Source organism: Pseudophryne corroboree, chromosome 2 (assembly GCF_028390025.1).
Source record: "Pseudophryne corroboree isolate aPseCor3 chromosome 2, aPseCor3.hap2, whole genome shotgun sequence".
In the NCBI taxonomy this organism is placed as follows: Eukaryota; Metazoa; Chordata; class Amphibia; order Anura; family Myobatrachidae; genus Pseudophryne; species Pseudophryne corroboree.
Genome location: NC_086445.1, coordinates 259,976,773 through 260,098,668, shown reverse-complemented (window position 1 = coordinate 260,098,668; position 121,896 = coordinate 259,976,773). Strand labels below are relative to the sequence as shown.

Genomic DNA, 121,896 nt, shown 5'->3' with positions numbered 1-121,896 from the left:
GTGGTGTCAGCGTTTCACCTGAACCAGCTTATTGTGGTACCTGCGGCTACTAGGGACTTGGAGGACTCCAAGTTGCTAGATGTTGTCAGGGCCCTGAAAATATAGGTTTCCAGGACGGTTGGAGTCAGGAAAACTGACTTGCTGTTATCCTGTATGCACCCAACAAACTGGGTGCTCTTGCTTCTAAGCAGACGATTGCTAGTTGGATGTGTAGTCCAATTCAGCTTGCACATTCTGTGGCAGGTCTGCCACAGCCAAAATATGTAAATGCCCATTCCACAAGGAAGGTGGGCTCATCTTGGGCGGCTGCCCGAGGGGTCTCGGCTTTACAACTTTGCCGAGCTGCTACTTGGTCAGGGACACACCCTGGCTGAGGAGGACCTGGAGTTCTCTCACTCGGTGCTGCAGAGTCATCCGCACTCTCCCGCCCGTTTGGGAGCTTTGGTATAATCCCCATGGTCCTGACGGAGTCCCCAGCATCCACTTAGGACGTCAGAGAAAATAAGAATTTACTTACCGATAATTCTATTTCTCGTAGTCCGTAGTGGATGCTGGGCGCCCATCCCAAGTGCGGATTGTCTGCAATACTTGTACATAGTTATTGTTACAAAAATCGGGTTATTATTGTTGTGAGCCATCTTTTCAGAGGCTCCGCTGTTATCATGCTGTTAACTGGGTTCAGATCACAGGTTGTACAGTGTGATTGGTGTGGCTGGTATGAGTCTTACCCGGGATTCAAAATCCTTCCTTATTGTGTACGCTCGTCCGGGCACAGTATCCTAACTGAGGCTTGGAGGAGGGTCATAGGGGGAGGAGCCAGTGCACACCACCTGATCCTAAAGCTTTTACTTTTGTGCCCTGTCTCCTGCGGAGCCGCTATTCCCCATGGTCCTGACGGAGTCCCCAGCATCCACTACGGACTACGAGAAATAGAATTATCGGTAAGTAAATTCTTATTTTCTGTACAAAGCTTCAGACTAAGGCCCAGATTTATCAAGTCTTGTAGAGTAATAAATAGCATGGTGATAAAGTACCAACCAAACTGTCATTTTTCAAACACAGTCTGTGACATGGAAGTTAGGAGCTGATTGGTTGGTATTTTCTCACCATGCTATTTATCACTCTCCAAGGCTTGATAAATGGGGGTCTAAATATTTATGTCACGTCTGAGGATTCTTGTGGATCCGGATTTGGGGAAGATGATTCTGGTGCACTTGGATCTCTGAATAACAAACGAGCGGGACGGATGAAGGTCTTGCGCATTTATTACTTGGAATAGTTTAACAGAGTTTGCCAAAGACAGTTGAATAGAGATACTACTGTAGGTTAGCAGGTGGCTGAAGATACCGGAACCGTGACCAAGTACTTTAAGGAGAAATTCCGAAGGGCTGGTTTCTGCGGCGTCCAGAACAGGTAGCTGGGTAGGACACGGGAACAGAGTCGGCAGTCTGCGTAAGGCTGTATCAGGAGGCTTGGGTAATTTGCTGTAACAAGAACCTGACACTGGAGATGCTGCGGGAGCACAGAGAACTAGCTTCACAGATACTGTGAAAGACGTTGCACTGGCAAATTCCCTCCTCCAGGCGTTCCTGTCTTATAGCAGCTGCTCAGAGCTAATTGCCCTCAGGGAAGTGATAAATTGGTTTAGTGTTGGCAAGACAGGCTTTTTGCCCACATCCAAGATGGCCACCGGGAACACAGCCCAGCCTGTTCACAGAAGCCCTGGCTCCACAGCAGCACTGCTAACCACTGCCGGAGGAACATGCTGCCAGTCTGCTGAGCTGCCAACCAGTGCCCCTGCCTGTCCTCCCAGCACACCCTGCCCGACGCCGGCAGCCCGCACCTCCGCCAGCTGGACCTCTCCAAAGGGACCGGACAGGTAAGAGCCGGCTCCTCTGCACAGTCTCCCGCCGGACCGTGACAATTTACATGATTATCCTGCTGATCAAGTATTACCTTCTTATCATCATCTCACCATTATTGCTAACCTGTACAGAGTTATGGCTCACTTCGGATATGAAAATAAAAAGATGAGCTTTTGTGTATGTAAGGTATGTTCCTCATCTGTATTTTCAGTTACAAGAATGCACCCTACCTCTAGTATATAGATGTGCATCAATCATCAATATCATATTCACGCACTTCAATCATAATTGTGCCTAACGCCAAATCACCGATATCACCCCCTTAATTGGTAGCACTCAACTTAGAGGTAGACTATATATTTCTTAATTATAAAAAATATAAATTACTAAAATACATTAACATGGTCATTTCAAGTAGAGGCCAGTGGACATTTAGACATTTTGCGCTTGGGAAAAGTGTTCCATGCTATACTGTATAAGAACATAAATGATGTCTGTATTAGAAAGTATGCAGAGACATTTATGGAATCTGGGGGTGGTGTCATTCTTAGCACCCAATCAGATGTTGCTGTGGGACGATCACAGTTTCAGCTTCATAATTTCCTCTGCCAACTCCAGAATCACCAGCACACAATCTAATGCTCCAGAGAAGAAACAGATCAACACAAAAAACAGCTGGGACAATGTCTTGTGCACCCTCAGAAAAAGCTGCCCTTAAGAAAAATAAGTGGTCGGACTCAAATGTCTTATGAAATTAGAGTTCTTTATTTCTTTTTAGCTTTGTTCCTTTTCTCCTCCTTCAGTTTCTTCTTGGATACTGTTGGTTTCTTAGTCTTGGAGTATAGATGGTAGCCAATCAACCCCAAGAGTGTGGGCACTAAGGCGATGGCCAGCATGGGGAGCACATCATTCACCAGAGTCTGCCACTGTGAGGGTTTAGACAATGATATTACTTCAGTCTCAAATTGCAGCACAGCGTCACCTACAGGTGGAAAGACAGAAAGCAGGATGTGCATGAAGAATCTTATGTAACACAATTGATAATATAAGAAGTATGGGAGCAATAAGTCCCTGAAAGCTTACTAATTAAGGGGGTCATTCCGAGTTCGCTCGCTAGCAGTTTTTAGCAGCCATTGAAACGCTATGCCGCCGCCCACTGGGAGTGTATTTTAGCTTAGCAGAAGTGCGAACGGTTGTTTCACAGAGTGCCTGCAAAAAATTTTTGTGTAGTTTCAGAGTAGCTCAAAACCTACTCAGCACTTGCGATCACTTCGGACTATTCAGTTCTGGATTTGACATCACACACCCGCCCAGCCACGCCTGCGTTTTTCCGAACACTCCCTGAAAACGGTCAGTTGCCACCCAGAAACGCCCACTTCATGTCAATCACTCTGCGGCAACCAGTGCGACTGAAATGCATCACTAGACCCTGTGCAAAACTGCATCGGTCGTTGTGCCCATACATCGCGCGTGCGCATTGCGCCGCATACGCATGCCCAGAACTGCCATTTTTTAGCCTGAACGCTGCACTGCGAACAAATGCAGCTAGCGATCAACTCTGATTGACCCCCTAAGTTTACATAATATACAATTGTTTTTCTGTTTGCTTTTGAGTGTATCAATAAAAAGAAATAAGGATTGTGAAGAGAAGTTAATTTGAAGCCTGATGAGTATCACATGGTTCTGTTCAACACACTGAAAAGAAGCTTGGGCTGAATTATTGTGGACTGGACTCTGGGGATCAAATGTGCTCATATTCACAGAATGAGAAACTGAGGGGTCTATTCATGAAGTAAGCCAGTATCAGCTGCTACATATAATTTTATAGAATGCACATTATAAATGTTACCTCAACACTGATTGGTTACCATGGGCAACTGCTTCACTAGCTCACTTATCCACTGTTGTCACTGCTTCATGAATAGACCCCTGAACCTCTGACAGGGGAACCTTTTCTAAAGTCTTGGGGATAAATGTGATAGGGTCTGAGTTATCGGAGAATCAGGATTTCATCCGACAATGGGGGTAATTCAGAGTTCGCAGCAGCAAATTTGTTATCAGTTGGGCAAAACCACATGCACTGCAGGTGGGGGCATAGATATAACATGTGCAGAGAGAGTTAGATTTGGGTGGGTTATTTTGTTTCTGTGCAGGGTAAATACTGGCTGCTTTATTTTTACACTGCAATTTAGATTTCAGTTTGAACACACCCCACCCAAATGTAACTCTCTCTGCACATGTTACATCTGCCCCTCCGGCAGTGCACATGGTTTTGCCCAACTGCTAACAAATTTGCTGCTGCGAGCCTGCGATCAACTCTGAATTAGGCCCAATGGCCTTATTTTTAAAATGACAATCCTTTACAAGGCAAAACCAGGCTGGGAATGCTGCTTTAAAAATACAGCCATTGTCGGACGAAAATCCCGGACCTCCCGCAACTCAGACCCTATCACATTTACCCCTTGGGCTACACATATGTATGTTTATTATCCCACTGGTGAGACATTAATGTCCCTTGTGTAAATTGGTTAGCACCAGATTGAAATTTATGGGAAAAATATTTCACAGTTTACCTTTTATAATCTCAGTATTACAGTACACACCTAGTGGCAGATTTTACGGGTGGTCCTCAGTATACCGGCGCCGGAATCCCGACAGCCGGCATACCGACACATATTCTCCCTCGTGGAGGTCCACGACCCCCCTGGAGGGAGAATAAAATAGCGTGGCGAGCGCAGCAAGCCCGCAAGGGGCTCATTTGCGCTCGCCACACTGTCGGTAAGCCGGCGGTCGGGCTCTCGGCGCCGGTATGCTGGTCGCCGGGAGCCCGACCGCCGGCATACCATACCACACCCGATTTTACCTAGGGGCTGCATGGCTGCGAACTAATCACAGACACACAGGCCGTTCCAGGGGGAGGTGTTTCCTTTGCCCTGAGACTGCTAGTCTGGACTGCAATTAGCAGAGTGAGCACGTCCAATGGGAAGCCACTGCCCTGCTACAATTGTAGGCCTCTCTGGCTTATAGGGGATGCACACGTCCCTATTGTGTGATCACTGCTCCTGATGCCCTAAATTAATTTTCCTTCCCTAAAGACATGCAAAAGGGAGAGGAGGGGTTGATTTCTGAAGGTAGACATCACCTTAAAGCAGGCATGTCCAAACTGCGGCCCTCCAACTGTTGAGAAACTACACATCCCAGCATGCCCTGACACAGCTTTGGCATTCTCTGACAGCAAAACTGTGTCAGGGCATGCTGGGATATGTAGTTTCACAACAGCTGGAGGGCCGCAGTTTGGACATGCCTGCCTTAAAGGGACTGTAACCTCAAGCATTTTCTTTTCCTGTGACTAGCAGAGTGGCCTGTATATATACTATATATAATCTTATGTTCTCTCTCTCTGCAGACAGTGAGCTCGGGACACTATCTGTACCTTCTTTGTCTGTTCTCTATTATGTTTGGTCTGTTTCAAACCTAGCTACAGTAATTATATCTATATCCCTTGCAATCAGGCCACCCGCCCAAATGATTATTACACATTAATAAGATTGGCAGAAAGAGCGCAGTGAAAAGTTAAATGGATTATGTGGAAGAAAAGACCATTTATGGGACCTCTCCTGAATGGCGAGCCCTGCAGACATCTAACACCATGCTAGACACTACAAATATTTTTTATGTTTCCATTAGACAAATGAAAAGAGAAAAAAAAGAATTAGAGCTTCTTTAAAATTTGCATTAAAATGTACAAAACAGACAAAACAAAAGGCCTTAATTCTGCACCAATGGTACATTGTACATCTTGGTATCTGAGTCGTGAGGTGGCTGGTTATCCTCCTAATTTGTTTTTTTAATATGGGAAAGTGGTTTATTGTAACCATGCAGGGGAGATGGAGGGCACTCCACTGGTTGGGGGAAGAGAGACTTTTTTTGTGTGTGTTTTTTTTGTTAATGTTTGTATTTAAAAGTTTAGATTTGACATACTATAATTCTCCTCGTTCCTCATTTCACTGATCACTGTAAAGTGTTTCCAGCTGTGACATTTTGTTTTACCTGTCAAAGTCATTATCATTGTTCATACTGTTTTTCTTGGACATTGGGGATCATTCCGAGTTGATCGCTCGCTAGAAGTTTTTAGCAGCCGTGCAAATGCATAGTCGCCGCACCAGGGGAGTGTATTTTCACTTTGCAGAAGTGCGAATGCCTGTGCAGCAGAGCGCCTGCAAAAACATTTTGTGCAAAACAAGACCAGCCCTGGACTTACTCTTTGTGTGCGTTGATTCTAACGTTGGAGGTTTGGCTTTTGGCATCACACACCCGCCCAGCATTCGCCCAGCCACGCCTACGTTTTCCCCGGCACACCAGCATTTTTCCAAACACTCCCTGAAAACGGTCAGTTGACACCCAGAAACGCCCCCTTCCTGTCAATCTTCTTGCGTTGTTCCGTGCGACTTAAAGTTTAGCTAGAACCTGTGCAAAACCACAAAGGTCTTTGTACCCGTACGTCGCGCGTGCGCATTGCGGTGCATACGCATGCGCAGAAATGCAGATTTTTAGCCTGATTGCTGCGCTGCGAACAACGGCAGCTAGTGATCAACTCGGAATGACTCCCATTGTCCTTTGGTATTGTATTTCTGGATTGTATATTTGACTGCACATGTGATGCTTCAATAGAAACATAATAAAATAAATACTGCTTGGTTTTGTCATAATCAGCGGCGGCTTGTACCTTGGCTGGGTGGGGGGGGGGGTCTGTAATTGTGAGCATGCACATTATCGAGATCCCATGCATATGTACAAATGAAGAAGGTGCTGGCTTCTAGGTATTGCATCTGCTAGAGCCCCTGGAAACTAGGACTTGCTGCTGTAGTAGCAGAGGAGTGGCTTTCATGGAAAGCCACTCCCCTTTGCTATCACAGTCTGGAATGGCAGCCCCGGAAGGAGAAAGCGCCTCCCCCTGGGACTGACTCTCCATCATGTGATTAGCAGGGAGTACTTCCAATGGGTAATCACTTCCACTGCTATGCAGTCCCTATAGGTGGCAGATTTTACTTGGGGAGGTGGGGATGCAGCTCCTAGATAAAATCCACCAGTGGTCATAATTATGGCTTAATTTAATCATGAAAGGTAAAGGATATTAGGACTGTCTTCCTAACAAGGGTTGATTTTGTATATAAAGCTTTATGTAAGTATTAAAGTGCTAGAAATCTGCTTCCCTGACAACATGCAATTGAAAGTATAGGAAGGGTGTACTAACATAGGGGGAGGAGTGTAAAGGCATGTTGAAATAATTGTAAACATAAGCAGACTTGTACAGAAACTCATGTACTCCTGCCTATACCATACTTGCCTACTCTCCCGGAATGGCCGGGAGGCTCCCGAAAATCGGGTGACCCTCCCGGCCCCCCGGAAGAGCAGGCAAGTCTCCCGAATTGCGGGGTCCCCCCTGCCCGTCCGCCCACTAAGTGTGTAAAGTGGGCGGTCCGGGCAGTCGATGACGCGATTCTTGCTGAATCGCGTCATCATAGCCACGCCCCCTGCAGTGTAATGCCGGTGATCGCGGCATTACAGAGCGGGGGACGTGGCTTAAAGGAGGCATCACTGTGACCCTGCCCTTGCTCCGCCCCCATCCCGCCCCGCCTCCCGCCACCCCCTCCTACACGTCACAGCTTCCCCTGCCCGCCCGCTGAGCCGACCTGGCTGCTGTCTCCCGCAGAGAGCAGCCAGAATGTCGGTAAGTATGACCTATATCCTACCAGAAGCAGGTGCCTGAGGTCAGATGCAAATACATCATACTTGCCTACTTTTGAAAAGTAGTTTCAGGGAGATTGTACCTCACACTTTTCCTGTGCGGCGTTGAGGGGGCGTGTCACATTCCACCCAAGGGGCGTGTCTATCTGCACCAATGGGTGTATCTATTGTTACTCAGGGGTGTATCCTGCCACTGGCAGGTAAAAATTAAAGTACAAAGCACAGTACATGGTACACACCAACATCACACCTACATTACACAGCAGGGAGAAATCTTCTTAGCTTAGATATATGTGAAACCTCCTAACTCCATTCACTATATACCACCAGGACTGCATCACAGGCCCAAGACCCATATGCTGACAAGGGACATGGAAGAGAATTTGGGGTACATTTACTAAGCAGTAATAACAGCGGAGAAGTGAGCCAGTGGAGAAGTTGCCACATCAACCAATTAGCAGCTCTGTATCATTTTATAGTATGCAAATTATAGATGTTACTTCAGTACTGATTGGTTGCCATGGGCAACTTCTCCACTGGCTCACTTCTTCGCTCTTATCACTGCTTAGTAAATGTCCCCCTTGGTGCTGAGTGTCCCAGGCATTACCTGCTCCCAGAGAAGGCACTCACTGACAACCATGGATGACTGCCAGTGAGTGCCCTCTCAGAATGCAGTTAATGCCTGTTACACTCAGCACCCAGTCCCCATGGACCCTATGATGCTGTTCTGTTGTTAACTACTATGTTAATCATTTATATCCTCTCCCAAGGGCGTAACTAGAACTTTGGGGTCCCATAGCAAAAATCTTGAAAGGGCCCCATGCCATTGTACTACAATGCCCCTTATGGGAGCCGGAGAGAGAGAGCGTTTCAAGGAAAAAGAGTGAATGGGGAAAAAAGAGACAGGAGCGAGAGAAAGGGTGTCAGGGAGAAAGAAAGGGATGGGGGAGATGGCATCAGGGAGAGAGAGGGTAAGAGAGAGAAAGAACGGGGGAGGAAGAAGAGAGAGAGGGAGGGGAGTGAGCGAGAGTGTCAGGGAGCGAGGGAGGGAGAAAGAGGGGAGCAAAAGAAAGTGAAATAAAGAGAGGGAGAGATAGAGTGTCAGTGATAGTGTCAGAGATGAAGGGAGAGAGTGCGGGAGAGATACAGTAAGTAGAGAGATAAAGTGTGAGAGAGGCAGTGTCAGGGAGAGAGGGGGCAGTATAAGTGAGAGATGGAGAGAGTGTCAGAGAGAGACTCTCATTGAGAGAAAGGGAGAGAGTGACAGTATCAGAGAGAGAGAGAGAGAGAGAAAGAGACATCCTCCACGTAGCTGCAGCCTGTGGGGGAGGGGTGCAATCAGCTGAGGTGGCTGTTCTCACCGTGTGTGAGGGTAAAGGGGGGAGGGGGGGGCAGCGGGCCTTGGAGACAGCCATGGTCGGATCCAGAACAAAATGACGGGGAAGAACCATGACAGGGAAATGAGTGGTCGGGAGTTCCAGGAGCTCACGCAGAGGGTGAGGCCGTGGGTGACGGGGAGAGATTATGGGGTGACATGGAGAGACAGTGGGTGAGGCCAGGGAATGGGTGACCGGGGGAGGCAGTGGGTGAGGCCAGGGAATGGGTGATGGGGGAGAAAGTGGTGTGATGCCAGGGGGAGAAAGTGGGTGATGTAAAGGATGACAGGGAGAAGAAGTGGGTGACAAGAGAGAGAGAGGTAACGGAGAGAGATAGAGGGAGATGGAGAGGCAATCGGTGATAGGAAAAGGTGACGGGGAAGGCAATGGGTGACAGGGAGAAGGTGATGGAGAGAGGCAGTGGGTGACAGGGAGAAGTTGATGCCTTGGAGAGGCAGAGGGTGACAGGAGAGATGGGGAGATAGTGACGGGCGGAGAGGCAGAGGGTAACGGAGAGTGTTTACAATAGGTAACAAATCTGAGGTATGCTTGTGGAGCACAGAGTCAGCGGCGACCCGAGGTAGCTGGGATCTGCAGTGGTAAGTGGGGAGCAGCAAATGGTCTTTAATACACCTTTTAGTTGTTGAAAAGGGAAATATTAGTGAAGGCCCACAGGCATGGGAATGGGGGGGCGCGTCTGAACATAGATGGAGATAGGGTCCGCCAATGTCTGGGAAGCAGTGGCCCCCTAAGCAGGGAAGCGGCTGGGCAGGGGGGGCAAGGAGCAAGATGGTGCCCCCTTGGCAGCATACATGATAGCAGTCACAGCAAGATGGCAGATTTAACCCGGTCCCAGCACTTCCCTCATCACCACAACACCCCCACATCACCACAGCTGACCTGGAGAGAGAGGTATATATGCTAGGCAGGGATGCCACAGCACACACCACGCTAACTGCACCAAAGTCTCCCACAGATGTCCTGTAAGTGTATGTGCCGCTCTGCAGGTCACACTTGCGTAAGTCGCCAGCTCTATTGTGTCATACTCTGGTTGTGGGTGGGAAAACCTGTGTGTTCAGGACGGGAGGGTTTCTGTAGGCAGGGCACGTTAGGGCTGCCAGGGTGCACATTTCGAGAGGCAGAAGGCGGCAGTGACGGGACCCGGCGGGGAGCTGAGGAAGCTGCTGTGATTAGCAGGCAGCTCCAGGTGGTGGCAAAGAGACGAAGTGAAGGTGACTGAACTGTGGAGGCGGGGACGGGAGATTTCTGAGCAACCGACCATCCCTGGCCCTCATCGTATAGCGGGATGTGACTCCCGATTCAATAGCTTTTTAGTTTTTATAATAAATAAAAATTCTCATTAATGACAGGGAGGCCCTAAATCCACCATTGGAGGCAGCCCATGTCTAGGTGTAGGGGGAGCAGCGGGCCCTGGAAGCACCTCGGGATCCATAGCAGCTGCACCCCCTGCACCCTTGGTAGTTACACCACTGTCCTCTCCATTTTTTATAAACAGGCCACCTTGAGGGGAGAAGAGGCCACTACTACCACCCCTGCTGCTTTGGCCACTGCCACTGAGAAAGAGCCTCCTCATACAGCGTGCTAGCGCTATTGTATTGTACTTGGCCACCGCTATCCACAAATCTGCAGTGCTGGTGGCCAGCCTTTCAGCAACATGATATCATGCGTTGTGACGACTCTCCTGCAGTCCCCATCCATGTTAATTCTGGGCTCGCGCATGTGCAGTCTGGATTCTCACAGGAGAAGGGGGGAAATTCCAGGAGCTGTATGGTAATTTGTGGGGCAGCGTGGGACTCAGACAAATAATGGGAGCCTCCTGCTGAATGTGGTAGGAGCGAAATCTATGATTAGGGTTGCAGTCTGAAACCTTAGATTGGATCTGGTCGCGATTGCATGATGCTTCTGTTAAACAGCCCTCTAGTTGCCCAAAACTTATTACAATCAATATTTTATCATCTATAATAAATATGAACCTGCTAGGATGTCAGCTTGTCCACGGCAATGTCTAGCAGGGAGTTACAGTAAGTGTCTGTCTCCACTGAAGGAATTTTAAGCAAAATACATTCTCCTGCAGGACAAACCAGAGCTGCAGCTGCACTAAATCTAAATGACACCCTGCCAGGGTGTGTAGTAAATAACAAGAGACCATACACAGGGCAAAAGGCAGTGATGTGGGGTGAGGGAGGTTACACAGACAGGGACAAGGCAACTGACTGTGAGTGAAAGGGAAAGTTGAAGGGTGAGGAGGGAGAAGAGGAGGAGGGGGGTGCCGGCAATAACGGGAGATCCGGGTTGTATATTATGGAATGCATGTCCAGGAGATTGTGAGAGATTTATTATGAGACTCGCTCCTGTCATCTTGCTGCGTGTGGGCTGGAGTCCTGTTTCAGCAGTGCGGACAGTGTAACTGTGAGGCTGTACCTTACAATGCAGGTCCCTCGCCAGCTCCTGTGCTTCTCCCCCTCCCGTAAGTGTAATGAGTGGAAGGGAGGGCAGTTACCCGCAACTCTGCTGCAGCTCCTGTCATGTCTTCTCAATCTACGGTCAGCTGGTTACATGATAGAGGTGGGTGGGGAAAGCAGTAGGCTGGAGTACAGGCTTACCGCTGGTGCCAGTGAGAGGGTCCCGGAGCACATGACGTACTCTCGTCATGCCCCTCCCCCTTCACTCACGGTGACACTGCTTCTCATTCAAAATCTCTCCTCTTCTCTTCTATGCGGCCACCGCTACCTTAAACCCTGCGGTGGCCATCATTTAAATAACATGACGAAAACGTCATGAAGTGACTCGTGCAGGCCCCGCCCACCTGGCATTCAGGACTCGCCGAAAAATCAGATTGTGTGAGTGCGGAATGTCAAGGGCGGGACCTGCACGGGCAACGTCATGATGTGGGCGGCATGTTATGTAAATGCAGACCACAGGACGGGGTTGTGGGAGCGACGGCTGGTATTTGAAAGGAAGGAGTCCTCATGACGTCCCATGCTGGCTCCGCCCCCTGCCATTCGGGAGTCGCGCATGCGCAATACGCATTTTCGGCGGGCAGCGCAAAAAAACGGGAGGATGCGGACGTTGAGCGGGGCAGCGGGAGGCTCATTCAAAAAACGGGAGCCTCCCGCTAAATGCGGGTGGGTAGGCAACCCTGAAATACATACTGCTGCTGTTGAAGGTCGCAGGCAGTATATAACCGCTTCTGATTTGCTGATTGCAAAATGATCACTTAAGCAGATAGGTGCTGCCCATGAATATATTATATTTTTATTTAGCAATTTTTTTTAAAAACAAGATGGAGAGTTGTTCTTGTTGTATTAGAGAGGGGTTTAAGTGTTACTGAAATCTAATAATGAATGCTAATTTACAAATTATGAGTGTATGTGATGTATGATGACAATAACTGAGCACATATACTACTAGTGCAGAACAGCATGCAGAAACATAGAAGGCTTCTGATGTATATGCCTCAGCATATAAGCGTATATGAGCGAAGCCTACTGTATATACTTTGTTTGCACGCAGCTTCTCAGAGCGTACATTACATTATATATGTCTTCAACTCTGCATACATGCCAACGTGTCCCCATTTGCTATAGAGATATTAGGGTCTATTCATGAAGCAGTGAAAAGAGCGGAGAAAAAACAAAGTAAAAAATTACAAGTGCGCTGTCAACAGCAGCTGGTATATATAAAATCCCTTAATACATAGCAAATACAAGAAAACAGGTGGGTATACCAGTGCTGGCTGAATTAAATAAACAATGAATGGACGGTTGGTTTAAAATTAAAATAATCTGATTTTATGATCTAAAATAACAAAGAGAATAAAATCCCTTCTCTAAAATATGCAGATTCAAAAATAATAAACAGTACATGGATTATTGCCACCAATAGAGATGTATATGTATATTGCAATACAAGAGAAGTTCCACTTCTGTACTCCTGTATAGTTCAGGAAACTGTCCATTCATTATTTATGTAATTCAGCCAGCACTGGTATACCCACCTGTTTTCTTTTAAAAGAGCGGAGAAGTGGGCCAGTGGAGAAGTTGCCCATGGCAACCAATCAGCTGCTGTGTATAATTTTATAATATGCAAATTATAAATGTTACTTCAATGCTGATTGGTTGCCATGGGCAACTTCTCCACTGGTTCACTTCTCCACTCTTTTCACTGCTTCATGAATAGACCCCATTGGAAGGTTAACCCAGATTCTAACACAAGAGATATTGGGGGTAAACCCATGTTCTAACACCTACATAGATTAGTCTTATTTGTAGAGATGAGCGGGAACTTCACCACCTGAGCCCAGATCCGAGTCAGGCTCGGGTTTTCCCGCCTAACTCAGAAACCAGAACGAGGCAAAACGTCATCATTCCGCTGTCGGATTCTCGCAGGGTTTGGATTCCATATGAGGAGCCGCGCATCCCCGACATTTTCCCTCCGGCATTGGAGAGTGTAGAGAGAGGACGTGTTTCCGTCCTCAATGTCCTGCATCAGTTCAGTGGTAGTGTCTTGTGCTGCATCAGTCCAGTCACAGTGGTTGTGTCTTCTGCTGCCATATGTCCAGTGCTGCTGTATAAGTCCAGTCCAGTGGTGCTGTGTTGTGCTGCATCAGTCCAGTGGTGGTGTCTTGTGCTGCATCAGTCCAGTGGTGGTGTCTTGTGCTGCATCAGTCCAGTGGTGGTGTCTTGTGCTGCATCAGTCCAGTCACAGTGGTGGTGTCCTCTGCTGCCATATGTCCAGTGCTGCTGTATAAGTGCAGTGGTGGTGTCCTCTGCTGCATCAGTCCAGTCATAGTGGTGGTGTCCTCTGCTGCCATATGTCCAGTGCTGCTGTATAAGTGCAGTGGTGGTGTATTGTGCTGCATCAGTCCAGTCATAGTGGTGGTGTCCTCTGCTGCCATATGTCCAGTGCTGCTGTATAAGTCCAGTCCAGTGGTGCTGTGTTGTGCTGTATCAGTCCAGTGGTGGTGTGTTGTGCTGCATCAGTCCAGTCATAGTGGTGGTGTCCTCTGCTGCCATATGTCCAGTGCTGCTGTATAAGTCCAGTGGTAGTGTCTTGTGCTACATCAGTCCAGTCACAGTGGCGGTGTCCTCTGCTGCCATAAGTCCAGTGGTAGTGTCTTGTGCTACATCAGTCCAGTCAGAGTGGTGGTGTCCTCTGCTGCCATATGTCCAGTGCTGCTGTATAAGTCCAGTCCATTGCAGTGGTGCTGTGTTATCCTGCATCAGTCCAGTGGTGGTGTTCCTGTACTGCTGTATATGTCCAGCGGTACTGCCGTATATGTCCAGCGGTACTGCCGTATAAGTCCAGTGATCCTGCCGTATAATTCCAGTGGTACTGGCGTATAAGTCCAGTGATCCTGCCGTATAATTCCAGTGGTACTGGCGTATAAATCCAGTCCAGTGATACTGCCGTATATGTCCAGTGGTACTGTCGTATAATTCCAGTGGTACTGTCGTATAAGTCCAGTGATCCTGCCGTATAATTCCAGTGGTACTGGCGTATAAGTCCAGTCCAGTGATACTGCCATATATGTCCAGTGGTACTGCCGTATAAGTCCAGTGGTACTGCCGTATAAGTCCAGTGGTACTGACGTATAAATCCAGTCCAGTGATACTACCGTATATGTCCAGTGGTACTGCCGTACATGTCTAGTGGTACTGCCGTATAAGTCCAATGGTACTGCCGTATAATTCCAGTGGTACAGGCATATAAATCCAGTGATCCTGCCGTATAATTCCAGTGGAACTGGCGTATAAATCCAGTGATCCTGCCGTATAATTCCAGTGATACTGCCATATAATTCCAGTGATCCTGCCGTATAATTCCAGTGGTACTGGCGTATAAGTCCAGTGATACTGCCGTATAATTCCAGTGGTACTGCCATATAAGTCCAGTCCAGTGGTGCAGCCATATAAGTTCAGTGTCCTGTGCTGTATATTATTTACTCCAAATAAAGGGGTTATTAATATTTAATCCAAATAATTTTCACAGGGTTTGCCCTGTGTGGTGTAGAGGTACACTCTCCTGTACCGCATATTTGGGGTAATTCCAAGTTGATCGCAGCAGGAATTTTGTTAGCAGTTGGGCAAAACCATGTACACTGCAGGGGAGGCAGATTTAACATGTGCAGAGAGAGTTAGATTTGGCTGTGGTGTGTTCAATCTGCAATCTAATTTGCAGTGTAAAAATAAAGCAGCCAGTATTTACCCTGCACAGAAACAAAATAACCCACCCAAATCTAACTCTCTCTGCACATGTTATATCTGCCTCCCCTGCAGTGCACATGGTTTTGCCCAACTGCTAACAAAATTCCTGCTGCGATCAACTTGGAATTACCCCCATTGTTATATAACTCCAGAAAAATAATGGAGAACAAAAATTTGGAGGATAAAATAGGGAAAGATCAAGAACCACTTCCTCCTAGTGCTGAAGCTGCTGCCACTTGTCATGACATAGACGATGAAATCCCATCAACGTCGTCTGCCAAGGCCGATACCCAATGTGATAGTAGAGGGCATGTAAAATCCAAAAAGCCAAAGTTCAGTAAAAAAACCCCAAAAATAAATTTAAATGGTCTGAGGAGAAACGTAAACTTGCCAATATGCCATTTACGACACGGAGGGGCAAGGAATGCCTAAGGCCCTGGCCTATGTTCATGACTAGTGGTTCAGCTTCACAAGACGATGGAAACCCTCATCCTCTCGCTATAAAAATGATAAGAGTTAAGCTGGCAAAGCACAGCAAAGAACTGTGCATTCTAAGATGGTATCACAAATCCCCAAGGAGAGTCCAAGTGTGTCGGCGGTTGTGATGCCTGACCTTGCCAACACTGGATGGGAAGAGGTGGCTCCTTCCACCATTTGCACACCCTCTGCAAGTGCTGGAAGTAGCACCCACAGTCCAGTTTCTGATATTCAAATTGAAAATGTCACTGTTGAAGTACACCAGGAAGAGGGTATGGGTGTTGCTGGTGCTGAGGAGGAAGTTGACGATGAGGATTCTGATGGTGATGTGGTTTGTTTAAATCAGGCACCGGGGAAGACACCTGTTGTCCATGGGATGAATAAGCCCATTGTGATGCCTTGGCAAAATACCAAAAAAGCCACCTCTTCGGTGTGGAATTATTTCTCCACAAATCCGGACAACAGGTGTCAAGCCGTGTGTTGCCTCTGTCAATCTGTAATAAGTAGGGGTAAGGACGTTAACCACCTAGGAACATCCTCCCTTATACGTCACCTTTGGGTAAACTTTGGGTAAGAGCCTAAACAGTCCAATGACACCTAAATCCCTTCTTCCTCTTGTACCCAAGCTCCTGCAAGCCACACCACCAACTCCCTCAACGTCAACTTCCTCCTCAGTCAGGAATGTCAGTAGTCCTGCAGACCATGTCACTTGCAAGACTGAGGAGTCCTCTCCTAACCGGGATTCCTCCGGAGGGTCCCTGAGTGGTACGCCTGCTGTTGCTGCCGCTGCTGTTGTTGCTGCTGGGAGTCGATCGTCATCCCAGAGGGGAAGTCGGAAGACCACTTGTACTACTTCCAGTAAGCAATTGACTGTCCAATAGTCCTATGTGAGGAAGATGAAATATGACATCAGTCATCCTGTTGCAAAGCGGATAACTGAGGCCTTGACAGCTATGTTGGTGTTAAACGTGCATCCGGTATCCGCCATTAGTTATGTGGGACTTAGAGAATTGATGGAGGTAGTGTCCCCCGGTACCAAATCCCATCTAGGTTCCACTTCACTAGGCAGGCGATACCGAGAATGTACAGAGATATCAGAAAAAGTGTCCTCAGTGTCCTAAAAAATGCAGTTGTACCCACTGTCCACTTAACCACGGACATGTGGACAAGTGGAACAGAGCAGACTAAGGACTATATGACTGTAACAGCCCACTGGGTAGATGTATTGCCTCCCGCAGCAACAACAGCAGCAGCACCAGTAGCAGCATCTCGCAAATGCCAACTCGTTCCTAGGCAGGCTACACTATGTATCACCGCCTTCCGTAAGAGGCACACCGCTGACAACCTCTTACGGAAACTGAGGGACATCATCGCACAATAGCTTACCCCAGTTAGACTCTCCTGTGGATTTGTGATATCGGACAACGCCACCAATATTGTGCGTGCATTACATCTGGGCAAATTCCAGCACGTCCCATGTTTTGCACATACAATTAATTTGGTGGTGCAGAATTTTTTTTAAAAATGACGGGCATGCAGGAAATGCGGTCGGTGGCCCAAAAAATTGCGGCCCACTTTCGACATTCAGCCACCGCGTATTGAAGACTGGAGTGCCAGCAAACACTCCTGAACCTGTCCTGCCATCACCTGAAGCAAGAGGTGGTAACGAGGTGGAATTCAACACTCTATATGATTTAGAGGATGGAGGAGCAGCAAAATGCCATTCAAGTCTATACATCCACCTACGATATAGGCAAAGGAGGAGGAATGCACCTGAATCAAGCGCAGTGGGGAATGATTTCCGTCTTGTGCAAGGTTCTCCAACCATTCAAACTTGCCACACGTGAAGTCAGTTCAGACACTGCCAGCCTTTCCCCTCATCAGGCTTTTGCAGAAGCAGCTGGAGAAATTGAAGGAGGAGCTAAGACGGAGCGATTCCGCAAAGTATGTGGGACTTGTGGATGGAGCCCTTCATTCGCTTTGCCAGGATTCAAGGGTGGTCAATCTGTTGAAATCAGAGCACTACATTTTGGCCACCGTGCTGAATCCTAGGTTTACAGCCTACGTTGTATCTCTCTTTCTGGCAGACACAAGTCTGCAGAGGTTCAAAGACCTGCTGGTGAGAAAATTGTCAACTCAAGCAGAACATGACCCATCAACAGCTCCTCTTTCATTTTCTCCCGCAACTGGGGCTGTGAGGAAAAGGATAGGATTTCCTAGCCCACCCGCTGGCGGTGATGCAGGGCAGTCAGGAGAGAGTGCTGACATCTAGTCTTGACTGAAGGACCTGCCAACAATTACTGACATGTCTACTGTCACTGCATATGATTCTGTCACCATTGAAAGAATGGTGGAGGATTATATGAGTGACAGCATCCAAGTAGGCATGTCAGACAGTCCGTATTTATACTGGCATGGAAAAAGAGGCAATTTGGGTGCCTTTGCACATTTGGCTTTATTATACCTGAGTTGCCCCCCCTCCAGTGTGTACTCCGAAAGAGTGTTCAGTGCAGCCGGTAACCTTGTCAGTGATCGGCGTAGGAGGTTACTTCCACAAAATGTGGAGAAGATGATGTTCATCAAAATGAATTATAAATTCCTCCGGGAAGACCTTTACCAGCAATTGCCTCCAGAAAGTACACAGGGACCTGAGATGGTGGATTCCAGTGGGGACGAATTAATACTCTTTGAGAAGGGTGTACACACTGAAAGGGGTGAGGAATGGGAGGATGAGGATGAGGTGGACATCTTGCCTCTGTAGAGCCAGTTTGTGCAAGGAGAGATTGATTGCTTCTTTTTTGGTGGGGGCCCAAACCAACCAGTCATTTCAGCCACAGTCGTGTGGCAGACCCTGTCGCTGAAATGATTGGTTTGTTAAAGTGTGCATGTCCTGATTATACAACATAAGGGTGGGTGGGAGGGCCCAAGGACAATTCCATCTTGCACCTGTTTTTCTTCTTTGCATCATGTGCTGTTTGGGGACTAGTTTTTTAAAGTGCCATCGTGTCTGACACTACTGTACAACTCCAGGGGTACTGCCGTATAAGTCCAGGGGTACGGCCGTATAAGTCCAGTCCAGTGGTGCTGTCTTGTGCAGCATCAGTCCAGTGGTGGTGTCTTGTGCTGCCATAAGTCCAGTGGTGGTGTCCTGTGCTGTATATTATTTACTCCACATAAAAGGGTTATATACATTAGAGATGAGCGCCTGAAATTTTTCGGGTTTTGTGTTTTGGTTTTGGGTTCGGTTCCGCGGCCGTGTTTTGGGTTCGAACGCGTTTTGGCAAAACCTCACCGAATTTTTTTTGTCGGATTCGGGTGTGTTTTGGATTCGGGTGTTTTTTTCCAAAAACACTAAAAAACAGCTTAAATCATAGAATTTGGGGGTCATTTTGATCCCAAAGTATTATTAACCTCAAAAACCATAATTTACACTCATTTTCAGTCTATTCTGAATACCTCACACCTCACAATATTATTTTTAGTCCTAAAATTTGCACCGAGGTCGCTGTGTGAGTAAGATAAGCGACCCTAGTGGCCGACACAAACACCGGGCCCATCTAGGAGTGGCACTGCAGTGTCACGCAGGATGTCCCTTCCAAAAAACCCTCCCCAAACAGCACATGACGCAAAGAAAAAAAGAGGCGCAATGAGGTAGCTGTGTGAGTAAGATTAGCGACCCTAGTGGCCGACACAAACACCGGGCCCATCTAGGAGTGGCACTGCAGTGTCACGCAGGATGGCCCTTCCAAAAAACCCTCCCCAAACAGCACATGACGCAAAGAAAAAAAGAGGCGCAATGAGGTAGCTGTGTGAGTAAGATTAGCGACCCTAGTGGCCGACACAAACACCGGGCCCATCTAGGAGTGGCACTGCAGTGTCACGCAGGATGTCCCTTCCAAAAAACCTGAACCACTAGCCATGAACATAGGCCAGGGCCTCAGCCGTTCCTTGCCACTCCGTGTGGTAAATGGCATATTGGCAAGTTTACGCTTCTCCTCCGACAATTTTATTTTAGGTTTTGGAGTCCTTTTTTTACTGATATTTGGTGTTTTGGATTTGACATGCTCTGTACTATGACATTGGGCATCGGCCTTGGCAGACGACGTTGCTGGCATTTCATCGTCTCGGCCATGACTAGTGGCAGCAGCTTCAGCACGAGGTGGAAGTGGATCTTGATCTTTCCCTAATTTTGGAACCTCAACATTTTTGTTCTCCATATTTTAATAGGCACAACTAAAAGGCACCTCAGGTAAACAATGGAGATGGATGGATTGGATACTAGTATACAATTATGGACGGGCTGCCGAGTGCCGACACAGAGGTAGCCACAGCCGTGAACTACCGCACTGTACTGTGTCTGCTGCTAATATATAGACTGGTTGATAAAGAGATAGTATACTCGTAACTAGTATGTATGTATAAAGAAAGAAAAAAAAACCACGGTTAGGTGGTATATACAATTATGGACGGGCTGCCGAGTGCCGACACAGAGGTAGCCACAGCCGTGAACTACCGCACTGTACTGTGTCTGCTGCTAATATAGACTGGTTGATAAAGAGATAGTATACTCGTAACTAGTATGTATGTATAAAGAAAGAAAAAAAAACCACGGTTAGGTGGTATATACAATTATGGACGGGCTGCCGAGTGCCGACACAGAGGTAGCCACAGCCGTGAACTACCGCACTGTACTGTGTCTGCTGCTAATATATAGACTGGTTGATAAAGAGATAGTATACTCGTAACTAGTATGTATGTATAAAGAAAGAAAAAAAAACCACGGTTAGGTGGTATATACAATTATGGACGGGCTGCCGAGTGCCGACACAGAGGTAGCCACAGCCGTGAACTACCGCACTGTACTGTGTCTGCTGCTAATATATAGACTGGTTGATAAAGAGATAGTATACTCGTAACTAGTATGTATGTATAAAGAAAGAAAAAAAAACCACGGTTAGGTGGTATATACAATTATGGACGGGCTGCCGAGTGACGACACAGAGGTAGCCACAGCCGTGAACTACCGCACTGTACTGTGTCTGCTGCTAATATATAGACTGGTTGATAAAGAGATAGTATACTCGTAACTAGTATGTATGTATAAAGAAAGAAAAAAAAACCACGGTTAGGTCACTGGTATATACAATTATGGACGGGCTGCCGAGTGCCGACACAGAGGTAGCCACAGCCGTGAACTACCGCACTGTACACTGGTTGATAAAGAGATAGTAGTATACTCGTAACAACTAGTATGACGACGGTATAAAGAATGAAAAAAAAACCACGGTTAGGTGGTATATAATACAATTATGGTTGGACGGACTGCCTGCCGACTGCCGACACAGAGGTAGCCACAGCCGTGAACTACCGCACTGTACACTGGTTGATAAAGAGATAGTAGTATACTCGTAACAACTAGTATGACGACGGTATAAAGAATGAAAAAAAAACCACGGTTAGGTGGTATATAATACAATTATGGTTGGACGGACTGCCTGCCGAGTGCCGACACAGAGGTAGCCACAGCCGTGAACTACCGCACTGTACACTGGTTGATAAAGAGATAGTAGTATACTCGTAACAACTAGTATGACGACGGTATAAAGAACGAAAAAAAAACCACGGTTAGGTGGTATATATTATAATACAATTATGGATGGACGGACTGCCTGCCGAGTTCCGACACAGAGGTAGCCACAGCCGTGAACTACCGCACTGTACACTGGTTGATAAAGAGATAGTAGTATACTCGTAACAACTAGTATGACGACGGTATAAAGAACGAAAAAAAAACCACGGTTAGGTGGTATATATTATAATACAATTATGGATGGACGGACTGCCTGCCGAGTTCCGACACAGAGGTAGCCACAGCCGTGAACTACCGCACTGTACACTGGTTGATAAAGAGATAGTAGTATACTCGTAACAACTAGTATGACTATGACGACGGTATAAAGAAAGAAAAAAAAAACCACGGTTAGGTGGTATATAATACAATTATGGATGGACGGACTGCCTGCCGAGTGCCGACACAGAGGTAGCCACAGCCGTGAACTACCGCACTGTACTGTGTCTGCTGCTAATATAGACTGGTTGATAAAGAGATAGTATACAATACTACTAATATACTGGTGGTCAGGCACTGGTCACCACTAGTCACACTGGCAGTGGCACTCCTGCAGCAAAAGTGTGCACTGTTTAATTTTAATATAATATTATTTATCATGTACTCCTGGCTCCTGCTATAACAACCTGCAGTGCTCCCCAGTCTCCCCCACAATTATAAGCTTTATATACAATACATTGATGTGCAGCACACTGGGCTGAGCAGTGCACACAGACTGAGTCACTGTGTGACTGTGTATCGTTTTTTTCAGGCAGAGAACGGATATATTAAATAAAACAAACAACTGCACTGTCTCTGGTGGTCACTGGTCACTGTGGTCGTCAGTCACTAAACTCTGTCTGCACTCTGCACTCTCTTCTAATCTACAGTATCACAGCAATCTCTCTCTCTCTCTCTCTTCTAAATCTAATCTAAATGGAGAGGACGCCAGCCACGTCCTCTCCCTATGACTCTCAATGCACGTGTGAAAATGGCGGCGACGCGCGGCTCCTTATATAGAATCCGAGTCTCGCGATAGAATCCGAGCCTCGCGAGAATCCGACAGCGTCATGATGACGTTCGGGCGCGCTCGGGTTAACCGAGCAAGGCGGGAAGATCCGAGTCGCTCGGACCCGTGAAAAAAAAAGTGAAGTTCGTGCGGGTTCGGATTCAAAGAAACCGAACCCGCTCATCTCTAATATACATTACTTATATTATTATCCAAATAATTTTTACAGGGTTTGCCCTGTGTGGTGTAGGGGTACGCTCGCTTGTGCTGCATATTATTATAATAGCTCCAAATAAAAGGGTTATTATACAAATTAATTTTACAGGCCTTGCCGTGTGTGTGTGTGTGTGGTTTAGGGGTACGCTCTCCTGTGTGTTATGTTCAACGTACTCGGAACCCGAGAGACAGGGTGGCAACAGAGGAGCTCCGAGTACAGAAATGTGATGCTGCAGTTCGAGCTGAGATTTGCAGCAACCCCTAACGGAAACCCTGACTCCGTTGTCCCTCCCTAGTGGTCGGTCAACGTCTGCGAGACTATTGTTTCTTGGGCCCACGGCAGCCGTGTTTGAACGGGCGGATTAGGTCTGCCCAAACTCCGATGCCCCCCGGTTTTAGTTGGTGACAAGGCGTTAACCGAGACAGAGAGAGAACAAGGGGAGAACTAACTAAGACAGATACAAAAGAGAAAGGGGAAACTACTGAAAACTATAACGAATTTATGTGCGGCCGCCAAGAAAACCGTAACCAAAGTAACACAGCCTAACCGCCAAATACAAACCCGTCGTAATAAAGCGAGGGCAGCGATGCGGAACCCTCCGCAAAAATGACACAACCGAACACAGATATAGAAAATATGGCTTCAGCCAAACAGTGCGGCAAAGCTGCTACTCACGACACCACAAAGGGTTTATGTAGGAAACGACGGGAACCCCGAGGCTTCAGATACCAGACCACTCCACTGAAGGACAGCTCGGAGGTCAGCAGGAAATGATCCTTCAGCCCGGACTCAGGAAACAGGACACAGGATACTGAAGAATACAAGCTGGACGCCGGAACACACCAGGGGCAGGAAGACAGGCTTCACAGGAAACTATCACCGGCAGGGCTGAACTATCCTGGCCCTCCTAATAAAAGGCCCTGCCAACCAATGCTGTGAGGACCAGGCAGCCCAGCCCCTCTGGGCCCTGATTGATGCAGCTGGCCTTCTCGTGCGCTAGGCGCGGCGTCCCGGCTGCTTAGTAACAGCCGGGACTGGCTGCAGGGCGGCCATCTAGCGTCCCTGGTTGCTAGGCAACCGGCCAGGACATGACGTTAGCGGCGGAAGTGACGTGCCGGCCCCTTTGCCTAGCAACGGCCAGGCGCCGGTGCAACCCGCCGCTGACACTGTGCCACCAATATTGTGCGTGTATTACATCTGAGCAAATTCCAGCACGTCCCATGTTGTTTGTGCCGCGCACTTGTGTCGCTCAGCTTAGTCATACAGCTACCTCATTGCACCTCTTTTTCTTTTTTGCATGATGTGCTGTTTGGGGCCTAGTTTTTTGAAGTGCCATCCTGTCAGCAACTGCAGTGCCACTCCTAGATAGGCCAGGTGTTTGTGCCACACACTTGTGTCGCTTAGCTTAGTCATACAGCTACCTCATTGCATCTCTTTTTCTTTTTTGCATGATGTGCTGTTTGGGGCCTAGTTTTTTTTTAAGTGCCATCCTGTCAGCAACTGCAGTGCCACTCCTAGATAGGCCAGGTGTTTGTGCCACACACTTGTGTCGCTTAGCTTAGTCATACAGCTACCTCATTGCACCTCTTTTTCTTCTTTGCATGATGTGCTGTTTGGGGCCTAGTTTTTTTAAGTGCCATCCTGTCTGCCATTGCAGTGCCACTCCTAGATGGGCCAGGTGTTTGTGCCGCACACTTGTGTTGCTTAGCTTAGCTTAGCCATCCAGCTACATCATTGCACCTCTTTTTCTTCTTTGCATGATGTGCTGTTTGGGGCCTATTTTTTAAATCTGCCATCCTGTCTGCCACTGCAGTGCCACTCCTAGATGGGCCAGGTGTTTGTGCCACACACTTGTGTCGCTTAGCTTAGTCATCCAGCCACCTCGGTGCAACCTTTTGGACTAAAAACAATATTGTGAGGTATGAGGTGTTCAGAATAGACTGGAAATTAGTCAAAATTAATGTTATTGAGGTTAATAATACCGTAGGATCAAAAATACCCCCAAATTCTGTGATTTTAGCTGTTTTTATGTTTTTTAAAAAAAATCATCTAGATCCAAAACCAAAACACGAAAGGGTGGTTTTGGCAAAACCAATCCAGATCCAAAACACGAGCATGGAACCAGAACCAAAACCGAAACACAAAACAAGAAAAGTGGCCGCCGCACATCTCTACTTATTTGCCTTTTAACAGATAATAAAAAGAAAATGTATTGTTACAATATCTGATGCATAACAGAATCCTCTAGAAATACCAAATAAAAGTAATTATAAGGTAAAACAAATTACCTGGTATAGAAGGTGGGAATCCTCTTTTTCCGTATGCCATATGAGGGGGGATAATCACTTTACGTTTCTCTCTGATGATAAAATAATCACAGGATTATCAAGGTGGCATATTAAAGTAACAGCTGGAGAACACAGCGTGTGAGGCTATGCCCTGCTGTTATATTGATATAAAATGAGCTCAGCTATAACCCTAGCATTGAAGAGAAATGTTTCCCGCAGTAATACAGAGATTAGGAAGACACAGCAGATTGTTAGGGTTTCAGATACACGTCCCTAGGTGCGGACAGTGGGTGGTTGTACAGTTTGTGTCACCACATGAATGTCTGATCATTTTCCCATTCAATTGTTACTACAGAGAATAGCGACATTTGTGTAAAGTACCATTACCACAGAATCAGCTACACATATACACTATAATAATAATAATAATAATAATAATTGTATTTATTAAGTGTGTATATGAGCAGCATTAAATATATATTCCATGATAGAATTACACTTATGATGTTTAACCTAAAATAGTATTATTTTAATGAACTAAGGCATGGATGGATCATTAATCTGAGAAATTGCAGTTGTCTGTGAGTAGAAAGGCGCTGCCCTGACAGAAAGAAGAAATGCCCCGTGGAAATTTGCGATTGCATCGCAGATCACTATCTACTCGCAGATGCATACGCAAATCCCGGAAAATTGAAGAGTCTTTGCAGCCTGAGTAAATGTGAGTAGGTCTGAGGCTACCAATAATCTGCGACCGAGACGGGCTGGAAGTGGTCTGTGCTGATGTCAGAGACCCTCCCCAAAAACGCCTGGGCATGCCTGCATTTTTTCTGACACACTTAGAAAATGGCAGGTTTCCGTCCAGAAACGCCGGCTTCCTGTCAGTCAAACAGTGGCTGCATTGTGTTTACGATCTCTGCGCATTTTCTGTCGCTATTACCCCAAGCACGTGCGCAGTGTGAATGCTACGCATGCTCAGTTGTTCGATAATCGCTTTATTTGCATATTCTCTAATTAGCGATCCATGCTGAATTAGGTCCTATGGACAGATATTACTATCAGCATGGAGACAATTCATAAAATTGTACACAAGTCAGCCATAATTACAAATACATTAGGTGTATGGAGAAAAACCTGAAAATTTGCCCCGTAGCGGAGTTGTACGCATCTACAGTATGTGACCACACCACCCTTATTCACGTTTGGTTTCAAAGCCATTGTCAGTATCAGCACGCTTTTGCACCAGCCAACACATGCAAACATTAAAACTCCAATGGCACTCTGATAAGGAACTCTTCTCATTGCATTTATGTCTACTTCTGTCATTGGACACATAGCTTTTGTTATTTTTGTGCTTTTGTCAATTAGTGTGCCGACTAATTTGGCATCCGCCATACCAAATTTGATAAACATTGCTTCACTGTACCCTTGTTGGTCTACGGTAACAGTCCCAACCTTCAAACTTTGCACAGACCCAGCAGCTGGTGCACCGGTGCCAGGTCTTTTAAGCTGGGTACACACCTGACAGATATGTTGGTGAAACCGTTGTTGCGCCGACTGAGTGACCAATCAAGTGTAAACACCAATCGGGCTACTCGTTATGTCGGTCCCTGTCATGCAGCTGGGAGGGCATTTGAGTTTTCCCACCCAGCTGTTACATCACTCCCTGTAGCAAGTGTGCCGACTGCCCGTACACACAGCATGATGCGCAGAGATATCTGCAGATATATCGGCAATCGGCGGTGCTGTAGGGCCGACGCGATATGTCTGTGACCGACGTAGGTCACAGACATATTGCTGGTACACACCCGCCGACGTGCCCATGATATATCAGCCATTCAATTGAACGGACAATATATCGGGCATTCAATTAGCAACAATTTTACTTTAGCTATCTGGCTTTCTTAGCTGGCAAGCAATAGATCATCTACATACACAACTACGATGAATAGGATTTTCTCCTCCACTTAAAGTACAAACAATAATACGTTTTCGAGAGCATAAGTCAATTTCCTGGCATACTCTCAAGCATGATGTACCAGTATGGGCCACTCTTAACTCAAACCATGATTTCCACAGAAGACATACTTTTCCCTCTGTGTTCCGATGACTTCATGTACATTTCTTCATCCTTGTAGCATCATGTATAAGTGTCATGAAGTAACAGTCACCATTTATTGCCTCCACCTACATCCATCCACACACATCCACATACACTAGTTCCCTTCACGCAACTTTCACATTCTGTTATTATGGGTCTTTTACAGAAATTCCAGTCCCCATGTCGTCAAGAAGCTTTGGCACATTGTTGTACCCTAGGTGACCCAGTCTCGTATGCCTCAGTTCCACAGACTGGTTGGAATTTGAAGCAATCATTGTACAACACTCCTCAGAATGTACATAGTTGTTGGCACCAGGTTACCAACCATACTCTGGCGGAAGCTTTTGCAGCATTGCCATTGGAACTTCCTCGTCATCTACTTGGATGCCTACCAATGTAAATTGCTGACAGACCGACAACATCCTATCTATACATTAATTCATATTCACACACCTATCTTAGTGCTGTACAAAGTGTGCCTCAGGATGATTCTCCTCATTAGCATTTGTCTTTATAGGACGTCTGCAATGCCGTCCACATTTAATGTGCTTTCACCTGCCCGTAAATGATAGAATAAATGTGCTGCTCTACAGCTAAGCTTATGGTCGCCATTCTCTACCCCCATTATCTGGTTTGGAGTTATCCCAGGATTGCAAGTAAACTTCCACAACGTTTTCTGCTTTAACTGCATCTGCATGGAAAATGCCACATTGTGCAATTCTCTGTGCCTGTAAACTTGGCAAAGCCTATACTACCACTGGCACTGTACATTAGTATGAATAAAGGACTTTTCTGTATTCACTCCAGTGGCGTAACTACTGCCCCCGCAGCCACTGTGGAGGCGCAGGGCTGCGGGGGGCACTGCCACTGATTCAGAGCAGACTGACATGCGAAGTAGTCGTCCGCATGTCATTCTGCTAAATGTCCCTCCCAAGATGGCCGCCGCCATGGATGAGACATGCTAGAGGTCATACTTGACTTCTAGCGTCTAGGAGGTGCCGAGACCCACAGGAGCGCATAGCGCTGGCCGCGGCTGGCGGCACCCCGCAGCCCTGCTACCGTGGAGCGGCCAGGGCAGCAGCAGCAGCAGGGGGATCCGGCAGCGGTACCCACGGCACACTAAACAGCGGGGAGCGGTTTGGGCAGCATTACTCCCCATGACACCCAGTGCATGAAATCCCTGGCAACAAGCATTACCCCCTAGCAACGACCTTGAATCCCAGCGCATGAAACCTCTGGAAACGAGCATAAAACCCAGCACATGAAACCCCTGGCAATGAGCATGACACCCTGAGCATGAAAACCCCTAGCACCATGCATGGAACCAAGATCATGAAACCCCTGGCAATGATCAGGTAATTTAAAAGTAATTAGAAGCCTAACTGTAGGGCTTTATGTGTAATGGGCAGTGCGGTGTGTGGCATAATATATAACGGGCACTGCGGAGTGTGGCATAATATATAACGGGCATTGCAGTGTGTGGCATAATCTATCACGGACATTGTGGTATGTGGTATAATGTATACCGGGCATTGCGGTGTGTGTCATAATGTGTCACAGGCATGACGGTGTGTGGTATACTGTATCACGGGCATTGTATGTGGAATAATGTCTTAGGGGCATTGCAGTGTGTGGTATAATGTATAACGGGCATTGCGGTGTGTGGCATAATGTGTCACAGGCACTACAGTGTGTGGTATACTGTATCACAGGCATTGTATGTGGTATAATGTCTTAGGGGAATTGCAGTGTGTGGTATAATGTGTAACGGGCATTGTGGTGTGTGGCATAATGTGTCACAGGCATGACGGTGTGTGGTATAATGACTCAGGGACACTGCAGTGTGTGGCATAATTTATAATGGGCATTGCGGTGTGGCATAATGTGTCACAGGCATTACAGTGTGTGACATAATGTCTAAGGGCCATTGCAGTATGTGGCATAATGTGTAAGGGGCATTACTATAAGGAGGAATAATGACAAATAATGTAAGGGGCACGAATCAGGATTATATTTTTTCCCTGTGGTCGCCAATGTCTCGGCGTGCAGGTTGCAAAACTGGGGTATAAGGTAGTCTCTTCCTGCAACGCCACGCCACTTTCAGCGAAGCCACACCCATTGTATTGAAGCCACACCCCTTTTTTGGCACACGCAGGGAAATTCTTCACTTTGATACTATAAAGAGGAATAATGACAAATAATGTAAGGGGCATGAATCAGGATTATTATTTTTTCCTGTGGTTGCCAATGTCTCGGCATGCAGATTGCAAAACTGGGGGGTAAGGTAGTCTTTTCCTGCAACGACACGCCACTTTCAGCTAAGCTACACCCATTTTAATGAAGCCACAGCCCTTTTTCAGTGCGCGTGCGCAAATTCTTCACTTTGATACTATAAGGAGGAATAATGACAAATGATGTAAGGGGCATGAATCAGGATTATTATTTTTTCCTGTGGTCGCCAATGTCTCGGCGTGCAGGTTGCAAAACTGGGGTATAAGGTAGTCTTTTCCTGCAACAATACGCCACTTTCAGCTAAGCCACACCCACTGTAATGAAGCCACACCCCTTTGATAATGCCAATTATTATAGGGGGCGGCACCAATTTTTTAGCTTGGGGGAGAAAAATTTCTAGTTACGCCACTAATTCACTCAGATCCTTTTATTTTGTGTTGCTGCAGCCACTTTCATGGTGTAGTTATTCTTCACACGCTGGTGAGCTGGGTCCTGTGTTGGCTCCAGAGGTGGGGCTGCAACGCAGTCCAAAATTCAAATAGGGCAGCCACACCAACTGCCAGTGAGTCCTGGCTGGTGATGTTTGGCAGCATTTGGAGTGGCAGTTGGTGTGTCTTCCCTATTTGAATCTTGGTGCGGTATTCAATTAGTTTCACCCCTTTCCACAACCATTCTATTTCTGACCTCCGGGGCATGGTATCATTATTTCAGCTCGCTACCCCCAGAGTAGCAAGGCACCCAGCCCTTTACGCGGCTAAACCTGATTACTATGGGCGTGATATGCATGATAACGGGATCATTTTAGAAAGGAGATTGGGTGTGATATATCATTTGAATACCGCCCTTGGGCTGCGCTGCAGCCCCAGCTCTTGAGCTGCCATTGCCTGGGTCCATAACCTATTGGCAGAACCTATATATATGGATATGTATGCCTGTAACTATGTATGTATATATGTATGTAACTATATATATTTGCATGTGTGTAACTATATTTGTACATGTATGACAGTATATAGTGTGGCAGAGACAGCATTTTTCCATGTGAAAGTAATGTGGAGGATCCAGACCAGGTTTTGGAAGCAGTAGCAGAATCCCAGCAGCACCTGGGATTTCATGATATAAGGGTTTTAAGGGCAGAGTCACCTTGCTCTTGATGATGGAATAGCTTCCCAAGTGATAAGGTAGTTATTCCACCGTGTGTGGGTTAGACTAGGGACCACTTTCACCTATCAGGAGTCTGCCATGCTGAGAGTGTCTGTATGCTACTGCCTGTAATACCGACTGCATATGGGTTTAACTTGCTATGTGGTGACCTGCTGTTCAAAATAAACACTGAAAGTGTTCATCTGAGTCCCCGTGTTTGTGATCCTTGTCACAAGTGGTGGAGAATGTGAGCAAGGACACGGTGTACAGCGGAAACTGTTGGTAAGCATACCGGTGTTTAAACTGCAAGTTTTCCCTTTTCTTTGCTTTCTCTCTGGTTATGCAGTGCAAGTGGCAGCCTTAAAGGGCCATAGCATTATAGGCAGACTGTTTGCTGTTATGTGTTAAATAGCCAGCAAAACGGGCGGGTGTCGGCTTGGACTGCTTGATAAGCCTGGCACATTATATTAAACCTCCTAGATTTGTCCTTAAAGGGGCCACGCAGGGCAATATGGAGTTACTAAAACAATTTGCTGAACTTGCAGATCAGCAACAAACCCAGATTCAGATGTTACATGAGGGGCAACAAACCCAGATTCAGATGTTACATGAGGGGCAACAAACCCAGATTCAGATGTTACATGAGGGGCAACGAACCCAGGCTGAAAGACAGCAAACTCAAATACAAATGTTGTGCGATAAGTTAAAAGCGCTTAAAAAAATCTGAGCAAGAGCGGGAAAGGCTACTAAAGCTCACCCCAGTGGATGATATAGAGGCATTCCTTTGCACGTTTGAGCACACGGCCATGCGGTTGGGATGGCCTGCGGAGGAATGGTCTGACAGGCTGGCTCCCTGTTTAACAGGGGAGGCACAGCGGGCGTATGTGGACATGACTGGCTGAGGCACGCTCCTATCCTGCCCTGAAAAAGGCTGTACTGGATAGGATTGGAGTGATGAGGCCCAGCGAAGCCCAAGAATTCCATGACTGGTGGCTGGAGGGCTCTGAGCCTCCCAGGATTCAGCTGGCCAAACTAGCTCAACTGGCAAGGGCCTGGTTGCAGCCGGATAAAAACTCTGCAGTACAGATTGTGGAAGTAGTCGCACTGGACCAGGCTATGCGGGTGTTAGACCGCTTGGTGCAACAGTGGGCCCTTTTGGCTGACCCCCAGACATTTGAGGAGTTGGCAGTGGTGATTGAGCGACACCTGATGCTGGGAAAGCTGAATAAAGCCAGGTCAGGATACAGGCCACCACCTAAACCCAGAACTCAGGTCCCAGTAGTTAAACCAAAAGCGCCGCCTCCCTTGGTGTGCTTTGAGTCATGACTAGGCGAGGCCGCACATGACTAGGCGAGCCTAGTCATGTGCGGTGGGACTGCCCGAAACAGGGCGAGCCAATAGATTGCAGTGCGGGGGAAACAGCGCGGCCGTTGGTCAGCATGGCGGCGGCGGGGGTATCCCAAGCAGAGTCCTCCCTGTTCCGGGTGCAGGTACAGGTGGAAAACCGGTAGATTTGGGCCCTGGTGGATACCGGCAGTGAGCTCACCATTGTCGCGGCCAACGTGGTTCCTCTGGGTGTTGTGCGTCCATGGCGATGTGGAGGAGTGCCCACATGTCTACTTACTCCTGACCGTTCAAGGTCGGTCATTAAAGGTGGTATCGGCAGTGACCTCCAGACCCCCGTATCCGCTGATCCTGGGCCGGGACTTTCCATTGCTGCAGGAGCTGGTTACCTGGCATTCTACCAACAAACCGTCAACCACAGAAACAACTCAGAAGCCAGAGACCAGAGACTACCAAAGTTTAGCATCCGGGACAGAGACCCATTGGAACCCAGTTGGTGAGAAGATATCATTGCAGGACTTTGAGAGAGATCAACGCGATGACAGCAATTTGGTACACGCCTTTGAGACTGTTAAAGTAGTTAACAACAGGGTACTTGATGCTTTACCATCAGAGGGTGTACTATATTTTGTTTTGGAAAATGATTTGCTATATCGTGTTGCTATTTTACAAGGGAAAAAGGTAGATCAGCTCTTGGCTCCCCGAAAACTGGAGCGGTTGGTGTTAGAAGCTGCCCATACACATTTGTGGGGTGGCCATCTAGGGGAGGCGAAAACACTCCAACACATCCAGTTAACAAAGAAAAAGAAGCAATGGTGCGCTTCAAATATTGTGTAAAGTTATAATATAATATAATTAGTGTCTGGTTTTACTCAATACTGCAATCAGTAAACAAAGAGTCTGCTTTAATTTAAATATAATTTTTACTCCAATTAATGACAAAACAAAAACACTTAAAAACTTTAAAAATCAAAGAATCAATTAACATATTCCACACACTCTAATAGGAAGCATTTAGTATCCTATAACACTGTAAATTTTTTTTAGCAACAGTGTAATTATAAAATTAATAGCAACAATGTAATTCATATGACACTAAACAGACCCATCCAATCTGTTACATCAAAATGTGTCAAGACTGTAACAAGTGCTGACAGATTATATCACAAGTCTCTCAAATCCTCCTGCTACTGGCGTCCCAGTGCAGAGGAATGCTGCTGTATATTTACCCGAACCTGCGGGAATGTCCAGTAATACAATGCAGGCATCCAGAGAGATACACGTCCTTTGCAGCTTACAGCCAAAGCGCCTACCGCCGGCACTATTATCGATGTAGTTGTTCATTTCAGTCCTGGCGGGCGTATATGTATTGCTCCAAATTGCCGCTTGAAGTGTAACCGCTAGAGATAGCACACTCTCAGTTCTGACAAGCGGACAGAGGGAGCTCCGGCCAGCGCCTCAGATGAAGCCGCTGGAGACAGCACTTGTGTGGATGCTTCCGTCAGTGTGTGGATACAAACAGGGAGATGACGTCAACGCGTTTCGTCCCGTCACAGCTCGGGACTTCCTCAAGACTATAGGGCTCATTCTGTCTTAGCCCTTATTTAACTCCCCATATGGACCGCCTTTGATTACAATTACCTGCACCTGTGTGCTGAAATCTAGGTCCTTAGAAGTGCATGTATGCTAGCAGCAATATAACCACAAATAAAAATAGAAATAAGCAAAAACCGATACCTCTATATATATAAAAATAAACATAGAGAGACATTATAATAATGACAATAAAGCCTTCAATGGTTACAATAATTAATTCAATTTTAGCAATAAGAACCACAGTGTTAATTTTAATATTATTAATATCAATGACATTATCAATAGCTATACTAACATTTATTTACTTATATTCCAATTGCATCCTTTGTAAAAAATAATAAATAATAATAAATACACTAATCCAAACAGGTGTAGTCAATGGCCTCGTTAAGCCCCTTAGGACTTAACGTGTCTAATTTAAATATCCAAGCAGATTCTCCAATGCATAGCTGTCGGTATCTATTCCCACCCCTCCTGGTATTACAAAATTGTTCCACCACAATCAAAGACAACCTCTTAGGGTCCCCATTGTGACATTTGGCAAAGTGTCTTGAGACACTATGCTTAATGGATCTATTAATAATGCTACGTCTATGTTCTCTAAAACGACATTTAATTGCTCTTATAGTCCTGCCGACATATTGCAGTCGGCACGGACACTGTAGGACATACGCAGAATAGGTGGATTCACAATTAAGATATTGTTTAATCGGAAAACTCCCCCCACTGCTATTTGAAGTAACACTAACTGACCCATTTTTCATATACCCACACGTAAGACAAATGGATTTATTGCACCTATAACTACCACACGGTCTATTTGGAAGCCAAGATTTAGCTTGATCTTCATCAGGTTGTTTCATTATCCTCAAATCACTTGCTGCTAGTAAATTCCTTAAATTGGTATTTTTCTTATAGATTATCCTCGGCTTATCACCTAATTGCTTATTCAGTACAGGATCTTGTTTCAATATTTCAAAGTTCGTATTCATAATTTTCCTTATCTTATTCGATTTCGAATTATACTTAGATATAAATGAAACCTCTTCTGGTAAATATACCTGATTGGTAGATTCTAATGTTCTCACAGAAGATCCAAATTGAGTGTCTATATTATCCGGCTCTCCATAATTAGGGTCTGTTCTCTCTGCTGCTTTTGCAGAAGATAAAGCCTCTTCTAACAGTTTCTGTGGATAACCTCTTCTAAAATTATTAATCATGGTGTCTGATTGTTCAACAAAATCCTCATCTCTTGTGCAATTACGTCTTATATGCATTAGCTGATTTTTAGGTATGTTTTTAATCCAAGGTTTGAAGTGGGCACTTTCATAATGTAAATAATTACTAGTCCCTACTGGTTTGACATAATTATTAGACACAATCGCCTCATCTTGGATAGAGAAGGTCACATCAAGAAAATTAATCGCATCAAAATCGCATCGAGGAAGAATATATATGGAGCGGCCCATATAGAGATAACCTGGTCCTCTATGGCCGTTTTATTGATGATTTGTTTATAATTTGGGATGGGGGCCCCTCACTGGCACAAGAGTTTGTTAATTTTGTTAATAACAACACGTATAATCTCACGTTTACACACATATTTGATTTTTATGCGATTAATTTTCTGGATTAGTGTATTTATTATTTATTATTATTTATTATTTTTTACAAAGGATGCAATTGGAATATAAATAAATAAATAAATAATGTTAGTATAGCTATTGATAATGTCATTGATATTAATAATATTAAAATTAACACTGTGGTTCTTATTGCTAAAATTGAATTAATTATTGTAACCATTGAAGGCTTTATTGTCATTATTATAATGTCTCTCTATCTTTATTTTTATATATATATATATATATAGAGGTATCGGTTTTTGCTTATTTCTATTTTTATTTGTGGTTATATTGCTGCTAGCATACATGCACTTCTAAGGACCTAGATTTCAGCACACAGGTGCAGGTAATTGTAATCAAAGGCGGTCCATATGGGGAGTTAAATAAGGGCTAAGACAGAATGAGCCCTATAGGATTGAGGAAGTCCCGAGCTGTGACGGGACGAAACGCGTTGACGTCATCTCCCTGTTTGTATCCACACACTGACGGAAGCATCCACACAAGTGCTGTCTCCAGCGGCTTCATCTGAGGCGCTGGCCGGAGCTCCCTCTGTCCGCTTGTCAGAACTGAGAGTGTGCTATCTCTAGCGGTTACACTTCAAGCGGCAATTTGGAGCAATACATATACGCCCGCCCGCCAGGACTGAAATGAACAACTACATCGATAATAGTGCCGGCGGTAGGCGCTTTGGCTGTAAGCTGCAAAGGACGTGTATCTCTCTGGATGCCTGCATTGTATTACTGGACATTCCCGCAGGTTCGGGTAAATATACAGCAGCATTCCTCTGCACTGGGACGCCAGTAGCAGGAGGACTTGAGAGACTTGTGATATAATCTGTCAGCACTTGTTACAGTCTTGACACATTTTGATGTAACAGATTGGATGGGTCTGTTTAGTGTCATATGAATTACATTGTAGCTATTCATTTTATAATTACACTGTTGCTAAAAAAATTTTTACAGTGTTATAGGATACTAAATGCTTCCTATTAGAGTGTGTGGAATATATTAATTGATTCTTTGATTTTTAAAGTTTTTAAGTGTTTTTGTTTTGTCATTAATTGGAGTAAAAATTATATTTAAATTAAAGCAGACTCTTTGTTTACTGATTGCAGTATTGAGTAAAACCAGACACTAATTATATTATATTATAACTTTACACAATATTTGAAGCGCACCATTGCCTCTTTTTCTTTGTTCCAGTTTATTTGAGGATTTAGCTAATCCTTTTAATGTGTGCAGCTGATGTTTAATTGAATATAATTAGTTAATTTGCGCCGGGAGTTGAGGTGTGAATCACCTCTTTTTGTTTGTTTAACACATCCAGTTAAGGTTCTTTTGGCTCGGCATCTATGCTTCCGTTAAGAGGTATTGTCAGGAATGCCCAGTCTGCCAGAGGACAGCCTCTCGGCCAGAGTTTAGAGCTCCACCGGTACCCCTCCCTATCATTTCTGTACCTTTTAAGCGGATTGGTATGGATTTGATAGGGCCGGTGGAAAAATCTGCTCGAGGGCACCAATACATATGATTATGCCACCAGGTACCCAGAGGGTATACCCCTGCGCAATATGAAATCTAGCACTATTGCCAGAGAACTACTAACCATGTATACCCGCTTAGGAATACCGAAAGAGGTCTTAACAGACCAAGGTACACCTTTTGTGTCTAAACTCATGAAAGATTTATGTTGGTTGCTAAACGTAAACAGGATTGCCACCTCGGTGTACCACCCGAAGACAGATGGCCTGGTATAAAGATTTAATAAAACCCTTAAGCAAATGATAAAGAGGGCAGTGTCACAAGAAAAACGAGATTGGGATCTGCTCCTACCTTACTTGATGTTTGCGGTCAGAGAGGTACCCCAATCCTCTACAGGGTTTAGTCCCTTTGAGCTCCTCTATGGGAGACAGCCCAGAGGAATTCTAGATCTCTTTAAAGAAGGGTGGGAAGAACAACCACCATGCCAGGACCCTAACGTTGTTCAGTTTGCCCACCACAGAAAGCAAGGTGTATGCACAATGGTGGGGCCCTTATGAGATCATCGAGGCAGTGGGACCGGTCAATTACAGGGTCCGACAGGAGGGTAGAAGGAGGGAGGTACAAGTCTACCATGTAAACCTGTTAAAACCCTGGAAGGAAATTGCCAATCGATCCACTTTGGTAGCTAAAAAGATTTCAGAATGCCAGGTACCCACTGAAGTCACGCTTACTCCTGAACAGAAACGGGAAGTGGTGAACTTAGCGAAACGCTACCAAGATGTGTTTTCTGCCATTCCGGGAAAGACACAGATTATCCAACATGATCTTGTGACTCCACCCGCGGTGGTCATTAAACAGAGGCCATATCACATACCCGATGCGAAGCGGGCAGCGGTAAAGCAGGAGGTGGAAGAGATGTTACGTCTAGGGGTTATAGAGGAATCCACCACTGAGTGGAATAATTCAATTGTCTTAGTACTGAAGCCTTCAGGTGCCTTACGGTTCTGCAATGACTTCCGTAAATTAAATCAAGTGTCCCAGTTTGATTCTTACCCTATGCCCCGGGTAGATTAGTTGGTAGAAAATGTAGCCAATAGTCAATATCTCACCACACTTGATTTGACAAGAGGTTATTGGCAGATTCCGTTAACAGAAGCTGCTAAGGAAAAAAAACAGCATTCTCTACCTCAGAAGGCTTATTCCAATATAAAATGCTCCCATTTGGTTTACATGGTGCCCCAGCAACCTTCCAGAGAGCTATGAATAAGTTGCTGCGGACCCACAGGGAATATGCGACTGCATATTTAGATGACATTGTTATTTTTAACTCTGACTGGGAGTCACACCTATCAAAGGTAGAAGCTGTTTTACAGTCTCTATGGGCACACAGGTTTACCGCCAACCCTGAGAAATGTGCCATTGGTATGACTGAGGCCAAGTATTTGGGGTACATTGTGGGCAGAGGACAGATTAAACCTCAGCCTAGTAAGTTAGAAGCAGTCTTCACCTGGTCCAGACCTAAATTTAAATCACAACTTAGGATATTTCTCGGTTTGGTCAGATATTATCGCAGGTTCATTCGAGATTTCGCCGCTAGAGAGGCTCCACTAACAGAATGTCTTAAAAAACAATTCCCAGACAAGATAACTTGGTCTGGACCAGTCGAAAATGATTGGCAGGATTTAAGACGAGCTTTGTGTACTGAGCCTGTCTTGCAAGCTCCTGACTTTAAAAAGCAATTTGTGTTACAAACGGATGCCTCTGGGACAGGATTAGGAGCAGTCCTATCCCAAGAGGTAGATGGAGAGGAGAAGCCCATCCTCTACCTTAGCTGTAAATTATTGCCCAGGGAGCGCAGGTACTCAACTGTAGAGCAGGAGTGCTTGGCCATTAAATGGACAGTTTAGTCATTAAGGTATTATTTATTGGGACGAGAGTTTTTGTTGGTCACAGATTATGCACCCTTACAGTGGATGCATACAAACAAAAAGGTGAATGCTCATGTGACCCGTTGGTTTTTGGCTTTGCAGCCATTTAAGTTTGAGGTGAGGCATTGTGCAGGAAAACAGCACCTCAATGCTGATGCCCTTTCCAGGAGGTTTGTAGGTCCTGTTCCTCCGAGCAACCCTATGGTGAAGCTAGGGGAGGAGGAAGAAGGCAAGGTGGGTGACCTCTGGAAGGCATTGGAAGGCTGTGTACCTGGGCGGATGACACAGATAGGGGTGGGCGAGGCAGAGAGCTCGCCTGAAAATAGTGTAGCTTCACCAGGGTGGTTGAAGCTAAGGGGGGAGGAGTGTGGCAGAGACAGCATTTTTCCATGTGAAAATAATGTGGAGGTCCAGACCAGGTTTTGGAAGCAGTAGCAGAATCCCAGGTGTGTGATCAGTAGCACCTGGGATTTCCTGATATAAGGGTCACCTTGCTCTTGATGGTGGAATAGCTACCCAAGTGATAGGCCGGGTTGTGTGGGTTAGACTAGGGACCACTGGAGCCTATCAGGAGTCTGCCATGCTGAGAGTGCCTGTAATACCGACTGCATATGGGTTTAACTTGCTATGTGGTGACTTGCTGCTCAAAATAAACACTGAAAGTGTTCATCTGAGTCCCCATGTGTTTGTGATCCTTGTCACAAGATGTATGTGTGACAGTATGTATGTATGTACAGTATGTATGTGTATATATGGGTGACTGTATGTATGTATGTATGTATGTATGTGTGATTATGGATAGGATGCACTAATGGTAAAATTAGGTTCGACTGCATTCCCCATATGTATCAAGGTCCAGAAAGCCTTAATCCAGCCCTGGCCAGATCCATCCCAAAAAAATTGACTTACATAAAACTGCATCCACCCCTATATCATACCCTCCAACATTTTACACATAAAAATCGGTACAAATTAGAAAAGGGGGCATGGCCATGGGTAACGCCCCTTTTCCTATACTTTCAATGGAAGTTTAGAAAGCCAAAAATCGGTACAGACCTTAAAAAAACGGTACTGTACCTGCTAAAAAGTTTAGTTGGAGGGTATGCTATATGGGAAAGATGTGATCAGAACTGAAGATGTGTAAATAACATTTTTATCATAGAGGAAATTATTTTTCAATTGCACCGCTTACTTTACTTCCGGTCAGAATCAGGAAGTAATCAGCCTCAGTTTGCAGAAATTAGAGATAAGCTTGGACTCAGCTGCACAGCAAATGAAAATACGTATCTCCCAACATTCCTTCTGCATACAGGGGGACAGCTAGGAGATATGTAAATATAATATCTCCAGTTCTGTCAAGGTATGGGAACATTAAGAGAACAACAGCTTGAACACTCCGTTGCACAGCAAATGTAAATACATATCTCCCAACATTCATTCGACATACAGAGGGATAGCTGGGTGGTATGTAAATACATCATCTCCAGTTCTGTCAAGGTATGGGAACGTTAACATAAACATTTGTAAATGGAGATAGTAGCTCTTTTTTAGAGGACAACTTGTGTTTGTACTTGTATGCATGTATACAATGTATGATTGCTTCTGCACAAGCTGAAATAACTAGCGCAATAACAAGCACGTGAAATCCTTCTCATTAAGAACTTTAAACAAGGAACATTTTTAGTTCCTTGTTTAATTCCTTGGGGTTATTAATAGCAGAAACATTCCACACCAAAAAATCTCAGGACCATTTCCAAATCCTAAATCAGTCAATATTTACAGTGAGTATTGTGACTATAAGGCCATAAAAGTAACATGTTGCGTAAAACAAAGACATTAAGGGCCTCATGACAAAAATATACACACTTGGTTCCTTAGATAATTAGAGAAGAGAAATGGGGAAGGGCAAGTATGGCACAGGTACAGTAAGGGAGTGTTAAACTGCACACAGGAGGAAGCAATTAGAGATGCACCTGTCATGTGGGGCAAATGTTATGGGTAAACGATCCTTGACTCAAGCAGTGGCACTGTAGACTCTGGCACTGTGCCAGAGTCTCAGTGCTCAGAGTGCTAACAGCAGCGCTGCCAGCTACGGGAGAGGAGGGGCCCACACACAGAGACTGCACACAGGTCCCGTCCTCTGAAGATACGCCGATGCCCCCACCCCTTTTATATGCTCTAGAACCCCTATAGTAATATGCTCCAGTCAGACCTCCCTATGCTCCCAGATGCCTTTCCCCATAATGTTGTTCTAGACAGTCCTCAGTATATGATCCCAGATCTTCCTCTCCCCATCCCATAATATGATGCACCAGACAGCCCCCACTTCCCCAGTAATAATATTGTTCAGCTTCCCTTCCCCTCCCGCAATAATATGCATCAGACCACACAGCCCCCACCCTAGGTCCCCATAATAATAAAGTGCTACCTTAAGGACTGGAGTCAGGACTCTGACACAGCTGCCCTCAGATAGTCTTGGGGCACACACACCAGGGGGTATATTTACTAAAATTCGTAATTGTTGGGATTTGGAAGGAGATTAAACACGAATGACATCGAATGTGTGAATTTGCAACGTTTTGAATTTGTTACGCCTCATTTACTATGCTGTCGTATTCTGCATTTTCGTGTTTTCCGATGTCGATGTCATTCGTAATTTCGGCCAGTGTTTTACGGGAGTGATTAGTAAAACACTGCCGAACTTAACACCACGAATCCCGGCCGGATCTGTGAGATCTGTGCAGGGCTTCATTGTGTACCTTAAAAAAAGTGTTTAAAGTGTTCAAAATTCTGAAAAAAATTGCGTGGGGTCCCCCCTCCTAAGCATAACCAGCCTCGGGCTCTTTGAGACGCTCCTGATTGTAAAAATACGGGGGGAAAATTGACAGGGGTTCCCCCATATTTTAACAACCAGCACCGGGCTCTGCGTCCAGACCTGGTGCAAAAAATATGGGGACAAAAGACGTAGGGTTCCCCCGTATTTTTAGCACCAGCACCGGGTTCCACTAGTCAGAGAGATAATGCCACAGCCGGGGGACACTTTTATATTGGTCCCTGCGGCCCTGGTATTAAATCACCAACTAGTCAACCCTGGCCGGGGTACCCTGGAGGAGTGGGAACCCCTTAAATAAAGGGGTCCTCCCCCTCCAGCCACCCAAGGGCCAGGGGTGAGGCAGATGGGAGGCTGATAGCCTTTTGTTTAAAAAAAAGAATATTGTTTTTTGTAGCAGAACTACAAGTCCCAGCAAGCCTCCCCCGCAAGCTGGTACTTGGAGAACCACAAGTACCAGCATGTGGGCTCGCTTGTACCTGTAGTTCTACTACAAAAAAAATACCCAAATAAAAACAAAACACACACACCGTGATAGTAAAATGTTATTAAACGTACATGCACACTTACATTCATACATACTTACCTATGTTGACACGAAGCAGTCGGTCCCTTTGTCCAGTAGAATCCCGGGATACCTGTAAATAAACATTATACTTAAAAAAAATCCGGGGTAGATCGGTCCTCTTCTTTAAATTTGTAATCCAGGGATTTGGGAAAATAAAAAAACGGATTACCCGAACCACGCACTGAAAGGGGATCCATGTTTACACATGGATCCCCTTTCCCCGACTGGTGGGACCCCCCGTGACTGCTGTCAAAGAGGGTCCCTTCAGCCAATCAGGGAGCGCCACGTCATGGCACTCTCCTGATTGGCTGTGCGCTCCTGAGCTGTCAGTCAGGCTGCGCACTGTAGATACAATGTAGCGCATAAGCGCTCCATTGTATCCAATGGTGGGAACTTTGCGGTCTGCGGTAGACCGCGAGGTTAAGTGGGGTCACTCTTGTGGTTGGCCCCACTTAACCCGGATTTTTTGTAAGTATAATTTCTATTTACAGGTATCCCGGGATTCTACTGGACAAGGGGACCAACTGCTTCGTGTCAACATAGGTAAGTATGTATGAATGTAAGTGTGCATGTATGTTTAATACAATTTCTCTGACGTCCTAAGTGGATGCTGGGACTCCGTAAGGACCATGGGGAATAGCGGCTCCGCAGGAGACTGGGCACAACTAAAGAAAGCTTTAGGACTACCTGGTGTGCACTGGCTCCTCCCACTATGACCCTCCTCCAGACCTCAGTTAGAATCTTGTGCCCGGCTGAGCTGGATGCACACTAGGGGCTCTCCTGAGCTCCTAGAAAAGAAAGTATATTTTAGTTTTTTTATTTTACAGTGAGACCTGCTGGCAACAGACTCACTGCTACGAGGGACTAAGGGGAGAAGAAGCGAACCTACCTGCTTGCAGCTAGCTTGGGCTTCTTAGGCTACTGGACACCATTAGCTCCAGAGGGATCGAACACAGGACCCGACCTCGATCGTCCGGTCCCGGAGCAACGCCGCCGTCCCCCTTACAGAGCCAGAAGCATGAAGATGGTCCTGAAAATCGGCGGCAGAAGACTTCGGTCTTCAACAAGGTAGCGCACAGCACTGCAGCTGTGCGCCATTGCTCCTCATGCACACCTCACACTCCGGTCACTGATGGGTGCAGGGCGCTGGGGGGGGGGGGGGGGGGGCAGCAATATTAACACCTTGGCTGGCAAAATAATCACAATATATAGTCCTAGAGGCGATATATGTGAAAAATACCCCTGCCAGGATCCATAAAAAAGTGGGAGAAAGTCCGCCAAAAAAGGGGCGGGGCTATCTCCCTCAGCACACTGGCGCCATTTTTCCCTCACAGCTCCGCTGGAAGGATCGCTCCCAGGCTCTCCCCTGCAGTTTCAAGACAACAAAGGGTAAAAAAGAGAGGGGGGGGCACTAAATTTAGGCGCAGCAGTATATATATAAGCAGCTATAAGGGAAAATCACTCAGTTATAGTGTTCATCCCTGTGTTATATAGCGCTCTGGTGTGTGCTGGCATACTCTCTCTCTGTCTCCCCAAAGGGCTTTGTGGGGTCCTGTCCTCTGTCAGAGCATTCCCTGTGTGTGTGCGGTGTGTCGGTACGGCTGTGTTGACATGTTTGAGGAGGAGGCTTATGTGGAGGCGGAGCAGATGCCGTTAAATGTGATGTCACCCCCTGCGGGGTCGACACCTGAGTGGATGGTTATGTGGAAGGAATTACGCGACAGTGTCGACTCCTTACATAAAAGGTTTGACGACATACCAAATATGGGACAGCCGGCTTCTCAGCCTGTGCCTGCCCAGGGGTCTCAAAAGCCATCAGGGGCTCTAAAACGCCCGCTACCTCAGATGGCAGACACAGATGTCGACACGGATACTGACTCCAGTGTCGACGACGATGAGACTAATGTAACTTCCAATAGGGCCACACGTTACATGATTGAGGCAATGAAAAATGTGTTGCACATTTCTGATGTTACCCCAGGAACCACAAAAAAGGGTATTATGTTTGGAGAGAGAAAACTACCAGTAGTTTTTCCTCCATCTGAGGAATTAAATGAAGTGTGTGAAGAAGCGTGGACTTCCCCCGATAAGAAACTGGTAATTTCTAAAAGGTTACTAATGACGTACCCTTTCCCGCCAGAGGATAGGTCACGTTGGGAAACATCCCCTAGGGTGGATAAAGCGCTCACACGCTTGTCAAAAAAGGTGGCACTACCGTCTCCGGATACGGCTGCCCTAAAGGAGCCTGTTGATAGGAAGCAGGAGGCTATCCTGAAGTCTGTATATACACACACAGGTATTATACTGAGACCAGCTATTGCTTCAGCATGGATGTGCAGTGCTGCAGCTGCGTGGTCAGATTCCCTGTCAGAAAATATTGATACCCTAGACAGGGACACTATATTGCTAACCGTGATGGACTCGGCAGTGGACAGGTGATGCAGATTCTAAAAGGCACATGGAAGTTTTGCCTTATAAGGGTGAGGAGTTGTTCGGGGATGGTCTCTCAGACCTCGTTTCCACAGCAACAGCTGGGAAGTCAGCATTTTTACCCCATGTTCCCTCACAGCCAAAGAAAGTACCGTATTATCAGGTACAGTCCTTTCGGCCCCATAAGGGCAAGCGGGTTAAAGGCGCGTCCTTTCTGCCCAGAGGCAGAGGTAGAGGGAAAAAGCTGCAGCATACAGCCAGTTCCCAGGAGCAAAAGTCCTCCCCCCGCTTCCTCCAAGTCCACCGCATGACGCTGGGGCTCCACAGGCGGAGCCAGGTACGGTGGGGGCCCGTCTCAAAAACTTCAGCAATCAGTGGGCTCGCTCACGGGTGGATCCCTGGATCCTTCAAGTAGTATCTCAGGGGTACAAGCTGGAATTCGAGACGTCTCCCCCCCGCGACAACTCCCTCAGGCAGGGAGGCAGTGCTAGAGGCAATTCACAAGCTGTATTCCCAGCAGGTGATAGTCAAGGTGCCCCTCCTTCAACAAGGATGGGGTTACTATTCCACAATGTTTGTGGTACCGAAACCGGACGGTTCGGTGAGACCCATTTTAAATTTGAAATCCTTGAACACATATATAAAAAAATTCAAGTTCAAGATGGATTCGCTCAGGGCGGTTATTGCAAGCCTGGACGAGGGGGATTACATGCTATCACTGGACATCAAGGATGCTTACCTGCATGTCCCCATTTACCATCCTCACCAGGAGTACCTCAGATTTGTGGTACAGGATTGTCATTACCAATTCCAGACGTTGCCGTTTGGTCTGTCCACGGCACCGAGGGTGTTTACCAAGGTAATGGCCGAAATGATGATACTCCTTCGAAAAAAGGGAGTTTTATTTATCCCGTACTTGGACGATCTCCTGATAAAGGCGACGTCCAGGGAGCAGTTGTTGGTCGGGGTAGCACTATCTCGGGAGGTGCTACAACAGCACGGTTGGATTCTAAATATTCCAAAGTCACAGCTGGTCCCTACGACACGTCTACTGTTCCTGGGGATGGTTCTGGACACAGAACAGAAAAAAGTGTTTCTCCCGGAGGAGAAGGCCAAGGAGCTGTCATCTCTAGTCAGAGGCCTCCTAAAACCAAAACAGGTGTCGGTGCATCACTGCACGCGAGTCCTGGGAAAAATGGTAGCTTCCTACGAAGCAATTCCATTCGGCAGGTTCCATGCAAGGACTTTTCAGTGGGACCTGTTGGACAAGTGGTCCGGATCGCATCTTCAGATGCATCGGCTGATAACCCTGTCTCCAAGGACCAGGGTGTCTCTGCTGTGGTGGCTGCAAAGTGCTCATCTTCAAGAGGGCAGCAGATTCGGCATACAGGACTGGGTCCTGGTGACCACGGATGCCAGCCTTCGAGGCTGGGGGGCAGTCACACAGGGAAGAAACTTCCAAGGACTATGGTCAAGTCAGGAGACTTCCCTACACATAAATATTCTGGAACTGAGGGCCATTTTCAATGCCCTAAGTCAGGCAAAACCCCTGCTTCAAAACCAGCCGGTACTGATCCAGTCAGACAACATCACGGCAGTCGCCCATGTAAACCGACAGGGCGGCACAAGAAGCAGGACGGCGATGGCAGAAGCCACAAGGATTCTCCGATGGGCGGAAAATCACGTGTTAGCACTGTCAGCAGTGTTCATTCCGGGAGTGGACAACTGGGAAGCAGACTTCCTCAGCAGGCACGATCTCCACCCGGGAGAGTGGGGACTTCATCCAGAAGTCTTCCAACTGATTGTAAACCGTTGGGAAAGGCCACAGGTGGACATGATGGCGTCCCGCCTAAACAAAAAGCTAGAAAGATATTGCGCCAGGTCAAGAGACCCTCAGGCGATAGCTGTGGACGCTCTAGTGACACCGTGGGTGTACCGGTCGGTTTATGTGTTCCCTCCTCTTCCTCTCATACCCAAGGTACTGAGGATAATAAGGAGAAGAGGAGTAAGAACTATACTCATTGTTCCGGATTGGCCAAGAAGAGCTTGGTACCCGGAACTTCAAGAAATGATCTCAGAGGACCCATGGCCTCTGCCGCTCAGACAGGACCTGCTGCAGCAGGGGCCCTGTCTGTTCCAAGACTTACCGCGGCTGCGTTTGACGGCATGGCGGTTGAACACCGGATCCTGAAGGAAAAGGGCATTCCGGAGGAAGTCAGTCCTACGCTGATTAAAGCTAGGAAAGAAGTGACCGCAAACCATTATCACCGCATTTGGCGAAAATATGTTGCGTGGTGTGAGGCCAGGAAGGCCCCAATGGAGGAATTTCAGCTGGGCCGTTTTCTGCACTTCCTACAGTCAGGGGTGACTATGGGCCTAAAATTGGGTTCCATTAAGGTCCAGATTTCGGCTCTATCGATTTTCTTCCAGAGAGAACTGGCTTCACTACCTGAAGTTCAGACTTTTGTTAAGGGAGTGCTGCATATTCAGCCCCCTTTTGTGCCTCCAGTAGCACCTTGGGATCTCAACGTGGTGTTGGATTTCTTAAAGTCACATTGGTTTGAGCCACTTAAAACCGTGGAATTAAAGTATCTCACGTGGAAAGTGGTCATGCTGTTGGCCTTGGCTTCGGCCAGGCGTGTGTCAGAATTGGCGGCTTTGTCATGTAAAAGCCCTTATCTAATTTTCCATATGGATAGGGCAGAATTGAGGACTCGTCCCCAGTTTCTCCCTAAGGTGGTATCAGCCTTTCATTTGCACCAACCTATCGTGGTGCCTGCGGCTACTAAAGACTTGGAGGCTTCCAAGTTGTTGGACGTAGTCAGGGCCCTGAAAATTTATGTTTCCAGGACGGCTAGTGTCAGGAAAACTGACTCGCTATTTATCCTGTATGCACCCAACAAACTGGGTGCTCCTGCTTCAAAGCAGACTATTGCTCGCTGGATCTGTAGTACGATTCAGCTTGCACATTCTGCGGCTGGACTGCCGCATCCTAAATCAGTGAAAGCCCATTCCACAAGGAAGGTGGGCTCTTCTTGGGCGGCTGCCCGAGGGGTCTCGGCTTTACAACTTTGCCGAGCAGCTACTTGGTCGGGGTCAAACACATTTGCTAAATTCTACAAGTTTGACACCCTGGCTGAGGAGGACCTAGAGTTTGCCCATTCGGTGCTGCAGAGTCATCCGCACTCTCCCACCCGTTTGGGAGCTTTGGTATAATCCCCATGGTCCTTACGGAGTCCCAGCATCCACTTAGGACGTCAGAGAAAATAAGAATTTACTCACCGGTAATTCTATTTCTCTTAGTCCGTAGTGGATGCTGGGCGCCCATCCCAAGTGCGGATTGTCTGCAATACTTGTATATAGTTATTGTTTAACTAAAGGGTTATTGTTGAGCCATCTGTTGAGAGGCTCAGTTATATTTCATACTGTTAACTGGGTATAGTATCACGAGTTATACGGTGTGATTGGTGTGGCTGGTATGAGTCTTACCCGGGATTCAAAATCCTTCCTTATTGTGTCAGCTCTTCCGGGCACAGTATCCTAACTGAGGTCTGGAGGAGGGTCATAGTGGGAGGAGCCAGTGCACACCAGGTAGTCCTAAAGCTTTCTTTAGTTGTGCCCAGTCTCCTGCGGAGCCGCTATTCCCCATGGTCCTTACGGAGTCCCAGCATCCACTACGGACTACGAGAAATAGATTTACCGGTGAGTAAAATCTTATTTTTACTATCATGGTGTGTGTGTTTTGTTTTTATTTTTGTATTTTTTTTGTAGTAGAACTACAGGTACCAGTGGGCCAGTTTCCCCCCCACATGCTGGTACTTGTGGTTCTCCAAGTACCAGCTTGCGGGGGAGGCTTGCTGGGACTTGTAGTTCTGCTACAAAAAACAATATATTTTTTTAAACAAAAGGCTATCAGCCTCCCATCCGCCGCCCTTGGATGGGGGGGACAGCCTCGGCTTCACCCCTGGCCCTTGGGTGGCTGGAGGGGGGACCCCTTGATTTAAGGGGTCCCCACTCCTCCAGGGTACCCCGGCCAGGGGTGACTAGTTGGTGATTTAATGCCAGGGCCAATATAAAAGTGTCCCCCGGCTGTGGAATTATCTCTCTGACTAGTGAAGCCCGATGCTGGTGTTAAAAATACGGGGGTTCCCTACGCTTTTTGTCTCCCGTATTTTTTGCACCAGGTCCAGGTGCAGAGCTGGTTGTTAAAATATGGGGGAACCCCTGTCAATTTCCCCCCCGTATTTTTACAACCAGGACCGGCTCAAAGAGCCCGAGGCTGGTTATGCTTAGGAGGGGGGACCCCACGCAATTTCCCCCCCAGATTTTTAACTCTTTCACACCCCTTCCCACTGATAAACATGCACGGATCTCACAGATCCGTGCATGCCTATCAGAACACGGTAAAAAAAAGCAGGTCTATTTGAAAACTGCTTTTTTTTACGATTTGTATTTTTTCACGGCAGTGTTTGGCTATTGCCAGCAGTGATTGTGAATTCAAATTTTTTGTAAATTACTGAGTTGTATAAAATAACAGGCGTATTTGACGGATGGTGTATTCATTCGTATTTTTTTCTTTGACTTCCAAAAAAATACGAATGCCCTCTTCACTGCCGAGATTTCTGTTTAGTAAATTCCCGAGATGACACTTTGATGAAAAAACACCAAATCGGTTAAAACCGGGAGCTTAGTAAATATACTCCCAGGTCTAACAGGCAGTCAGGCCTTGTGAGGCACTGCACTCTGCTGCTGAAAATGGCACCCTGATGGCTCTCTGTGTCCTGGAATGCCTACTACACATGTCAGATTCTCTGTTACTGCACAGCAGCATAAGCAGGATGGAGTAAGGGGAGGCCAGACGCGGAAGATGCTGCAGCTCAGGCAGTGCTCAGCAACGATGATGACTGAATCAGTCATTGCTGCACTGCAGACTGTCTGCAGCAGTGAGTGGGTGAGTGGCACACAAAAATACCTTTCCGGTGTTAGGCACAGCCGCACTGCCACAGGATTACACAGTAAAAAAATAAGAATTTACTCACCGGTAATTCTATTTCTCGTAGTCCGTAGTGGATGCTGGGAACTCCGTAAGGACCATGGGGAATAGCGGGCTCCGAAGGAGGCTGGGCACTCTAGAAAGATTTATGACTACCTGGTGTGCACTGGCTCCTCCCACTATGACCCTCCTCCAAGCCTCAGTTAGGACACTGTGCCTGGACGAGCTGACATAATAAGGAAGGATTTAGAATCCCGGGTAAGACTCTTACCAGCCACACCAATCACACTGTACAACTCGTGATACTATATCCAGTTTGACAGTATGAAAACAACTGAGCCTCTCAACAGATGGCTCAACAATAACCCTTTAGTTAACAATAACTATTTTCAAGTATTGCAGACAATCCGCACTTGGGATGGGCGCCCAGCATCCACTACGGACTACGAGAAATAGAATTACCGGTGAGTAAATTCTTATTTTCTCTGACGTCCTAGTGGATGCTGGGAACTCCGTAAGGACCATGGGGATTATACCAAAGCTCCCAAACGGGCGGGAGAGTGCGGATGACTCTGTAGCACCGAATAAGAGAACTCCAGGTCCTCGTCAGCCAGGGTATCAAATTTGTAGAATTTTGCAAACGTGTTTGCCCCTGACCAAGTATCTGCTCGGCAAAGTTGTAAAGCCGAGACCCCTCGGGCAGCCGCCCAAGATGAGCCCACCTTCCTTGAGGAATGGGCATTTACAGATTATGGCTGTGGTATGCCTGCCACAGAATGTGCAAGCTGAATTGTACTACAAATCCAGCGAGCAATAGACTGCTTAGAAGCAGGAGCACCCAGCTTGTTGGGTGCATACAGGATAAACAGCGAGTCAGAGTTTCTGACTCCAGCCGTCCTGGAAACATATATTTTCAGGGCCCTGACAACGTCTAGCAACTTGGAGTCCTCCAATTCACTAGTAGCCGCCGGCACCACAATAGGCTGGTTCAGGTGAAACGCTGACACCACCTTAGGGAGAAATTGGGGACGAGTCCTCAATTCTGCCCTATCCATATGGAAAATCAGATAAGGGCTTTTACATGATAAAGCCGCCAATTCCGACACTCGCCTGGCCGAAGCCAAGGCCAACAACATGACCACTTTCCACGTGAGATATTTTAGATCCACGGTTTTTAGTGGCTCAAACCAATGTGATTTTAAGAAAAACTCAACACCACGTTGAGATCCCAATGTGCCACAGGGGGCACAAACGGGGGCTGAATATGCAGCACTCCTTTCACAATGTCTGAACTTCAGGTACTGAAGCTAGTTCTTTTTTAAAGAAAATCGACAGAGCCGAGATCTGTACTTTAATGGAGCCTAGATTTAGGCCCATATTCACTCCTGCTTGCAGGAAATGTAGAAATCGACCTAGAGGAAATTCCTCTGTTGGGGCCTTTTTGGCCTCGCACCATGCAACATATTTCCGCCATATGCGGTGATAATGCTTTGCCGTAACATCTTTCCTGGCTTTAATAAGCGTAGGAATGACTTCTTCCGGAATACCCTTTTCCTTCAGGATCCGGCGTTCAATCGCCATGCCGTCAAACGCAGCCGCGGTAAGTCTTGGAACAGACAGGGCCCCTGCTGACGCAGGTCCTGTCTGAGCGGCAGAGGCCATGGGTCCTCTGATATCATTTTCTGAAGTTCCGGGTACCAAGCCCTTCTTGGCCAATCCGGAACCACGAGTATCGTTCTTACTCCTCGCCATCTTATTATTCTCAGTACCTTTGGTATGAGAGGCAGAGGAGGGAACACATAAACCGACTAGTACACCCACGGTGTCACTAGAGCGTCCACAGCTATCGCCTGAGGGTCCCTTGACCTGGCGCAATATCTCTTTAGCTTTTTGTTGAGGCGGGACGCCATCATGTCCACCTGTGGCCTTTCCCAACGGTTTACCAACAGCAGGAAGACTTCTGGATGAAGTCCCCACTCTCCCGGGTGTAGGTCGTGTCTGCTGAGGAAGTCTGCTTCCCAGTTGTCCACTCCCGGAATGAACACTGCTGACAGTGCTAGTACGTGATTTTCCGCCCATCGGAGAATCCTTGTGGCTTCTGCCATTGCCATCCTGCTTCTTGTGCCGCCCTGTCGGTTCACATGGGCGACTGCCGTGAGGTTGTCTGACTGTATCAGTACCGGCTGATTTTGAAGCAGGGGTCTTGCCTGACTTAGGGCATTGTAAATGGCCCTCAGTTCCAGAATTTATATGTAGGGAAGTCTCCTGACTTGACCATAGGCCCTGTAAGTTTCTTCCCTGTGTGACTGCTCCCCAGCCTTGAAGGCTGGCATCCGTGGTCACCAGGACCCAGTCCTGTATGCCGAAACTGCGGCCCTCTAGAAGATGAGCACCCTGCAGCCACCACAGTAGAGACACCCTGGTCCTTGGAGACAGGGTTATCATTTGATGCATTTGAAGATGCGATCCCGACCACTTATCCAAGAGGTCCCACTGGAAGGTCCTCGCATGGAACCTGCCTAATGGAATTGCTTCGTATGAAGCCACCATTTTTCCCAGGATTCGTGTGCAACGATGCACCGATACCCTTTTTGGTTTTAGGAGGTCTCTGACTAGAGATGACAGCTCCTTGGCTTTCTCCTGCGGGAGAAACACTTTTTTCTGTTCTGTGTCCAAAATCATCCCCAGGAACAGTAAGCGAGTGGAAGGAACCAGCTGTGACTTAGGAATGTTCAGAATCCAGCCATGCTGTTGTAGCACCTCCTGAGATAGTGCTACTCCGACCAGTAACTGCTCCCTGGACCTTGCCTTTATAAGGAGATCGTCCAAGTATGGGATAAATAAAAAACTCCCTTTTGTTGAAGGAGTATCATCATTTCTGCCATTACCTTGGTAAACACCCTCGGTGCCGTGGACAGTCCAAACGGTAGTGTCTGGAATTGGTAATGGCAATCCTGTACCACAATCTGAGGTACTCCTGGTGAGGAAGGTAAATAGGGACATGCAGGTAAGCATCCTTGATGTCCAGGGATACCATGTAATCCCCCTCGTCCAGGCTTGCAATAACCGCCCTGAGCGATTCCATCTTGAACTTTGTTATGTAAGTGTTCAAGGATTTCCATTTTAAAATGGGTCTCACCGAACCGGCTGGTTTCGGTACCACAAACAGTGTGGAATAGTAACCCCGTCCTTGTTGAAGTATGGGCACCTTGACTATCACCTGCTGGGAATACAGCTTGTGAATTGCCTCTAGCACAGCCTCCCTGCCTGAGGGAGTTGTCGGCAAGGCAGATTTGAGTAAAAGGCGGGGGGGAGACGCCTCGACTTCCAGCTTGTATCCCTGAGATATTACTTGAAGGATCCAGGGATCCACCTGTGAGCGAGCCCACTGATCGCTGAAATTTTTGAGGCGGCCCCCCCACCGTACCTGGCTACGCCTGTGGAGCCCCCGCGTCATGCGGTGTACTCAGAGGAAGCAGGGGAAGAATTTTGATTCTGGGAACTGGCTGCTGGTGCAGCTTTTTTCCTCTTCCCTCGTTTGCCTGCTTTTTTGAAGTCGAAAGGACTGTACCTGATAATACAGTGCTTTTCTTAGGTTGTGAGGAAACCTGAGGTAAAATATTTTCATCCCAGCTGTTGCTGTGGATACGAGGTCCCAGAGACCATCCCCAACCAATTCCTCACCCTTATAAGGCTCTATGTGCCTTTTAAAGTCAGCATCACCTGTCCAGTGTCGGGTCTCCAATACCCTCCTGACAGAATGGACATTGCAATAATTCAGGATGCCAGCCGGCAAAATATTCCTCTGTGCATCCCTCATATATAAGACGACGTCTTATGTTCGCAAAATAGTATCCCTGTTTGAAAGGGGTACAGACCACGCTGCAGCAGACTGCAGGTCTCAGTCTAGTACCTGAGTGTGTAATACAGACTTCAGGATAGCCTCCTGCTATTTATCAGCAGGTACCTTCAAAGTGGCCGTATCCTAAGACGGCAGTGCCACCTTGACAAACGTGTGAACGCCTTATCCACCCTAGGGGATATCTCCCAGCGTAACTTATCCTCTGGCGGGAAAGGGTACGCCATCAGTAACTTGTTAGAAATTACCAGTTTCTTATCGGGGAAACCCACGCTTTTTCACACTTCATTCACTCATTTGATGGGGGAACAAAACACTGCCTGCTTTTTCTCCCCACACATAAAACCCCTTGTTTTTAGTGGTACTTGGGTTAATGTCAGAAATGTGTAACACATTTTATATTGCCGGGATCATGTAACGGATGTTCCTAGTGGATTGTGTATATGTCTCAACCTCGTCGACGCTGGAGTCAGACTCCGTGTCGACATCTGTGTCTGCCATCTGAGGGAGCGTTGATGGCCTTTGAGACGTCTGGGCAGGCGCAGGCTGAGAAGCCGGCTGTCCCATAGCTGTTACGTCATCCAGCCTTTTATGTAAGGAGTTGACACTGTCGGTTAATACCTTCCACCTATCCATCCACTCCGGTGTCGGCCCACAGGGGCGACATCTCATTTATCGGCATCTGCTCCGCCTCCACATAAGTCTCCTCATCAAACATGTCGACACAGCCGTACCGACACACCGCACACACACAAGGAATGCTCCAATGAGGACAGGACCCACAAAAGCCCTTTGGGGGGACAGAGTGAGAGTATGCCAGCACACACCAGAGCGCTATATAATGCAGGGACTAACTAAGTTATGTCCCCTATAGCTGCTTTTATATAATTTATACTGCGCCTAAATTTAGTGCCCCCCCTCTCTGTTTTAACCCTGTTCTGTAGTGTAGACTGCAGGGGAGAGCCAGGGAGCTTCCTTCCAGCGGATCTGTGAAGGAGAAATGGCGCCAGTGTGCTGTGGGAGATAGCTCCGCCCCTTTTCCGCGGACTATTCTCCCGCTTTTTTCTGGATTCTGGCAGGGGTATTTTCCACATATATAGCCTCTGGGGCTATATATTGTGGTATTTTTGCCAGCCAAGGTGTTATTATTGCTTCTCAGGGCGCCCCCCCCCCCAGCGCCCTGCACCCTCAGTGACCGGAGTGTGAAGTGTGTATGAGGAGCAATGGCGCACAGCTGCAGTGCTGTGCGCTACCTTGGTGAAGACTGATGGTCTTCTGCCGCCGATTTTCCGGACCTCTTCTTGCTTCTGGCTCTGTAAGGGGGACGGCGGCGTGGCTCCGGGACCGAACACCAAGGACTGGGCCTGCGGTCGATCCCTCTGGAGCTAATGGTGTCCAGTAGCCTAAGAAGCCCAATCCGGCTGCAAGCAGTTGAGTTCGCTTCTTCTCCCCTTAGTCCCTCGCTGCAGTGAGCCTGTTGCCAGCAGGTCTCACTGAAAATAAAAAACCTAAATCTATACTTTCTTTCTAAGGGCTCAGGAGAGCCCCTAGTGTGCATCCAACCTCGGCCAGGCACAAGATCTAACTGAGGCTTGGAGGAGGGTCATAGTGGGAGGAGCCAGTGCACACCAGGTAGTCATAAATCTTTCTAGAGTGCCCAGCCTCCTTCGGAGCCCGCTATTCCCCATGGTCCTTACGTTATTCCCAGCATCCACTAGGACGTCAGAGAAAAATAAAGACAAAAAAGAAACAAAATTAATATATTGTGATGGCACTGCGCCCCCCCCCAGTACCCAGCGCTACAGGCTGCAGCCTAATCAGCCTATTGGTTGATCAGGCCCTGATCCCATGCATATTTAAATTGCTCTATTGTATTAGCCGCTATCACCTCTGCTGGGAGGCTATTCCACTTGTCTACTACCCTTTCTGTGAAGCCATTTTTCCTCAAATTTCCCCTGAACTTACCTCCCTCCAGTTTCAGTGCATGTCCTTGTGTTCTAATACTTTTCTTCCTTTGAAGAATGTCTCCCTCCTGTACCTTGTTAAAACCCTTGATATATTTGAATGTTACTATCATGCCCCCCCCTTTCCCTTCTCTGCTCCTAACTATACCTGGTAAGATCTTTTAGTATTTCTGGGTAAGTTTTGTGACGTAGGCCATGCACCATTTTAGTTGCACTTCTATGTACAGTCTCTAATGTATTAAAGTCCTTCTGAAGATAAGGCCTCCAGAATTGTACACAGTATTCTAGATGAGGCTGTACCGATGACTTATACAGTGGCATTATTACTTCTTTCTTTCTGCTGCTGATTCCTTTCCCTATGCAACAAAGCATCTGACTTCCCTTCCTCATTGCTTTGTTACATTGCTTACCTGCTTGAAGTCACCTGAAATAGTGACTCCTAGATCCCTTTCCTCCTCAGTCGTTTCCAATATACAGTAGGGCCATATTCAGTTTTGTTAGCATGCCAAAAAAAGCACACTAATAGGCAAACCCATGTTGCACAGCAGGTGGGGCAGATGTAACATGTGCAGAGAGATTAACATTTGGGTGGGGTGTGTTCAAACTTAGATCTAACTTGCAGTGTAAAAATAAAGCAGCCAGTATTTACAAGGGACGTGCAGTCAGGGGAGGCAGTGCCTGCATATTGAGGTGGGAGCCAGTCCTGTTATGACCTACTCCTCTGTAAATATACTTGTTTTTATGTATTTTTCAGAATATACCTACAATGAGGGCTGTGCTTTGTCACATAATCTGAAGAGAGCAAAGACTTCCCAAAGAGATAGGGGCAGGGTTAGGCTGCAGAAGGGAACATTTAGGGCTCTAACACACGCGCCGGATTCTCCCGGATGGCAAAAAGCCGGACAAACTTTGTCCGCCTTTTTGCCATCCGGGAGAAACCGGCAGAGTCTCTCACACACAACGGCTTTGAGCCGTGTGTGATGCTGTGCGCATGCGCAGCATTAGACACGGCTTGGAAAAAAACTGTTGTGTGTGAAACGCCTCCTTCACACACACGGTCCACTGGCTGCAAAGACGGCCCGGCGCCAGCCCGGCAGCCGGACCTTCCAGTGGATAGTTCCGGCTGCAACCCGGCAGCTGGGCTGGGGCCGTCTAGTGTGTAAGGACACTACACCTAACACTGTTCATTACAATGCCGGCACGGGAAAAAGCCATCCGGCCTTTTCCCGGCCGGCAAAAGCCGGCTCGTGTGTTTTAGCCCTTAGTGTTAGGCATTAGGGGGAGGGTTACTTTTGATCTTGTTGACCTAAATGCATGTTAACCATTTAACTGTCGATCTTTTGACCCTGTCGACCATATTGACTATCTAGACACTATCAATCTTTTAATCCACACCCACAACACTGTAATTGTTTGCGGACATAAGTAAATTGAAAGTTATGAGTTTTAGAAATAAATACAGTTTTAAATTACAAAACAGCCGCATCAATTTGTTTTTACAGTCCCCTGTGTGACCAGAACCTGCATGAAAACAGACAGTCAGATGATTGGGGCAGGACAAAGCAAACTGGTAACTGGTGTTGCTATTACTTACCCCACACACATTCCCAGAAGACTCTTCTCTAGACCTGTGAATATAGTGAAGATATCTCATTAGGACAGCTGTAGTGTTTCTGCTCACTATACACAGTACAAATACTCATGTGCCTACCAAAACAGGGCAGTATCAAAAGGCAGGGAATATCTGAATACCACCTTTATAAGGTTAACGAAATCCATATATGTGCTGATATGTTTCTAGAAGAATATATGTGTTCCAGTATCCACACATGCTTCCATCTATTCTGCTGGTACAAATGCTTAATGACGGGACCTGTGGCTTATATGAACACACCTGTGATTGGTCGCATTGGAAAGAACCAGCTGTTCGGTGGTAGGATATAACAATGGAAGCACCAGGACCGCAGCATGCTAAAATTATGAAGTATTTATTGGCTAAACCAACAGTTGGAACAGTGGGTGGTTGTCTACAAATGTGGTGAGATTGGGAAATCTGGTCACCTTTCTCCAAACTGAACAACCAAATTTCCATGCGTTTCAGATTCTTTATGAAGGACATAGAAAATATAGCAAAACAGGAACCACCGGCATAGAGTTGCTTCTAAAAATATATACATTTCCAAAAAGTAATTATTACAATATGTGTGGCTTTCAGCTCTGTGGTTAGTACTTCTACTAAACTCAGCTCCTAGAACTGCATGATGAGATTAAGAAAAATCACCTACACAGGACATTCATGGAATATGATATACGGCAAAGTCCAAACTAGCTGCAACGTATCCCATGTTTCTATGTGAGCTTTCTTTGGCACTGGACAGTACATGGGGTCCACAAATGACTAGTTACACTCATTATATACTGTGTAGCATATAACAGTGGTTCCCAAACTTTTTGGAATCACGGTTCCCTAAAGAATCAGATTTATGGGGATAACATATAAACTCTTTGCAGGTAGCACCCTCATTAGAATCAGAGCTAGGAACCAGTAAGGAAGACTCCAGTTTACAACTCTATCCTGCTAGAAATTTTGTAGGTCAAGAAAAGCTGAAAATGTACTTTCTGCTGTACGAATGCCGAGAGCTCTGGATGTGACCCTTGCATCCTGTTTACTGCCTTTGGTAAGAGAGAACTGATAAATTATACTGTATGTAATAATAATGCAATCACGCAGTTCTCGGTGTTCATTTTAAAAGTGAAAAATGGCACATTTCCAATCCATCTCTCTTTTTGTTATAGCCTCACATTAGAGTGTAGAGCTACAAAATATGATTTCATACTTGAGACCGGCAAGGACCCTATAATCAAAATACATGTTTTATTTCTTCCAGAGCACTGCTCCAAAATACCACTCCTGACACCTTAATAAAGGGGTTTCCAGGGCTGCCGCTCTGCCACAATGTTCAGAGGAAGGTACAGAGTATCAGTCTGAAATACAAAGTGTTTCATCTTCTCCTGCTGCAGACACTCTGTTATAGAATGAGCACTTTCCTCAGCATCTAGTATACAGTAACGGATCCATTAACTGTCATATATACATTTCATTTATCAAGCCATATAACTGAGTAGACAGAAGATTGAATGTCACAGCTGTACACACACATGCATTGATATCAAGTGAATTAGCTCGAAACTAAGATTGACCCCTGGCTGCACTGTCAGGCTGTCAGTGACCATTTTTTTTCCGGAGCGTCTGTGTGCAACGTCACGCACCTGCCAAATAACACTCCCGACATGCCCCCATTCGGTATTCCCTGCCCCCCTAACACCGCGATGCTGCCCCCCGAACGGCTGCCGATGTTAATCACACTGCGCCTGTAATGTGCAATGTCGCGCATACGCAGACCACCTGAATGTGGCTGCGCGAGCGACCGCGTGGCTACCTCCAGGTCTGAACGAGGGCCGGTAAGTAATACAGGAGAGAAATATATCAGTCACCACTTGACATTATTATTGTCAATCCTGGCCCCACAATTTCTGATGGCAGACCTGGGAATTGGCAAAGGGGAATTACAGTGACCCACCTAAACTTAACAAGTACCAAAAAGAATGCTTACACTATATAAGGTATTATTGTTATGATTAGCTGGTGTATATGTGATTACTGTTATGTGTGTGACATTGGATGGTATTATTATGTTTGTGATGGTGTGGGGGTGTTTTAATGTTATGTGATGGCTGGTACTGGGGAATATTCATTTTATGTTGTGGCTCTTTATTATTTGTGGAAGTTATTGGTGTAATGTAGAGCTAGTAATGTATTTTAGAGTATATTCTTGCAATATGCAATCTCTGTTAAATTTGAGAACTATTTATTAGAATTTAAGGCTATTAATTTTGCCGTAGTCACATCTGCGACTTTGGGGGTAATTCCAAGTTGATCGCAGCAGGAATTTTTTTAGCAGTTGGGCAAAACCATGTGCACTGCAGGGGAGGCAGATATAACATGTGCAGAGAGAGATAGATTTGGGTGTGGTGAGTTCAATCTGTAATCTAAATTGCAGGGTAAAAATGAAGCAGACAGTATTTACCCTGCACAGAAACAAAATAACCCACCCAAATCTAACTCTCTCTGCACATGTTATATCTGCCTCCCCTGCAGTGCACATGGTTTTGCCCAACTGCTAAAAAATATCCTGCTGCGATCAACTTGGAATTACCCCCAGCGTGCCAAGTTGTAACCCTTCCCCTGGTCAGCAAGCATGCAAGGACTGAGACTCCCACTTTGAGCATCGTTAGATGCTCTAATACTGCTTGGTGCCTCTTTAGAGGCAACCGTCAGTCGCACCATCATTACTTGCACAAGCCCCATGCTATATGCAGATTCTCCGTCAGAGTATGGCCTCCAAAGTGAACGATTAAGGGGGTTATTCAAGTTGGATTGCAGATTCTGCTAAAAAGCGGAATCTGCAATCCCTGTTTTTCGCATGCTGGGGGCCGCCATCATAGGGCAAGGCCACCCAGTAGGCAGACCATGCCATCCAGCGGCTGTGACCGAAATTTAATTGCGGTCGCAGCAACTGCGGATGACCCCCTGCTTCCGCAGCCTGGCAGTGAAGGCATGCGGGCTGCCACCATTTTTTTCCATCAGAGCGGCTGCATGTGAGGTCACGCAGCAGCACCGAAAACACAGCCGGCCCACCCTCATTTTCCCCGTACCGCTCCCCGCAACGATCTGTTGCGGTTCCGTGAACGCCTCTACCTGTCAATCAGGTAGAGGCGTCCGCAGCCAATATGATCGCATTGGCTGGCCCGTGCATGCACAGGATGGAACATGTCACGCGCATTGGAGCCAAGAACAGAGATATTGCAGTCGCATCGCAATGAATAACCCCCTAAGTGTCTGAGTTCACAACCAGTTATGCGACACTCCCATGACATACCCATAAAACGAACCATCTTCATTGTCTGGATAGCCACCTCCCAGGAACAGGCAGTACATTTACAGTAGATTTCTGAGACTGCACATCTCAATCACATCTATGCATACACACAATGGAACACATGCACCATACAAGTTTTTAAAGATAATGCACGCAGAGTAGCAAAAACATCATTCAACTCTGAACATTGGCATTGCCATTCAGAATCAGGCCCATTATGGCTTCTTTGGTAGTAAAAAAAAGTGAATCCACTGAACAAATTGCATGGCAGGGCCTTGACAGTGGTTGTCTTAGAACGCTATGTGAGTAGACAGAGATACAAGGACTATGCTAAAAGTTTCCAGATGTGCAGTGCATAGGTAAAGTAGACACAATCTGACTGGTTGTGAACTGTAATTTTTGACAAAAGTTATTGTGAAATGTCAAGGCACAGAACCATATATAAGCAGCACTGCACAAGTTGGCATGTTCACTTCCTTCACAAACTTGTTAGGAGCTCAAGAGAAGCCACTGGAGAGCCATGATCTTCTACTTATACAAGAGTGGTCTGCGACAGCAGGAGATTTTTTACCAACTGTTTGCTGATTTTGGGGAGAAAGCACAGTGACAAGCCACTGTGGTCCCTAAAAGACGAGGGGTGCTGCAGATGACCTGTGTCCACCATCACTGTGGACAACGTTGCTGCCATGCGGGCCATAGTTTAGGTGAATGCCAGGGTGACCATGGCCCAGTTAGAGTAGGAGATAGGCATCTCATCGGGATTCATCTGCCTGATACTCCGCAAAGGAGGCTCGAGTGACTTGGTGCAGCAACATGCTCGCCAAGCGCCAAGAAATACGGCTCTCCTCATGCTGTAAACAGGACCCATTTACAATGCAGCTCGTCTGGGTCTTTCCTGGGTCTAACCATGGTCGCCAACTGGACCTGTTTTTTTTTGTTCTAAATTGTTTTCACTGAGCCGCAACCCAGGTTATCACGGCACTCCCCCAGGCTTTTAGCAGCAGAGGAAAAGGATATTAGTGTGCCTTGAGGACAGAGCTGTTTGTTGCAGTTGAATTATGTCTTCCTTCATTTGTTGGAACGCCAAGTCAGATCTTTGCTGATAAGACAATCCTTCATCTAGATTTGAATGGTTGAATTATAAAGGATCATCTTCCTGGGATTCTGAAGGGGCGAAATTAGACACTAGGGTTGGTTGGTCTTTTCCGGAGAAATAGTGAAGATCTCAGTCGGAGGATTTTTTCCTTCTCTTTAGGCATGTTTCAGTAAAGATCTTGATTTGGGTTTAGAGGGTTAAAAAGTTAGATGCTGTGTTGAAGATATAAGTAAGATATAAGGTTTGGCTGCTGGAGAGATCAAGCGTAAACTGTCCATTATACATGTAACTAGATATATCTAGAGAGCAATGCCTTTTGATAACCGCACAGCGACAATTGTTATATGTAATAAAATGTTTTTGGAGGTTTGCTGAGACTGTATTAATGTAAATGGCTTTGATGGAAATACTGAAAACAATCACAATCTGAGCTCATCTTACCTGGTATCACTTGCTTTTTCCCAAGTACCACCACAAGTGGATCTCGTGATAATGAACTGTCAATCACATGGCCATCATCAAGCCTTCCCTAGAGACACAAAGGGATATTTTTTGACCACATAAAATGTATGATTAAGGTTTAGGGTATAGAGGGCCTTATTCAGGTATGTTAGCAAACCAAAAAAGCACACTAATGGGCAAAACCATGCTGCACTGCAGGTGGGGCAGATGTAACATGTGCAAAGATTTTAATTTGGGTGGAGTGTGCTTAAACTGAAATCTAAATTGCAGTGTATAAATAAAGCAGCCAGTGTTTAATATGCACAGAAACAATATATAACCCACCCAAAACTAACTCTCTCTGCACATGTTACATCTGCCCCACCTGCAGTCCAACATGGTTTTGTCCATTAGTGTGCTTTCTTGGTTTGCTAACAAACCTGAATAACCCCCAGAATCCTTTATGTACTGCACTACAGAATTTGTAGGTACCATATGAAGGCTAATAATCACAAAGCTTAACATTTATGGAATTCAAAATTATAATATATTTATGGAATAAAACCATTCAATATAGTACAAATCACCTCCATATACTTTTTTTTACTTATTTACTGTAACTTAAAAGATGGCAGGCAAAATAAATAATTTCATGTAAAAAATCCTTCTGCACAAGGATTCCCAGGACCCCAACAGTTTTGAAAATAGTCTCTGCTACTCTGCGGCAGGAAGATATTTTTAAGATTCAGTTCTTTTAGCATAGGGGCTCATTTAGATCTGAAAATACATGTTTGTTTTTTTATTCTGTACGCATATGATATGGGTTCCCATAATGTGCATGTACAAATAAGATTTTAAACCTACCGGTAAATCTTTTTCTCCTAGTCCGTAGAGGATGCTGGGGACTCTGTAAGGACCATGGGGTATAGACGGGCTCCGCAGGAGACATGGGCACTATAAAGAACTTTAGAATGGGTGTGCACTGGCTCCTCCCTCTATGCCCCTCCTCCAGACCTCAGTTAGAGAAACTGTGCCCAGAGGAGACGGACAGTACGAGGAAAGGATTTTTGTTAATCCAAGGGCAAGATTCATACCAGCCCACACCATCCACACCGTATAACCTGGAATATACGCAACCAGTTAACAGTATGAACAAAACAGTATCAGCCAATGACTGATCTTAACTGTAACATAACCCTTATGTAAACAATAACTATATACAAGTCATGCAGAAATATGTCCGCACTGGGACGGGCGCCCAGCATCCTCTGCGGACTAGGAGAAAAAGATTTACCGGTAGGTTTAAAATCTTATTTTCTCTTACGTCCTAGAGGATGCTGGGGACTCCGTAAGGACCATGGGGATTATACCAAACCTCCAAACCGGGCGGGAGAGTGCGGATGACTCTGCATCACCGATTGAGCAAACATGAGGTCCTCCTCAGCCAGGGTGTCAAACTTGTAGAATTTTGCAAAAGTGTTTGAACCCGACCAAGTAGCTGCTCGGCAAAGCTGTAAGGCCGAGACGCCTCGGGCAGCCGCCCAAGAAGAGCCCACCTTCCTAGTGGAATGGGTCTTTACTGAATTTGGTAACGGCAATCCAGCCGTAGAATGAGCCTGCTGAATCGTGTTACAGATCCAGCGAGCAATAGTCTGCTTAGAAGCAGGAGTGCCAACCTTGTTGGCTGCATACAGGACAAACAGAGCCTCTGTTTTCCAAACCCGAGCCGTCCTGGCTACGTAAATTTTGAAGGCCCTGACTACATCAAGGGATTTGGAATCCTCCAAGTCTCCCGTAGCCACAGGCACCACAATAGGTTGGTTCATATGAAACGATGACACCACCTTAGACAAAAATTGAGGACGAGTCCTCAACTCTGCTCTATCCTCATGGAAAATGAGATAGGGGCTCTTATGAGATAAGGCCGCCAATTCGGACACCCGCCTTGCAGATGCCAAGGCCAACAACATGACCACTTTCCAAGTGAGAAACTTTAATTCAACTGTTTGAAGAGGTTCAAACCAGTGAGATTTTAGGAACTGTAACACCACGTTAAGGTCCCATGGTGCCACTGGGGGCACAAAAGGAGGCTGGATGTGTAGCACTCCCTTTACAAAAGTTTGGACTTCTGGGAGAGAAGCCAATTCCTTCTGGAAGAATATAGATAGGGCCGAAATCTGTACCTTAATGGAGCCTAATTTTAGGCCCATATCCACTTCTGTCTGTAGAAAGTGGAGAAAGCGGCCCAAGTGGAAATCTTCCGTAGGAGCATTCTTGGCTTCACACCAAGATACATACTTCCTCCAGATACGGTGATAATGTCTCGCCCTCACTTCCTTCCTAGCCTTTATCAGAGTAGGGATGACTTCTTCCGGAATACCCTTCCCCGCTAGGATTCGGTGTTCAACCGCCATGCCGTCAAACGTAACCGCGGTAAGTCTTGGAACACGCAGGGTCCCTGCTGCAACAGGTCCTCCCTGAGAGGAAGAGGCCACGGATCTTCTGTGAGCATCTCCTGAAGATCTGAATACCAGGCCCTTCTAGGCCAATCTGGAACAATGAGTATTGTCTGTACTCTTCTTCGTCTTATGATTCTCAATATTTTTGAGATGAGAGGAAGAGGAGTGAACACATAGACCGACTGAAACACCCATGGTGTCACCAGGGCGTCCACCGCTACTGCCTGAGGGTCCCTTGATATGGCCCTTAATTCCAGTATGTTGATGTGCAGACAAGCCTCCCTGAAAATTCCTTCCTTGTGTGACTGCTCCCCATCCTCGGAGGCTCGCGTCCGTGGTCACCAGAACCCAGTCCTAAATGCCGAACCTGCGACCTTCTAGAAGGTGAGCACTCTGCAGCCACCACAGGAGAGACACCCTGGCCCTTGGGGACAGGGTTATTTTCTGATGTAATTGAAGGTGAGACCCGGACCACTTGTCCAGAAGGTCCCACTGAAAAGTCCTCGCATGAAACCTGCCTAAGGGGATGGCCTCGTAGGTCGCCACCATTTTCCCCAGTACTCGAGTGCATTGATGGACTGACACTCTTTTTGGTTTTAACAGGTCTCTGACCATATTCTGGAGTTCTTGGGCTTTTTCCATCGGGAGAAAAACCCTCTTTTGTTCTGTGTCCGGAATCATGCCTAAGAAAGACAGCCGAGTTGTTGGAACCAACTGTGACTTTGGTAGATTTAGGATCCAGCCATGTTGCTGTAGCACTCTCAGGGAGAGCGACACGCTTTTCTGCAACTTTTCCTTTGATCTCGCTTTTATCAGGAGATCGTCCAAGAACGGGATAATTGTGACTCCTTGCCTGCACAGGAGTACCATCATTTCCGCCATTACCTTGGTGAAAACCCTCGGGGCCGTGGAAAGCCCAAACGGCAACGTCTGAAATTGGTAATGACAGTCCTGTACAGCGAATCTCAGGTACGCCTGATGAGGAGGATAAATGGGGACATGAAGGTATGCATCCTTTATGTCTAGTGACACCATAAAATCCCCCCCTTCCAGGCTGGAGATCACTGTACTGAGCGATTCCATCTTGAACTTGAACCTTTTTAAGTACAGGTTCAGGGATTTGAAGTTTAGAATGGGTCTGACCGAGCCATCTGGTTTTGGGACCACAAATAGGGTTGAAAAGTATCCTTTTCCCTGTTGTATTAAGGGAACCTTGATAATCACTTGCTGTAGACACAGCTTTTGAATTGCAGCTAAAACTATCTCCCTCTCTGGGGGAGACGTTGGTAAAGCCGATTTGAAGAATCGGCGGGGAGGCACGTCTTCGAATTCCAGCTTGTAGCCTTGGGATACAATTTCCATCGCCCAAGGATCCACGTCCGACTGAACCCAGACGTGGCTGAAGAGTCGAAGACGTGCCCCCACCGGAGCGGACTCTCAGTGGAGCCCCAGCGTCATGCGGTGGATTTAGTAGAAGCCGGGGAGGACTTCTGTTCCTGGGAACTGGCCGTAGCAGGCATTCTTTTCCCTCTGCCCTTACCTCTGGGGAGGAAGGAAGAGCCCCGACCTCTTCTGGACTTATGCGACCGAAAGGACTGCATCTGATACTGTGGCGTTTTCTTTTGCTGTGGGGGAACATAAGGCAAAAAGGTAGATTTACCTGCGGTAGCTGTGGAAACCAGGTTCGCGAGACCTTCCCCAAATAAAACCTCACCCTTGTAAGGTAAAACTTCCATATGCCTCTTTGAGTCGGCATCACCCGTCCACTGGCGGGTCCACAGTGATCGCCTAGCAGAAACCGCCATGGCGTGGGCCCTTGAACCTAGTAGGCCGACGTCTCTCTGAGCGTCCCTCATATATAAGACTGCGTCTTTGATGTGACCTAAGGTCAATAAAATGGTATCCCTATCTAGGGTATCAAAATCAGCTGACAAGGTATCTGTCCAAGCTGCTACCGCGCTACAAACCCAAGCCGATGCTATTGCTGGTCTGAGCAAAGCACCCATATGTGTATAAATTGATGTTAAAGTCGTTTCCTGTCTGCGATCAGCAGGATCCTTGAGGGCTGCCGTGTCTGGAGACGGAAGCGCCACCTTCTTGGATAAGCGCGTCAAAGCCTTGTCTACCCTGGGTGAGGATTCCCACCATACTCTGTCCTGTGCCGGGAAAGGATACGCCATAAGAATTCTTTTGGGAATCTGCAGTTTTTTGTCTGGAGTTTCTCAAGCTTTTTCAAATAATGCGTTCAGCTCATGAGATGGGGGAAATGTCACCTCAGGTTGCTTTTCCTTAAACATGTGTACCCTCGTGTCAGGGACAGAGGGGTCATCTGTGATATGCAAAACATCTTTTATTGCAATAATCATATAATGAATACTTTTTGCCACCCTTGGGTGTAACCTTGCATCATCGTAGTCGACACTGGAGTCAGAATCCGTGTCGGTATCAGTGTCTGCTACTTGGGATAGGGGACGTTTTTGAGACCCTGAAGGGCCCTGTGACACAGTCAAAGCCATGGATTGACTCCCTGCTTTTTCCCTGGACTCTGCTTTGTCCATCCTTTTATGTAATAATGTCACATTTGCATTTAAAACATTCCACATGTCCAACCAATCAGGTGTCGGCGTTGCCGACGGAGACACCACAATCATCTGCTCGACCTCCTCCTTAGAAGAGCCTTCGTACACACTCGTACCAACACCCCCACACACACAGGGATATTTATATGGAGACAGATCCCCAATAAGGCCCTTTGGAGAGACAGAGAGAGAGTATGCCAGCACACACCCAGCGCCAACTGACAATGGAAAAACCAATTCCCAGATAAATAGCGCTTTTATATAATTATGTGCATATAATACACCCACTGCGCCTTACAAGTGCCCCCCCCCCCCCCCTCTTTTCTGCCCTGTGTCACCGTATTCAGCAGAGGAGAGTCCGGGGAGCCAGCTTCTCTGCAGTGTCTGTGGAGAAAATGGCGCTGGTTAGTGCTGAGGGATCAAGCTCCGCCCCCTCAGCGGCGGGCTTCGGTCCCGCTCTATTTTTTTAAATACTGGCGGGGGATTTACTATATACAGCTCTCTGAGCCTATATATTCATTTTAGCCAGTCCTAGAGGTTTAAAATTGCTGCCCAGGGCGCCCCCCCTGCGCCCTGCACCCATCAGTGCCTGCCGTGTGTGTTGTGTGTGGGAGCAATGGCGCGTTACCTCAGTGAAGATCTGAAGTCTTCTGCCGCCTTTGAAGTCTTCTTTCATCTTATACTCACCCGGCTTCTATCTTCCGGCTCTGTGAGGAGGACGGCGGCGCGGCTCTGGGACGAACGGCGAGGGGAGACCTGCGTTCCGACTCCCTCTGGAGCTAATGGTGTCCAGTAGCCTAAGAAGCAGAGCCTGTCATTTAAGTAGGTCTGCTTCTCTCTCCTCAGTCCCACGATGCAGGGAGCCTGTTGCCAGCAGTGCTCCCTGAAAATAAAAAACCTATCAAAATTCTTTTTCAGAGAAACTCAGGAGAGCTCCCTGTAATGCACCCAGTCTCCTCTGGGCACAGGATCTAACTGAGGTCTGGAGGAGGGGCATAGAGGGAGGAGCCAGTGCACACCCATTCTAAAGTTCTTTATAGTGCCCATGTCTCCTGCGGAGCCCGTCTATACCCCATGGTCCTTACGGAGTCCCCAGCATCCTCTAGGGCGTAAGAGAAATAGGTGTGCACAGAAGCCGGCGCAAGGGGTACTGCAACTGGACTCCCCCAACCCGGAGTCATGGACTATACCCCTTTCCTTCCAGAACACAGGCTACTCATTTGGCCCGCCCAGGTGAGTAGTCTAAGTCCCGGAGGGGAGGTCCTGTTACGGACCTTGTGCTAGGCTTCTGCACATGCCTAAGCAAAATTGCATAGTTACATTTTTGTATATCGTTGACTTATCTCTCCTTATGCCTGGTAGTAACTGCAGAGATGCCATTTAGCAGGTGTATGTCTTGTGGGTTCTGGAGGGCAGGTGCAACAATACGCAGTGTTGACAATGATGATGATGATGATGATGATCAGTGGTGGATGTAATGTGAGCGCCCCAAATCATTTTCAAAAGTTGGCTCCCATGCACTGGATGAAAATGCACCTCATGTGCGTCCCTGAACGTAATGCTGATATTACTAAATGTAAGTCTTTCACTGTGATAGCAGCTAAATAAACTAAAAACAAAATTAGGGGAACCAAACTGAGACATTTATTCTAAGAATGTTGCTGCTGAATTACAGGACTCTACACTTATTTTAAAGAGCTACAATTTCCTGCAGTGTCCCTGAACTGCATTATAATTACCCAACATGGAACAATCTCTGCAAAGAAATAAGATGGCTTCACCTTTTAAAAGAATATTACATCCTCTGTTAGCTGCAGCGATTACATTATGTAACACATGTAAGTACTGGGGAAAATTGGCTTTGCATGCTGAACAAGAAAAAGCTCAAACTTATAATACTTTAATACGCGTCTCAACACAGGTTTTTGGAATTACCTGTATTGCATGAAATGTAGCTAAATTAGGTAAATGGGCTCTTCTCATTTTGATTGAAATGAAGGGCTTAAATAGCTGAGTTCTCCTTTTAACTAGTATTATTATCAATATCTTTTTCCACAAAATGTAACAATCAAAAAGATTGGCACATCTTTCAAACGAGAGCACATAGGATCATTTACTAATTGACGTGCAAGGCAAATTAGAGGTCCTGAGTGAGCCAATATCGCAGTGATGGGCAACAGATGACCAGCGCTTTGGTGAGCCATCACCTGTGGCCCGAAGCTCTATGATAAAGATCTGACTTAGAACACTGGCGGAGGAGGAGGAGGAGGGAGAGCAATTTGTTTTGCATCACATGCCCCTCATCTTTTTCTGTGGAAGGTAAGTATATTCAGTAGATTAGCCAGCTAGATGGGAAGCTTGAAGGAAGGTGATAATGTGCATACACACGGTGATATATTGACTATCTACGATTTTGACTATGAGATTTCCCTTGAACTCCCCCAGAGCCCATAAGCACCAATTATGACTAAGTGCCAATCGATTAAGTGCCAATTTTTACTATACTTTGTACTAAATATATAGTCAAGATTGACTTTCCTGCACAGTCTATCTTTCCTTGCGATACCAACCCCGCGGGAGTGCATATCAGTATCGCAAGCTGCCTAGCACAGTGCGATCTGCACTAACTTTCCTTGCGATTTTGTCTATATACAGGTGAAACTCAGAAAATTAGAATATTGTGCAAAAGTTCATTTATTTCAGTAATTCAACTTAAAAGGTGAAACTAATATATTACATGCAAAAAGATATTTCAAGTCTTTATTTGTTATAATTTTGATGATTGTGGCTTACAGCTTAAGAAAACCCCAAATCCAAAATCTCAGAAAATTAGAATATTACATAAAATCAATAAAAAAAGGATTTTAAATACAGAAATGTCGGCCCTCTGAAAAGTATAATCATGCATATGTACTCAGTACTTGGTTTGGGCACCTTTTGCATGAATTACTGCCTCAATGCAGCGTGGCATGAATTCTATCAGCCTGTGGCACTACTGAGGTGTTATGGAAGACCAGGATGCTTTAATAGCGGCCTTCAGCTCTTCTGCTTTGTTTGGTCTCATGTCTCTCATCTTTCTCTTGGCAATGCCCCATAGATTCTCTCTGGGGTTCAGGTCAGGCGAGTTTGCTGGCCAATCCAGCATTGTAATCCCATGGTCATTGAACCAGGTTTTGGTACTTTTGGCAGTGTGGGCAGGTGCTAAGTCCTGCTGGAAAATGAAGTTAGCATCTCCATAAAGCTTGTCTGCTGAAAGAAGCATGAAGTGCTCTAAAATGTCTTGGTAGATGGCTGCGTTGACTCTGGACTTAATAAAGCACAGTGGACCAACACCAGCAGATGACATGGTTCCCCAAATAAACGCAGACTGTGGAAACTTCACACTGGACCAAGCATCTTGGATTGTGTGCCTCTCCATTCTTCTTCCATACTCTGGGACCTTGGTTTTCAAATGAGATGCAAAATTTACCCTCATCAGAAAAGAGGACTTTGGACCACTGAGCAACAGACCAGTTATTTTTTTCATTAGCCCAGGTAAGACGCTTCTGACATTGTTTGTTGTTCATGAGCTGCTTGACAAGAGGAATACAACATTTGAAGCCCATGTCCAGGATCTGTCTGTGTGTGGTGGCTCTTGATGCACTAACTCCAGCCTCAGTCCACTCCTTGTGAAGCTCCCCCACACTTTTGAATAGCCTTTTCCTGACAGTCCTCTTCAGGCTGCGGTCATCCCTGCTGCTTGTGCACCCTTTTCCCTTCCAGTTAACTTTCTATTAATGTGCTTTGATACAGCACTTTGAGAACATCCAACTTCATTTGCAATTTCCTTTTGAGCATTTCCCTCCTTGTGGAGGGTGTCAATGATGGTTTTCTGCACAACTGTCAAGTCAGCAGACTTCCCCTTGATTGTACATTGTACTGAACCTGACTGAGAGACCATTTAAAGGCCCAGGAACCCTTTGCAGGTGGTTTGGATTAATTAGCTGATTAGGGTATGACACTTTGAGCCTACAATATTGAACCTTTTTCACAATATTCTTATTTTCTGAGATTTTAGATTTGAGGTTTTCTTAAACTGTAAGCCACAATCATCAAAATTATAACAAATAAAGCCTTGGAATTTTTCACTTTGCAAGTAATTAGTCTATATAATATATTAGTTTCACCTTTTAAGTTGAATTACTGAAATAATAGGATTTTAATTACCTACCGGTAAATCCTTTTCTCATAGTCCGTAGAGGATACTGGGGATCCATTTAGTACCATGGGTTATAGACGGGTCCACTAGGAGCCATGGGCACTTTAAGAATTTGATAGTGTGGGCTGGCTCCTCCCTCTATGCCCCTCCTACCAGACTCAGTTTAGAAAATGTGCCCGGAGGGGGGGGGGGGATGGCCCAAACGCTTGAAGGGTTAATTGTCCCGTTCCCTGCTGACAGGACACTAGCTCCTGAGGGAACTATTCGCAAGCCCCACCATGGCGAGCGTACATTTCCGCAGCATGCCGCCACCCCTAACAGAGCCAGAAGAAAGAAGAGTGGTGAGTACTAAGCCGGCGTCCCAGTTAGCGGGTCACCGGCCATTATGGTGACATAAGGGTACGGAGACGCATGGCTTCTGTCCGGGGCGGATTGCGTCTCCAGACTCAGTACACAACTGCGTCTCAGTACACTGTACACAGTACCCACACTGGCAAACAAGAAAACTGTGCCTGAGGAGACAGACATACTTTGAGAGAAGGATATAAAAAGATAGTGGTTAGATTCCGAACCAGCACACACAAACAAGAGGAAAGCCATGCTAACCAAACTTGGAACAGGAACAGCAACAGCTGAACCAAACAGCAATACTTAATCAAGTAACAGTGGAGGACAAACAAAGCACCGGGCGGGTGCACAGTATCCTCTACGGACTATGAGAAAAGGATTTACTAGTAGGCAATTAAAAATAAGAATTTACTTACCGATAATTCTATTTCTCGTAGTCCGTAGTGGATGCTGGGAACTCCGTAAGGACCATGGGGAATAGCGGCTCCGCAGGAGGCTGGGCACATCTAAAGAAAGCTTTAGGACTACCTGGTGTGCACTGGCTCCTCCCCCTATGACCCTCCTCCAAGCCTCAGTTAGGATACTGTGCCCGGACGAGCGTACACAATAAGGAAGGATTTTGAATCCCGGGTAAGACTCATACCAGCCACACCAATCACACCGTACAACTTGTGATATGAAACCCAGTTAACAGCATGATAACAGAGGAGCCTCTGAATAGATGGCTCACAACAAGAACCCGATTAGTTAACAATAACTATGTACAAGTATTGCAGACAATCCGCACTTGGGATGGGCGCCCAGCATCCACTACGGACTACGAGAAATAGAATTATCGGTAAGTAAATTCTTATTTTCTCTGACGTCCTAGTGGATGCTGGGAACTCCGTAAGGACCATGGGGATTATACCAAAGCTCCCAAACGGGCGGGAGAGTGCGAATGACTCTGCAGCACCGAATGAGAGAACTTCAGGTCCTCCTCAGCCAGGGTATCAAATTCATAGAATTTTGCAAACGTGTTTGCCCCTGACCAAGTAGCTGCTCGGCAAAGTTGTAAAGCCGAGACCCCTCGGGCAGCCGCCCAAGATGAGCCCACCGTCCTTGTGGAATGGGCTTTTATTGATTTAGGCTGTGGCAGGCCTGCCACAGAATGCGCCAGCTGAATAGTGCTACAAATCCAGCGCGCAATAGACTGCTTAGAAGCAGGAGCACCCAGCTTGTTGGGTGCCATCAGGATAAACAGCGAGTCAGTTTTCCTGACTCCAGCCGTCCTGGAAAAATAAAATTTTCAGGGCCCTGACTACGTCCAGCAACTTGGAATCCTCCAAGTCCCCAGTAGCCGCAGGCACCACAATAGGTTGGTTCAAGTGAAAACCTGAGACCACCTTCGGGAGAAACTGAGGACGAGTCCTCAACTCTGCCCTATCCATATAGAAAATCAGATAAGGCCTTTTTCATGACAAAGCCGCCAATTCTGACACACGCCTGGCCAAGGCCAAGGCCAACAGCATGACCACTTTCCACGGGAGATACTTTAGCTCCATGGTTTTAAGTGGCTCTACCCATGCGACTTTAGGAAATCCAACACCACGTTGAGATCCAAAAAGTGCCACAGGAGGCACAAAAAGGAGGCTGAATATGTAGTACTCCTTTTACCAAAGTCTGAACTTCAGGCAGTGAAGCCAGTTCTTTCTGGAAGAAATTCGACAGAGCCAAAATCTGGACCTTGATGGACCCCAATTTGAGGCCCAAACGTCACCCCTGCTTGCAGGAAGTGCAGGAATCGACATAGTTGAAATTCCTCCGTCGGGGCCTTCATGGCCTCCCACCAAGCAACAAATCTTCGCCAAACGCGGCGATAATGTCTTGCGGTGACATCCTTCCTGGTTATGATCAGGGTAGGGATGACTTCCTTCGGAATACCCTTTTCCTTTAGGATCCGGTGTTCTACCGCCATGCCGTCAAACGCAGCCGCGGTAAGTCTTGGAACAGACAGGGTCCCTGCTGCAGCAGGTCTTGTCTGAGCGGCAGAGGCCAAGGGTCCTCTGCCAGCATCTCTTGAAGTTCCGGGCACCAAGCTTTTCATGGCCAATCCGGAACCCCGAGTATGGTTTTCACTCCTCGCCTTCTTATTATTCTCAGTACCTTGGGTATGAGAGGTAGAGGAGGAGACACATAAAACGACTGGTACACCCATGGTGTCACTAGAGCGTCCCCAGCGATCGCCTGAGGGTCCCTTGACCTGGCGCCATATCTTTTCAACTTCTTGTTGAGGCGGGACGCCATCATGTCCACCCGTGGTCATTCCCAACGGTTTACCCGCATTTGGAAAACTTCTGGATGAAGTCCCCATTCTCCTGGGTGTAGGTCGCCCATCGGAGAATCCTTGTGGCTTCTGCCATCGCCATCCTGCTTCTTGTGCCGCCCTGTCTGTTTACATGGGCGACCGCCGTGATGTCGTCTGATTGGATCAGTACCGGCTGGTTCTGAAGCAGGGGCCTTGCTTGGCTTAGGGTATTGTAAATGGCCCTTAGCTGCAGAATATTTATGTGAAGCGAAATCTCCTTGGAAATTTCTTCCCTGTGTGACTGCACCCCAGCCCCGAAGGCTGGCATCCGTGGTCACCAGGACCCAGTCCTGTATTCCGAATCTGCAGCCCTCTAGTAGATGAGCCCTCTGCAGCCACCACAGCAGCTACACCCTGTTTCTTGCTGACAGGGTTATCCGCTGTTGTATCTGTAGATGGGACCCGGACCATTAGTCCCACAGGTCCCACTGGAACGTCCTTGCGTGGAGTCTTCCGAATGTAATTATGCTTCGTACGAAGCTACCATTTTTCCCAGGACTCGTGTGCATTGATGTACCGACACCTGTCCTGGTATTAGGATGTCTCTGACTAGAGATGACAACTCCTCGGCTTTTTCCTGGTCTGCGTTCAGAAACATTCCCAGGAACAGAAGACGTGTCGTCGGGACCAGCTGTGACTTTGGAATATTGAGAATCCAGTCGTGCTGTTGTAGCACTTCTGCTACCCCCACTACCAACTGTTCTTTGGCCCTCGCCTTTATCAGGAGATCGTCCAAGTACGGGAAAATAAAACTTTCTTCTTGCGAAGGAGTATCGTCACTTCGGCCATTACCTAGGTAAAGACCTTCGGTGCCGTGGACAACTCCAACGGCCGCGTCAGGAACTGATAGTGACAGTCCTGTACCACATATCTGAGGTACTCCTGGTGAGGGGGGTAAATGGGGACATGCAGGTACGCATCCTTGATGTCCAGGGAGACCCTGTAATCCCCCTCGTCCAGGCTCGTAATAACCGCCCTGAGCGATTCCATCTTGAACTTGAATCTTCTGATATAAAAGTTTAAGTATTTTAATTTCAAGATGGGTCTCACCGAACCGTTTCAGTACCACAACCACTGTGGAATAGTAACCCCTTCCTTGCTGAAGGAGGGGTACCTTGACAATCACTTGTTGTGATTATAGTGTTGAATATCCACCAACACCGTCTCCCTGGCAGAGGGAGGTGCCGGTAAGTCAGATTTTAGGAAACGGCGGGGGGAAGAACGTCTCGAACTCCAGCCTGTACCCCTGAGATCCTGCTTGAAGGACCCAGGGATCCATGTGAGAGAGCCCACTGTCCGCTGAAATATCTGAGACGGGCCCCCACCGTACCCGGGTCCGCCTGAGCAGCCCCAGCACCATGCTGTGGACCTACCGGACGCAGGGAGGACTTCTGCTCTTGGGAACTAGCTGTGTGTTGCAGCTTTTTTCCTCTACCTTTGCCTCTTGTCTGGGGCCGAAAGGACTGTACTTGATGATACGGTGCTTTCCTTTGTTGTGGGGTAGCCTGTGGCAAAAAAATCCATTTCCCAGCAGTAGCTGTGGAAACGAGGTCTGAAAAACTATCCCCAAACAGTTTTACCCCCTTATAGGGCAACTTCCATGTGCCGATTCGAGTCGGCATCGCCTGACCATTGTCAAGTCCATAACCCCCGTCTGGCGGCAATGGACCTAGCGCTTATTTTTGATGCCAGCCGGCAAATATCCCTCTGAGCATCACGCATGTATAAGACCACGTCTTTTATATGCTCTATTTTCAGCAAAATATTGTCCCTATCCATAGTTATTTTCCGACAGGGAATCTGACCACGCAGCGGGAGCACTGCACATTCATGCCGAAGCAACGGCTGGTCGCAATATAATGCCCTAGTGTGTGACCATATCTTATAGGGTAACCTCCTGCTTTCTATCAGCAGGTTCCTTCAGGGCGGCCGTATCCGGAGACGGTAGTGCCACCTTTTCTGATAAGCGTGTAAGCGCTGTATCTACCCTATGGGGTGTTTCCCCGCGTGACCTATCCTCTGGCGGGAAAGGGTACGCTGCTAATAACCATTGTAGAAATTATCAATTTCTTACCGGGGGAAGACCACTCTTCCTCACACACCTCATTTAATTTCTCAGATGCAGGAAAAACTACTAATAGTTTTCTCTCACCAAACACAATACCCTTTTATGTGGTACCTGGGGTATAATCATAATTGTGTAATACATTTTTCATTGCCTCAATCCTGTAACGGGTGGACCTATTTGGAGGGTACACCAGTCTCATCGATGTCGACACTGGAGTCAGTATCCGTGTCGACATCTGTGTCTGTTATTTGAGGTAGCGGGCGATTTTAAAGCCCCCCATGACATTTGAGACGCTGGAACAGGCACAAGCTGAGTAGCCGGCTGTTCCGTGTCGTCGACCTTTTATGTAAGGAGTTGACACTTTCACATAATCCTTCCATAAGTTCAACCACCCCGGTGTCGACCCCGCAGGGGGTGACAACATATTTACAGGCATTCGCTCCGCCTCCACCTCATTATCCTCCACATACCTGTCGACACAGCCGTACCGACACACAGCACACACACAGGGAATGCTCTGATAGAGGACAGGACCCCACAAAGCCCTTTGGGGAGACAGAGGGAGAGTATGCCAGCACACACCAGGGCGCTATATATCACAGGGATAGCACCTATAAAAAAGTGTTTTACCTTATAGCTGCATATATTTGTATACTGCGCCTAAATTGTGCCCCCCCTCTCTTTTTAACCCTTTCTGTAGTGTATTAACTGCAGGGGAGAGCCAGGGAGCTTCCCTCCAACGGAGCTGTGAGGGAAAATGGCGCCAGTGTGCTGAGGAGATAGGCTCCGCCCCCTTCTCGGCGGACTTTTCTCCCGTTTTTTTTCTGGAATCTGGCAGGGGTTAATATACATCCATATAGCCCTGGGGGTTATATGTGATGTATTTTTGCCAGCCAAGGTGTTTATATTGCTGCTCAGGGCGCCCCCCCCCCCCCCCAGCGTCCTGCACCCATCAGTGACCGGAGTGTGTGGTGTGCATGAGGAGCAATGGCGCACAGCTGCAGTGCTGTGCGCTACCTTGGTGAAGACTGATGTCTTCTGCCGCCAATTTTCCGGACCTCTTCTTGCTTCTGGCTCTGTAAGGGGGCCGGCGGCGCGGCTCTGGGACCGGACTCCGAGGCTGGGACCTGTGTTCGGTCCCTCTGGAGCTAATGGTGTCCAGTAGCCTAAGAAGCCCAAGCTGGCTGCAAGCAGGCAGGTTCGCTTCTTCTCCCCTTAGTCCCTCGATGCAGTGAGCCTGTTGCCAGCAGGTCTCACTGAAAATAAAAAACCTAAAACTAACTTTTTCTAAGAAGCTCAGGAGAGCCCCCTAGATTGCACCCAGCTCGGTCGGGCACAAAAATCTAACTGAGGCTTGGAGGAGGGTCATGGGGGGAGGAGCCAGTGCACACCAGGTAGTCCTAAAGCTTTCTTTTTTGTGCCCAGTCTCCTGCGGAGCCGCTATTCCCCATGGTCCTTACGGAGTTCCCAGCATCCACTAGGACGTCAGAGAAATCCTATTTTCTCTTACGTCCTAGAGGATATTGGGGATCCATTTAGTACCATGGGGAAGTACCAAAGCTTCCAAACCGAGTGGGAGAGTGCTGAGGGTCCTGCAGAACTGATTGACCAAACTGAAGGTCCTCAGAGGCCAAGGTATCGAACTTATAGAACTTTGCAAACGTGTTCGAACCTGACCAAGTAGCTGCTCGGCAGAGCTGTTAGGCCGAGACACCGCGGGCAGCTGCCCAAGAAGAACCCACGGACCTAGTCGAATGGGCCTGTACAGATTTTGGAATCGGCAATCCTGCTGTGGAATAAGCATGCTGGATATTATTGAGCCTGATCCAGCGTGCAATTGACTGATTTGAAGCAGGACACCCAATCTTATTGGGATCATAAAGAACAAACAGTGAGTCCGATTTCCTGTGACGAGCTGTCCTCTTCACATACACCTTCAAAGCCCTCACAACATCCAAAGACTCTGAAGTAACAGAGGTGTCAGTAACAACCGGAACCACAATTGGTTGGTTGATGTGAAACGCAGACACCACCTTAGGAAGAAATTGCTGACGAGTCCTGAGTTCAGCTCTGCCCTCATGGAAGATTAAATAGGGGCTCTTGTGAGACAACACCCCCTGCTCCGACACACGTCTTGCTGAAGCCAAGGCCAACAGTGTGACGTTTTTCCACGTAAGATATTTTACGTCTACCTCCTGTAACGGTTCAAACCAGTCCGATTGGAGGAACTGAAGCACCAAATTGAGATCCCAAGGTGCCGTGGGAAGCAAAAAGAGAGGATGTAAGTGCAGAATCCCTTTCGAGAACGTCTCGACCTCAGGAAGAGAAGCCAATTGTTTCTGAAAGAAAATGGACAAGGCCAAAATCTGGACTTTTATGGAGCCCAGACATAGGCCCACATCCATACACGACTGCAGAAAAAGCAGGAAACGTCCCAGATGAAATTCCACCGCAGAATATTTTCTGCACTCACACCAAGAGATGTATTTCTTCCAAATATGTTGGCAATATTTAGACGTTAACCCCTTCCTGGCTTGGATCATAGTCGGGATGACCTTGTCAGGGATGCCTCTTCTGGCTAGAATCAGCCATTCAACTTCCATGCCGTCAAACGTAGCCATGCTAAGTCTTGATAGCAGAACGGCCCCTGTTGCAGGAGATCCTCGCGAAGAGGTAAAGGCCACGGATATTTCAGGAGCATCTCCAGAAGGTCCGCGTACCAGGTCCTTCTTGGCCAATCCGGAGCAATGAGAATTGCTTGAACTTATTCCCTTTTTATTCTTTTCAGAATTCTTGGGATCAGCGGAAGTGAAGGGAACACGTACACCATCTGATAGACCCATGGAATTGTCAGAGCGTCCACTGCCACTGCATGTGGGTCTCTCGACCTGGAACAACACCGCTTGAGTTTCTTGTTGAGAAGAGAGGCCATCATGTCGATTTGTGGACATCCCCATCGACATGTCAAGCACCTGAACCCCTCCGGTATGAAGGCCCCACTCCCCTGGGTGCAGGTCGTGATTGCTGAGAAAGTCTGCTTCCCAGTTGTCTACTCCCGGAATGAAGACCGCCGACAATGCCACAGCGTGTTTTTCTGCCCAGAGGAGAATTCTTGATGCCTCTGACATTGCTGCTCTGCTTTTCGTTCCGCCCTTTCAGTTTATGTACGTTACTGCCGTCACATTGTCCGACTGAACCTGAATGGCCAGATCTTGAAGAAGATATAAGGCCTGCAGAAGGGCATTGTATACAGCCCTGAGTTCCAGAATGTTGATTGGAAGGACGACTTCCTGACTTGACCATCTTCCTTGGAACTGCACCCCCTGGGTGACCGCTCCCCAACCTCTGCGGCTTGCGTCTGTGGTTAGCAGAATCCAATTCTGAATCCCAAACCGTCGGCCCTCAATTAGGTGCGAAGTCTGTAGCCACCACAGAAGGGAGATCCTGGCCTTTGGCGACAGACGGATCCTCTGGTGCATGTGAAGATGCGATCCGGACCACTTGTCCAACAGATCCAGCTGGAAGGGCCTCGCATGTACTGAAGTGCCTCGTAAGAGGCCACCATTTTCCCCAGATGGCGAATGCATATATGCACTGATATCCGGGATGGCTTCAGGACATTCCGAACCATCGACTGGATTACCAATGCTTTTTCCAATGGAAGAAAAACTTTCTGTGACTCTGTCCAATATCATTCCTAGAAATGGGAGCCTCCTTGTTGGCTCTAGGTGAGGTTTTGGGAGATTTAGAATCCACCCGTGATCCAGGAGTAGTTTGGTTGTGAGACCAATGCTGTCCAACAACCTCTCCCTGGACGGTGCCTTTATCATAAGATCGTCCAGGTACGGAATTATGTTCACTCCCTGCTTGCGAAGGAGAAACATCATCTCTGCCATCACCTTGGTGAACACCCTCGGTGCCGTAGAGAGACCAAATGGCAGCGCCTGGAACTGGTAGTGACAGTCCTGTAGTGCAAAGCATAGATAAGCCTGATGAGGCGGCCAGATCGGAATGTGTAGCTACGCATCCTTGATATCCAGAGACACTAGGAATTCCCCCTCCTCCAGATCTGAGATCACCGCTCTCAGAGACTCCATCTTGAATTTGAACACTCGTAAGTACGGGTTCAAACGATTCTAGATTCAAAATCGGCTTTACAGAACCGTCCGGTTTCGGTACTACAAACAAGTTGGAATAGTACCACTTGTTTTGCAGATGAGGTGGAACTGGAACAAGGGGGGTCATTCCGAGTTGTTCGCTCGTTGCCAATTTTCGCTATGCTGCGATTTGTTGCTAATTGCGCATTCGCAAGGCACGCAGGGCGCATGCGCTTAGTTATTTAACTAAAAACTTAGCAGTTTTGCTGTGGATCCTGCGGCGCTTTTCAGTCGCACTGCTGATCGGTGAATGATTGACAGGAAAGGGGCGTTTCTGGGTGGTAACTGAGCGTTTTCCAGGAGTGTGCTAAAAAACGCAGGCGTGTCAGGGAAAAACGCGGTAGTGTCTGGAGAAACGGGGAAGTGGCTGGCCGAACGCAGGGCGTGTTTGTGACGTCAAACCAGGAACTAAACAGACTGAGCTGATCACAATCTGTGAGTAGGTCTGGAGCTACTCAGAAACTGCAAAGAATAATTTAGTAGCAGTTCTGCTAATCTTTTGTTCGCTATTCTGCTAAGCTAAGATACACTCCCAGAGGGCGGCGGCCTAGCGTGTGCAATGCTGCTAAAAGCAGCTAGCGAGCGAACAACTGGGAATGAGGGCCCATGACCTGAGTTTGTACCAGTTTTTGAGGTAAGGTTATACTTGCCTCTTGTGAAACTGGTAAGCCTGATATGAAGAATCTGTGAGGTGGGAGCTCCTGAAACTCCAGTCTGTAGCCCTGGGAAATAAGATCTATGACCCAAGGATCCTGGCATGATGTTGTCCAGATGTGACTGAAATTTTATAGGCGGGCTCCCACCTGCCAGTCTTCCAGGCCTCGCGGTCCACCGTCATGCAGAAGGCTTTGAGGAAGCAGAACTGGAGCTCTGTTCCTGAGAACCGTCAGTTGCTGGTTTGGGTAGTTGACCTCTAGCGCCTCTGTTGGCAGTAGAAGATCCTCTGACTTTGCCCTTAAACTTGGCAGTCCGAAAGGACTGTGGGGTAGGTCTTGAGTAGGTATTCCTGGTTGGGGGAGCTGCAGAAGGAAAATATGTGGACTTACCCGCAGTAGCTTTGGAGATCCATTTGTCCAGTTCATCTCCAAATAAGGCCTCTCCTGTGAAGGGTAGGCCTTATATGCCTTTCCTGGAGTCCGCGTCCGCAGTCCACTGGCGTAACCATAAGCCCCTGCATGCTGACACTGCCATAGCAGTGGTGAGTGCATTAAGCAAACCTACTTCTTTTATGGCTTCCACCATAAAGTTTGCAGAGTTCCTGTATATGCTGCAGGAGTAACACAATCTCCCCCCTAGACAAGGAATCCAACCCTTCAATAAGTTTACCTGACCATTTAGCAATGGCTTTAGTAATCCACGCACATGCTATAGTGGGTCTCTGAGCCACCCCAGCAGCTGTGTACAAGGATTTCAGTGTAGTCTCAATCTTATGATCAGCTGTGTCTTTCAGGGAGGCTGCACCAGGGATGGGTAACACAACCTTCCGTGACAACCTGGATACAGATGCATCCACTATCGGTATTGCGTCTCTTTCTAATTGCGGGACAATTTATTAGAGATATTAGAAATCATTCCTTTGATGGAATCCAGCCATGATGGTTCAGCCACGCTAGCTGAGAAGGTGCACTACAATGAGTACATAGTAGTGAGCTCCCTGGGGAAGAGGAACACTCTGCCGTACAAGAAAAAACTCTTTGCCTGACATATTGTAAATGTGACAGCACACACACACACACACAGGAAAGGTTAAAAGCACAATTAACCGACAAAGAGCCGTTCCAGGGAGACACAGAAGTATTTGGAGCCAGCACACCGCGCCCTTATTGGTAATGCCAAGCTTAACTGGGTCGCAGACTAAGAACCCAGATAGGGGACTTAGTACACTAATAATCGCTCCCTCATGCTATGACCCCCTGATACCGCTGAGGTAATCTGGAGTGACACCGGAGGAGTTGCGTGTCCCTGTCAGTCAGCGTCTGTGTCCACTGCATAGGGAAAATGGCGCTGGTGAGCTGCTGGATCCGCTCATAGTGAAGCCCCTTCAATGGCGTGCGGTCTTCCCGCTTTTTTATACTGGCTGAGGTAATTTGTGCTTAAAATGGAGACAGAACCGTTTAAAGGATTTGTTTGCCAGTGTGGGTACTGTGTACAGTGTACTGAGACGCAGTTGTGTACGGAGTCTGGAGACGCAATCCGCCCCGGACAGAAGCCATGCGTCTCCGTACCCTTATGTCACCATAATGGCCGGTGACCCGCTAACTGGGACGCCGGCTTAGTACTCACCACTCTTCTTTCTTCTGGCTCTGTTAGGGGTGGCGGCATGCTGCGGAAATGTACGCTCGCCATGGTGGGGCTTGCGAATAGTTCCCTCAGGAGCTAGTGTCCTGTCAGCAGGGAACGGGACAATTAACCCTTCAAGCGTTTGGGCCGTCTCCCCCCCCCCCCCCCCCCCCTCCGGGCACATTTTCTAAACGAAGCCTGGCAGGAGGGGCATAGAGGGAGGAGCCAGCCCACACTATCAAATTCTTAAAGTGCGCATGGCTCCTAGTGGACCCGTCCATACCCCATGGTGCTAAATGGATTCCCAGTATCCTCTAGGACGTAAGAGAAAAATGCTTTTGCACGATATTCTAATTTTCTGAGTTTCACCTGTAGTGAAAATCGCAAATATAAATCTCACCGTGTGTACACACCTTTAGTTACATGTGGGAGTTGTGAGTGTCATGTGGATAATGTGTTAGAGGCATGTGGGGGAGTATGAATGACAGGAGGGAATTTGTGGGGAGCACTGAGGGGCACATGGGTAAAGTGGGGATGTCTGAGGGAATGTGAGGAGGCTTGAATGGTCAGTGGAGGGAATTCTGGAAGCTCTGACTTACGTTTGACATGTGTGAAGGTCTGAGGGGCATGTGCTGAGCACAGATGGCCATAGTGTAATGACGGTATGTGGTATGCAGTGAACATGTGGTATCTAGGAGCTTGTGAGGGCCTTAAGGCATGAGAGGCTATCTGAGATGTCTGTGGCATATGGTAAACATTTCCGACAAGTTATGAGAGTGTGCCAAGGTCAATTTGGGATTCTTTTTCCCCGTTTTTGAAATTAAGGGTAATGTGCCACCCTTTGAAGGTTGATGGGCTGCAAGATTAAATATAAAGGGTTTCCCATCACTTCCTTACCTACTCAAGGTCACACATATTCACTCTCCTACACCTTACATAAAAGATTGCTTTCCTGATAAAACATGGCACTCCACAGTATAGCAATGCACCTTGAGGTCTACATAGTTTTCCTTAGAAATGACATGCTTAACAATTATCGATACATGGATCTAACTACTTTAATTACAACACTATGGGGGTCAATCAGAGTTGATCGCTCGCTAGCTAGTTTTAGCAGCCGTGCAAACGCTATGCCGCCGCCCACTGGGGAGTGTATTTTAGCTTAGCAGAAGTGCGAACGCATGTGCAGCCGAGCTCTGCAAAACCAGTTTGTGCAGTTTCAGAGTAGCTCTGAACCTACTCAGCGCTTGCGATCACTTCAGCCTATTTGTGTCCAGATTTGACGTCATACACTCGTCCAGCGAGTCAATCTTCTAATGGCCGCCAATGCGAAGAAAAACTTCGCTAGACCCTGAGCACAACCACAAAGGGCTTTGTACCCGTACGTTGCGCGTGCGCATTGTGGGGCATACGCATGCGCATATATGCCGTTTTTTCACCTGATCGCTGCATTGCGAAAATCGGCAGCGAGCGATCAACTCGGAATGACCCCCTATGTTGCCTAGTACAGCGCAATGTTTCCAAAGGAAAAGCCAGAGGCCGGCTACCACCATATCAGCCAGTAAAAGTCACCCCATAAGTATTATGGGAATACATATGATATACCGATGTCATGATCTCAACAGAGGGATCCCGGCCTCTCATAGGCATCTCATCGGGATCCATCTGCTTGATACTCCACAAAGAAAACTCGAGTGACTTGGTGCAGCAAAATGCTCGCCAAGCGCCAAGAAATCTGTCTCTCCTCATAATGTAAACATGACCAATTTACAATGCAGCTCACCCGGGTCTTTCCTGGGTCTAACCATGGTCGCCAGCTGGACCTGTTTTTTTTTTACAAAAAATAGTTTCCACTGAGCCGCAACCCAGTTTATCACAGCACTCCCCCAGGGTTTTAGCGGCAGAGGGATAGGATATTAGTGTGCCTTGAGGACAGAGTTGTTGTTTGAGGACTGCGTGCCGACAGTGGAGCAAGTACTAGAAAGCCCCTTGTGGCACAGTGGCTTGTGGTTATATTCTCCCTCTATGGGTGTCGTGGACAACCATAGAGGGAGAAAAGCCTGTGACGTTGGGATTCCAACGTCGGTATTTCACCGCCTGTCGGGATTCTGGCGTCGGCATTGTGACCGCCGGGATCCCGACAGGCAGTCTTGTGATCGCCTCCCGTATTATGTGCTGCTTTGACTTCTAACTGACATCACACCTATGTCTGTGTCTTCCAAGAAGAAGATGACAATCACATGGATTTACAGTATTTGTAGAGAAACCTAATTGTGCTGTTTTAGTAAATAACCTTAAATATACAACGTTGCTAAACTCACAAATAATGCAGCACATCGGCTCAAGTATGCGGATTATCCCTGCAAACGTGCTGATGTCTCAATGGTATCAAAACTGTTATATTTATATCAATTATATTTAGCTTAGTAGACACAGGCAAGACAGACTAAAAGTACTACTGTTAAAGATTAAAAAAATCCATATATTGTAATTCTATATATAAGTGCACACTTCTAACTAGCACATAGATGTGTAAAGATCTCTTACCATCCGTAAAGAAGTAAGACCATGTATGTGCAGCCCACTTGCTCTAGGTGCCATAATAGGAATATGGCTGTTTCTTGGCCAACACACATTAATTACTACTAACCATTTTATTTGGGTACATCTATAACTCAACTGACAATTAAGTAAGTAATTATTTCCAGGTTGACATGGTTAATATTGGCACCATATGACTTTACTTTAGTATTTCCAGCTCTATAATTCAGGAAAAAATGCCTCCTGCAGTCAGCATAGCCATGAATCAATGTACGGCAGAGATGTAACAATGCACCCGACTAACAACATAGATAGAAGCAGAGTAACTTTCATGTGTTCCTATGTGTTCCCTCCATCCTCGTATTGTCACTTCAAGCCATTGAAGGCTGTCAAGAATTGTCCTGGGATTCGTTGATGCCAATTTGTGGTGTGTCAATGCTAGGATTTATCAACAGATTTAATACAAATAATGTCACAGTGAATAACAGTCACTCATGCTATCTAGTTTCTCAACTGGAAACAGCAGACTTGGGGGGTATATTTACTAATGTTCGATTTTGTATTTGATATTAAGGTCAGTTTAAATCAAATAAAATTGTCATTCTTTTTCACTTTCCAAATCGCTCATTTACTACTGTAACATTCGAATTTGAAATCAATTTCAAAATCAAATTCAAATATAAATTCATACTATAAACACGATTGAAATAGAATAAAAATCAACAAACATTTCCTTATGTATTCCTACTGGACAAAACATATCACATGTAAGAAGCTGTTGTGGTTCCTCTAATTCCGGTTTGTGTACATCTCCGATGGTGTAGATGCACAGGGCCCGTTCTGCGCACGTGCAGAATGGTTCCTGCATCGTCACAAACAGTTCCCACTAAGCTGCAGCCTGGGGGGCGGGGAATCCAAAGACGCAGGAGCGATGTGCACTGCTTCCATCTCTGAATGAGGTCCATAATTCCTACAGCCACAGCATACCTCCCAACTTTGCCCACCTTTAAAGAGGGACACACGCGCTCGCGGAAAAGGGGTGTGGCCTGTGAAAAGGGGTGCGGCTTCGCGGAAGACCCGCGATCGCGAGCCACGCCCCGATTTCGTCACTGAGGGGGCATGCCCAGCGCTCCGTGAGCCGCTGGCATGCCCTCTCTCCCTCTGTCTGCACTGAATAGATGCTGTGCGCGTGCGCACAGCGTCTATTCACCGCTGCTCTGCTAAGCAGGGCAGCGAGAGACTGAGCCTCCCAACTGCCCCCCCCACCGCAGGACACTACGGCCCGCGGGTGGGACAGCGGGACAGTCCCCAAAAAACGGGACAGTTGGGAGGTATGGCCACAGTGCACAAATCCTCTAGTGTTTCTTGATTTCTTTTAAAATTGATAAAAACATCTAAAATCATGTAATTTGGACCTGTCACATAGAACCTATACAGTATTATTAATATTTGTCCTGATTCTCTGACGGATGCGATGGCGACTGTGTAGCTGAGGATGTGCGAAATTATTATAAAAACCCAGCAGCCCTGAAAAGTGCAATCAGAAAGGCACAGCAACTGCGTACACATTCCCAGCGCACAGGCACATCCTTTGATAATCATGGCAGCCTGAACATGGATTTGCAGATGCACCCAGCGACATGCCCCCAAAACAGCCACAACACACCTGGGTTTTTGCCACCACTCCCTTGTTGATGCCCACAAACAGTGCACGAGCTTCAATCACTCTGTGTAAATATATGTGCTGCTGGCGGCATCGCTATTAGACTTTAGCGCATGCGCAGTGCAAAGCATATTCATGCGCAATTTACCAATAATCTTTCAATTGCAAACACATTGGCACAAGATAAAACATCTCTACTATTATAGGCATCATAATATAGGGTTAGGGAATAGAATGTTGTCTAGATGCTAAAATCACCTGTCTGCTATTAGTCTGTAGTTTTTGGGAATGGTATGTCGATTTTGTTTTTCTAATCGAATATTAGTATATCAGGGGATCCTATATTTGTCTATGTAAAAGTACCAATGTTTTGCTGATACATTGGTACTTGTATCAGCAAGGTATTCGGTTTTATATTCGATATTGCCTTTAGTAAATCTCCAAATTGTAAAATCAAATGAAAATGAATAAAAGTACACCAAAAGCCCAAAATTGAATATACCTTTTGATGTTATTCTATCATATTCAGAAACTTATAGATACTATGTATGTATCAACCAAGCAATATAGGGAGCTATTTTTCAAAGCTTGGAGAGTGATAGCAGGGCCGTAACTAATTGGGGGTGTGGGGAAAGAAGTGGCTAAGGGGGCACGTGCCCCGGGTGCAGGATTTGAGGGGGCGCCAAGGAGTTACAGAGAAAGAGTTTTTCTTGTTGTTTTTTTTTACTGGTAGTGCTGTGCTGCTCCAGTGAGACAGCAGACAGCTCCCAGGGCAATGTATCTGACCCACCTGTCTGCCCGCAACACTGTACCTGGGATCTCTCCTATGTCGGCTTGTCTTAAAGTCTCTTCTTTGCTATGCAGTGGTGCGACTAGCGTGCGGTGCACCATACAAGCTATAGAAGCACACTGTGCTCCCAGTTAGCAATATCAACCCCCCCCCGCTTTGCCTACCAGATGGGGGGATTTGGAGCATACTTGCCTACCTGACCCTCTCCATGAGGGAGAAAATGCTCTGTTCCTGGACTTTCCTGGTAATGTATGATTTGCCATCACCTGTGGTGAGCTAGTTAATTGATAAGAAAGGTGTTTCACCACAGGTGATGGCAATCATACATTACCAGGAAAGTCCAGGAACAGAGCATTTTCTCCCTCATGGAGAGGGTCAGGTAGGCAAGTATGATTTGGAGTAGCTTATAGTGTGGTGTAGTGCAGTGATGTAGTGTACCATATAGGGTATATAGTGTAGTAATGTATTGCAGTAAAAAGGGGCATGTAGTGCACTTATGTGGTGTAGCATATAAGGGGATGTAGCGTAGCGATGTAGTATAGCATATAGGGTATGTAGTGCAGTGGATAGGGGCATGTAGTGGTCTGTTGTTGTTGAGGGGGGGGGGGGGGGGGGGGGGGAGTGAAGCGCCAAATTACTGCCTTGTCCCGGGTGACAAAAATCCTAGTTTCGGCCCTGGTGATAGTACTAACCGATAAGGTTTTGTCGTGTGACGGGCTGCGTTTGAAAAATTACAGTTTAACTGGGTACACAATGAGCGATATATGGGCCAGTCAATACCAGGAGCCCATCGGCGGGAGTTTACATCCGATATGCCTGTGAACGTCATAGTTCACAGACGTATCACGTGGACCCTGCAGCACAGCTGATGGTCGATATATATCTACACCTATATCGGTGCATCTGGCTGTGTACACACTTGCTGCAGGGACCGCCAGTGACCGACATCTCAATGACATCAGACAAAATACATCGGGCAGGTGTCTGTACTTACCAATCGTCAGCTTGTTTGGTGGATCGGCCATTCATCCGATCCGTCGTCCAGGTGTGTATCAGCTCTTGAAGCTGATTGGTTTGAACTTTAGCTCTCTCCAAGCTTTGATAAATTCCCCCACAGTTTGTTAATTATAACGCAAAAGAACATAGTGGGGGCCATTCAATTGTTTTATCGCGCCCAATCTCCCATTTAAAGTGACGGGAGATTGGGGGTCGATGTTATAATGTCCTTTTTTTCATGCTGATCATGCCGTAAGTGTCGGAATTAGCCTTGACCAAATGCTGGGTGCAACACGAAGAGCACAGTTTGGGGGAGGTCTGTGAGCAGGCCCATAATCCCATAAGTGGACAAGTCACTGCCTTGCGAGTGCTGTGATTAGTCAGATGACCTAACTGGCTTATATACTGAGGGCATAAATGACTAGCAGATGTAGAATAAAAGCAATACGTTGCTCAGGCACTAGTCAAAGTTCTTTAACCACTTAACTGACAATTTATTTCGCGAAAACCCGCTCCGAAATTGTCATGTTTTTTTCTGAGTGAATTAGGTGAAGAACAGGAATTTAACCCTATCCCAAATAATTTTATTTAAAAAAAGAAAAATATTTTTTTTTATTTAAAAAAATTAAAATAATTCTTTCAAACATCTATCGGGAACATCGTGACCATCGGGGCTTTCATTTTGAAAGCCGGGACAGCCTCCAGGTATACAGGGGGGTCTGGGGGTGGCTTGGGAGGGTTAATTACACTCCCCAGCGGCTGCCATTGTCTGCAGCCGCCTGAGGGGGATCTTGCCGTGCTGACCGATTAGCAGTGGTCGGCAGCACGGCAATTAGTAGGGGAGAGTGCAGGGAGTCAGATTGAACATCTCTGGGATGGCAGGTGTATGCCTTTCCAAATCATGTCCAATCAACTGAATTTACCACAGGTGGACTCCAATCAAGCTGTAGGAACATCTCAAGGATGATCAGTGGAAACAGGATGCACCTGAGCTCAATTTTGAGCTTCATGGCAAAGGCTGTGAATACTTATGTACATGTGATTTCTTAGTTTTTTATTTTTAATAAATTTTCAAAAATCTCGAAGACACTTTTTTTCACATTGTCATTAAGGGTATTGTGTGTAGAATTTTGAGGGAAAAAATGAATTTATTCCAGTTTGGAATAAGGCTGTAACATAAATAAATGTGGAAAAAGTGAAGCGCTGTGAATACTTTCCGGATGCACTGTATGTAACAAGACATCATCACTGTGTATTTTCACCTGTTCTATACAATACCAAAGTGCAAAATATAAACCTCCTAACACGTGTGTATGTGCATATGGGTTCAGTATGAATAACCGGTGGTCAGGATGCCGGCTTTGAGTATACCAATGCCGGCATCCCGATCGCGGCAATGCCGACAAGGGTGTGCAGGGTGCCCTAACCTCTCTCTCCTAACCCTCCGCATCCTAACCTCCCCAATTTGTGCCTAACCCTAAACACCCCCCCCCCCCCCCACCCCGGAAGTGCCTAAACCTAACCGCCCCTTTCCCATAGCCTAAACCTAACCCTTCCCCCCTAGTGCCTAATCCTAACACTCCCCGGTGGTGCCTAACCCTAACTCCCCGTGTCTGCAGCCTAATCCTAACCCCCTTCCCGGAGTGTGCCTTTACCCAGGGCCGGATTAAGCCTTCCGGGTGCCTGGGGCACTGAAAACAGGGTGGCCCCACCCCCTCATGTCAGGATATAATAAGAATTTACTCACCGGTAATTCTATTTCTCGTAGTCCGTAGTGGATGCTGGGGACTCCGTAAGGACCATGGGGAATAGCAGGCTCCGCAGGAGACTGGGCACTCTAAAGAAAGATTTAGTACTATCTGGTGTGCACTGGCTCCTCCCTCTATGCCCCTCCTCCAGACCTCAGTTAAGGAAACTGTGCCCGGAAGAGCTGACATTACAAGGAAAGGATTTTGGAATCCAGGGTAAGACTCATACCAGCCACACCAATCACACCGTATAACTTGTGATAAACTTACCCAGTTAACAGTATGAACAAACAACAGCGCATCAACCAATGGATGCCAACATAACATAACCCTTTATTAAGCAATAACTATATACACGTATTGCATAAAGTCCGCACTTGGGACGGGCGCCCAGCATCCACTACGGACTACGAGAAATAGAATTACCGGTAAGTAAATTCTTATTTTCTCTAACGTCCTAGTGGATGCTGGGGACTCCGTAAGGACCATGGGGATTATACCAAAGCTCCCAAACGGGCGGGAGAGTGCGGATGACTCTGCAGCAACGAATGGGCAAACACCAGGTCCTCCTCAGCCAGGCTATCAAACTTGTAGAACTTTGCAAATGTGTTTGAACCCGACCAAGTAGCAGCTCGGCAAAGCTGTAATGCCGAGACCCCTCGGGCAGCCGCCCAAGAAGAGCCCACCTTCCGTGTGGAATGGGCTTTTACTGATTTCGGATGCGGCAATCCAGCCGCAGAATGAGCCTGCTGAATCGTGTTACAGATCCAGCGAGCAATGGTTTGCTTTGAAGCAGGAGCACCCAGCTTGTTGGATGCATACAGGATAAACAGCGAGTCAGTCTTCCTGACTCCAGCCGTCCTGGCAACATAGATCTTCAAAGCCCTGACTACATCAAGCAACTTGGAATCCTCCAAGCCACGAGTAGCCGCAGGCACCACAATGGGTTGGTTCAGATGAAAAGATGACACCACCTTTGGCAGAAACTGCGGACGAGTTCGCAATTCTGCCCTGTCCATATGGAAAACCAGATAGGGGCTTTTACATGACAAAGCCGCCAATTCTGACACACGCTAGCTGAGGCTAGGGCCAACAGCATGACCACTTTCCACGTGAGATACTTTAGCTCCACCGTCTTAAGTGGCTCAAACCAGTGGGATTTCAGGAAAGCCAATACCACGTTAAGATCCCAAGGTGCCACTGGTGGCACAAAAGGAGGCTGAATATGCAGCACTCCCTTAACAAACGTCTGAACCTCAGGCAGTGAAGCCAGTTCTTTTTGAAAGAAAATGGATAGGGACGAAATCTGGACCGTTATGGACCCTAATTTTAGGCCCATAGTCACACCTGACTGTAGGAAGTGCAGGAATCTACCCAGCTGGAATTCCTCTGTAGGGGCCTTCCTGGCCTCACACCAAGCAACATATTTTCGCCATATACGGTGATAATGTTTTGCTGTCACGTCCTTCCTAGCCTTTTCACAGCGTAGGAATAACTGCTTCCGGAATGCCCTTTTCTGCTAGGATCCGGTGTTCAACCGCCATGCCGTCAAACGCAGCCGCGGTAAGTCTTGGAACAGACAGGGCCCTTGTTGTAACAGGTCCTGTCTGAGAGGCAGAGGCCATGGGTCCTCTGTGAGCATTTCTTGCAATTCCGGGTACCAAGTCCTTCTTGGCCAATCCGGAACAATGAGTATTGTTCTCACTCCTCTTTTTCTTACAATTCTCAGCACCCTTGGTATGAGAGGAAGAGAAGGAAACACATAGACCGACTGGAACACCCACGGTGTTACTAGTGCGTCCACAGCTATCGCCAGAGGGTCCCTTGACCTGGCGCAATATCTTTTTAGCTTTTTGTTGAGACGGGACGCCATCATGTCCACCTGTGGCAGTTCCCATCGATTTGCAATCTGCGTGAAGACTTTTTGATGAAGTCCCCACTCTCCCGGGTGGAGGTCGTGCCTGCTGAGGAAGTCTGCTTCCCAGTTGTCCACTCCCGGAATGAACACTGCTGACAGTGCTAGTACATGATTCTCCGCCCACCGAAGAATCCTGGTGGCTTCTGCCATTGCCACCCTGCTTCTTGTGCCGCCCTGGCGATTTACATGGGCCACTGCCGTGATGTTGTCTGACTGAATCAGCACTGGTTGGTTTCGAAGCAGAGGCTCCGCTTGACTCAGGGCGTTGTATATGGCCCTTAGTTCCAGGATATTGATGTGCAGACAAGTCTCCTGACTTGACCACAACCCTTGGAAGTTTCTTCCTTGCGTGACCGCCCCCACCCTCGGAGGCTTGCATCCGTGGTCACTAGGACCCAGTCCTGTATGCCGAATCTGCGGCCCTCGAGGAGGTGAGCACCTTGTAGCCACCATAGAAGAGACACCCTGGCCCTGGGGGACAGGGTGATCATCCGATGCATCTGAAGATGCGATCCGGACCACTTGTCCAGCAGATCCCACTGAAAGATCCTCACATGGAACCTGCCGAAGGGAATGGCTTCGTATGACGCCACCATCTTTCCCAGGACTCGCGTGCAGTGATGCACCGACACCTGTTTCGGCTTTAGGAGGTCTCTGACCAGAGTCACGAGCTCCTGAGCCTTCTCCTCCGGGAGAAACACCTTCTTCTGGTCTGTGTCCAGAATCATGCCCAGGAAGGGCAGACGCGTCGCAGGAATCAGCTGCGACTTTGGAATGTTCAGAATCCAGCCGTGTTGACGCAACACTTCCTGAGAGTGTGCTACACTGATCAGCAACTGCCTTTATGAGGAGATCGTCCAAGTATGGGATAATTGTAACCCCTTGCTTCCGAAGGAGCACCATCATTTCCGCCATCACCTTGGTAAAAACTCTCGGTGCCGTGGACAGGCCAAACGGCAACGTCAGGAATTGGTAATGACAGTCCCGTACCACAAACCTGAGGAACTCCTGATGAGGCGGATAAATGGGGACATAAAAGTAAGCATCCTTGATGTCCAGAGACACCATAAAATCCCCTTCCTCCAGGCTTGCAATGACCGCTCTGAGCGATTCCATTTTGAACTTGAATTTCTTCAGATAAATGTTCAGGGATTTTAAATTTAAAATGGGTCTGACCGAACCGTCCGGTTTCGGTACCACAAACATAGTGGAATCCTCTGACCTTCTTGCTCCTCTGAGAACGAAAGGACTGCATTTGGTAATACGGTGCTTTCTTAGGTTGTGGAGGGACATAAGGCAAGAAATTTGACTTCCCAGCCGTAGCTGTGGAAACTAGGTCCGAGAGACCGTCCCCAAACAATTCCTTACCCTTATAAGGTAAAACCTCCATGTGTTTTTTAGAGTCGGTATCCCCTGTCCATTGCCGAGTCCATAAGACCCTTCTGGCAGAAATGGACATTGCGTTAACTCTAGAGCCCAGCAGGCAAATGTCCCTCTGGGTATCCCGCATATATAGGACCGCGTCCTTGATATGTGCCAGGGTTAGTAGAACAGTGTCCCTGTCCAGGGTATCTAACTCCTCAGACAGAGAATCCGTCCATGCAGCTACCGCACTACACATCCAGGCCGAAGCAATTGCTGGCCTCAGCAGTGTGCCAGAATGTGTATAAACAGACTTTAGGATAGCTTCCTGCTTCCTATCCGCAGGATCCTTTAGGGCGGCCGTATCCGGAGACGGCAGGGCCACCTTCTTGGACAAGCATGTCAATGCCTTGTCTACCCTAGGGGAGGATTCCCAGCGTAACCTGTCCGTTGGCGGGAAAGGATACGCCATAAGTAATCTCTTGGAAACTATCACCTTCCTGTCAGGGGAATCCCATGCTTTTTCACATAATTCATTTAATTCATGTGAAGGGGGAAAAGTCACTTCATGCTTTTTACCCCCATACATATAAATCCTCTTGTCAGGGACAGGATTTTCCTCAGAAATGTGTAATACATCCTTCATAGCTACAATCATGTAGCGGATGGCTTTAGTCAATTTAGGCTGCAACTTTGCCTCATCGTCATCGACACTGGAGTCAGATTCCGTGTCGACATCTGTGTTAACTATCTGGGATAGTGTGCGCTTTTGAGACCCTGACGGCCTCTGCGCTGTGGGATCAGGCATGGGTTGAGACCCTGACTGTCCCCCGGTTACAGTTTTATCCAATCTGTTATGCAAGGAGTTTACATTATCATTTAACACCTTCCACATATCCATCCTATCAGGTGTCGGCACCGTCGGCGGCGACACCACACTCAGCTGCACTTGTTCTGCCTCCACGTATCCTTCCTCATCAAACATGTCGACACAGGCGTACCGACACACAGCACACACACCGGGAATGCTCTGACTGAGGACAGGACCCCACAAAGGCTTTTGGGGAGACAGAGAGAGAGTATGCCAGCACACACCCCAGTGCTATATAACCCAGGGATTACACTGTACCTTAGTCTTTACCCTGTAGCTGCTGTTAATATATATATATATATATATATATATATACTGCGCCTAAATGTAAGTGCCCCCCCTCTCTTTTTTACCCTTTAATGCACCTGTATACTGCAGGGGAGAGCCTGGGGAGCGTCCTTCCAGCGGAGCTGTGAAGAGAAAATGGCGCTGGTGTGCTGAGGAAGAAGGCCCCGCCCCCTCAGCGGCGGGCTTCTGTCCCGCTTTAATGTGTAAAAAATGGCGGGGGCTCGGGCATATATACAGTCCCAGACTGTATATATGTCTCTTTTTGCCAAAAAGGTACTTAATTGCTGCCCAGGGCGCCCCCCCCTGCGCCCTGCACCCTACAGTGACCGGAGTGTGCGGTGTGCTGTGGGAGCAATACTTTAAGTGAAGACAGGAGTCTTCAGCCGCCGATTTCGATGTCTTCATGCTTCTGCTGCTTCTGTTCTGCTGGCTCTGCGAGGGGGACGGCGGCGCGGCTCCGGGAACGGACGATCAAGGTTAGGTACCTGTGTTCGATCCCTCTGGAGCTAATGGTGTCCAGTAGCCTAAGAAGCGCTACCTAGCTGCCGTGAGTAGGTTTGCTTCTCTCCCCTCAGTCCCTCGTAGCAGAGAGTCTGTTGCCAGCAGAAGCTCTCTGAAAATAAAAAACCTAACAAAATACTTTATTTTCTAGCAAGCTCAGGAGAGCCCACTAGGAGCACCCAGCTCGGCCGGGCACAGATTCTAACTGAGGTCTGGAGGAGGGGCATAGAGGGAGGAGCCAGTGCACACCAGATAGTACTAAATCTTTCTTTAGAGTGCCCAGTCTCCTGCGGAGCCCGCTATTCCCCATGGTCCTTACGGAGTCCCCAGCATCCACTAGGACGATAGAGAAAATAACATTCTCTCACCACCACCTTAGAAGATATGTTAATTCCCCTTCCAAATATCTTTATATACTCACTGATCTCTGCTGACAGGCAGCTTCAGAGTCCAGCGGCCACCCAAGTCCTGCTCCTCAGTGCCTTCGTGGAGGATGAGACTCTATGATGTCTCCACCCCCAGTGTCTTTTGCGCAGCGGGTCTACTCGACACTAGCGCTACAGATGGGGGGAGCCAAGCAAGCATGCGGGCACAGAGTTAAGGGCAGGGCTGTTTCTAGACATTCCCAGTGCGAACAGTAAAAATGCACCCCCCCCCTTGATATCTGAAAAATGCAGCAAACCGGTAGCCAGTGTCCCAAACACTAAACTATGCACTTGTTACTGCCTCCTGTGCTGCACTACGGCCTGCGCCCAGCGCTCTTCCTCATCAGTCCTCTATAGTCTAACCTGCTATTGCTCCTCAGAGTACCTCACCTAGTCCCTCACCTAAAAGCACAAGCAGCTGCTGCTGCTGTGGCAGGAGTTCGGGACTCAGGACAGAGACAGCTAGCAGGTCAGTGAGGAGGCAGGTGCACTGCCAGCAATCACCGCATGGGCCTCCACTCCAATGAGATTCCTGTGTGCTGGAGCAGGGACGCAGACACTGCCCATGGCGCGCAGCCTTGTGAGGCAAGAATCAGGACTGTGCTGCTGCACCTGGAAGCGACACCACTAGAATGTTAAGGGTGCAGGCGTCTGGAATGTTTCTCTTTCTCTTCAGGCTCTGACGCAGGCAGCAACTCTCCCAAGAACTGCCGCTGCTGCTGGGAGTGCGTTGCTGCTCGCAGTGGAGCCTGGAGACAGGCAGAATCGTCAGTGGACAGCAACTTCAGCTGGGGGCTCATTGAGATTGGGGACCCCGGGGTACTTACCCCCTCGCCCTCCCCCTTAATCCGGCACTGCTTTAACCTAACCCCCACTCCTGCTCAGTAAACCTAAGGCGGCAGTGAATACTTACCTTCGGGATCTTGACTGTCGGGACATCGTTGTCGGAATCCCGATTTCCTCAGGATTCCAGCATCTGTATTCTGGCGGCTGGCGGGATTCCGGCTGGCGGTATTACGGCTGCTGGGATCCCGACAGCCGAGATCCTGAACGCATACCATGCATACTTGTTGGTCTGAATAAGATGTATCTGAATGGACAAGCCCTTACTGATTTTTTGTCTACTTAAGAACTTCCACTCCCACTCTGTCTCTCCATGTGTAAGGCGGGGTGCGTCCATAATGCATTCTACTCTGAAATAGTGTATTTGCACAAATTCTCTTTCTGTGCATGCACAGTGCGAAACTATGCAAAATGCCCCACGTCAGCTGCTGTAGTGCTCCCTCTGCACCGCCCCAACATCTGCATACTGGCAGCTCTGCTGGGCTGTCTTCCTCCTGATCTCACAAATTGGTGCCCAAAGATGGCCTGAGGTAGAGCAGAAAGCAAGAAAGTTATGGGCCATATATCACCTGTTTTCACACTGCATATGCCCAGTATACACAGCCATGGACCATGCCGAGTTGTACACAAATCTCCACTTGTGGCTAAAGAGTAGTTACTGGGTTGTAATGGGGTGTTCGCACAAAGGCAAAGCTTAACAAGAGCGTGTCAATGTAAGTACGAGCTATGCATGGTGTTACGCTTGTTTTAAAACGAAACATACAGATAGGGGCAGTCTGGCTACAGAGATACGTTTAACTCTCCATACTGATGAATATCCATAGGTAGTTCTGTGAACGCCATGTGGATGCAATTATAGTTGACTTGCAATCAAATTTGCTTCGGCCCTAGACAGCGAAATATAATCAATGCTCTCTCCCTGTCGAATGGGATCATGGAGGAACTTTCTTTTTAATGTAATTAAACAGCGCAAAAAACAAACTGGGCATAACTCCCAGCTGTCCTAATTCCAGCACGACAGTCCCACTTTTTGCACACTGTCCCATTGTCCTAACAGTGTGCCGCAGGGTCCGTGGGCGGTCGACACTGCGGCACACTATGCAAAGCACTGGTGCCAGTGAATGGATGTCGCGAGCATTTTTGCTACATCCATTCAGCAGCAGGAGAAGGCTGGGGACAGTCCAGCATCTGCAGGAGTGTTGGGCTCGCCCCTAGCTTGACATGCGGTGTTATAGCCTATCAAAGATGAGGCCACAGCACTTTTCCACTTGGACACACCTTTGGCGCGCCCGTTAAGTCCTGATATATTATTTATAAATGTTGAGTGGTATTCTATGGGGCTGATTCACAGGTTGACTCTGACTATTGGCCTTAATCAGGTTAGTTAGCAAACCAAACAAGTAAGCAATTCGGCAAAACCATGTTGCAGTTGGGGCAAGATGTAACATGTGCAGAGAGAATTATAGGCACCAACACTTAAAGATTTTACTGAACGATATGAACGTTCTGGTTCAGTAATGAACTAGAACTTGTTCATATCGTTCAGTGTGTAGGCACCAATGATGAACGATGCACAGCCCCGCGCTCATTCATTGTTGGTGCCGGCTCGTTCATACCTGCAGGCCAATATGAATAATCTCATCCATATTAGCATGCAGGGCTATATAGCCGGGTAACGGGGGCAGTGGAGAAACTTCACTCCCCCTGTAACCAACACTATCCCCTCCCCCCCCCCCCCCCCCCAGCTCGGCGGCCGGTCGCAGAGTGTGTAGGGCCCATTAGATTTGGGTGGGGTGTGTTCAAACTGAAATCTAAATTGCAGTGTAGAAATGAAACAGCCAGTATTTACACTGCACAGAAACAATATTACCCACTTAAATCTAAATCTCTCTGCACATGTTACATATGGGATATGCCCCACCTGCAGTGCAACATGGTTTTGCCCAATTGGTTACTTTTTTGGTTTGATAACAAACCTGAATAACCCCCTTTGTACGAAGCAGCAATGCAGAAACATTGAAATACCATTCACCAGTGAATCAGCCCATATGAACTGAAAAAGATATACAGGTTGAGTATCCCTTATCCAAAATTCAAAATCATAAATTTTTGGTTCCCATACTGAGATAATGACATATATATATATATATATATATATATACTGTATATATAGATAGATATACTGTATATATTATATATCTGTATAATATATCTATTTATACACATATATACACATAGCTGTACCTCATAACCGTGTTGATTACAGTGGGACAGTCCTGCTTTTCAGACACAGGGGGTAATTGTCTGAGGAAGGGGAATAACACCCCGAAACGTTACCATTAAATTGGCCCGGTGGGGTCTTTTTTTGCACTTTACATGTTTGTTGGGGTTCACTACGATATGCCGGCGGTCGGGCTCCCGGCGACCAGCATACTGGCGCCGGGAGCCCGACCGCCGGCTTATCGACAGTGTGGCGAGCGCAAATGAGCCCCTTGCGGGCTCGCTGCGCTCGCCACGCTACGGGCACGGTCTCCCTCCAGGGGGGTCGTGGACCCCCACGAGAGAGAATAAGTGTCGGTATGCCGGCTGTCGGGATCCCGGCGCCGGTATACTGTGCGCCGGGATTCCGTCAGTCGGCATACTGAAGACCACCCGTTTGTTGCAAGTCCCTGAGTGCCGCCCATACAAAGGAAATATACACAGACGCTGATCTGCAGGGAGGGCAACGGAGCAAGGTGTGCGTAAGCCCGGAGTGCCAGGGACCTTTTATATATTGATATAGATAGATACACTGTATATATTATATATCTGTACAATATATCTATATATACACATAGCTGTACCTCATAACCGTGTTGATTTCAGTGGGACAGTCCTGCTTTTCAGACACTGGGGGTAATTCAGACCTGATCGTAGTAGCAAATTTGTTAGCAGTTGGGTAAAACCATGGGCCTAATTCTGAGTTGATCGCAGCAGAAAATTTGTTAGCAGTTGGGCAAAACCATGTGCACTGCAGGGGGGACAGATATAACATGTGCAGAGAGAGTTATATTTGGGTGGGGTGTTATCAAACTGAAATCTAACTTGAGTGTAAAAATAAAGCAGACAGTATTAACCCTGCACAGAAACAAAATAACCCACCCAAGTCTAACTCTCTCTGCAAATGTTATATCTGCTCCCCCTGCAGTGCACATGGTTTTGCCCAATTGCTAACAAACTTGCTGCTGCGATCAACTCAGAATTACCCCCCATGTGCACTGCAGGGGGGGGCAGATATAACATGTGCAGAGAGAGTTAGATTTGGGTGCGGTGTGTTCAAACTGAAATCTAAATTTCAGTGTAAAAATAAAGCAGCCAGTATTTACCCTGCACAGAAACAAAATAACCCACCCAAATCTATCTCTCTCTGCAAATGTTATATCTGCCCCACCTGCAATGCACATGGGGGGTCATTCCGAGTTGATCGCAGCCAGCAACTTTTTGCTGCTGCTGCGATCAATAGTCCACGCCTATGGGGGAGTGTATTTTAGCTTAGCAGGGCTGCGATCGCTTAGCTAAAAAAAATTCAAGCAGAAGTAGACCAGCCCTGGACATACTTACCCTTTGAGATGGGTCCAGCAATGCTGGGCCTAGCTTTGACATCACTCCTCCGCCCTCCGTTGTCCTGGACACGCCTGCATTTTACTCACCACTCCCCAAAAACTTTCTCCAAAGTTCCGGATCCGCCCATCCACCCCTCCTTCCTGTAAATTTTCTTAGCGGTCGCCGCTGTGACCGCTTCCGTCGGTAGCCGCAACAGAATCCGGCGACCCCTGACGTCTCTCCCATAGTAGCGCCACACAGACACTAGGGGTCAATTATGACCTCTAGTGTCAGTCAGCGTCGCCGGATGCAGCGGGCGCCCACACAGCCCACGCCGCCTGCTGCAGCTGGGGACGAGGGGGATTAGTATGCGGCTCTTGCCACGGCGGCGCCTTAGGGGCAGCGGCGCCCTGGGCAAAAAGCCTGCTTGCCCGTGGCAAGAGCCGCTACTGCATGTACACATGAGAGCAAAGGTGTGCGAGTCTCTGCTTTCATTGTATGGCACCATCTTCTTCCCAAAGATGTCACTGGGAAGATGGTGCAGCAGAGGAGGAAGGACCCGCTTTCTAGCATAAGGTACATGTACTCTAGATGCAGGGTGTGCACCGCACACCCTGCAGCCATTATAAATACACCTAGATCCACGCAAGCATGGGGAGGACATACAAACTCCACACAGTGACCTCATTGCTGTGAAGCAGTAATGCAGCCATATTTTGTTGTACTAATTGTTCTGTTTAGGAAAAATAAAGCTATTAGACATAGATAGTGGTTTGGGAAAGCATATGTATGTTTTAATTAGCTTGTTATATTAGTGTAGTGTGATACTCATTTATTGTGCAATGTAATTACTGCTTATATTCTGACTTCACAATAAGGATAACTTTATAATCATACCAATGGATGTGAAATAGACAACCCACTGACTGGCAGGATGGCCAAGAGCTGAACGGGTCCCAAATACTAGTTTCTATGTTTAGTCACGTTACACATCACATGTGCCTCCTTACCATTAGGGAGGCGGTATGGGATGATTCTTAGCTAGCGTGTACTCGCCTTAAGCCTGCTTTATTAGAGATATGTATTTATTTGATTAAAGCCCAAAACAAATATTTCCTGTGCTTATGACTGGGCTACATGTAATGTCACATATGCCTGGTGTAAACACGGCGTCCATGTTGCTGCTGCAGAGCTGAGAACATCCTGCAATAACATCACAATGGTGCATTTTTTAGTGAAACCATTTTACGTCTGCATTTTGCATGTAAATGGGCTCAAGCTCAACCCAAACCCATTAAAAATGAGATTTATGGTAAGGACTTACCGTTGTTAAATCTCTTTCTGCGAGGTACACTGGGCTCCACAAGGAATGACATTGGGGGTGTAGAGTAGGATCTTGATCCGAGGCACTAACAGGCTAAAAGCTTTGACTGTTCCCAGAATGCATAGCGCCACCTCCTCTACAACCCCACCTCCGAGCACAAGAGCTCAGTTTTTGTTAACCAGTCCAATGCAGTAGCAGGTAAAAGAGACGACAACTGTTAGTAGCCACATACACCACATTCTCACGACAGGAGAAAGTGTCAGCGGCAAATGCCATACAAACCCAAAGAAGCTAAGTGCGTCAGGGTGGGCGCCCTGTGGAGCCCAGTGTACCTCGCAGAAACAGATTTAACAACGTTAAGTTCTTACCATAAATCTCAATTTCTGCTGCGGGGTACACTGGGTTCCACAGGGAATGACATTGGGGATGTCCTAAAGCGGTTCCTCATGGGAGGGGACGCACTGTAGTGGGCAAAAGAACCCAGCATCCAAAGGAAGCATCCTGGGAGGCGGAAGTATCGAAGGCATAGAACCTTATGAACGTATTCACTGAGGACCACGTAGCCACCTTGCACAATTGTTCAAGGGCCGCACCACGGCGGGCCGCTCAAGAAGGTCCAACAGACCGAGTAGAATGGGCTTTGGTGGTAGCAGGAGCTGGAAAGCCAGCCTGTACATAAGCATGTGCAATCACCATTCTAGTCCATCTGGCCAGGGTCTGCTTGTGAGCAGGCCAGCCACGTTTGTGAAAACCAAACGGCACAAAGAGAGAATCAGATTTCCGAAGGGATGCAGTTCTCTTCACATAGATACGGAAAGCCCGTACCACATCCAAAGACCGCTCTTTGGAAGACAATTCAGGAGAAGCAAAGGCCAGAACCACGATCTCCTGATTAAGGTGGAAAGAAGACACCACCTTAGGTATGTACCCGGGACGTGTCCTAAGAACCGCCCGATCACGGTGAAAAATCAGATATGGGGACCTACAAGACAAGGAACCCAGATCCGACACCCGTCTAGCAGAGGCAATAGCCAGCAGAAACAATACCTTAAGAGAAAGCCACTTAAGGTCTGCAGATTCAAGAGGCTCAACCGGAGACTCTTGCAACGCCTCTAGAACCACCGACAAGTCCCAAGGAGCCACAGGCGGGACATAAGGAGGTTGAATCCGCAACACACCCTGAGTGAACGTATGAACATCAGGTAAAGTTACAATTTTTCTCTGGAACCAAACCGACAAGGTAGAAATATGAACCTTGATGGGCCTTCGTCTGGCATCCATGTCCAGGCCCTGTTGTAGAAAGGCCAAAAGCTTGGCCGTATTAAAATTCCAGACCCTATGATAAATCCGAGCAGCAGCTGGTTTCCGGGCCTTCAACATAGTTTGAATGACCGCCTCAGAAAATCCTTTGGCCCTCAAGACGGAAGCTTCAAGAGCCACGCTGTCAAAGCCAGCCAGGCCAGATCCCGGTAGACACAATGGCCCTGAACGAGAAGGTCTGGTCGTTTCATCAGTAATTTGAAGAATCATCCTGATAGCCTCCAACAAGTAAGGAACATCCACCTGTGAAACAGATTCCCCATCAGAATTATCAGTATCAGTGTCTGTGGGGTCAGTATATACGCCATCCTCATCAGACGAGGTGTCTGGGATGTTGGTGGATTGTGTGGAAGTAATAGCCCGCTTAGAGGACCCCTTGGTCTTAGGCGGGCAAGGGAGAGATTTCTGTTTAGTCAGTGACTGGTTCAATTGCTGTAACTGAGTGGACAGTTGATCTGCCCATGGCAGATTAACCGCAGGGACCATAAGCGGTTGCACCGGCACAGGAGGTCCCATTGTGGGTGTACAGTAAGTCTAGTTACTAGCGTATTCAATAACATGGAGAAAGTAGCCCAAGGTGGGTCATTATGCACCCCCGTTGCTATGGTCCCACTGGGGGGGTAGGGAACCCCCAGAGCCTGAACCCTCTGCTTCCTCTAATGCGTCTGCAGCGTCACCACCATGCAATGTGGGATCAGCTCCATCTCCGTCGCCTCTTGTAGCTGACATGTCTGAAAGCTCAATTCAAGGCAACCCGGTACAATATCAGCAGCACAACACCTGACAAGAACCCCCTGTGTAGTACAAACAGAGAGTTCCAGAGGTATTATGGTGACTAAGAATCACAGAGAAAAATACACAATAAGTATATCTTGTGAAACACCAATATTAGGTAATAATCCTGACGCACTTAGCCCCCTCAGGTTACAGAATATAGTGATAGCAATCTAAGTGAGATACACGAAATGGAAGTCAAACAGCAGCTATATGCACACACACATAGTCACATTGTACAATGCAGAAATTATGACATGCAATAAAACTGTATTGGACTAGCAATACAGAGTAATACTAAGTTTAGCTATACACTCAATAGTTATAACAATGCACAGTAAAGACTGGATGTATATCACAGGATACTTGTACTAAATAACTCTGACTAAATGCACTTTTCCTTAACTAACACTGTCAACAGACATGTAGAATACTTAAGTGTCCTGTAAAATGCACAGCGCTGACATGCAGGCAGCTTTACAGAGGAGGATTTGCCCAAACAGTCCCAGGATCAGCTCAGCTTGACCTAATGGCGCTCCAAACGCTGACAGGGAGTGAGGGAGAGAGAGATATGCAGCTCCAGGGCGGGAACATTTACTCTAAATGGCGCCTTTTGCTGGACTTCACCACCGGGTACTGTGGGCCTTAGTAAACGGATTTTTGAGAGAATCCGACCTGTGCCCTTGCCCTGGTGGTCTAGTGGGGTCCCTGTACTGTCACAGTATCCACGCCAGCACACGCGGCCCGCCTCCCATCGGCCGCGCCGGATCGCGGTTTACAGCGGTTCCCGCCTGAGGGACCCACTTACCTCCTCCCTGATTGCAGCCACGTGATCCTGGAGAGCTGCGGTGGTGTGTGTGCCTGACTGAAGAAAACCGGAGCTTCCGCTGTAAGTACCCGGCAACCAGGGCGCGGGAGTATACAGCGCCGCTGGGGGAGGTGATGGAGCTGCAGCAGTAGATGTCTAACTGACATCTAACACTCACAGTGTCTCTGCTGCAGCCCTTGAAGTCTTCATTTTTCACTTAAAAAAGCTCTTCTGAGGGCTGCCGGAGCAGCCCACCTGTTGTCTGCCTGCACTGCATGGCACCAACTACAAAACTGAGTTCCTGTGCACGGAGGTGGGGTTATAGAGGAGGCGGCGCTATGCATTCTGGGAACAGTCAAAGCTTTTAGCCTGTTGGTGCCTCGGACGAAGATCCTACTCTGCACCCCCAATGTCATTCCCTGTGGAGCCCAGTGTACCCCGCAGCAGAAAGTTTAATTTTTACCTCTAGCACTTTTTTGCAAAACTTTCCACAGAGGATATTTAAAAAAAAAAAAAATATCCAAAGAGTATATCCAGTGGATCTAGTAAATGGATACATTTGTGAATGGTTACAGCCATGAATATGGACAGGAAACATAAATGGGGATACGGTCAAAAGGTCGACATGAGTTTTTCCCATTTTTTCCCCCATTTTTTTTTAACTCTTTCATACTTTACAATCCACGTGGACTACGATCGGGAACAGTAACCTGTGCCGAGCGCAGCGGTAGCGGAACGAGGCACCTTGCTGGAAGCATGGCGAGCAAAGCGCCATGCGAGGGGACACGGTGCACTAATTGGGGTTCCCGGTCACTTTACGATGCAGACGACACAAAAAAAAAAAGTTAAAAAACCCTCATGTCGACCTTTTTCCATATCGACCTTGTTCACGTCGACCTATTTCAGGTGTCTACCTAGTCACAGTCGACCTAATGACTGTCGACTTTATGACCCATACCCAATAAATGACATATGCTAAAAGCAAAGACATTTGTGATATAAAGCAAATGTTCTGCTCTGTCTAGGTTTCTGATGGTAGACCCAAAAGGTATTTTTATTTTTGTAACATGTTATTGGGATTTCTATTACCTCATGCCACATAGAAACGTGGAAAACGTGACCTGTTCTACAAAGAATTCTCGCTAGCGGTTCATATCTGTTTTTTAGAATTCTATGGAACGTGTCTGAAATGCAGAAGCTGTGCTCCCATATGTGAAAGGGTTAGTGGCACTAAATACTGGTTTTATTAAACCAACTAACAAAAATGACTTAAAGAATTTCCCTGGTCACTGACAGATATCCTATGTGACTGGTGCATTTAGCTATAGACTAATATGTAATGCTTTCTGTACTGTGTTATTGCTGTGTGGTGATGTTACTGGGGATCTCCTTTACAGAAGGGTTAAACCAGCAGCAGACTGGTCTCCACCCCCTGTCCTGCCTCCTCCCCCCTGGTTGGAGTGCTGACGTGTTATTGTTGTTACACATGTTGTACCTTAGGCCCAGATGTGGCCTTAGGGAAAGTGACCCAAAACTCACCGTGTAGTGAAGTTGGATAGTATCACCCCACGCCACTGTGTCCACACACGACTCTGGCTTCTCCTGTGGGAGATAAACATGAGGGGAAGTGACCCGGTGCAGAGTGTGAGGTGCAGTAACAGTACATGGATTTAGGATTGCTACAAGTACAGAGGACTGCATCTAGGGCTTACACCAATATGAATAGCTGTGCAATCATTGCCAGGCTGAAAGGGATCACAATGACAACACTAGTGGGGGTTACCGTGACACATATAAGAAAGCAATGGGAGATGAGACAAGTAAAGCAGCAGAGATATGATGACAGTGAATAAGCAATACACACTGACAGCAGCCCAGCAGGAGGTGCATGCAGCAGCAGCACAGGTGGAGGACAGGGGAGAGCTGCACAGCCTGCCTGGAGGAGCCTCAGTAACAGGGCATGTAATATACATGAGAACTGCAGTCAGGTTGGAATCAAGGTTAATTAAGCAACAGATGACACATAAGGTTTGGATAGACAGATTTTTGCAGAGTTCTGTTTGAATGGAGATGTGTAATCCTATGTAACATGGACATCAGGTAACGTGTAATCTGAAAAGTGACAGAGGACGTGAGACTGGTATGAGTGCATGTAAGTGGAAGGAATGTGTAACAGAAGATGCAGAGAAGGATGATATATGGGTATGGGAAAGGTGTAGTAGTGGGTGTTAGGCTGTTAGCATGTAGAGGTGAGAGATATCAGAGAGGGGATGTTCCCAGCTGTTACGTGCTGTGCCCTTTGTGACAGATGCAGTAGATACAAATAGGGCATGGAAGTATAATGATGGCAGCGAGAGGTGAGAGGTACGGGAAGGACATGATCCCAGCTGTTACCTGTGTGCATTGTGACAGATGCAGTAGGTATAGAGAGGGACTACTTCCAGTGTGCTGTGTGACAGATGCAGTAGGTAAAGAGAGGGACTACTTCCTGCTGCTGCCAGTGTCCTGTTACCTGTGTGCTGTGTGATAGATGCAGTAGGTACAGAGAGGGACTGCTCCCAGTGTGACGTTATCTGTGTGCTGTGTGACAGATGCAGTAGGTACAGAGAGGGACTGCTCCCAGTGTGCTGTGTGACAGATGTAGTGGGTATAGAGAGGGACTACTTCCAGCTGCTGCCAGTGTCCTGTTACCTGTGTGCTGTGTGATAGATGCAGTAGGTACAGAGAAGGACTGCTCCCAGTGTGCTGTGTGACAGATGCAGTAGGTAAAGAGAGGGACTACTTCCTGCTGCTGCCAGTGTCCTGTTACCTGTGTGCTGTGTGATAGATGCAGTAGGTACAGAGAGGGACTGCTCCCAGTGTGACGTTATCTGTGTGCTGTGTGACAGATGCAGTAGGTACAGAGAGGGACTGCTCCCAGTGTGCTGTGTGACAGATGTAGTGGGTATAGAGAGGGACTACTTCCAGCTGCTGCCAGTGTCCTGTTACCTGTGTGCTGTGTGATAGATGCAGTAGGTACAGAGAAGGACTGCTCCCAGTGTGCTGTGTGACAGATGCAGTAGGTAAAGAGAGGGACTACTTCCAGCTGCTGCCAGTGTACTGTTACCTGTGTGCTGTGTGACAGATGCAGTAGGTAAAGAGAGCGACTGCTCCCAGTGTGACGTTATCTGTGTGCTGTGTGACAGATGCAGTAGGTACAGAGAGGGACTGCTCCCAGTGTGCTGTGTGACAGATGTAGTGGGTATAGAGAGGGACTACTTCCAGCTGCTGCCAGTGTCCTGTTACCTGTGTGCTGTGTGATAGATGCAGTAGGTAAAGAGAGCGACTGCTCCCAGTGTGCTGTTACTTGTGTGCAGTGTGGCAGATGCAGTAGGTACAGAGAGGGACTGCTCCCAGTGTGCTGTTACCTGTGGGCTGTGTGACAGATGCAGTGGGTACAAAGAGGGACTGCTCCCAGTGTGCTGTTACTTGTGTGCTGTGTGACATATGCAGTAGGTACAGAGAGGGAATGCTCCCAGTGTGCTGTTACCTGTGTGCTGTGTGACAAATGCAGTAGGTACAGAGAAGGACTGCTCTCAGCTGCTCCCAGTGTGCTGTGTGACAGATGAGGTAGGTACAGAGAGGGACTGCTCCCAGTGTGCTGTTACTTGTGTGCAGTGTGACATATGCAGTAGGTACAGAGGACTGCTCCCAGCAGCTGCCGATGTCCTGTTAGTTGTGTGCAGTAGGTACAGAAAGGGACTGCTTCCAGCTGCTCCCAGTGTGCTGTTACTTGTGTGCTGTGTAATGGATGCAGTAAGTACAGAAAAGGACTGCTCCCAGCGTGCTGTGTGACAGATGCGGTAGGTACAGAGAGGGACTGCTCCCAGTGTGCTGTTATTTGTGTGCTGTGTGACATATGCAGTAGGTACAGAGGACTGCTCCCAGCAGCTGCCTGTGTGCTGTTAGTTGTGTGCAGTGTGACAGATGCAGTAGGTACAGAAAGGGACTGCTTCCAGCTGCTCCCAGTGTGCTGTTACTTGTGTGCTGTGTAATGGATGCAGTAAGTACAGAGAGGTACTGCTCGCAGTTTGCTGTGTGATAGATGCAGAAGGTACAGAGGACTGCTCCCTGTTGCTGCAAGTGTGCTGTTAGTTGTGTGCAGTGTGACAGATGCGGTAGGTACAGAGAAGGATTGCTCCCAGCGTGCTGTGTGACAGATGTAGTATGTACAAAGAAGGACTGCTCCCAGTGTGCTGTTACTTGTGTGCTGAGTGACAGATGCAGTAGGCATAGAGAGGGATTGCTCCCAGTGTGCTGTTACTTGTGTGCTGTGTGACATATGCAGTATGTACAGAGAACTGCTCCCAGCAGCTGCCAGTGTGCTGTTGGTTGTATGCAGTGTGACAGATGCAGTAGGTACAGAGAGGGACTGCTCCCAGTGTGCTATGTGACAGATGCAGTAGGTACAGAAAGGGACTGCTTCCAGCTGCTGCCAGTGTGCGGTTACCTGTGTGTGTGCTGTGTGACAGATGCAGTAGGTAAAGAGAAAGACTGCTCCAGTGTGCTGTTACCTGTGTGCTGTGTGACAGATGCAGTAGATACAGAGAGGGACTGCTCCCAGTGTGCAGTTACTTGTGTGCTGTGTGATAGATGCAGTAGGTACAGAGGACTGCTCCCAGCTGCTGCCAGTGTACTGTTAGTTGTGTGCAGTGTGACAGATGCAGTAGGGACAGAGAAGGACTGCTCCCAGTGTGCTGTGTGACAGAGCAGTAGATACAGAGGGACTGCTCCCAGTGTGCAGTTACTTGTGTGCTGTGTGATAGATGCAGTGGGTACAGAGGACTGCTCCCAGCTGCTGCCAGTGTACTGTTACTTGTGTGCTGTGTGACAGATGCAGTAGGTACAGAGAGGGACTGCTCCAAGCTGCTGCCAGTGTGCTGTTAGTTGTGTGAAGTGTGACAGATGCAGTAGGTACAGAGAAGGACTGCTTCCAGTGTGCTGTGTGACAGATGCGGTAGGTACAGAGAGGGACTGCTCCCAGTGTGCTGTTACTTGTGTGCTGTGTGACATATGCAGTAGGTACAGAGGACTGCTCCCAGCAGCTGCCAGTGTGCTGTTAGTTGTGTGCAGTGTGACAGATGCAGTAGGTACAGAAAGGGACTGCTTCCAGCTGCTCCCAGTGTGCTGTTACTTGTGTGCTGTGTAATGGATGCAGTAAGTACAGAGAGGTACTGCTCCCAGTTTGCTGTGTGATAGATGCAGTAGGTACAGAGGACTGCTCCCTGTTGCTGCAAGTGTGCTGTTAGTTGTGTGCAGTTAGTTGTGTGCAGTGTGACAGATGCGGTAGGTACAGAGAAGGACTGCTCCCAGCGTGCTATGTGACAGATGTAGTATGTACAGCGAAGGACTGCTCCCAGTGTGCTGTTACTTGTGTGCTGAGTGACAGATGCAGTAGGTACAGAGAGGGATTGCTCCCAGTGTGCTGTTACTTGTGTGCTGTGTGACATATGCAGTATGTACAGAGAACTGCTCCCAGCAGCTGCCAGTGTGCTGTTGGTTGTGTGCAGTGTGACAGATGCAGTAGGTACAGAGAGGGACTGCTCCCAGTGTGCTATGTGACAGATGCAGTAGGTACAGAAAGGGACTGCTTCCAGCTGCTACCAGTGTGTGGTTACCTGTGTGTGTGCTGTGTGACAGATGCAGTAGGTAAAGAGAAAGACTGCTCCAGTGTGCTGTTACCTGTGTGCTGTGTGACAGATGCAGTAGATACAGAGAGGGACTGCTCCCAGTGTGCAGTTACTTGTGTGCTGTGTGATTGATGCAGTAGGTACAGAGGACTGCTCCCAGCTACTGCCAGTGTACTGTTAGTTGTGTGCAGTGTGACAGATGCAGTAGGTACAGAGAAGGACTGCTCCCAGTGTGCTGTGTGACAGATGCAGTAGGTACAGAGAAGGACTGCTCCCAGTGTGCTGTGTGACAGAGCGGTAGATACAGAGGGACTGCTCCCAGTGTGCAGTTACTTGTGTGCTGTGTGATAGATGCAGTGGGTACAGAGGACTGCTCCCAGCTGCTGCCAGTGTACTGTTACTTGTGTGCTGCGTGACAGATGCAGTAGGTACAGAGAGGGACTGCTCCAAGCTGCTGCCAGTGTGCTGTTAGTTGTGTGAAGTGTGACAGATGCAGTAGGTACAGAGAAGGACTGCTTCCAGTGTGCTGTGTGACAGATGCAGTAGGGAGAGGATGGTAACTACTACTGGCAATAATAATGATGAGGACAGGTGAGAGCTTCATGTGTTGCTACATGTGTAAGGTCATATACACGTGGACCTCTACAACTTCTTGTATGCCTGCGTGCAGCTGCACTTACCAGAGTCTCAATAACTAGATCGGTGATATTATCACTCTCCGTTTCCTCGGTCTCCGCCCTGATCAGTGCAGAGGAGCAGAGCAGAAGCAGGACGAGAGCCCCGACCATGGTGTGAGCGGGGGAGATGTGACAGCTGCCGGGAGAGAGAGGCAGCAGCGATAGTACCCAGCTGTCCGGGAGCGTGGCAGAGAAAGAGAGAGGACGAGAGGAGGAACTGGCTGCTGCAGCACCGCCTCTATTGCCAGCCCCCAGACCCACACACCGCAGCCTCCATCATCCCGACCCGACCTATAATACTACACACAGTCACACACCTCTACTGCTCACTGCCTCCCACACACCTGCCTGTGCAGCCGGGTCACATCTTCCAACCTGTGTCATCATCATTACTACTACTACTTCATGTGTGCTGGTAGAGCAGTAGTGCTGCAACACTCTCATCTGTATTATTACGGCATGTAAAGTACAACTATTAAGAATGATTTATTTCATTTATGGTGGATGTTATGTCACGGTAATAATGGGACTCGTACTGTACATCAGCAATCGCTTGCAGTAATACTACGTTTTGCAGGTGATTTTGTACAATAAAATTGGCAATGTAAGGGGCTTACTTACCAGTGGTGTAACAATCAGCCAATTTGCAGACCGCTATTTAATGGTAAAATGAGCACGTTCATGATTCGCAGATCTGATCTTTAATTGAAAATCATCTGCCAATCACTGTAAAATATCGGCAATGTATGGGTTCATATTGTTGTATTGGAGAATTGTTAAATCTGGATAATCTGTGAATTTTACGGCAGGATGTACCAACTTGTTGCTGTAGATCAGGCTTTCCCAACCACGGTCCTCAAGGCACACCAACAGTGCATGTTTTAGTGATATCCAGGCTTCAGCACAGGTGACTTAATTAGTAGCTCAGTTATTTTGATTTAACCATCTGTGCTGCAGCCTGGATATCACTAAAACCTGCACTGTTGGTGTGCCTTGAGGACCGTGGTTGGGAAAGCCTGCTGTAGATCATGGGTCTTCAACCTGCGACCCTCCAGCTGCTGTGGAACTACATATCCCAGCATGCCCTGCCTCAGTTTTAGCATACCTTAATAGCAAAACTGTGGCAGGGCATGCTGGGATGTGTAGTTTCACAGCAGCTGGAGGGCCACAGGATGAAGACCCATGCTGTAGATCCTACCACATATCGCACCGAACATATGCACTTTATATATGTACTTTATACGTATGCGATTGGTTTTGCGAATTACAGCTCTTCCAATGGGCGGGATGTACTAAGCGGAAAATGCGGTAAACTCCCTGTTTACCGCATTTTCCTGATGTACTAACCCCCGGCCGGCAGGACAGCGCCGCGGCGGGGTCCATAGATGCCTATGGGCTTCTCTCCGCGACGCTGTGTGAGGGATCCGATCGGATCCCTCCCAGCATGCCCTGGGGCAGCCCCCGTCACCCCGTGCATGCGCCGACTGACTCCTTGGGCCGAATCCCGGAAGTCAGGCTGCCGCTGCGCATCGCGGAGGACTGCTCTTATCGGAAGAGCTGTCCTCCGCAATGCTGATCGCATATGTTAGTACATATGCGATCAGCATCGTGGCGATGGGCGGCGATGTACATTAGTACATCCCGCCCTATAAGAGATGTCATTCGCGATGTGCTCCATTCTCTGGACTTCTAGGTTTATGACCCGGGAGTCCATCTGTGCATGTGCAGAGACATGGCGGCTTCAGGGCATGCTGGTATCGGATCCCTCTGACAGCATTCGATGCAGAGAGAATCCCATAGGCTTCTATAGGGTAACACCAGACCCTCCGCATCGGAAACCCGGCGACCAGGGGTTAGTGTATACGGGAAATGGGGTAAAACCCTGAAAATGTTTTTTTTTACCGCATTTTTCCATTAGTGCATCATGCCCAGTTTCTTGTGATTGCTTATGTACTGGCACCAGTGGCAGATTTTCCACTAGGCACGTGAGACACGACGTACCTTGGATCACCACCTGCTGGAGGTGGCACAACAGGCCACTCCACACCCCCTGTCTTTTTGGGACACCTTCCTTCCTGTTGCCCTCAGCTCAGGGCCAGCAGAACCTGGTACCGTGGGATGGCACTGCAGTGCTGTAAAACTTATCAGGAGCCACGTCTGCCAGAGGTGGATAAAAGCACAGCTGAGTTTGGCTGAGCTCCTCTATTCAGTGAGTAAGCTTCAAAGATCACCTGCGGCCAAACCTTGAAAAATGCTGGCTATTTCAGGTGGCGGGGTCAGGCTGGCATGTAACTAGGCCCTGACCCAACTGCAACAAATGGCGATATTGCAGAATTTGGCCTCGTCCCCTGCATACAGAGCCTGAAGTCCCAGGTATTATCTCCTCATCATGCCCACTTCACCAGGAAGCGGGTGGAATGCGGGAGATCTGGCCACTCATCCGTGGGTGCTGTGGGCTGCCTGAAAAATTGTGAGTCTTCCGCAACTTGCGGAAGAGTAGGCAGTTATTATTTACAAGTGTATTCCTTGATCCCAGCATGAGTAAGTTGGTGACCTCGCAGACAGGGAGAATGCAGAGAGTGCAGCTAGTGTGGTAAGTATAATGGGTATAATGAGCAGTGGTGGATTGGGGAACCTGTCATCTTCTGTTTTTCCCTTATACATTTGCTAACCCCACCGTTCTCACTGCCGAGAGATCCCACGGGCCTGGGTACTAAGGGTGTGTGGGTGGTATTTGTCCCATTAAAAAAAAAAGTTTCACGCAGAGGGGGTGAGATGCAGCAACATCAGAATTCCGGTCAGACTTAAAAAATAAAAATAAAAAAAAATAATTTTTGGAGTTTTGACCACATTTCCCATATGCACCAAACTCCAGAAAGTGAAACTTTCCGGAACTTGGACCCAGGGCCGGGCGATGAGGTAAATAACTCAGGAGGCACTGGCTAGTACCAGAGCCAGATTTATACACAATATATGAGCCAAAGGGTTCATTTGGGCATTATACACAGGTGCAGCAGTATAAACTGTTGGAAAGTTGGTGAGTTTTGATTAGAGATGTGTGGACAAGGTAGGCAGGTGAGGCACCCTGGCACTGCACTTGTGGCACTGTCTCACCTGTCATAGACTTTTTACTCCAGAGTTTTGACTATACAAATGATTAGAATAATACATTTTTATGTATATACTATACGTTATATAGTCAAAACTCTGGCATATACGTTAGACCACAGCATGCTGGGGGCATGTCTAGCACACGAGAAGCACCCATTCACAGGAGCATGGTATGCCTCCCTGCCAGGACAGTAGAGAGCCTGGCTGGTCCCAGGTACTTTTCAGGGGGCATGGCCTAATCACAGGAGGCGTAGCCATGCACCTTTAGAAAAAGAAATAAAGTTTTTTTTTTTTTATTCTAAGCATTTCATTGGCCACACTGCAGCCCCAAAGAGAAGCTGCTTCCAGGTAAGGGGGAGAGGGTACCTGGGACCCTTTATCAGGCCTGGGCTCAGGTAATTTGTACCCTCTCCCCCCCTCTCTCGGCACCACTGAGTACGACAGGAAAGTCTCTGCCTCTGCTTGGACCAAGTAGGAAACACCATCTACAGAGTAAATGTGCAGACTCCTTCCTCTCTGCAGCACAGTAGACTCTGCGCCTACCATATTCTTGGTGACTAATTTCTGCATCGCTGATCATGGGCTAACATGGAGTACGGCTTTATGACCAATGACATCACACCGCCACATGACCTCATGTAGGGATACATCCGGCGTGAGCCACATCTGAGCCACCTGGAATAGCCCTGTGCTGCCAGGCCAGGCTTCAAGGAGGTGGTGGGAGTGGTGTGCCAGGGCTCCGGATTGGTCCCAAGTCCTGACAGCGGAGGAAGCACTGCACCCACTATAGGGCGGTGTCCCTGTGCAGCTATTCCACTGGAATGGGCCTCTAGCTGACCCTGGGTGGAAGCAATAAAAATGTTTCATCAAAGTCCAACCTGATCCCACTTTAGAATACTCCTTTACTTAATTTATCTTTTTGCATATTTGTTTGTTAAATTACTAAAGGAGTACTGTGACCTAATTTATGTTTTAATTTGTAAAGCGCTATTGAATACGCATAAAGGTTTACGGTTTTATTAGCCAGAGAATTCAAATACTTTTGCAAAACCTAAAGACTATTAAACAGGGAGTGCCTACCTAAATGCAAATAATCCACTTAAGTGCAATACTGTACATGTGTTTCCGTATTAAGCATTCATCAAGGAATAACCCTGATCCACCCAGATCCTCCCATTAAGCAATGCAAGCTTTTCCACCCCTACAGAAATTCCTATGTTGATCCATAAGACCATATACTTACCTATAATGCAGTTGCATTTGCACAAGTAAATATTTAACCTCATAAAAGAGCATGTTACATGGCAATTTTGCATATTAGTAAGCATATGATCACTTAGGACAGGGGTGGGGGGAACCTTTGGCCCTCCAGCTGTTGCTGAACTACACATACCAGTATGCCCTGCTACAGATTTGCTATTTGGCCATGCTGAAATGATTGCAGGGCATACTGGGATATGTAGTTCAACAACAGCTGGAGGGCCGCAGGTTCCTCGCCCCTGACTTAGGATCATGGCTGTTACACATTTACCATTGAAATGAATGGGTGTAAATAACTTGCATTGCATAATATGCACTAAAAGCAAGTATATAATTATTATCCCTTGAGTGTCCAAACAACATGTTTGCTGGTTCTTGTGGTGCTGCAAAGTCCCAGTGGAGAGTTATTCAAGAAAGTCCATTAAATTATATTTTCTACTTCACTGGCAAAGCTCCACATGAGGAAGCAAATATAATTACTTCAAAAAAGTGTTAAAAAAAAGTTTGGCTAACTTCAATAGATGTCATTATGTGTGGTGACCCTAAGTGCTAGGCTGTGCTAGCAATTTGCCAACTGTCAGCTCTGTAAGGACTTACTGTACTGTACTGGCAATGGTCTGTGCTGCACTTTGGGCCAGTTTCATTTTGCTGTTTATTTGTGAAAAATGACAGTGACAGCCCACTGACTGTAGGGTGATGTCATTTCTCACAAATTGCATGCAACCCACAAAGAGGAAGAGGTAAAACGTAAACAAGTTGGATTGGTGAATAGCCTTTCATACGGAGGTGTACTTGACCCAACAGTTTTCCTGATCAGTTTTTTTAGGAGCATTACATTGCCTGTGATTTCCTGCTGCTCTTTGCATCATCTGTGCGCTAATTGAGACCCAACAAAATTGAATTTTACGTGTCTAGCTTGTGGTATCATTTGAAATTGCTTCTTATTGTACTTCAGAGCACCTGAGATGTGTGAATGTATTGAAAAATAGGAATTTAATACCTACTGGTAATTCCTTTTCTCGAAGTTCATAGTGGATACTGGGGAATGTACTTTAGTACCGTGGGGTATAGATTGGGTCCACTGGAGCCTGGCACTTTAAGAAATAATTAGTGTGTGCTGGCTCCTCCCCTCTATGCCTTCCCCCTAGCAGACTTTGTCTAGGAAACTGTGCTCGTGGAGATGGACATACTGAGAGAGAAGGATATACATAACAAAGCGGTGAGGTAATGAACCAACACACAACAGCAACGGATAGCAGTGCTAACCAGAACAGAGGAGAGCAACGCTAACAACGACAAAGGATAGCAATGCTAAAGCAACATGGGACAGCAACAGCAGACCCAACCAAGAACACTTACAAGCCTGTAAACAGGAAGTCAAATCACTGAGGCGGGCGCCCAGTATCCACTACGGACTACAAGAAAAGGAGATTTATGGTAGACTTACCATTGTTAAATCTCTTTCTGCAAGGTACACTGGGTTCCACAGGGAATACATCAAGGTGTAGAGATGGATCTTGATCCAGGTACCAACAGGTTAAAGCTTTAGCTGTCCCAGGATGCATTGGGGCCTCCTCTATAACCCTGCCGCCAGGCACTGTGAGGCTCAGTTTCGTTAACCAGTCCGATGCAGGAGCAGGTAAAAGAAAAGGAAGATGTTAGTCACATAGAACCACATTCTCACGACAGGAGAAGGGACCAGTGGCTAATGCCATACAAACTTATAGAAGCTAGGTGTGTCAGGGTGGGCGCCCTGTGGAACCCAGTGTACCTCGCAGAAAGATTTAACAATGGTAAGTCTACCATAAATCTCCTTTTCTGCAGCAGGCTACATTGTGTTCCACAGGGAATACATCAGGATGTCCTAAAGCAGTTACTCAAAGGAGGGGACACGCCTAAGTGGGTATGAGAACCTGGCGTCCAAAGGAAGCATCCTGGGAGGCGGAAGTATCAAAGGCATAGAACCTAATGAACATGTTCACTGAGGAACGCGTAGCCACCTTGCACAATTTTTCTGCGGACGCGCCACGACAGGCTGCCCAAGAAGGTCCAACAGACCGAGTAGAATGGGCTTCAATAGCAGCAGGAGCTGGAAGTCCAGCCTACGCATAAGCATGTGCAATCACCATTCCAATCCATCTGGCAAAGGTTTGCTTATTCGCAGGCCAGCCACGTTTGTGGAAACCAAACAGTACAAAGAGGGTATCTGACCTAATAGAGGCAGTTCTCTCCACATATATGCGGAGAGCCCGTACCACATCCATATACCGTTCTTTGGAGGACAATTCAGGAGTGATGAAAACCGGAACCACAATCTCTTGATTAAGGTGAAAAGATGACCAGGGTGAGTTCTAAGAACTGCTCGGTCACAATGAAATATCAGAAAGGGTTGACAACAGGACAGAACGCATAGGTACGACACCCTTCTGGCAGAGGCTGTAGCCAGTAGGAACAGGACCTTAGCCGTAAGCTATTTAAGGTCCACTGACTCAAGAAGTTCAAATTGAGACTCTTGCAGGGCATTCAGAACAACAGACAAATCCCATGAAGCCACAGGAGGCACATGCAGAGGTTGAATCCGCAATACACCCTGAGTGAATGTATGAACGTCAGGTATAGATGCCATGTTTCTCTGAAACCACACAGAGAAGGCAGATATGTGAACCTTGAGGGAGGCCAGACGCAGGCCTAAGTCCAGGCCTTGTTGCAGGAAAGCCAGGATTCTGGACGTCTTGAATCTGTGAACATCATAGTTCTTATCAGCACACCAGGTGAAATAAGAATTCCAGGCTCTGTAATAGATCCGGGCAGATGCCGGTTTGCGGGCCTTCAACATAGTTTGGATGACCGCCTCTGAAAATCCCTTTGCCCTCAGGAGTGAAGCTTCAAGAGCCACGCTGTCAAAGCCAGCCTGGCCAGGTCTGGGTAGAGACAAGGGCCCTGTACGAGGAGGTATGGTCATTGAGGAAGTAGAAGAGGATGCGCTATCGATAGACCCTGCAGGTCTGAGAACCAACACTTTCAACATTGCCATGCGGCTTCGAGTGCCGCCTTGATGGTTGATGTATGCAACCGTGGTGGCATTGTCTGACCGTACGTGAACAGGCCTGCTCTGTACTAGAGGCAGGGCAAGAGATAATGCATTGAACACTGCCCACGACTCCAGAATGTTTATTGGGAGGCGTGATTCCTCCTTGGTCCACCGACCCTGAAAAGAGTATTGCTCTAACACCGCGCCCCATCCCCTCAGGCTGGTGTCCAATGTCAGCAGGACCCAGTTGAGGATCCAGAAGGGACGGCCCCTGCTTAATCGCTGGTCCTGAAGCCACCAAGTCAGTGACAGATGAACCTCCGGAGTCAAAGTGATCATATGAGATCTGATCCGATGAGGTAAGCCATCCCATTTGGACAGGATTAACCTCTGCAGAGAGCGGGAATGAAATTGAGCGTACTCCACCATGTCGAATGCTGACACCATCAGACCCAGTACTTACATTGCCGAGTGTATCAATACTCTGGGCAGACAAAGGAAGCATCTTATCCTGTACTGAAGCGTCAGGACCTTCTCTGGAGACAGAAACAGCCTTTGACTGTGCGTGTCCAGCAGTGCCTCCAGGTGCACCATGCTCTGAGCTGGGACGAGGACTTCTTACAATTGATGAGCCACCCGTGGGCTTGTAGGAAGCTTACTGTCAGGTGTAGATGGCTGAGAAGGAGATCGTGGGAGTTTGCCAGGATCAGCAAGTCATACGGCAGGATCCTGATTCCCTGGCAACGGAGATGATCCATCATCACGGCCATAACCTTGGTGAAGATCTGAGGGGCCGTAGCCAGTCCAAATTGTAGAGCCTGAAACTGATAGTGGATGTTGCCAATAGCAAACCGCAGATATTGCATATACATGGCAATAGGTATATGCAGGTTTGCATCCTGTATATCCAGGGATAACATATAGTCTCCGGGTTCCATGGCCAGTAAAATTGAGCACAGAGTTTCCATACGGAACTTGGATACTCTCACAAACTTGTTCAAAGACTTAAGGTTGAGTATAGGCTGGAAAGACTCATTGGGTTTCAGAATTAGAAACAGGGTCAAATAGTATCCTTTGCCTCTCTGGGACAGAGGTACAGGCACCAATACTCCTGTATCCATGACGGAAATCACAACCAATTGTAAAGCTTGCCCTTTTAACGGATAGGAAAGGTATAACCGTGGTGCAAAACTGGCGAGGGGGACATCTCTTGAAGGAGACTGCATACCCATGAGAGACGACTTCCCACACTCATGCGTCTGAAGTGGTCTTTAACCAGACCTGGGTGAACTGTAGAAGTCGGCCTCCCACCCTGGTATCCCCCAAGGGGAGGCCTGCCCCATCATGCGGCAGGGTTGTCTTGTTTAGAAGCAGGCTGACGGGCCGCCCAGGACTGTTTTGTCTTGGGCTTTGTGGTTTTGGTAGCACGAGACTGTCTTGGGTATGCCTAACCTTTTGCTTTCCGATGAGGCTGAAAGGAACGAAAAGTGGTACCTTTTGTCCTCTGTGCAGAGGGAGTAGGATTTGGGAGAAATACAGGCCCTCATTCCGAGTCGTTCGCTCGGTAATTTTCTTCGCATCGCAGTGAAATTCCGCTTAGTACGCATGCGCAATATTCGCACTGCGACTGCGCCAAGTAATTTTACAATGAAGATAGTATTTTTACTCACGGCTTTTTCTTCGCTCTGGCGAACGTAGTGTGATTGACAGGAAATGGGTGTTACTGGGCGGAAACACGGCGTTTTCGGGGCGTGTGGATAAAAACGCTACCGTTTCCGGAAAAAACGCAGGAGTGGCCGGAGAAACGGGGGAGTGTCTGGGCGAACGCTGGGTGTGTTTATGACGTCAAACCAGGAACGACAAGCACTGAACTGAACGCAGATGCCGAGTAAGTCTGAAGCTACTCTGAAACTGCTAAGTAGTTTGTAATCGCAATATTGCGAATACATCGGTCGCAATTTTAAGAAGCTAAGATACACTCCCAGTAGGCGTAGGCTTAGCGTGAGCAACTCTGCTAAATTCGCCTTGCGAGCGATCAACTCGGAATGAGGGCCACAGTTTTAGCAGCTGCTAAATCAGACACAATGTTATTTAGGTCTTCCCCAAACAAGATGTCTCCCTTAAAAGGGAGTACCTCCAAGGTCTTTTTGAAGTCCAGGTCCACCTTTCATGACCTCAACCACAGAATACAGCGGGCTAAGACAGACGTAGTCGATGCCTTAGCCACCAATACACCTGCCTCAGAGGACGCTTCCTGAATATAATAAGCAGCGGTAGTAATGTGAGACAGATATTGTCTGGCCTTGTCAAGCAATAGTGAGTCGATGTTCAGCACCTGTTAGGGAGTAAATAGATTTCAGGCATCCTTCCACACGTTTATCTGTCAGTTCCTTTAGTGAGGTGACAGTAGTGACAGGCAGAGTAGAAGATACCACCAGACGGGTGACATGGTTATCCACTGGCGGTGGATTTTCCCACTTATTACATAACTCTGCTGGGAGAGGATATCGAGCTAAGGCCGTTTAGATAGGGGGATAGGGTGAATTTCTTCCCTGGCACAGACCAGGGTTCTCGGCATATGTCCACTAAATGGTCAGAATGTGGTAATAGAGTTTTAGTTACCTTCTGACATTTAAACTTGTCAGGTTTCTTAGACACTGCAGTGGAATCCTCATCATCATCAGATATTTGGAGGATCTGTCTAATAGCAACCACCAAGTTAGGGACATTCACCTGTAAAGAAGATTCCTAGTCAGAAGCATCTGACTCAGTGTTTGACAGGACAGTTAGTTCCCCATCCTCATCAGAAGAAACTTCTGAGAGATGTGTGGATTGTGAGGAAGTAGCAGCCCGCTTAGATGACCCAGGGGCATGAGTGTGACCTATAGCAGATTTATGTGTAACCAAAGATTGGTTTAATTGCTGCAACTGGTTAGACAAATTATCCCCCAAGGTGGATTAACCATAGGGACAATTTGTGGCTGTAGTGGCACAGGTGATCCCATCTTAGGCGTAAGGCAGTCCACCAGAGTACCCAACAGAGTTGAGAACTTAGCCCAGGGTGGCTCCTGATTGGTTGCAGGAGCTGCGGACTGACTGGGAGAGGTATGGCACACATTACACAGACCATCATACAAAACTTCCCCCTCAAGTAAATCCTTGGTGCATGCCCTTCATGATGCAGGAGCATCCCCTGATTTACTGCCCTTTTTGTTAGACATTTTAGTAAATGCAACAATAGAGCGTATGAGTATGATAAAACCAGACAGAGTACACTACCTGCTAATAAATTTTTTAGTATGTGACTGAGTACCCAGCACACAACACCTGCAGATAAATCTGGAATTATGTGACTGAATCCCCTTCACAACACCTGCAAATAAATCTGGTACTAGGTGACTGAGTACACAGTATAATCAGTAAATACTGTGACGCACTATATAATTGAACCTGGTCTCTCTCTCTCATCACAATATATATATATATATATATATATATATATAGATTGTGATGAGAGAGACACCAGATGGTCTGAAGTGGAGTGCCAGACCAGTCAAAAGGAGCCTCGCAAAAAGGAAATGGTATCCGTTCCATATTTTGCGCGACTTGGATAATGCCTACAGCGGATTTTAGAAAAACCTTAGGGACACAGCAGGAACTACTGTTGCTATTTATCAGGGTTGGCTTCCCTAAAGAGATCCTTACGGACCAGGGCACCCCGTTTATGTCTCAAAGAGTTGTGCTAGAAGCTACAAATCTAAAGGCTGCATACCTCAGTCTACCACCCGCAAACAGATGGTCTGGTGGAACAGTTCAATAGAACCATGATGACTATGATAAGATGAGCTGTTAGCGAGAATGGCCGAGAATGGGACGAAGTACTGCCGTTCCTAATGTTTGCCATCCGAGAAGTCCCACAGGCCTCCACAGGAGTCAGCCCGTTTGAGCTACTCTTCGGGAGGCAGCCTAGAGGCGTACTGGATGTGATAAAGGAAAGTTGGGCATGGAGAAAAGCTGTGGAAGAAGCCTGGGAGATCTTAGAACAGCTTTGTATTCTACCCCAGTTCTGGTAGCTCCGGACTTCAAGAAGACGTTCATATTACAGACAGAGGCATCAACATCAGGTCCAGGAGCTGAAAAGAGAATCCGCTCCTTTACTTAAGCAGAAAGTTAATACCCAGGGAAACAAGATATGCCAATGTCGAGTTAGCGTGTCTCGCCACTAAATGGGCAGTTGAGTCTCTTAAGTATTAACTTCTGGGCTGAGAATTCATCCTGGTAACAGACCATGCTCCGCTTCATTGGATGCAGTTGAATAAGGACGTCAATGCTAAAGTAACACATTGGTTTTTGGCACTTCAACAGTTCAAGTTCAAGGTAGAACACAGACCTAGAACCCATCACAAAAATGTTGACGCTTTGTCCAGGCGCTACAAGACCGTAAACCCCTGGAAGGAAAAGTCGCTTTCCCTAGTAAGGAAAAGCATAGGGGGAGGGTATGTGATGAGAGAGACACCAGACGGTCTGAAGTGGAGTGCCAGACCAGTTGAAAAGAGCCTCGCAAAAAGGAAATGGGAT

At 47.3% G+C, this 121,896-nt stretch overlaps 1 protein-coding gene across 1 annotated transcript; it reads right to left on the bottom strand.

Annotated features, from left to right (window-relative positions):
• Window positions 1–2,609: 2,609 nt before the first annotated feature.
• Window positions 2,610–110,133, bottom strand: FKBP11 (FKBP prolyl isomerase 11). Its single transcript, XM_063952715.1, has 6 exons — window positions 109,920–110,133; window positions 105,110–105,172; window positions 61,381–61,468; window positions 56,498–56,531; window positions 24,816–24,886; window positions 2,610–2,847 (listed from the first exon to the last, which is right to left on the bottom strand). The coding sequence occupies exons 1-6, from the start codon at window positions 110,025–110,027 to the stop codon at window positions 2,630–2,632; spliced, it is 582 nt and encodes a 193-aa protein (XP_063808785.1). The 5' UTR covers window positions 110,028–110,133; the 3' UTR covers window positions 2,610–2,629.
• Between the last annotated feature and the right edge of the window lie 11,763 nt (window positions 110,134–121,896).

What these genes read in the sequence shown, in the direction of transcription:
- FKBP11 (XM_063952715.1), bottom strand. Translation starts at nt 110,027, where the DNA reads ATGGTCGGGGCTCTCGTCCTGCTTCTGCTCTGCTCCTCTGCACTGATC. An exon ending in GAAAAAGCAAGTGATACCAG is followed by an intron (nt 56,532 to 61,380) that starts GTAAGATGAGCT and finishes CTATATTCACAG; the next exon opens with GTCTAGAGAAGAGTCTTCTG. An exon ending in ATTCCCACCTTCTATACCAG is followed by an intron (nt 2,848 to 24,815) that starts GTAATTTGTTTT and finishes TTCCACCTGTAG; the next exon opens with GTGACGCTGTGCTGCAATTT.